The sequence below is a fragment of the Anoplophora glabripennis genome, unplaced genomic scaffold (genome assembly GCF_000390285.2).
Source record: "Anoplophora glabripennis isolate ALB-LARVAE unplaced genomic scaffold, Agla_2.0 scaffold79, whole genome shotgun sequence".
Classification (NCBI taxonomy): Eukaryota; Metazoa; Arthropoda; class Insecta; order Coleoptera; family Cerambycidae; genus Anoplophora; species Anoplophora glabripennis.
The window spans coordinates 383,836-528,014 of record NW_019416623.1 but is presented as its reverse complement, the minus strand read 5'-3'; the positions used below and the strand labels follow the sequence as shown (position 1 = coordinate 528,014).

General features: G+C 33.2%; 3 protein-coding genes and 1 non-coding gene across 4 annotated transcripts in view; 2 read left to right on the top strand and 2 right to left on the bottom strand.

Moving 5' to 3' along the window:
* The window catches only part of LOC108917166, a 69,237-nt gene extending 50,043 nt beyond the window's left edge, over positions 1–19,194 (bottom strand). Inside the window, exon 1 of the mRNA XM_018723645.1 lies at positions 18,904–19,194. The gene's annotated coding sequence lies outside the window, so the exon portion shown is untranslated. The remainder of the gene's footprint in view (positions 1–18,903) is intronic.
* Positions 19,195–32,586: 13,392 nt separating this feature from the next.
* Trnaf-gaa lies at positions 32,587–32,659 on the top strand. The gene has a single exon. It is a non-coding gene; the product is annotated as a tRNA-Phe (tRNA).
* Positions 32,660–33,704: 1,045 nt separating this feature from the next.
* Positions 33,705–50,229, top strand: LOC108917162 (phagocyte signaling-impaired protein). The gene is made up of 11 exons (XM_018723641.1): positions 33,705–33,812; positions 33,978–34,202; positions 34,258–34,750; positions 34,829–35,013; positions 35,065–35,321; positions 38,171–38,510; positions 38,958–39,127; positions 39,230–39,444; positions 42,679–42,955; positions 43,017–43,271; positions 49,827–50,229. Exons 1-11 carry the CDS (start codon positions 33,737–33,739, stop codon positions 50,169–50,171), a joined length of 2,838 nt encoding a protein of 945 aa, XP_018579157.1. The 5' UTR covers positions 33,705–33,736; the 3' UTR covers positions 50,172–50,229.
* A 4,109-nt stretch (positions 50,230–54,338) lies between these two features.
* On the bottom strand, positions 54,339–137,635 carry LOC108917167 (mucin-2-like). The gene is made up of 12 exons (XM_018723647.2): positions 137,578–137,635; positions 106,721–107,226; positions 105,209–105,465; positions 77,458–77,661; positions 77,181–77,397; positions 66,770–77,095; positions 66,462–66,715; positions 63,483–63,737; positions 63,254–63,408; positions 61,310–61,578; positions 58,010–58,161; positions 54,339–54,938 (listed from the first exon to the last, which is right to left on the bottom strand). The coding sequence occupies exons 1-12, from the start codon at positions 137,583–137,585 to the stop codon at positions 54,729–54,731; spliced, it is 12,813 nt and encodes a 4,270-aa protein (XP_018579163.1). The 5' UTR covers positions 137,586–137,635; the 3' UTR covers positions 54,339–54,728.
* Positions 137,636–144,179: the final 6,544 nt, after the last annotated feature.

Genomic DNA, 144,179 nt, shown 5'->3' with positions numbered 1-144,179 from the left:
AAAATTGATAAGAACAGAAAAATATTAGGATACAGACTCGGAGACATACAGAACAAAACAGCTGCACAATTTAATAAATGAGCAAAACTCGAAATACTATAGTAGTAGATGCTGAAATTATCCACCATTTGCTTCTATGCAACTTCATTTTTCTCGAAAATAGTAGGTACATGCTACCGAATTTCGACAAGTATACCTTGTTCTGCAATATGCTTCAGAGTTTACAGAACCATTTAGAAATGTAACAAATTTTGACTTTTAACATTTTTTTTTTTCGATTGTACCCCTCCAATTACCTGTATCGGCGGTACTGCTTTTCAGAAAGAAACCTGCGCATTACTCTTAACGCACAGTTCATGTTTACTCATGTTGACATTTTTATCTTTAGCCGATTTAAAGATAATTAAGAAAAACCATTTGGAAAGTAACAACTTCAAGACACTGTATCTCGAAAACAGGGCGTCTATGAAAAAACTTTATATGAACTACATCTATTATTTTTCCATGAAACATGAACGGGACACCATGTATAACAANCTCACTCAAACAACTGTTACATAACAACTGCGCGTCCAAAATGGCTGAAACTTTTGTGAGTAACTGTCAACAGATGAACAACGAAATTCACTAGCTTTTATTTACGAGTGCTGCCATCTTCATGTTGAGGTCGGAAACTTTTCAGACCACCCAATATTTGCATTTAAAACTATAATTTTAATTTCTTATATATCACATGAAACAGTTAAATAGTAAATCACTTTATTGACTAATAAAAAAAAAATAAATTTATTTTAAGTTTCAGTTTGTTGTAAACTAACATTTAAAAAAGTAAATCAAAATAAACAGATTATGGTAATTAATTATCTGTTAATAACTAATTTTAGATTTTGTAAACTATTACACAACCATTACTAAAGTAAACAATTGTTGAATGAACTGAATTGTTGATGGACATGAATGCTTAAAAAAATTGATAAGAAGAGAAAAATATTAGGAAACAGACTCGGAGACATACAGAACAAAACAGCGGCACAATTTAATAAATGAGCAAAACTCGAAATACTACAGTAGTACCTAGATGCTGAAATTATCCACCATTTGCTTCTATGCAACTTAATTTTTCTCGAAAATAGTAGGTACATGCTACCGAATTTCGACAAGTATACCTTGTTCTGCAATATGCTTTAGAATTTACAGAACCATTTAGAAATGTAACAAATTTTGACTTTTAACATTTTTTTTTTCGATTGTACCCCTCCAATTACCTGTATCGGCGGTACTGCTTTTCAGAAAGAAACCTGCGCATTACTCTTAACGCACAGTTCATGTTTACTCATGTTGACATTTTTATCTTTAGCCGATTTAAAGATAATTAAGAAAAACCATTTGGAAAGTAACAACTTCAAGACACTGTATCTCGAAAACAGGGCGTCTATGAAAAAACTTTATATGAACTACATCTATTATTTTTCCATGAAACATGAACGGGACACCATGTATAACAACAATGAAATGCGTGAAATTTTAAGTAGTTGTAATAGGCCGACAAAGCTTTATAACATTTTAATAAAATCTTGATCATTGAATTCCTCTCATTTTGCTATATCGATTTAAAAAAAAATCATCAAAATCGGAGCCATAGAACCCGAGACATTGAACGCACGATTTCTGTTAATTTCTATAATTCATCCACTCCCCTCGGTTTTGCGGCTCAGATGGTTGGGTTGGCGATATTCATTGAATTTTTATACGAAATGCACACGTGCGATAATATTTATAAAAACACATACGGAAAGGTCTTGAAAAAACCTACCAAATTCAATTTTTGTTGTTACATTATGCATAGTTTTGCAGCTAACGCTTGTTGATTTTGACACTAGATATCTCGGACCTTATACGACCGATTTGAACGTTCTTTTTTTCAAGTTAATCGTCTTTGCGAGAACTGTGTTACTTTGGCAATTTTCTAACCCGCTAACCCGCTTCATGAATGTATTTGTTTATAAAGTCAAAATTTTTCGAATTTTTAAAATCGCTGAAAAAATTATTAAACGAAAAGAAAATAACGGCTCTATATGATAGTTAAAGGGTTCAAGTATGTGTAAAAAAATCAGCGCCAATTAGCCCCAGCACTGACGCAAAAAGGAACAACATTTCGCGCTAAAATTTAGTAACAAATTGTCCCATACCAGAACTATCAGACCGATTTGGATCGGGTTTTGGGATTTAGTTTTGTAATACTTTAAAGTACTTACATCTACATTTATAGTAGAATAGGACAATTTCTTACCTGTCAGCTGAACGCTTCAAAATTACCTCGATTTTCATCACTTTCTTACGCGGTTTTGGCTATCTGGCAACAAAAATATAATACACGCAGGTATCAAAACAATTCTGTCTTATAATATAATAGTTTTTTCTGTAAACTGTATATTTAAAAAGTTATATTGGAAAATATGAGAAAAGAACACATAATTTTTTGAGTATATTTTTACTAATATCTAATCTAACGTCAAGCAACAGCCATATCTCGAAGATCTTGGACTATTAAGTGTCTACGTTTAACGGTTTTTAACGCAATAAATTAAATGATACTGATACATGTACAAAAACTGTAATAAGTTTTCTAGTTTAAATAAATTGGCTAAGAAATTATCAATTTTAGTTGCATTGTAGAACTGCGACACTTGCCCTCACTTTAAATATTGTAAAAATACGAGTAGGCTATTGATTAATGTTAATTTTTCATCAAAAGCTGAGAGTCAAACCTGTTTGACCTCTATAACTTTTACATAACAAACTAATAGAGTGGTTGTAACCGAGACACACTTTGTTATATTCTTGACCCCGTGTTCACATCTTGTAGGCGTAGCCTACATCTCTGCAATAAAAATATTAAGGAAGTTGTTTAAAAAAGGAACAAGTGCAAAATATGAATATAAATTTGATTATATTGTAGCGTAGGTTCCCATATAAGTGTATCCGTATACTGACCGAAGAAGAAAGCATAACGGTAAAAAGTTTCTTAATTAAACGATCATATTTGTTTCTTTAAGATAACTTATTTTCAGAAACATCAGTACTAATTTAAAAATGAAAGGAAAGAGAAGAAAAAAGTTTCACTAAATGAACGACCGAAAAAGTATATTAAAGTTTGTGACAGAATATAGATTTATGTCAACAGTCACGAAGAATTTGATTTAAATATCATAATACTGAGAAAATTATCCTTAAGTATTTTACATTGAGTTATTTTACTTTCTCGTATCTTAGTATGTAATTGTTTTCTTGATTTGTCTGAAGAAAAAATTCAAGAAATAACAATAGATAAACCTAAAATGGAGTTGTACGTTTCATACTTAGGTACAACCTTCAGCGTCTCTTACATAGATTGTGGAATTAGATAGTTTTAAGATGTATGTATACCACGCAGGATATTGAACTCTCTTGAAAGAAAATAAACAAGCATCAGATGGAACACCAACATATTGCAGGTACGTACCATTATGTGTTCCAAATTCGACAAATGATTATTGGCTCTAGATCGAGATAAAACTTCACAGGGTTCTTCTGGGTATATCGAACTGTAAAAGTCATGCTTAACATTAATCATTTCATGAATATTTCTAATTTAGCCGTCAATTTTCTAAAAAAAAACATAAATTTCCATTTTTTCCCGTTTTTTAAATTCGTGTAAAAGATGAAAAAAAAATTCCGAAAAGTCATTCATAAAGTATACTACAGTATAGCGTAATGAACTCCACGGCTTTGCTAGCACATGCACTCTTTTGTCGAAATTTTCCAATACCGTTTTGCATAAATGTGGCTAAATTTCGTTGATACAAGACTCAATTTCCAACTTCAAAACTTGGGTGGTCGTGGGCTTGTTGGCACAAATCTTACACTTTAAAAAAACCCAAAAAGGCCTACGGTGTTAAATCGTATGATCTGGGCGGCCAATTCTGATCACCAAAAAGGGAAATTACAGAACCAAGAAATGACCAATACGGTAATTGAATTGTTTCTCGGGATGTATGGAATGTAGCACCATGTTGTTGAAACCACATGTCATCTAAATCCATATCTTGTAATTTAGGCACAAAAAACTGGATTATCATGTCGCGATAAAATCTGCACCAAACAATGACACGTTGTGTTTCTCAACAATCACTGATTTTCTGAACCCCAAATGCGATAAATTTGTTGATTAACGAAGCCGTCAAAATGAAAACGCATCCACTTGTTCCATAATCCATTCAACGCACTCTCTTCGCTCTACGTGGTCAGTAGGCTTCAGTTCTTGAGTCAATTGAACTTTGTAAGCATGAAAATGCCAATCTTTCGTGAGAATACGCTGTAGAGAATTTCTCCAAATGTCCAATTCTTGACGACAGTGCCGAATTATTGTTCCTGGATTCTCAGCCACACTCTCACGAACTGTTTAGATGTTTTGTCTTAAACGAATTGTTGAAGGACAGCCAGAGTGTTTAAGATCACTAATTGATCCAGTGTCTCTAAATTTTTCAATTGCTCTCAAATGAATATGAATTAATTGACTATAGGTATCATATTTTATTTGAAAATTGCGTTAATGTAGCTGCCAAACCGTCATTGTTTCCAAAATATTGCAAACAATGAAAATGTGTTTGGTCTTTGGAGTAGGGCTCCATTTTTAATAACCCTGAACTCTCAGATGTCATTCTGTATTTTGTTTGTTGACAACACTACCGTATGAATGGTGCAAAATTCAAATCTTGCGTAAATTTTAGGACACCCGATATTAAACTTAAGATACAGTATACTACACAACTTTAGAATAATACAATTTTAATTGTCACTAATTATAACAATAGCGTATTCAGGTTTTTTGTACACCTTGACTCTTTAATTTATGAATTGTTGTACAACCAATAACCAAATTTCATACTAAGAGTTGCATGTATTTTATTGTTAAAATGCAGACTACGATTGCATGTGCAAGTAAGATTAACCAGAGTACAATGTTCGCCAATTAAAGTAAGTAATTACACATCATTCTTTATTTTCTTATAAACGTATTGTGTGAAAGTTGCTTAAAATACCCCTAGTGTATAAAATCACAATTTATTATTGGAAAGTAAAGATAATTATATCTACATTGCTGACATATAGTTTATTCTGGCAAATAACATGTAATTATGCCTTTAAGCATATAAAAGCTTAATATTTAACGACATTATTAATGTTGTATGTACCTTCACTTCACTTGCAAAAAACGATGACAGATATATATTAAAATCCAAACAAAAATATTATCGATTTTCTAATATACATGGATGGCCAGAAGTACGGAATAAAATTCATATCTTTTGAATGAGTTAATTTTTTTTAAAACGCCGAAACACGTTAACTGATTTTGATTTTTTCCCATCTTTCGGTTATATAATAATTAATTTTTCTTCAACCCCCTAACCCCCAGCTACCCCTACTTTTTTTTTCAAATGGAAACATAAGGCATGAGGGGGCTCGTTGAAAAGCTTATAGAAAACCGAATCCAGCCATACCAAATAAACAAGTTTTATTTTTTCAATAGCAAGGTTTTTAGGGTTGTATAAAACACCTACTTAACAAGTGAAATAAAATTTAATTATCTTCAGTGTTATCCTCCATGAATTTGCACAGAATAAAATAAAGAATTTGAAACTGTACCTATCACTGCTAACGCAAAAAAGATATATTTTTTATGTTGCGTTTTTTTGGCACCACTTACTTGCCAGGCTTTCTGGTTAATTTTTCGCTTTAGTTGTAAATTGGAGTTCGAAACGTTACTATTGTGTCAAAATCAAGTTATTTACTGAATTGCAATGGTATTGTCGGAAAGGCAACGCATCGAAATCTTGATATTGCTTGGATGTGGAGACAAAATAAGAAGTCAGGCTGAAGTGCGCGATTTATTTAATGCGAAATATCCCGAAAACCAAATCTCGCAAGGGACAGTTAGTAAAATATTTCACAAATTTGAGGAACACGGTACAGTGGAGACATTGCCCAAAATTGGACGGGCACGTACGTTGAATGAGGAAAAGAAATTAGACATTGCATTAGAACTTGTTAAAAATCCTCATACTTCAACTGTTTCATTGGCCCGCAATCCTGCAATTCGAATGTTTCTGAAACAAGAGAAATACCACCCATATCAGGTATGTCTTGTCCAAGAGCTTTGATCCAAGTGGTTAACAGGCACAGCTATCGCTTTTGGTCCCAGGAAAATCCACACTGGACATGGGAATCGCATACGCAGTATCCACAAAGAGTTAATGTATGGGCAGCAATCATCAACAACAGAATCTTGGGCCCATTCTTAGTTGAAGAAAATCTTACTGCCACCCGCTACCTGGATTTCCTAACATTTGACCTGATACCTGCTCTAGCTGTGATTTTCCCTCATGAAATTGATCCAGATATACCGAATGAAAGAATTTGGTTCCAACAAGATTGCGCTCCCCCCACATTTAGGTATTGATGTTCGAAGATACTTAGGTGAAATGTTTCCAAATCGCTGGATTGGTAGACGGGGTACAGTTGAATGGCCGCTAAGATCCCCCGAGTTAACACCCCTGGATTATTTTCTTGGGGATATTTGAAAGAAAGAGTGTACCAGGACAGGTTGGATAATATTGAGAATTTAAAGAGCAAGATTAAGGCAGAGATGCATAATTTACCAGATGAAGTCATTCAGAATGCTGTGGACAGCTTTTACTATCGACTTGGAGAATGCCAAATAGAGAATGGAGGACATTTTCAGCATTTGCGAAATTGAGTTTATTTCTGTAAATTATCTAGTTGTTTCAATTTCAAAATGAAAAAAAACTTGTTATTGAAAAAATAAAACTTGTTTATTTTGTATGGCTGGATTCGGTTTTCTATAAGCTTTTCAACGAGCCCCCTCATGCCTTATGTTTCCATTTGAAAAATAAGTAAGGGTAGCTGGGGGTTAGGGGGTAGAAGAAAAATAAATTATTATATAACCGAAAGATGGGAAAAAATCAAAATCAGTTAACGTGTTTCGGCGTTTTAAAAAAAAATAACTCATTCAAAAGATATGAATTTTATTCCGTACTTTTGGCCATCCCTGTATTACTAAGTTCTGAACATAAAACTTGTGGTTTCTAAAATTTGTAAATGATGTTATAAGAGACACAACAAACATCGTGACACAAACTTAAGATGTTTCAAATAGAAATATTTTCTATAATTTTACGTATAATATAGAAGGCTTTGTTGGATATAGGTATAATGACTATTTTTGAGAGTAAGAGAGATACAGTCACAAGATTCAGAAAAATACCAGCAACCTTAAGATTACCAATTTGTTTAAGAAATAATGAGACAACCATATACTGATAAAAATTGTGGAAATTTATATAGGATTTTTATATATTTGTAAAGGTTTTTATAAACAAATATAATATTGTAAATGCATTGAACAAACATGATACCTTGTGTAGAATTACATGTTTGAGTGTATATTTTCTTTTTTCGATGTACTGTGACGTTGTACTTTTACATTTTAAAATGTATTATTACTATTGACTTTTTGATTATTTTCTAATAAACAGTGTTAAAATCTTGTTTCAGTTAATACGGGTTTTCTTGAAAACCATAGTTTTTTAAAATTTAACAAGAGTAAAAAAAATTTTTAAATTAAATTATTCTGTAAATTAATATTATTATTTTTCAGTTCGGTAAATGGAAAAAAAGTTCGGTACAATTTTAGGGGTGCATCATCCCCAATGAACACCTTGCAGTGCTTCAATTAACTTTAAATCATAGTCAAAGAAGACCAGTAATAAACCTAAATCATGTACCAAATTTGGTTCGTCTGCAGTAAAGTGTTGCAGAGATATTATTTTTTTTTGAAATTTAGGGCCCCACTTTGGGGGATAATAACTCTTCAGGGGTGTAACTTTGTATATAGGTAAGATTGGTTAAATTACAATATTTTGGACACCCCTACATGCACCTGCCCTGTGTCGGTTGTTATGCGGGACACCCTGTATATCGATAATGTAAATTTTCATTTTGTGTGAAATACTCAAAATGTGTAAAATTACAATCATGCTTACTCAAAGTAACATTACTTATATGATGTAATTTTAATTTACCTACTATGGAGCCAAAATAACTAGTGATCTAGTATGTAATTTTACATACAAATTTTATGAGTGTAAGTATAGTAAATGGCTTTATAGCGTATAAGACCAATGCATGTACCTAATATTTTTTTACTTTTTCAGAACTATCGTAGGTTCTTCATTTTTAAATATTTCTTCTTATTTTGTTATAAGTCGTGCAAAGAAACTAATCAGAGAGACTGGTATAGTACTGTAAATATCTATTGCTCCATTTGCCTTGACTAGATATGTAATAATTACAACTTATTACTAATAATAACTACTGCAATAATAACAACTTATTTCTTGTTTCATTACATTTTCCCTTACGCAATATTCTCGTAACATGCTAGCTACACACAATGGATAGGGGTTATTATTGATATATTATGAAACTTCATTAAAGCTAATTATATAACAGTAGCAACTTAGCATATTAATTAAATAGTAAACTAATTTCAAGTTTTGTGAATAAGTGGTGAAACTGTTAATATAAAACAATAGCCATATTTGCGACTCTTTGTTCAGGAGCATATCAAACTTTTTGAGTTTACAATTTGAAGAATACTCAAATACCAGCTCCAGCTCTAAATGTTATTTTTTCGAAGAAATTTTGAAAAAAATCTACTTAATTGTTGCTAAAATGGATAAAATCGAAAATTTTTAAACGAGGATTGATAGTTGAGACTGCAAAGGGCATGTATAAAAATTGGGAGCTCAAAATAATCATTGGTTTTACCGTGAGAGAGAATTGAATAATAAGTATAAATCTGTATTTTCCTGATTAACAATTGAATTGTGCGAAATCTACGTAGCCGATTTCGATGCAATTTCTTCAATACTACCATATCATGAAGTACTCAGAACCATACTTTTTATATGGCTGCTCTAAAGTCAAGGTCCAAAATAAATTCATGAAAACTATACTGCATTGCAGCAACAATAAATGCACATAAAAATTTAGGACCACTTTTATTTTGAAGAAAATCTTAAAACGAAATTTTTTGTCTTTGACTATTTTGTTAATATTCTTCGAGTTATACATGAAAGAAGGGAGAAAAATGCGCCTTTTCAATTTTTTTTTTTACATTTTCTTGCGCTAACAATTATGCTCAACTTTTTCAACGGGCACATATCGCAATTATTATTTTACATAATATTTAGAACTATTTCTAACAAAAATTACTATATAGAACTATATAAAACATCCATCCCGGAACAGTTAATACCAACTGGACTATACTACTCACAACTTATCCAAAAAAATTTGGGAATAGTTTTCGAGAAAAAAATAAAAGTTGCAGTACATTCAACCATTACATAGCTGGACAACTGTAGTCTCTAACGTTATTCGCAATACGCGTAGAGAGTCACATCTTAGAATACTGAAATCCGATTTTACAATCGTCGTTGCGTTAGTGTTTACCTGTTATCTGTGGTGTTTACAATAGTTTTTTAGTAGTTAGTGTCAAAATGGCTTGCGTGTATAGCAACTCGGAGTTGATGAATATCGTTTTAATTTATGGTGAAGCAAGACATCATTTTGTATTATGGTGAAGCATTTGTGTTATGATGAAGCAAAACAACATTTGTGTTAGTTCGTAGAAACTGAGTAAGACGGACCCAAATGTATTTACACGTGGGTGGATTAAATTTTGAACAGTTGTTATAACATTAGGTATGTCAAATTATGTTATTATTTAAAACCACAAATTAATTTTATTAATTAATAATAACAATAACAGCAATAGCAGTTGAATTTGCTGATATAAAATAGGTGCCATAAAATTTTATTTATTTCTTTCCTTGCGAAAGTTTTTGTCCGGTTTTATCACACTTTGCCGCCATGCTGGTCGCATTGTGCGAAGTTTTACAGTGTACCAGTTTCCAATGCCGTGCAGAAGTATATTTTTAAATCATTTTCGAACTGCCCTTTTCGATTTATAGTATGTCTTATTGTGCAAATGAGAAAAATTATATACTTCCTCAGTATGAGATATTTCTATACGGGCAAAACTACATTTCTAAAATCAACCCCTTGACGAACCTTTTGGTACAAAAAACTATTTATTTAAAAAAATATATAATTCAATCAAATAAAAACAGTTACATTACTACAAATAAATAAATAATTACAGGCAATATTAATAAAAATGTTGCAAGGGTGTTTCGGTTTTTAGTTACTTATACTGTACCTACCTACGATTAATTGACACTTTTCTATCGGAAATATCTGCACCATAAATATTCAATGTTTACGTCTAATAACGCGAAAAATTGTTTTTTGAGAAAGTGGAACAATATTTCCTGTACTTTGATTGCCTATGTGATTTCAAGCTTCGAGTTCTTGTTTACAGCGGTCAACTGAAAAAAATGTATAATTAACCACAACTATTTTAATACTAAATGCTATTTCCAATCTTTTTTAAGCGGTCTATTTTTTTAGCGGTTACACATACTTCTGTGGGTTGTAGTGACAAACTTTTAGTGATTGTACTCCATGCAATCCATTAGTTTAGTGAAATTAGGTATGGTTCCTCCACAGCGGTGTTTTCGATATTGTTACATCATGATATCACGAAATGAGAAAAATATCAGATATCGTAACTATCTCAACATCTAATCGCAATGAGATTTGCTTTGGTGAATATCTAATAATAACAAAACCGGGAATTAGAGATGAACAAACGATGAAACGAACTGTGACCTGTTTTGCATTTAAGAAGGAAATGAACTGCAGATATCCTTGTTATAAAAATTTTAAACGAACTCTTCATTGCTAACAAATAATTAGTAATTATAGAATTTATTAGGGATGTTGCCTTGAACTCATAGTAATAAAAAACAGAAATAAAGCAGTATTTCTGATGTTGCTTTCACCAAGATTTTAACTCTGAAAGTTAGAAGAAAAAAACCTGTAATTTTGTTTGATATAAAAAGTTCAGAGATGAAACTTGAATTAATTTTATTTTGTAAATTTGAATTGACCGTTATAAATCGAAAAACAAAAACATTATTTCACTATTTTTCAAAATATTTGTTAAAATGTTTAATATTTAATAATTTACTTCCTGTTGTTAGAAATAAGAAAAAGTGTTCTAGAACTTTCTATATTAATAAAAATGCCACAGTAGTATTAGAACAGGGTTGTCCAACTTGCGGCCCGCGGGCCGCATCCGGCCCGCGATGCTATTAGTTGTGGCCCGCGTAATGTTTTACGAAAAGCATATATTTTCTTTAAATGCTGCCATTGTGAAAAAAGATTTATATTTTATGGTCTCTCTAACACTTGCTAATGTACAACCATGTAAAGAGGCTGAGTGCAGGAAAGTGCATGGAACGATTTTTTGCCATAAGAAAGGAAATCCCTGCATTCCTCAATGAATACGTTTCATCTGACACAACTGAATTGGAAGAGAAGTTTAAGGATCCAGAATTCTTAAGACAGTTAGCTTTTATAACAGATCTGACTAATCATCTTAACAATTTAAACTTGAGTCTTCAAGGAAGAAACCAGACGGTTTCAGATTTGATCGGAAAAATAAACGGATTCCGGAATAAGCTGAACGTGTTTAAACATGCTTTGGAAAAGAACAACCTGACACACTTCCCTAGCTGTCTGCAACTAGCAGAAGAATTCAATAGTGAGGAAAATATTGAGTTTTCATGCTGCAGTTCACAAATTCAACAAGTTATTGATGAATTCAATACAAGATTTGAAGAAACTGAAAGTCTTAAAAGCAGTGTACTGCTTTATAATAATCCTCTTGGAGCAACCATTGAAAATCAACCACCCGACTTACAACTTGAGTTATGTGATCTTCAAGCTGACATGTTCCTAATCATCAGACAAGAAAAAGGACCTGAATTTTCAAATTGATGTCTAAGGAGAAATTCCCAAACCTGCGAGATTTTGGACTGAAAATGACATCAATGTTCGGAAGCACATATACACGTGAAAGTGCCTTTTTCTCAATGAAGTACATTAAAAACCGCAACAGAAGCAACCTTTCCGATTCTTCCTAACGTCATCTCATGAGACTGTCTACAACTGAACTGGAGGTGGACATTTCTTCATTGGTGGATGAAGCCGATCGACCACAGTCTTCACATTAGATACAACTTTTCATTATTATTGCAATGTTTGTCATAGTTCTTGAAAAAAATTATGTATAAATTTTCTATTTATCTAAAAAAATGTAGTTGTTGAGCAATAAAAGAAATAGTACTCCTTTTTTGTTTTAATTATTTTTATACCTCATGTTATTTTATTACTTTAACAAAATTATTATATGGCCCGCAACCACATCAAAGGTTTTAGTTTTGGCCCTTGAGGCCTTGCAAGTTGGACACCCCTGTATTAGAACTATAAACAACAACGCTGCGACAAATGTTCAACACTGATTGAGTTCCTCAAAATAACAATCTTAAGAGATTATCTATTTTTCAAGAACTATTATAAACCTAAAACCTTGATATTGCAAGTCAGTTATAGCAACTACCAATATGTAAAATATGAACAACAACTAACCACCCCTAAAGGGGTTTCATATGCATATCTGAGAAGTTTAACTTTAAAAAGAATCATTGTTTCTAGATTTAGATGTCATTTACATTTAAAAGATTTTTGTACTATTAGTTTATTTCGTAGCCCTTAGTCCAAGATCCAAAAAGTTTTTTAAGAACGTTCACTGTTCAAGCTAGAAATCTACTGAGTGTTCCGAATTTTAATCACAAAAATTCCGGAAACAAGTGTAAATAAAGGCGCTTTGCTATATAAACTAATTTTAGAAGCTGCACCATTTTTTTTTAATATTGGCCGTTAAAGTTGTCAAAAAAAAGTTATATCTCTAAATGCCTTCTGAACAAGTGAAAATAATGAAACGAAATACAATTTTGTGTACACAATGAATAAATTAAAGGAAATTGAACTTGAAAAAAACTGAGTTGTACAAAAAAGTTACGAAATTATCCTCGTTCAAAATAAAATTTACATTTCGAATATGTTAAAAAACATATTTTATACAATATTTAGATCAGAGTCCAGAGTGGTTCGTCATTATTTTTCAGAAAAATCTAACCACATAATGATATTTTACGAACATTTTTCTTTTTACAAAATACCAAAATGCTTTACAGAATCACAAAAAAGTAACTTTATTTATTTTAAATAAGTAATAATAATTTTTACTTAAAGCATATTTTTTTAATGAATACTACAATCAGATAAGATTAATAATAATCTTGACTGAAAAAAAAAATGGTAAGAAAAGTATTTGTAATAATTATTACTTGGAAACTAAAAAAGATTAAAGTTTATTTTCAAAATGACTTCTTTCTTCAATGCAAACTCTTCATCTCTTTCAAATGTTGTTAATTGCTTTCGTATTTTATAAATTTTCTCTAAAAATATTGCAATTTTTCATATGTTTTTTTATTAATTCGTTCCCACAAAACATAGTCCACTGGATTAATATCGGGTGACCTTGGTGGCCAAACAATCGGTGGTCCACTCTACCAATCCATCTCCCCGGGTAACACTTGTTTCAAAATTCTTTTACATTTAATGCAAAGTTTGGACCTGCAGTATCTTGATGGTCATCTTCTCACTTTAATAAAACAGGTAATTTATTTTCTACAAATTCTAGACAAAGCTATCCTGTCAGATGAGGTCCTACTAACTGATTTTTAATTAAACCACACCACACATTGACCGAAAATTTGAATAGGGATTTTTTTTGTATTACTGCATTTGGATTTTCATATGACCACAAATGGTTGTTTCTAGAATTATTATACATTCCTTCTGTTGTGAAAATCGACTCGTCCGTAAATAAAATTTTAGCAACTGACCTCCTATGTCCGGTAATCCATCGAACTCTTTTATGCCTTTCTTCGAACATTTGTACACTTTTTCCATACTTTAGTAAGAGTAATGCCAATTTCACTCGAAATTCTTCTGGTGCTTGAAGATGGATTTTCCTTTGTTAGATTAATGTCTCTTTGTTTTTTTATATTTCAAAATTGGTGGGGTTTCAAGAGCATGGTTAGGTGACAAAGTCATAATTTTTCCTTCCCCCATAAATTTCGATTCGATGTTAAAATTCGGAACAACCTGTATATCTTTAATCTATCTTCAGTAATAGAACTGCTTGCTATATTTTTATATTTAACAAATATTTTGGCACTTTCAGTTTTCAACTGAAAGAAATTTCAAAGAAATATTTCTTTTCAAATTACCGCAGCGGACGACTTTATGGGTTTAGTTATGGATTCTATAAGTTTAACAGATTTCATCTTCAATTTTTTTCAAATTCTTCAATAGAATGAGAAATTTACAATGAAGTTTTGTTATGAATATTTACACTTGCGATTAGCTACTATTGGTCATTGTTGGTACTGTCAACTTTGCAACATAGACATAATGAGATTACCACTATAAATATAATTAATGTCAAAATTTAGAAATCTCCACTAAAAGATAAACAAAAAAATGTATTCTACTATTAGTTGATTTTATTTTATAAGTGTAAAAAGCTTACGAATAGCTTTAAGAAAAACATGTTGTTACACCCTGTATGTTGTTGTTTCTGTAACAAAGCATGCTTTGATATCATATGTCCTACATTATTTTGAATTGTTTTAATGGTCTGTCAAACTATACGATTAAATTTAATTTCATTTGAGTAGATCACTATGAAAATACAGTACTTTTCCATAATGTATATTACCATTAACTTCTAAAACAAGTAAGACAGAGGGCAGGTGCTCAAAATCATTGATATTTGTAGGTAAGTAGGTACAAAAATGTCGGTGTATGATTAAAGTAGTAACAGGAAAGAGAGAGTAGACATTTTCGTAAATATTTAAGTTTCCTATCTACATTTCAATGTTACGGTTAAATCTGATGTCATTATCATATTCCTCGAAACGTTCCGGTGTCTGATTCATTCCGGTTATTCATTTCAGTGAATCAAAATTAATCAAGAAAGGAATTTCTTAAATACCTTGACAATTAATGAAAAATTTACAGTTACTTTGTCTAAATATAACGGCACCTTTAAATGTGCACCATGTGCAAAGGTAAATTAATTTTTATCTAGATAAAAGATAATTGATACAATTCATAACTATCATTCATAAAATCAGTTAACGTGTTTCGGCGTTATAAAAAAAATTTACTCATTCAAAAGATATGAATTTTATTCCGAACTTCTGGCCATCCCTGTATGTATTTAAAATTTATAAATATATATTTTTTCTTTTTAGTTTAGGAAAAATACTAATACATAAAATAAAAAAATTCTACATGCCACAAATAAGTAATTAGAAACAATAATTATGTCGAAACCCGAAATAATTAAAATGTATGAACTGGGTGAATTAAATATTTTAGGAAATGCAATTTTCTTCAAAACCCTTGAAAATAACTTTAATTGTGACAACGGTATTATATTTTCTCTAAAGAAGTATAAAAAATATTTATATCTATATTCACATTACTGTCCTGATTGATTGTAACTGGAAAGACTTTTGGTTGTTAATTTTTTTTAATATTGTCAACGTTTTCTAAATATAACAATTGAAAATCACTTTCCTGACGTTCTCGACCTTGATACGGATAGAGTTAGAAAAATATCTATTCAAACATTTTTTACTCATAGTCTCCTCTGAAACCACATGTTCTTGGATTGTTAATATCTCATTTAGTTTCCATGATATTGTTATTTGAGTGTAACGTGTTTGTGTTAGTAACGATTTTTGATATATGCGATTTTCTGGAACAACGATGTACGCATTTTGCATGAAACTGGGGAAAACTTTCAAGGAAACTTTTTACCTTTTGAAACAAGCTTACGGAGATAATGCTTTTGGTCGTACGGATTGTTTTCATGATTTAAAAGTGGTCGTCAGTCAATTGCAGATAATTCTTGACCAAGAAGGCCTTTTACTTGAACTGATGACTCGCGTTCAGAAAGTCAAAAATCTGGCACGTGCAAATCGCCGATTGACTATGAGAAAAATTGCAAAAGAGGTTAGCATCTCAATTGGGCCATACCATGAAATTTTGACTGAAAAATTAAATAAGTATACAGCAAAATTTGTTTCTCGTTTGATGACCGAACAACAGAAAGAAAATCGTGTGGGCATTTCTTGGCACCCCGTTGAACAATCCAATGGCGATAAAACATTCATTCAAAGGATCACAACGGGAGACGAAAGCTAGGTTTACGGCTACAACATTGCGACAAAAGTTCAATCAGCACAATGGATTGGCAAGGAATCTACACGCCCCAAAAAAGCACGTCAGTTTCGATCCAATGTCAAAGTGATGCCCACTTTTTTTTCGACTAATGGAATTGTGCATTTTGAATTCTTGCCTCAAAGTGAAACGGTGTATTACTATCAAGACGTTTTACAAAGGTTACGTGAAAAAATAAATCCGCAAAAAGAGACCAGAATTATGGCGAGACAACTCATGGTTCTTGCACCATGACAATGCACTCACACATTCAGCTTTGTCAGTTCATTAGTTTAGTGCCAAAAATCAGATTACTGTCCTCCCGCATTCTCTTTACTCGCCAGACCTGGCTCCTTGTGATTTTAATAATAATAATAATTATTATTATTATGCCTTTATTTATATCACAATTTTTTTTTATACATGGACGTATTTAAAGGATGGCGATATTCACCATATGGTGCTCTTCCATATAACCATCCAGGAAAATAAGGAAGCATTACAAACATACGCTATAGCAAATAAAGTAGCAAACATAAAAGAGAAACAAAAACAATTATTTAAACACATAACACACCCAAATGTACACTCATATTACGACAAAAATTAAATCCAGTAATAATAAAAATAATACAACCAACTGATACAATAATTAACTAATAAAGATTTTAAGACTTTTTTTAAAAAACTGTGAACAGACTTGCGGGACCTGACATCATTAGGCAAAGAATTATAATTTTTAAAGCATTGTAAGAGAATGACCGGTGAAACAGAGCAGTCCTATTCTTTGGAACACAAAAGTTACAACGGTTACGCGTGGGCAAATGATGCACGTCAAAATTCGTAATGAGCTTTGAAGTTAAATATTCAGGTTTATGACATAATAATAACTTAAAAGTCAAACAGGACAACTGGATCCGAAATCTAGCACCACTTCGAATTTTTAAAACTAGGAGAAATATGATCAAACTTACGAAGACCATAACTAAACCTGATACAAGCATTTTGAACTTTTTGGAGATGCTTTTTATCCCTGAGGTCCAAAACAGGCCAATATACTGCCATGCGGTATGAAATGGTGGATAATATCAGCGAATCACAGATTTTTAATTTAATTTCAGTACTAAGAAGATTTTTATGCATGTAAAGAGCTTTCAGCTTGTCAAAAGATTTCTGAGTAAGATAGGTAGTTGACATGCTTGGAAAATCTAAGAGAATTGTCTACCCACAACCCTACATTTTTGCAGTTGTCAGTTGGAACAATAGTATGTCCATTCAAAATAATAGTAAAATCTGAGTTATCTACAATGACATTCCTTTTATTTCCAAAAATTAACATTTGAGTTTTAGATTAATTTAAAATAAGATTATGAGCCAAAGATACCTCAGAGATAAAGTTTAGATCAGTATTGATCAGGGCCGCAGCTAGAGTTATCGATCTTAAAAAAAAAGGACACAATCAGTGACCCGGGGGGCCTAGCCACAGCTGAAGAGATGTCAGAAGGACAAAAAGACAACTGCATACTGATGGGACTAACAATATCGGAGATAACTATAAAAATCAGCAGTAAAAGAAAAGAGGATCTAGGACATTACCCTGAGGAAGTCCAGCAGAGAGGGTAGGGGAGGGGGGAGTAATAAATAATACAATTTAAAAAAATAAAGTTCGGTTACTTTAGTCAAATTTATGTGACATTTTCAAGTGGTTCAAAATATACATAATAACAATACTAATGTTTATAAATTGTCACATAAAGTTTATTTATTCCTTAAAATAAAATATATTTTGAAGAAAAACATTTAAGTGCATCCTTTTTTCGTCTATCAAGATTCAAAATTTCAGTAAAGCTAAATAGAAAAAACTCGTATAACTAAAAGTTCTTTCCAGGAGCATTAAAACAGAGAAATTTCTAAAAAAAATACACCGCTCCATTGGGCGATGTAAACACGTACCTAACTAATACTACTTTAAATGACAGCTACTGAAAATATAACACCATTTACACAATTAATTATCTTTATTGGTTTCCAAGAAAAACGTATTTCCAAAGATATATATCGATCACCATGTATTTACAATTAGAATAAGAATATGTCACACGACAAAAACTTGAAATTCTAGAAGGGAATTTTAGTATTAAGTAATATAAGAGAAATCTGTAAACCGCATTACTACTATTACTGTTACAAGAAAATAGAATTTAACGTAAATTCTAATTAATACATTTACAAAATTCAATTATTTATCCCATATTTAATTTAAAAAAATAGTTAATGTTTGTAAATATATTTTATGTTAACTCGAATATACTAGTAATAAAATCGCACTAAATAACTTTTCTGTTTAGTGTTATAGTGTATATTTTTTATATACATGACATTTGTTTTACAATAATTTTGGGCATCTAAATAATGTTTCAGTTAAAATTAATAAAAATCGCACTATTCTTAAAAAATATTATTTACTTCAGTTTGTAATTTGAAACATCTATGTAATTTATATCCTACCTTTGTTAAAAAATATCCAGTCACTTATAAAGGGTGTAATAATATACTCAGGAACTACTCAGCACATTGTTTTAAACCCGTTCGTTGAATATTTGATTTACGATGAACAAAAGTTTATCGAAAAATGAGTCAGAACACATTCGCTCGTAGAGGGCTACTGACCCGGTGAACAATACGACAGTTTTCAAACAATTTCGAAATTACTAAAACATGCCACAAACGTTGTCCCTTGCGAGACCAACTAAGAAATCGTTGCTCTTTCATTCGCATTCGTGCCACCTCTCTTCTTGTAGTTTGTTAGCCTACATTTCGTGCGGGCCGTCTGTGCACTAGCCTCATTAAGGAAGTGAATAAAAATTAAGGTGTCCGTACACGTCAAGGTTTGTGTATGCCATGTGGATAGCGTATATTTACAGTAGGTGCCAAATCTAGGTAAAGTAGTGTACAGGGTCGTTGCGCCAGTGAGAGTTTTATAGACCTAAAATGTCTGAAATAAAATCAATAAATATAATTATTGACTTTTGGTTTATAAAGTTTCATCAAAATTTCTCAAATAATAAAAAAGGCTATGATGGTAATCATTTCAAATTTCAAAAAAAATTAATTTATCCAGTATTACAAATACAAACATTTTACAAGGGCGACATTTTTTAGCAAACCTTTCATCTTTAAGACAAAGAAATAGAAATTATAGATGAAACAATAGACCTCTGATAAAATTCAGGGTGTCTGGTAAGTAAATGGCATACTCTCGGGTCAGGAAGGGGAGGCCAAAATAACCCTAGTTTCTAATAAAAAAAAATCCTAAACGGAGATACAGAGTCGCAAAGGGATGCTCAGTGATTTATTCGGCTTTGACTTTTGAACCGACATGTATTTAATAAAATTTTAATATTATATGTAGGCCATAAAGGCTCATAAAACCATACTACAGTAGACGTTCTACAATGTCAAGGAAGTCAGGAACAGACTTCCCACCACATTCGTTGGGCCAAAATTTTGACAGGTGTCATTTTATAAAGCTGAAAACTGAATTTTTAAATACTTTCGTCATTCCTCTTTAAAAAAGGTACTCTACATTTGTTTCGATAAAATTAGCCGTTTATGAAAAAATTAAGTGTACGAATAACATTGACTTTCGAAATTTATTTAATTATCAAGTTTATTAACATAAACTGTTTAAACATAATAATTAATCGAATAACATCATAACTAATAATTCGTACTAAAATAATCAAATTTGTCATTACTACATCTCATTAATGCTGACACGCATCTAACTTATGGACAAGCACTCGACAATTGTGTGGAGGCAAGAAGAATTTATTCCGACACATCCAAATCACTTCAACGCAAGGATGTTAAAAATTCGGAAACATTGCTTCTTCTTGTTTAATTGAGCAGATTTTCTAAATGGGCGCCCTCTCTATACATTTGCTTATCCGACTTATGTTTTCTCGTTATACTTGAAATAACATTCCATTGTCTCGAAAGTATTTAAAAAGTCAGTATTCAGCTCTATAAAATAACACCTCTCAAAATTTTGGCCCATCGAGTGTGGTGGCAAGTCCGTTCCTGACTTCCCTGACAGTCTACAACATCTAATGTAGTATGGGTTTACGAGTCTTTATAACCTACATAAAATATTAAAGAGGCACTTTCGGAATTTTATTTTTATTACAAACTAGGGTTGTTTTGACCTCCCGGCAGTATGCCATATACTTACCAGACACCCTGTATGTGCAGATTAGTACTATGTCAAAAAGTGATATATATATATGGAAGTACTAGTGTACCAAATTTCAATAAAATCTAATGAGGCGTTTCAAAGTTATTTGAAAAAGAAAACAACTTTTTTTGTCAAGCAGCTTAAAATTGGAGGTAAGTGTAACTACAAAATAAGCAGATTTAACAAAATCTGCTTATTTTGATCACATGCAACCGTGGTAGCTCCATGTACACTCGACGCAAGATAAAGGTTTCCAATCTGAATCGTATTTTGTTTGAAATATGACGGCTTAACCGCTTGTCTATATGGGGCTTTCCCATTAAACTCGTGTGGCAATATTTTACCGCCATATCTGACATTTTACGAGTTTTGTACAAAAATGCTTTCCTAGTAGATTGGCATTTTTAAAATGGGACTAATCGGCAAACTCTTATAGCAGACCCCGTATGCATTTTTTATTATCTTGTTTCTATTAAAAAGAGTTGCATTTACATTACAATAGAAAAATCGATTCATCCTAGTTAATAAATCTTGCGAAACGTCTACTACCTACTTACGAATAGTTACATTGAACGGATTTAAAAAAATTAAAAGTTTTAATTTTTTTTTAATTTTGAAAACCCTGCAGCTTGGAAACGGCGGCCTTAAGAGCCTACGTGTGTGTAACAAAATTTACAATTTTAGCAACAGAATGGGCCTCTGGTTTTTTTGTACGCCATTAATGAACACTGTATAGGTGGCCGCAATGAAATCAGTTGAAGTTTCTTATGAAAGTTGTAAAGCATACAATTCTACATAAAAATGGCCTCTTGACTTTTTCTTGTACTATTAAAATTAACAGAGTTAGGGAGGCTGGAAGTTAAGGGAAGATTTTGTATTTTTTTCAATCTACTTTAAAAAATGTAACTTTTCTTTTCAGAGAAATAGATATAATTTTTAATTTTTAATAAGAAAGTTGTAACAATTTTAAATTTTTAATCGTTAATTTTAATGATGACAAAACTAAGACATTTTTTTTCTATACTATTCGATTGATTATTTAAAATAATGAAAAGTTGCCTTCGAATTTTTTTTACGTTTGTTTTTTGGACAGATACAAATTTATTTACCTTTTAAATTTTATTTAGCTCCTACGACACTGTCAGGACAAAGATAAAAAATCACGTTCGCTTTGTCGCACTCATGGTACGAAGTTGTGGACAACTCATATGATTATGACAAAGATAGATTATTTCGTTCTTTAAATTATTGTATGTGTTAATCTCAAATAGATAAATACATATTAATAAGGACTAATATTTTTTCTTTTAGCCTAAAACGGATTTCAACGCATGCAAACTAACCTCCAAAAATAATATTTCCGTGATAACTCGGGTTCTAATTAATATTTATGTAATGCATCAGTTGAATGAACAGTATGGCGATATTCCACCAAATAGAGATACGCTCTGGGAACGTATACAAAATATTTGGAACGCTGTAGACGTGAATTATACCGGGTATCCCAACGAAAATTTGACCCCCCCTATAATTGGAAAACCGAATAATATTTCAAAATTCGCCGAGACCCGTCGATTTTTGTACTTGGGGGGAGCTTTTTTGACAGTCAAGCCAACTCGATATGTTCATCCCCCTAATGCCTAGCAACCCCAACTTAAAAATTTCAAATGCAACTACCCCACTTGTGGCACATCATTTTAAAGCCCCTTTCATTGCGAATACAGTGACGTACCGTTTTTAGAAATCGTTTGAGATTTGACAGAATTATTGGTTAAAAACGAAAAGATGACAAACCAACTTACGCGTAGTAATTTCTACACAAATGCCCACCACTAATAAGTTTTTCATCTACTACACATGACCGCATTACCTAATTGTTATTGATGTGTCTATCAGTTTACAAAAAAGTCAGAAATGAAATAAAAAAGCTGAAGCAAATAAAACTAGATACTAAAATAGTTATTAGTAGAAGATACTTAAGTTTATAGGAATTCAGACCTTTTCAAAATAACAAAAAATCAGTACTACAAAAAAAGTCGGTGTTTTTTGCTTGTGACCAAGAAATCGTTAGTTTCAGCCGTTATTGAAAGTATTAACGTGTGTTCGAAATGGTTTATTCTATCGCGGAAAGAGTAGAAATTGTTGCAATTTATTATCGAAATCACGATTGCGCTAAAGCTACAGCACGAATTTTTAATGCCAATCATCCTGAAAAAAATGTAAACCACCAGTACGTTAAACACCTGATTGACAAATTTGTTGCAACAGGTTCGCTTTTAAACAAGAAACGTGAAGTAATTGGGCCAGTTCGAAATGAAGCAGTTGAAGTGGCAGTTTTGGGTCATGTACAGATGGATAATAAGCAATCGATTACAACTGTGTCTCAAGCTTCTGGCGTATCCCGTTCCAGTGTTCATCGAATTTTGAAAAAACACAAGTTTCATCCATTTAAGATGACGCTGGTTCAAGAGTTACATGAAGATGACTTTGATCGCCGTAACCAATTTTGCGAATACTTTAGTGAACAACTTCTACTGAATCCAAATCTTCTCTACAATACATGTTTCTCCGACGAATGCACATTTATGTTGAATGGCGAAGTGAATAGACACAATTGTCGTTATTGGAGTGATACTAATCCGCATTTAATCAGGGAATTTCATACTCAGACACCTCAAAAATTGAATGTTTGGGCAGGCATTTTGGGCGACCATCTTGTTGGACCATTTTTCATCCAAGGTAATCTCGATGGAAACACCTATCTAGAATTATTGGAAAGTACAATTGATCCTAGGATAACAGAGATTTTAGAAAGTGACGACAATTTACTAGAAAATGAAATAACCTTCCAACAAGATGGTGCGCCCCCGCACTATGCTGCTGCTGTGCGACAATTTTTGGATGACCATTTCCCGGGGCATTGGATTGGCAGAAGAGGTCCCGTCGAATGGCCACCAAGATCTCCGGATCTGTCCCCTTTGGACTTTTTTCTGTGGGGTCATTTAAAATCACGAGTGTACGCCACTCAGCCGGAAACATTGCAAGTGCTACGTCAGAGAATTGTAGAAGAATGCCGATTAATAACTGCGGATGTCTTTAATAATGTTCGAACAGAATTTGAAAACAGACTGTATTATTGTTTGGAAGTTAACGGGGGTCATTTTGAGCAATTCATCAAATAAATCTGATTTATTATTTGCTTCAGCTTTTTTATTTCATTTCTGACTTTTTTGTAAACTGATAGACACATCAATAACAATTAGGTAATGCGGTCATGTGTAGTAGATGAAAAACTTATTAGTGGTGGGCATTTGTGTAGAAATTACTACGCGTAAGTTGGTTTGTCATCTTTTCGTTTGTAACCAATAATTCTGTCAAATCTCAACCGATTTCTAAAAACGGTACGTCACTGTATTCGCAATGAAAAGGGCTTTAAAATGATGTGCCACAAGTGGGGTAGTTGCATTTGAAATTTTTAAGTTGGGGTTGCTAGGCATTAGGGGGATGAACATATCGAGTTGGCTTGACTGTCAAAAAAGCTCCCCCCAAGAACAAAAATCGACGGGTCTCGGCGAATTTTGAAATATTATTCGGTTTTCCAATTATAGGGGGGGGTCAAATTTTCGTTGGGATACCCTGTATACGACGCCTCGTTACATCTATGCCAAACAGATTACAAGCCGTTGTTGATTCGGATGGTAGTTGGACATATTATTAGACTGTTTTGTTGTTTCATTGTTTATAAAATGATGTCAAAATAAGTAAATAAGTTCATAACATTATGGGCCCGAAAATGCTTCTTTTCTTATGGACGTAAAATTTAAAAAAATCCTGTTTCTCTAAATATTTCGAAAACGATTTAAGATATGAGCTTTGGTGTATAGTACAGTGGCAGTGTAATATTATCTTAAATCGTTTTCGAGATATTTAGAAAAAATTGGATTTTAAATTTCTTTCGACATCTATCTCAGAAACGAAACATTTCCGGACCCATAATGTCATGAACTTATTTACTTATTTTCACTTCCAGAACACGTCCTTTAAATATTTCCCTCTCCGCCCGAAACTGTATAAGTTATAATAAAACTGTAGTTTACAATACTTTTTTATTTTGTTGCCTTCATGACCTTCCTACCTACTTTCTGCAGAATATGACACAAATTCTTATTTCAAAATATTAATTTTCTCAGGGACAAGAAAAATAATGTGGTAAGACAAAATAATTTCAAAACCTTCCACATATACTCTTCTCTTTTTATAATGCATATACTTCAGGCCTGCAATTTTTTAATGTGTGTCGTTACACACGTGCCTACACAAAAAAAATATGACACGCCCCTAACTATTGATGCCTCCCAAAATTCCTATTAATGGTCCACCGGCTCACCCCTTTAAAAGTAGTATGCATTTTAGGTTGGAAACCTTTATATTGCGCCGAGTGTACGTGGAATATTGGGACACCCTGAATATAAAAAATGCATTCAAATCGTCTCAAAAAAATATTAAGGGCGCCGTATTCTTTAAATAGTGTTTTCCACAAAGACAAATAATTTCAAACATTTAATAACTGAATAATCTAAAGTTTATCAAATAATACGAATGTTATGTCATGCCATCTGATTGTGAGTATTTTCAAAGACGCCGCAGTAAAACGAATAAACAGGTGCAAAAACGATCAAAACAAGGTTTTAGGTACTGAAATCTACGAAAATACTAACTTTTTTATATACAGGGTTATTCAAAAGTCTCGGTACATGAGAAAAACTTTCGAAGAATGCATTTTGGGAAAAAAAGTTTCAGACAAAAGTGTAAGGATTTTTCCCTGGATATCTGATGGTGACCTTGGATTTAACCTTCAAGGTAATTTGAAGGTCAAGTTAAGTTTTTAAAATGGGACCCTATTTTTTATTGCGTAATAAAAAATAGGAGTCATTGTTAAAGTTATGGTCAAGACCATTGAGTAAATTTAAATAGTAACAATGAATAAACAGAACACCAAGGATTTTATTTTTGTGCTTACTTTTGTTCTACACGTTTTACTTTTCAAGATTTCAGTACCTAAAAACGCCAGAAATTTTACTATTTCTCGGCAAGGGATATGGCCACCTTAAATACAGGCTGTTACAAATTCGCTTCTCACTACCACTACAGGGATCTCGGAAACGATAAGAGATACGAAGTAGCTTAAATGGGGGCAAAGTTGCATAATCAGTAGGCCAACATTATGCCTCTAAAAAATCAAGACTATCACAATTAGTTTTCAAAATATTTGAAATAAAAAACAGAAATGTTGGAAATCCGTTTTTGTTTAATTTCAGCTTTATTTGAGGTGATATTGAAAAACGGAGAACACTTTCTCATGGCAACTTTTTGCTCTCTATTGAATGGCATAATCAATTTTTATATGTAACGTTTCGTCTCTCCGCGACCATCATCAACTTCATTTTTTTAAATACGACCCTGGAAATTTTATTACATTTTTTGCAAGCTTTCATGACCCTAAATACTATACTGCCTCAGCCCGAACCAGATTCAGACGTTTTGTCTCGAAAAATTCATCTTAGAAATAATCTATTTTAAGCTACCCCATAAAGCGCCTCATTTTAGGCACTAGTACCGAAAAAGGAAAAAGATATAGTTATTGATTATTTTTCCGCATGTACTGCCAGGGTTTTTTTTAATATTTTAACGTTTCTATTACGTGCTTAGAAGAAAAAATAGATGGAAACATCGTAGTGTACGACAACCTTTATAATAATATCTATGTCAGTATGGGCTTCACAAACCACGAAAACAGATATTTTAATCATTTTTAAGTAGTTAATTATAACAATAAATTTTATTAATATCGTAAATTAATAAACAAAACATCTCATTTTTGGAACGGTAATCGTTTACCATATTACTTCTTCAGGATTAGTTATAATGCTAGACATAGATATAACAGCGAGAAATAGGCACAAGAATATACAGCAGTTTGTAGGTTTCCGTAACATACGTTCGTTGATTCTTGAACTCTGAATAATAGAATAAGTTTTCTTGAATGAAATGTTCATTTTCCAATGCAACAGGTACACTCAGGGTTCTGATCAGGGAGAGACAAGATTAGAATTCATTTAAATGTTTTGAAACTGTCCTGAAAATCTAAATTGTAAAATCTACAGGCTATTTCCTCAGTCCATGTCATAATTCCAGGATGATGGACTAGAAAAAGGAAAATATACAAGTTGTAACTAAAATGCTTAGCCTTTCTATAAACATGTGATTATAGGAAACTTATAGTAGGGGAAAGGGCCCTAAGATGACGAAGTAGGTAAGGTGACGAATTGCACATTGCTACTAAATTAAACGTTTTAAAATCGAGAAACCGCACGCGCTTCACTCTTACGGACTTGCGCAGTATGGTAGCTTCGAAATCTCGGCGGCAAAGTGGCGCAGTTTGAGGTTAGACGCTGATAAGTGATATTGGTGCGTGATAATTTCTGGGGTAACCGAAATAAGGAATAAATTTTGACTGGTGAGTATTAAACCGTTGTTCAGAGGTCTTGGGTTTCTGTAAAAGGGTCTTCTAAATATATTGTGGTCAAGTACTACTGGCTTTCATGTCCTTTTATAAATATTTTACAAAAGTTTACGAATGTCGTTTGGAGGTAAGTTGACGAACAACAAAGTGACTAAGATGACGAACTTCGTCATTTTACCCCAATACTTTAATTAATCAAATATTGTTTGGTGGTCTAGGTTATAAGATGGGTCGAGTTTATGCTCGGAAAACTGCCAGACAAACATGGAGCAAAGAAAGTATGGAGAATGCTATAAACGAAATACAAAACAATGATGTGTCCGTTAATGCCACTGAAAAAAAATATAATCTTCCAGAGCCAACACTTCGCAGATATTTAAGAAAATATCCTGATAAGGTAAAATTGGTTGACTGTTGCATAGTTATATTTTAACGCAATTTTTGTGACTTTTAGGTTTTTCCATCGAATGCCGGACGATATAAGCAAACTTTTTCTGCTGAACAGTTGCAAGATTTGTATAATTATATAAAAGATATTGATAAGCGGGCTTTTGGTTTAACAAAAGAGCAGTTTGGTATAATAATCTTTGATTTTGCCGAAAAACATAAAATATGTCATAGATTTAACAAAGAAAAGAAAAAAGCTGGTCGACATTTTATAGAATGGTTTATGAAGAAATTTAAAGTTTCCCTTAGAACTCCTGAGTCGACGTCAATAGCTAGACTTATGGGTTTTAATAAAGAAAGTGTCTCCCAGTTTTTTAATGTCCTTCGTGAAACAAGAGAAAAATATTCGTTTCAATCGAACCAAATTTATAATGTTGACGAAACGGGTGTTTCAACCGTAGCAACCAAAAATCCTAAAATCTTAACTCCAACAGGAAAACGTAGGGCTATCAAAATTTCATCTGCTGAACGAGGAACCAATGTTACTGCTGTCTGCAGTATGAATGCAAGCAGGAACTTTGTGCCTCCTTTTTTAATTTTCCCGAGAATTAGAATGCAACCAGCTTATATGAAGACTTCTGATAACTTCATTAAATATTTAGAACACTTCATTCGATACACAAGGCCTAGCGAGAACAACATGATTCTGTTACTTATGGACAACCATGCAAGTCACCTTACTTTGGAAGCGGTAAATTTATGTAGAGAGAATTTCATTACATTAGTTGGATTTCCACCACACACTAGCCACCGTCTACAGCCCCTAGATGTGTCGCTATATGGTCCATTAAAGACCGCTTACAGTAGGGCGTGTGAAAATTTTCTTGTTAATAACCCTGGAAAAATAATTACGCTGCATGATATTGCATTTATTTTTAGTAAAGCCTATTTAAAAGTTGCTTCAGTGGCCAATGCAAAAAGCGGATTTCGCGCAACAGGTATCGAACCATTCGATCCCGATATATTTACAGCCATAGATTTTGAAACAGCGAAAACAACTGAAATAGAACAGAATACAGCAGATAAGCATTTAGAAGCATCTTTAAATGTGCAAACAAAAACTCAAGAATGTCTAAAGGAAAACGAAGCAGGCATATTCACGCCAATGAAAACGCAACCCATTGCTTCAACTTCAAAATCAACTAGTCCTAAAGAAGTGTTTGGTCTTCCACCCTTGCCTCGAGGTAGTCAAAAAAAGTCGTCCAAGAAAAAAATTACCTTCATTGGTAATTTCAAGCACCCCAGTTAAGAACGCATTACAAGCACAAAATGATGAGAAAATTGAAAAAGAAAGAAAGAAAAAACTTCGAGAACAGGCTAAGATAGATAAAAAGAAATGTAAGCTAGGCATAGATAAGGCAGAAACAAAAATAACACGAAAAGTAAATAATATTAAAAGCAAAGTATTTTGTTCATCTGATTCAGATGCCTCGGCAGAAATAGCCTATGCTGACACTGACGATGATATGGATTTGGAATTCGAAGAAGATGATAAGCTGTGCATAATCTGCAGTGATATGGGTAAGGATAATGAACTTTGGTTCCAATGCTCAAAATGTCGGGGCTGGGCGCATTCACAATGTACCACTTTGAATCCTAAAGAAGCTAAAGCTAAAACATGGATTTGTGACTTTTGTGCATAATTACCTATTTAAATAACTGGAGTAAATGTTATATTTCGTTTTGTTTTGTTAATTATTATTATTAGATTTTCTTTTATAAAGCTAATTAGCGTGTTATATTCCTGTTTTGTATATTTTATCCTTAATAAATATATTTTTAAACTTTGGTTTTAAGACTATTTGTAATTTAAAATATTAGTCAACTTACCCACAGCAATTCGTCAACTTATCAGCAGTAGGTGGCAAGATGACGAACTGGTTGTTCATTTTTAAAATGCATTTCCTTATGTTAAAATATATATATATTTTTAAATGTTTTCTTGTCAACCGTTTTAATTATGTTATAAATTAAAGTTTAAATGCAATGCATGCCTACTTTTTCATAAATAACAATTTTGCGACCCAAAAAGCCTTAGATTCGTCAACTTACCTCCCTTTCCCCTACCTAGTTGAAGTTGTGAAAAGGTAGTTAAGGATAAGACTGGGTAAATTAATATACCTATTATATTACAAGTGAGCGAAATATTGAATTTTTTAATTTTTTTGTTTTAAAAGTCAAACATTCAAGTATTGGTTGTGAATGTTGGTTGTCGTGGATAGTTGTTGATCACAGATAACTTCCTTCATACACAAGAGTTCACTTGTATGATTTTTTTCCTCTATGGAATGCGTATAGAACATGAGTCTTTGCCAGAAAATATTCGACTTAAAGTCGAAACTGCATTATTGGGGATGATTTCTGCTAAAATTTAAAGATATTTCCAAAAAATATTCGTTATTCAAAACTTGGCAGACAGAAAATGCTTTAGAAACAAACTCGAACAAAGTTTTCTTAGCTTATTTTTTTACGAAACTAGTGGTAATACGTTAAGGAATTGCAATAGGTAAAACGTTATTTAGGCACGAATGTCTTCGACTGCGTGAGTGCAGCTTCAATGCTCAAATCTATGTTGAACGTATATCTACGAAAGTAAAGACATTAGCAAATATCACTGCTTTTATAAAACAGAAGCACGTTGGACACACAGCCAAAAAATCGTTTTTTTTTTAAGAGATTACATCAACAAATTTCTTATAGACGCACAAGATGATAGCTTTTTATTGAGGAAGGTAGAGGTTGAAAGTAGCCTAAGTACGGATAGCTTTTATAAATTACTTATATTTTGATATGACGCCTTTATTTCGGATAGAATATCCAAAATTAGGATATCCTATCGGAAATTACGAGACCATTTCTAGATAATATAAAATTTATAAAAGATTTATGGACACAAACATCACATATATACGCTTTATTATTGTCACTCTTAGCACACTCTTCACGTGCCCATCGAAAACAGTTCATTGAATTAGTTCAATCCATTTCCCCATGAGCATCGTCAGAAAAGAGGCCATTGCAAAATAGCTGAATCGTCATCGACATGAGGGTTTCCTCCATTTTCCGAAGAATCACTTTCCCTTTCTTTGTTAATGCAGAAGCTAACTTCGACATTGACTTGTCTTTTAAAGACCGTTGTCTTTCTTGGTCTACATCATCTGGTAGTAGTGACTTCCTCCCTATTGACCTTGTATCCCATTATCTTTCTTTGCGTAGGTAATCTTCTAAAGTTGATTTTGGGCACACTAAATATCTTCGCAGCTTTCAGGCATCCCATTTTCTTTCTCCTAAAGGCGTCAATGGCGTCATTATTTGTTCGTGGTTCTATTTATTGTGTTTCACTCCACTTCGTTACATTCTAAAGAGAAATAAAGCTAATATTAATATAATCTTACAAAGAAAATGAGCCCTCTTCCGGTAGCTTTGGTAGTAGAATCCAATTTCGCATTGCACCTTCTCATTTTAATATAAATACAAATAAATATTTAACTGTATGATGTTCATTAGAGACTAAAAAAATTCATTTAATGGGAGATAGGACGTCGAATCATCTCCATAGCATATTTTATTTCATTTAATAATTCTGAAGGATTTTTATCGACATTGACTGGAGCAGTAATCATCTATATTGTGGGAACGCGCATGCATACACTTAATACAATTTTACAGAAATCAAATCGATCAAACACGGTGTGCCAAATGAACACAGATGATAGAGAAAGTAATTTTGAGTAAAAAAGTTCATATCGACATGGGTTATAAAACGACCCCCTGCGGCGCTTCGCCCCTTTAAAGGGGGCCCACAATTTTATTACAATATCTCGAAAATGATAAAATTTTATATAGAGGTACCATTACGAGGAATTACTTTATATAAACCAAATTGACACATTGTTTTCAGGGGCGTCCCTACGGGGGGTAAGCCAAGGTTTAAAATCCTAACTTTTTTATTTGTCAAATACGCAATTCTTTTTTCGAAAATCGAAATCCTTGACCATATTTGTTTCATTACGATATCTGCACCAGTTTTCCAGAAAAAGCCGATTTTATCTTCTTATGCTTCTACTGAAAATTAAAAATTATAAAGAACCCAGAATTCTATTTTACCTACATGAAACAAGTACATAAGTATATCTTTTTTATGTAGAAATGGTCAAGGATTTCAAATTTCGAAAAAAGAATTACGAATTTGACAAATAAAGAAAGTTACGGATTTTGAACCTTGGCTTGTCCCCTGTAGGGACGCCCCTGAATACAAAGTGTCAATTTAGTTTAGATAAAATAATTCCTCGTATAAATGGTACCTGCCTCTGTATAAAATTTTATCAATTTCTTTCGAAGCATTTTCGAGATATTGTAGGTAATAAAATTGTGTCGTAATGGCCCCCTTTATAGGGACATAGCGCCACAGGAAGCATTTTCGAACACATGTCGATATGAACTTTTTGCTCACAATTACTTTCTCTGTCGTCTGCGTTCGTTTGGCACACCGGAAATGAAACACCCTGTATACTATCAAAAAATTCTAGGGCCAGCCGGGGCCGATTTCTTTAACGTTATCTTCGATGTTGACAACATCCCCTCGTCGTAGAGTATTTTCTTATGGCAACTGTTAGTCGACGTTAAAAACGAGAATAGAATGGAACGATATAGAAAATGATGTCATAGTATTTGACTGCATGCTGTTGGTGGTTAAAAAAAATAATAATAAAAAATTGAATTACGTTAGTGGGATTAAATTTGTAAATAAATAATAATTATACCTATCTATATGTATCTCATTATCAGTGTTATTCTAATTAAAAATATATTCTAGCACCTAGGAAAATCTGATGCAACAGTCAAAATAGCTGAGTTGGGAGAGTGTTAGACTGAAGATTATTAGAATTATATTAATGTCTCTTTATTAATACCTATTCTAATAAAAAAAAAATTATAGTAATCTACAAATTGTCTTCGATACCTAGTACGTTTCATTGCAACAGCCGAAATAGCTCAGTTGGGAGAGCGTTAGACTGAAGATCTAAAGGTCCCTGGTTCGATCCCTGGTTTCGGCATACTTTTTTTTTTCTTTTTAACCTTTTATTAATGATATTGTTCCGATCTTTTTTGCTACGTTTTATTACATTAAACCTCTTCGTAAAAACGTTTTCCATTATATAGAACTGAACGTATAAGCATTTAAAATTCTGCAACAAAAAATAACTTTAAAAAACTATATGCATTAACTATATTTTGTGTCTCAAATTAACATCTTACAATTAAATTAAAAGATGTGGAAAGTGTACAAACATCTTATACAGGGTTGTCTCCGACTAAATATGAAACGTTAATTTGTAACGTTATCATTATTAACTTTGTTACAATTCAAAGTTGATAATCTATTTTACATTTTATTTGATTATAGGTCTATCAGACCGCATCGCACACAATATTCATTGGACGTCCATTTTCAGTTCGGGTGTATGGATGTTAAATGGTTTTCCAGTAGACCTCAAAATAATATAGTCATACTTAAATTAAATGTTTTATTAATATTTTTAAAATATTTTTAAACTGTTTGTGTTGTACTTCCTACAATTTTAAGACGAAATTTTGATGCAAATTTATTTTAGTTAAAATAATGGTATTGGTAGTATTGCACTGCAAAAAAAGCATATCTACCTAATATCGACCTAAGTAGTTCCTATAACTTCCAAACGCCTCTAAAAGTCAGCGCTAACTTTCTTATATCTACCATTTCCTCTTGATGGAATTATTATAAATTTTCGAAAAAAAGAAATATATATATATATAGCTAAAAATGTGTAAGCATTTAAAAAATATCGTTTGCCAAAATAATAAGAATGCTTTCAATGGATATAGTTATATAGTTAATTTATATTTATAATTTATATTAACTATTAATTGGTTTAATATATTAAAGTAACACCAAAGCACAGTAGCTAATAAATAAAAATAACATACATATCTAATTAGTGTTGGGAGTTGGGAGTAAATAAATCTCTGACAGCGACCTCTTTCTGTTGTGGATAAAATTCATAGTGCATCTTTATCTCATTTTCCGTCTAGGTACGTGATTGTCTAAGGTGGTTAATTGTAGTAACATAACCTAATATTTAAGTTCCGAAAAAATGTCTAGGCCTTCGTCGAATTTACACGTGCATCAAGACAATTCCGTGGCAGAGAGACGACTAAGGCCAATATACGGTGCGTATTGTTATAACTGAATATATTTAATTTCAGTTAATTACAAAATTATAAGGAAGAATTAAAAAATCCATATCTTTTTTTAGGTTATGTATTGTGCCAATTTTTCAATAATTTAATGTTTTCGCACTGAATCACTTAATTATGTGTTTAATTTCATTGTAGATTGGCTAGATAGTGGTAACAACAAAAAAGCTCTACAAGAATGTGACAAAGTTTTGAAGAAAACTCCTAATCTCCATTGTGCCAAAGCCCTCAAGGCTTTTACTCTCCATCGTATGGGGAAGGAAGTTGAGAGCCAAAACATTTTAGATGCTTTAACAAAAGAGCAACCCACAGATGATGCTACTTTGCAGGCTATGACTTTATGTTACCGAGAGAAGCAAGAATGTAGGTCCCTGCGTTTTATAAGTTTACTAATTTTTTATTGTTATTAAATTTTTAGTGGAAAAAATCTGCAAACTTTACGAAACCGCAGTGAAACTGGACCCAAGCAATGAGGAACTTCATACACACCTCTTCATGTCTTATGTGAGAATCGGTGATTTCAAATCTCAACAGCAGAGCGCGATGACTCTATATAAGAACAAACCAAAAAACCCGTACTATTGTTGGGCTGTCATGAGTATAGTCTTACAGGCGACAAGAGGTTTGGGTGCGAAAGACCCAGTTAAACGTATACTGCTTCTAAATCTTGCCCAAAGGATGTTCGACAAGTTAATAAAAGAAAATAAGATTGATGCAGAGCAGGAAGTCCAGTTGTACATCATGATTCTCGAACTTCTGGAAAAATTTGAGGAAATTGTAGCGGTACTAGATGGACCGCTTGGTTCACATTTGCAATGCAGTAATATCCCACAGAATAGATTGAAATATCTGAAAAAATTGAAACGGTGGGAGGAAATTAATTTGTTGTGCAAAGGAGTCCTAGTAGAGCAGTAAGTTCCTTTATGAATGAAATAATCTTTTTAAATATCAATAGGAAGGTATTTTGATAAAATTATAACATTTTACAGTGTAGATAGATGGGATATTTGGAACGAATATTTAAATTCAGTATTTGAGTTAATGTCTGTAGAAAATAAAATAAATAATCATGAAAATCACGAAGCTAATGAGAATGATTTGGAAACCATCGATGATACTCCTGAAAAAGCTCATGAATTTATTTGTAGAGTAGTGGAAAATGGCGTAGATAATGGTACGTTATCAACTTTACCTAGTTACTGAACTAATTGAAAACATCTTGTAGGTTTTTTGCTCAGAGGTCCCTACTTGGCACGTTTCGAACTGTGTAAGAGACTTTGCGAAAAAGAGCTCAACAGTACGGACCTTCTAGGGGACACAACCGAATTGTTTATCGAGTACTTTCGAAAATTCGGACACAAACCATGTTGCGTTTCAGACTTAAGGTCTTATTTAAATTTGTTGGATGCCGAAAAAAAAACAGAACTGTCTTCCAGGTTGGTCAAGGATGTGGGAATAAGTTCGACCAGTGTTCCTCAGACCGTAAGTACATTTATAAAAAAAAAATTGTATGTATTTTTTTGTAAATTAGAGAAATATTTCTAGTTCGGAAAACATTGTTTTTACAGGGATTTTTTTGTAAATTCGAGGCTTGTGAAAAATTGTGTACAATAAGATTGGAAGCGTTGCTTAGTCAGGCTGTGTTCCATGGATTGGAACAAGTAATAATCTGATTGATGAATATGATGGGTGAACTAAAATATCGTACTTCAGCATTTCTAACTATTTTTGGACTTCATGAGCAACTTGTGATCGAGTGTTGTCATGTTGAAAAATTACTTTATTGTACCTTTGCTTAAATTATGCAATGCATCAATTGGGTTCAGTAACCTTCACCAGTGATGGTTTCATTCAGTTGAAGCAGTTTAGTACACAACACAGATCTGGTCTCATCAAATGCGGAGCAGAAGCTTTGAACTTTGAATATTCGGTATTGCTGGCGACGTTGATGTTGAATTCCACGATTTCCTACGTTTAGGATTAACATAGCTTCTCTAGTTTTCATCGACTGATGATAAGATGCAAAAAACCCTTTATTTTTTGCCTTTAAAACAATTATTCACGTGAAAAATTGCTGTTCAACATCTCTCGGCTTCAATTCGTATGGCACCCCATTTCCTGGCCTTTGAATCGTACCTAGTGCATTTGAACGTTCGGGAACTGTTGTGCAATCTAAATTCAACGATTCAGCAAGTTCATCATACTTTTGACATGAATCTTGGTGGAGTAATGCTTTCAGTTCCTTATCTTTGAATTTTTTGGTTGACCAAGGCGTTCTTTGTCAATTGTATTGAAATTACTACTCTAAAAGATCGGAACAAATTCTCGCACGTTTTTATCGATGGAGTATGTTGGAAAAGCAGCACGGTTTCAATTTAGTGTTGCTTGAGCAATAGTTTGGGTTTGGTTTTTAATTTTTAAAGATTACTATTCGGTAATCTCCTTATCCCTCTAGATCACGAAGTTACTGTGATCCAAAAATAACAATCCAATAGAGATAGGTAGTATTTGTGTACGAATCTTTCTTAAGAGTCAACATCGTACACCGGTCACTGTTTGCATCTGCAGTCTGCTGGATCAAATAATTAGGAGACGGTACAAGAGATACAGATATGAGGTGGTAGGGTTTCATCTATCATTTGCTATATAGTGTCCAAGATAAGAATGGGATAGCATTTGAATCTAGGAAACAGTAACACAAACGGAGTGGTTCAAATTAGAAAAAAGTTATGTTTTTTTATACCTAGCAATGTGCTGTTTAGAAAGTTTTAAAATTCTGGGTAATTAGTTATTTTCCTTCTGGCATTATTTAAAAACGAATTTTAAAATAAATTGCATATTTACATGACCACTTTTTTTGCTCTATCCAATGACATCAACATTTTTGCAATCTGACGTTTCGTCTTCGAGGAGCCACCATCATGTAAATTTTTTTAAATTGTCGCTGCTATTTTTATGACAAAATCTAGTCATTTTTAATTCTGAATTAGATGATATTAAGTACTATTGTAATCGAGTAAAAAGGTTTTTAGCTTGTTTTAGCTATCATTTAAAATTTTTCCTTAGTACGGCTCTGAACGCTTTCAAAATATCTATTGGAGGAAGTCGTAATAGTATAAAAGTCAGTACAGTACAAAATATCCAACAATTTTTTTTACTACTATTGGCAGTATTAATTAGAAACAAATAATAAAACATTTCTTAAATTCGTATTATTTTTTTATTAGGTACAACTTTTTTGAATTATTGATTAAAAAAAAATCATTGGATATTTTGTGCTGTATTGACATTTATACTATTGTGACTTCCTCCAATAGATATTTTGAAAGTGCGAAAAAAGTGACAATGTAAATATGCAATTTATTTTAAAATTCCTTTTGAAATAAATCCAGAAAAAAAATAAAATATTTTGCAAAATTTCGGGCTTTTTCGGATATCTCCGGAATTACTTGGAATTTTAAAACTTTCTAAATGGCATATTGTTAGGTATAAAAAAACACAACTTTTTTCTAATTTGAGCTACACCGTATCTCTTACCGTTTCCTAGATTCTACTGTTAGCATTTCCTTATCTTGGACACACTGTATACTAGGCTTTATGTTCAAATTTGTACTTGTACAAGCAATTCACTGCACGCTTGACAGTTATCGACCATTTTCAATATAAATAAAATTGTTAAGAAAAAGATACAAAATATAAGTAGGTATTCATTTTATCAAATATTTCCTATGATCTTATCAAATTATATTAAAATAAAGAACGCACAGTATTGCTATTTATATATACTTTGATTTATAATGTATCATCGGGAGCTAAGCTGCTAAACGTCAACCTATTGCGCCTCGCATTGCGCCATATTGTATCTAAATTCATCTTAGGTATTTTACTTATACAGTGCAATATATTTGGCAAATTGTGGACATTGTTTTGGAAATACGACAAAACTTAAACTGAAGTATATCTCTTTGCTTATTTATCGTTTAATTTTTCAGTTTACAAACATTATTTCTTGCTTCAATCCGCCATTTGCAATTTCTGATATCTGCCACTCTCATTCATCTGTGTTTGTCCGACATTTTTATTTGTTAAATACATATTTTTTTACATAAAATTTGCGAAAATGTGTTTCTTAAACAATGTTGATTATTCCTTACAGATGTTCTAAAAGCTAAAGCATACAATGTAGTGCATATTGTTATGTGAAATGACCAGGTTAGAATTTTGAACAATTTTTTTCTTGAAAACTAGCCAGGGCATATAGCCCGTGGAGTAGTTGTTTCCCACAATATTATTAGTTAAAAAACAACTAAAATATATCCTCCCTTTTTTAGGACCAACAAATGCAGCGCCACATTTGTGCCCTTCAGTTGTCTCGACTTTGCGGGAGTCACATAAATCTGTCCTCCGACCACCTAAAAGCCTTAATAACGGCACTCTCGCTTCATTATCAACACGGCTACCAGACATACGGCAAAAACTTACTGTCGACAGATTTGGGACCATCGGATCCGTATGCAATAATGGCCGCTCACGTTTTGTATGATTTGGCCTTAATCGAAAAGAAGTCGGATTCTATCATTATAGCATTGATCTTGCTCGAAAATCTTCTAAAGAATTCTCCCAGTAATTTTCATGCCAAATTGCTTGCCCTGCGATTGTACCATACACTGGGTGAGTCATTATTTCTTTATAAAGTGTGTTCCAAAAGTAACACAGGATTTGAATTGTGCATCATTTTCATTACGAAGATTTGGCAGCATTGTGCAGAATCACATGTTGTAGTAAACACGTTGCAGTTAGATAAAATATAGCGTTATATGACGGATGAGCGAGTGAAGATTTTTTTTGCAAGTATAGAGAGTGTGTAGCTGAGACTGTGTGCAAATTACGTAGAATTTTTGGTAGAAGGAACTCTCCGAATGAAGCAACGTGTTTACTATAACATGTGGTCCTGCACAGTGCTGCCAACTACAAAATGACGCATAATTCAAATCCTGTGATACTTTTGGGGCTCCTTCTAGTTGAAAACATTGAAACTTTTATTAGTAAATTTATGTTTACTATTAAAAATGTTATTTTTATAAACATTTCAGTTGGATTAAAGTCCCCAATTTTTAGGTAGCGGTGTCACAGCCCACACAGTATATAATAGTTTAGAAGTAAAGCATTTACAGTTAGATTCCTTAGGGTATGTGCACTGTGCTCGATTACCGACTACGGGGTTGTTCTCTTTGTGCACAAGCCTATTTGATATCACTCTGAAGTTTTTCTCTTCGAATTATAAAGATGTAAGTATTTCATTTTGAGAGTTAAACATATGTAGAGCGAGAAAAAGTCACAGAAATTTAATAATCCAATTGTTTTAATATCATTATAACTTTGTCTTGTAGAGTTCAGATCATTTAACGTTTTCGTATAAATTCGGGTCCTTCTTAAAACTGGATGAATTCATGGACTTCAGGGAAAGGTTGAACAACAGTTTGCATTACACGACAGTCGCCGTCGATAGGATAATATTAAGTTTAGTGGAATGTTCGACACTTGAATCGTTGTATAATTTAGACATATCACCCAGAGATAATAAGATTGAATGGGAATCTTTAAGGTAAGAAAATATTTTTGGTAGTATAGCTTTGAGCCATTGCTTACTTTGGAACTTAAAAGCCATCAATGTAAAAGCGAGTTTTTAAACTATATTTTGTTTTTTTAAAATGTTACCATTACTGGGAAAAAAATAAATATAAGTATCTAATTCCTGACAAGTATTTTTGTATACCAAAGGACATGACAGATGTAAAATTTAACATTAACATCTTTTTTCTTTTCATAAACTGGCTTTGTATTGATTGATTCTAAATACCGATCTATAAATTTTGAAATTATTAAGCCCATATCTTATGTTAAGATATTATCTGATTTTAGTTTTTTTTCTTTATTTTTTTAATTTCTTTTTAATTTATTTTAATGTTTTTCCTAATTTTTAATATTTTATTTTTTCCTGTTTTTATTTATTATTTATTTTTTGAATTTATTTTTGTATTCTTAATTTTTTATTTTTTTTTTTAATTTTGTTTATTTTTAATTTTAATTTTAATTTTTTTAATTTTAGTTTTTATTTTTTACTATTTAATTTTTTTAGCAATAAATACTCAAAAAATAAAGAAAAAAAAACGAAAACCATAACACAAATGTATATAACTTCAGACAATGTCTTAATACTTTCATAAACTGCTTTACTTTCCAAATGATAAGGTCCAGTGATCCTACTGATTGTGTTAACATGATCATAGTTTCCGAAAAGCTCTATTGTGAAAACTTATTTGTTTATTTTACTTTCATTTTTGCATAAAAGAAAAATATGCAAAAAAAATCGTTAATAAACAATTTTAAAACAGTAAAAAATGATATTTTTTTATTTTATTTACTTTTTTTCACTAGTAGAAGTAGACAAAACATAGTCAAAAAAGTAAAAAAAATCAAAAAACGTTATTTTTTACTTTTTAAAAAATTGTTTAAATTTAAATTTTTTAAATAAGCCATTTCCATTGGAAATTCAATCCTCTACAAAATTTTTCCTATGAACTGTACAGAAATTTTGCTTGGTTTGCGTGCTATATTTAAAAAACTGCAAATGTGCATTTTCACCCCTACCTTCAATTTCAACCCTCTAATTTAATAGCACCCCATGGTTTTTTCATTTTTAATGGCCCTTCGAACAGGTCATATGATGAAAATACTTGGAACGAATTTTTCGTTTTTTGCAAAAAATGAGAATTGAAACGTTATGGGTAAACGCGACGAAAATCGAAAAATTGGCTGTTTGAGCAGCCATATATCAGTCAATTCTCATCCAAAAATATTGTACAACCTCTTCTTTTGAAGGAAATTTTATCTACTTTTTTTTATGAAGCAATACCTGTACCTATTTATACTCAAAAAAAAGAGGCAAAAAAGTAAAAAAATTAAAAAATCAAATTCTTTGCTTTTTTTAATATTGTTTATTAACGATTTCTTGCATAAAATTTTCCTTTTATATTTTTTAATTAAGCCATTTTAATGGGAAATTCAATTCTCTAAATAATTTTTCCTATGAACTGTACCGAAATTTTGCTTTGTTTTCGAACTACAATTAAAAAACTGAAAGGTGTGCATTTCCACCCCTATCTCCAATTTCCACCCTCTAATTTAATAGCGCTCCGTGGCTTTTTCATCTAAAATGACCATTTCAACGATTCATCTAATAAAATATTTTGAACGTCATAGTTCTTTTTAAAATCCTATAATCAATAGCCAATATGTCTGTAAACTGATTGGGTTTAGTTTTAAATTTAGATTATTGCTTTGTGATTGGTATGAATGTAGCAACATGTTGTTTATTTTATTTTGAAGGATTCGAGCATTTTTCACAAACTGATTTGTTGACTGACCTCTAAAGTTTAATTAGTTGCGAATATAATAAAAATTCTTTTGTTATTTTGTTTTGAAGTAGTGTAGTATCTGTTACTAGTTTAATGATTGGTAGTGAATATCGTGACAATTCCTTTGTTTATTTTGCTCTGATAGAATTGAGCATTTGTCACAAACTGATTTATGATTGGTTTAAGGTTTAGAGTTGTACTTTAGGATTGATTGTAAATATAATAATTCTTTTGTTTATCTTGCCCAGATCTAATTGGAACTGTCCTATGATTGGTTTAGTCTAAATTAGCGTTTTGTGACTAGTTGTAGTGATAATTATATTTTTTAACTTTGAACCAATCGAGCATTTGTCACAAACTGTGCTGTGCTGTGATTGGTTTAAAATCTAGATTAACGCTTTATTATTGGTTGTGAATGCATTTACAGTTCTATTATTTTGTCTTGAAAGAATGTAACATTTGTCACAAACTGATCTATGTTTGGTTTTAATTTGGATTAGTGCTTTGTGATGGGTTATGAAATTAAACTCTGTTATTAATTTTGTTATGAAAGAATAACATTTGTTAAAAATTGACCTTTTGACTGACCTCTGAAGTTTAATTTGTTACTTTATCATTGATTTCGGATATAGTGACAATTTTTTTATTTATCTTCATTTGATAGAATGAAGCATTTGTGAATGAAGCTGACCTGTGGTTAGTTTAGACTGATGATTATTTTCCTTTGATATAATCAAGTATTTCTCTCAAACTGACCTGATTGGTTTAAAGTCTCGATTAGTGTTTTACGACTGGTTGTATTGATAATTATATTATTTATTTTGCCTTGAATCAATCGAGCATTTGTCACAAATTGACCTGTGATTGGTTTAATGTCTAAATTAGCACTTTACAATTGGTTGTAAATGCAGTTACAATTTTTTAAAATTATCTGGCTTCAATCCAATTGAAAATGTTCTGTGACTGGTTTAAAATTTATATTAGTCTTTATAACTGATTATAAGGATAGTCCTTTTATATATTTTGCCTTCAACCAAACGAGTATTTTTCACATACTGTCATGTGATTGGTTAAACAGCTAAATCGGCACTTTATGATTGGCTGAAAATATGACACATTTTTTAAAAATTGTTTTGCTTCAAATTTGAACTTGAAACTGACTGGTGATTGGTTTAATGTCTAGATTAGCATTTTATAACTGGTGGTAATGACAATCTTTTTATTTATTTGTCTTGAACCATTCAAGCATTTGTCACAAAGCTTTGCTTGTGATTGGTTTAAAGACTAGATTAGCACTTGGTTGGTTCTGAATATAACGATAATTCTATTTCATTTGCTTTTTACAATTTGAAAATTATTTATACTATTTAAAGTATTACTTTATATGAGTTTCTTTTAAACTTGGTAAAACTCAATTTTAGAGACAATCATGATCTTAGCGTATATATTTGTTGGGATCCGGAGAGGATAAACAGCCCTCCCGAAGAGTGGAAAGAAGTGAGGGAGTTGTTTGAACAAGATGTAAGATTTTTAAAATTAAGAACCTCAGTTTTATGGGGTATATCATCCGCCATTGACATAATCAAATCGTTGGACGGCACCCGTCAGAAACACCTAGATAGCTTGAAAAGCACCCTCGGTGAATGGAGAAGGTTACACGACCAAACGGTGTCCGACAATTTCGTACCAATTAATCAAGTAAGCAGATAGAATCTCTGTTGTAACGTCATCTTTTTTTTGACGACTCTTATCGTTTTAGAATATAGTTACGTTGCCGCTACCCTCTAGACTGCACGGTGCGATAGAAGCTCCGTACCTGTCCACAATTAGTACCTTTTTTGAATTTCTAATTAGTCTTAGCATAGAAGATTTCGAGAGGAGTTCGACGTGTACCAAGGACATAGAAGAAGAGCTCGGTCGCTTAGCCAAGTTCGTCAAGGATAACACGTTGGGAAAATCGAATGATTTTCAGGATAAGCGGAAATCGATGGAGCTGGTAGTGAATTGCGTGGAGGTGAGTCAGTCACTTGTAGTTGTAGTTCGCTTAATATATGATCTGCTGTATATGCTATTTATGCCCTATGTTACACTTCTGTATTTAGCAGCATAAAATTTCCCTGAATTTTGCTAGCATTTTTTTAAATAGTTTTTAGATGTTATTGGTGGCTTTCAATCTGTTTTAATAAATATTAACCTTATGTTTAATAGAAATATATAGGGTGGGTCAACGCTGCGGCAAAGTTGATTTATCGCTAGAATATAATTTAAGCAAAATATTTCAAAATAGGTTCGGACGGGGGGGCAAGAAGTGCACGTTTTAAAAAAGATTTCACTTATACAGGGTGATTTGTTTTCAGGGGGCTCACCAAAGTTGTATTTTTTTAAATGGAACACCCTGTATTTGAGTGGATATTTATATTTTACATGGAATTATGCAACTTTTTTGAAATAGGTACTATGCGTCAAAAACCAGCCGTTTCTGAGATATTAATATTTTAATATGAAAAATGATATTTTCGGCGTTACATTTGATCTTTGCTGATACTCGTTTTTTGAGATAAGCAATCATCATACTTGTACGAGGTTCGCCGAAAATTCTGAACTGGTCACTGTTTATAAATGTCATACAGGGTGTTCACAAAATTGTAACAAGTGTTATCTTTTTCAAAGGCAAAAATTTTATTTTTTTCAAACACCCTGTATTTTTTAATGGGATGTGAAAGACCTTCTCAAAATTTACAACTTTTATAATAAGTGTTATACAGGGTGAGTTTTTTTCGATGTTTAGTGTAAGGATCTGGGACAGTATCAGAAATACAAAAAAACTTAAATGAGGAAAGATGTGCAGTTTTATGATCCTTATTAAATGCTACTTTTATTTTTTGAAAAACCGCATGGCTGACTCGATATTTGAAAAAATCCGAATTCGGGCAATTCCTTCAGATGCGTATAGCTCCGTTGCTATTTATTTTACAAAAATTTTTTAAATTACAAAGTTTCAGGTTTCTGCAGTGTTAATAAGATAGTGTGATCAAATTGTTTGTATACACTTTAATTTTCAAGTTTTTTAAATATAAACCGTAGTTAGCTATGAGCTAGAGGAAATTGTCTTTTTTATGCTTTCCAACGATATAATATTTGGTATTGTTATTTTGAAAAAATGGGAGAACTGCAGCCGTTTTTAACTTTTCAATTGCTTGTTGACGTAAGTGGCTGTGAAAACAATTGAAATATTTGCTGACAACGCTTTTAGTTGCTATAGCATTATTTGGCAGTTACTTTTCTTTCTTAAAAGTCGTTTTAATTGCCAAAGACAATGAATTTTTCAAACAAAGAAACGCGTGATATTGAGTACATTCGTTCAGGAAGCTTTTGACAATGTTGATACATGTTCTGTGAGAAAAACCTCAAATTCTGTTTCAAAAAGATGTATTTTGTGCATTCATAATAACGGTGTTTTTTTTTAACAATTTCGTTAATAATAATAAAGCAAATAATGGTTTGTTCATAAAATTCTGGTATTTTTTCCGTCTGTTAAATGATTTCCAACATTATAATTTAAATTCTTTATGAAAATAAATCCATTTATTATTATTGTTTAATACTTATTATTATTGTTTAATTTAAAATATGTCAGTCGCACACTGCTCCGATGCCCTGACACAGAAAGAAATGCGCATGCAATGCCGACTTGAATTGTTCTGATTTTATTTGTTGTATTGCGTATAATTTTCACAGTCATCTTCGTCAACGAACAATTGAAAAGTTAAAAACAGCTGCAATTCTTCCATTTTTCAAACTAACAATACCAAATATTATATCGTTGGAAAGCATAAAAAAGACATTTTTTTCTAGCTCATAGCTAACTATGGTTTACATTTAAAAAACTTGAAGTTTATATTATAACTTGAAAATGAAAATATACATGAACAATTTGATCACATTGTCTTATTAACACTGCAAAAACCTGAAACTTTGTAATACAATTTTTTTTGTAAAATAAATAGCAACGGAATATAAATAGCTACACGCATCTGAAAGAATTGGCTGAATTCGTACTTTTCCAAATATCTAGTCAGTCATAACGTTTTTTTTTTTTAAATAAAATCAATATGTAGTAAGGATCATAAAACTGCACATCTTTCCTCATTTAAGTTTTTTTGTATCTCTACTTTCCTAGATCCCCACATTAAACATCGGAAAAACTCACCCTGTGTATCAGTTCCTCATATTTTACTATATTTTTTGCTATTTCTTTAATTTTTTATTACATTTACGACGGAACTATATATAGGGTTAAGGATTTTAAACAAAAAAGCATTGCTTAAAATGTATCTTTACTTTTTGCAGAAAAGAACAATGCAGCTTTCTTATCCTTATTGAATTTTTAGTGAACAAGACATCTTTTGATAGTAAAATATATATTTATTGATAAAACAAAATTTTATTAAGTGTTACAATAGATGTTAAAAAAAAATTTTCCTTTTTCTTGAATACACAAGTTAATTCGTGTAAACGCCGTGTAACATTTCTGGTGCAATATGAAGACAAGCTTGTCTTATTCTATTTATCATATCGTCACGTGTAGTTGGTGGCTCTCTATATACCATGTCTTTTACAAACCCCCACAAAAAAAAGTCAAGTGGTGTAAGGTCACATGATGTAGGAGGCTATGACAATGGCCCACCTTGACGAATCAATCTATCAGGATAAATTTCGTCAAGATAGACTCGGCTTCTCTTGTGAAATTCATTTGGTACGATTTTGTGAACACTGTATGACATTTATAAACAGTGACCACTTCAGAATTTACGATGAAACTAGTACATTACCTGTGACGATTGTTTAGATTGTATCTCAAAAAACGAGTATGTTAGCACCGATCAAGTGTAACACCGACAATGTCATTTTTTTTATTAAAATATTAATATCTTGGAAATGGAAATTTTTGAGGGTCTTAATGATAGTTGGCCGTAGAAAAGATCATATGTCAAGTGTTAATATCAAAGAGTAGGTCTTTTTGAGTACTATCATATAAAAAAAAATTTTTGAATCGGCCAACGCCATCCTGAATACGGACGTGTTCCGACTTTAAGTAAAACACCCTGTATACAGGGTGTCATGCTTAAATGTGATACAAGCCTGTAACTTCTTTATATTTTTGGCGATATTTTTTTTATTAATGCGATAGAGGGCCAACTAATATGCGGTTTTCTGACGTCAAAACAGTTAATTTATATTAGTGTTTTTTTTCCAAAAAACAGATTATGTATTCTCATTCAGCATGCCTTAAAACGTCTTATCACCAAGTTTCATCAAATTCGATACATCTTCAGGCGAGAACTCCATGATGTCACGCTTAAATGAGATACAAGCCTGTAACTTCTTCATTTTTTGGACGACTTCATTTTTTTTAAAAATGTAGGGTAAAAAAACTATTTAACTGTGATACTCCTGTTTTTATTAATGCAATTCACGGCCAACTAGGATGCATTTTTTTGACGTCAAAACAGTTAATTTATATTAGTGGTTTTTTTCCAAAAAACAGATTACATATTCTCATTCAGCATGCCTTAAAACATCTTATCGCAAAGTTTCATCAAATTCGATACATTTTCAGGCGAGCACTCCATGATGTCGTGCTTAAATGAGATACAAGCCTGTAACTTCTTAATTTTTTGGACGATTTCATTTTTTTTTAGAATGTAGGGTAAAAAAACTGTACCTAACTATGATACTGCTGTTTTTATTAATGCAAACAATCCCTTTCCAATCTCACCAGACGCATAACATTGTCTTTCGAGGATGAAGTTCTGGTCTTTTCCGCAAGTTGATTGTTTTTTAGGGATTAACCATTCTTTCTGCTGTTTCAAATTCACGTACACACACCATGTCAGAGATGACAGAGCTTTGAACTTTTGAACTTTTCCCATCGAATGTAGGAGGTTTACTACGGTTTTATGATCAAATTCCATCTCCTGAGCCAATTCCCTTGTTGATTATCTTGGATTTTCGTGAAGAAGTCGGTTCAATTGCTCTTTGTCAAATTCAAAGGGTGTTCATGTCTTTAAGGTTGAAATTACCTATAAAGCAGGAAAACCACCATTCGTTCATCACATCATCATAATATGGCACAATTTTCCATAGCAGCTTAAACAGTTTTAGCGTTTCCCCAGCTCAATTAAAAACAAAAAGAAGCAGGTACCGAAAATGATCAATTAGGCCAGGAAATATAGAGTTGGGCGCGACTTTTATCACTATAGATGCTAAATATTATGTACAATAACATATTAGCTTCCACAGTCATAAAAATGGGGGGCAGATTGTTTACAGGCTGGTTAATTGTATAATTTTTACGTAAATTCATGTTTTTCGCTTATAACTTTTTTCCGTTCATTTCCACGAGAAAACAGTAAAGTACTTTTTTTTCGTCTTGAAAAGACCTTCAAAACTAGTAAAAAAATATTGATTATATCAAAAGTTATAACCAGAATATGTTTATTTATGACTTTTGAATTAAACATTTATAAACTGCGTTATTATTACCAGAACGTTTTGGCATCCTCTCATTCCTTATTACTGTCTAATAACTCGAAACACGAAATCTGGAATCGGTAAGTTGAATAGTTTACAAGTTATGGCCTTATAAACAATATAATAATACATTGTAATCTATAATTTTCTTTTTTAATTTCAAATTTGCAACCTGGAATTTTTTTTATTTTTTAGCCATACATCGCACACGCGTGATATAGTTGTATATTATTATATATTCGGAAAGCTTATGAAAAGAGCTTTAAGTTAAAAAAAATAGTCAAGATTAATTGAAAAACAATGGAGTTACAGACTGTCAAATATATTATTTTCAAGCAAATTTCACTTATTTAACGGCAGGAATATGAATATTATCGTCATTTTCTTCGAACTCGCTGTCGTTCGCTTCCCCCACCCTTCTCCCGCGCCACGGCTCGCCGAAAATCAAGCAACCCACTGACTTGACAATATTTCTTATGCACTTAACATACTTCCACAAATAATAGCTATTTATGATATACGTGTTAAAAGTAAGATTTTATTTTGTGAGTGAAGATGATTAAAAAACGAGCGTAGCGAGTTTTTTAACTTCACGAACACTAGTGTTAAAAGTAACTTACTTTTAACACGCGTGTCAAAAAATGACATTTTTAACATCAAAAATGACAATTAAAAATCCCACTTTTAACAATTTTGTAGAAAAAATAGTGTATGATATACGTGTTAAAAGTGATTTTATTTTGTTCATGAAGTTAAAAAACTCGCTACGCTCGTTATTTAATCATCTTCACTCACAAAATAAAATCTTACTTTTAACACGTATATCATAAACAGCTATTTATCTGGGAAAGTACTGGGGTTGCCAGTTATGACAGTATTTTTTGCCGCTACCAACCTAATTTGTGTAACAATAGTCCGTCAACTTTGACAGTCTGTAACTCCGTTGTTTTTCAACGGATCTCGACGATTTCTTTTAACTTAAAGCTCTTCATACGCTTTCCGAATATGTAATAACGTACAACTATATCACGCGCGTGCGTCGCTTATTTCATTTTGCAACTAAGGCTGAAAAATAAATACAATTTCCAAGTTGCAAATTTGAAATTGAAAAAAATGATAGATTTCAATGTATTATTATGAAAAAAATCAGTGCGATTGTGGAAGAGCCTCGGGATCATCCAGACTAATAATTAATTAATTTGTTTATAAGGTCATAACTTTTAAACTATTCAACATACAGATTCCAGATTTCGTGTGAGTTATTAGACAGTGATAAGGAATGAGAGGATGCGATGCCAAAACGTTCTGGTAATAATAACGCAGTTTATAAATGTTTAATTCAAAAGTCATAAATAAATTTCTTCTGTTTATGACTTTTGATCTAATCAATATTTTTGAAATGAACGGAAAAAGTTATAAACGAAAAACGTGAATTTACGTAAAAATTATACAATTAACCACCCTGTAAACAATCTTCCCCCTATTTTTATGACTGTGGAAACTAATATGTTATTGTACAGGGCGATTCACTATATTTTGACCCCCCTTTAACTTTTTTGTTTTAAGAGTAATAAAAAAATGTGAAATACAGGGGTCGGCATAAGTCAGGCAACCAATTTGCATTAAGAGAATTAATTTTCATTCTGAAAACGCGTCTACTCGACGAGCACGTGTTATCATATTCATGATGACACAGACACAACTGTCTGAAGCACGAACATGCTTCGTTTTAATCATTTTCGACAGCGTTGCCAGACTTATCAACTTGACATTTCATTTCAAATGAATGAACATTCACAAAAATTAAATCTAATAAAGCAACCAAAAACAATCTGATAGAGCAATAAGTCCTCTTTTGAATAATGTGTCAATGTGTCGTTTAATTTTCGTTAAATTTGGAGAAAACGGACATACTTATTCTCCAACCAATTATTATCCAAAATAAAAATAAAAAATGATATGTCTAACTAAATATATTATCAGTTCGTTTACAGTCATAGTGAACCTGTTAATCAGTTGACTTTCTTTCTTTCAGATCGTCAGTGTATGTTCGTTGATATGCCTCCTTTGTAACGAACTAGTGAAACCGCCTCAAGGCAAAAAAGGTAGGAGGAGATCGTCGGATTCGGTGAAAAGTAAAGAGTTGTTAGGGAAAGTGGCGAGTAAATTGAGAACCGAGACCAGTGCAATTTGTGATATTTTACAAAATTGGATAGACTTGAACACGATCGAGGACATCAAAAGCAAATTCGAGGCGTTGAATTTGAATTCAGGTCAGAACGTTTTTCAGAATATCCTCGATAGTTATAACGTCGCGAATAAAGAGATACAAATCGTTCTTAAAAGTAAAATGAAATTGTTGAGCGGGTTGATCGGCTGAGCATAAATTGTTTTTTGAATTGTTTGTATGTATTGTAATTAAATAATATGGTTTTTAATGATCATTTCATTTCTTAAACCTAGTTTTTTCTGCAGACATACCTCCTCGAGACCAATCCATCCAATTATTCCATGTACTCGTTCATAAAAATTTTTCGGAACTTGTCCCTTTACATATTCTGACCTAAGATGAATTATTTGTTTTTCTCATCGTATTCCCTTAAAAAAAAATGGGTATTGTTTAAATGAAAAAAGTGAATTTTTTTCTCCTTTGCCATAAAATAATTCTTAATAAACATTCTTCATACTTGAATCTGAATCAAATTTAATTTTATTAAACTTTAACAACAAAGTCGTGAAATCACTATTCGTACAAATAATTTGTTAAGACTTCCTATATTTGCATACATAGGTGCATATTTTTCGACCGAATTTGCATCCAGTGTAACCACCACCTTAATACAAGAAAAAATAAAAAAATTTCACGTTGGCCGGTTATTTGCAGAATTGTTGTAAATTGGGTACATTTGGCTTTACTACGGTTCCCAACTCTCCCGAAATGCGCAGGAGTCTGTCCAATCAAATTACTCAAGTGCCAAAAAATAGTTCAGTAATTGAAAATATGTAAAAATTAGGAAAAATTTTGTAGAATTCAATGAACTACCGGAGTTTTTGGGCTTCAATTTCAAAATGGCGTTCAAAGTTCACAAAAAACATTTTTTTTTACAATTTGTTTACGATAAACCATGGTGAGACACTATTTTGTGAAAAATAACGATACTCTCTAGTCAAATACAAATTATCAGCTACCATTTTACAGGTAAGTATTTATTTACGCATTTATGAGATTACTGCGTTCAGAGAAACTCTTTGGCGTTTATTTTTAATTAATATTTTTTGTGTATAGTGACTTTCTACTAAAACTACTGTATTTCAATGCCAGTGAACAGTTTTCTACATTTCATTTGAATTAATTTATTTTTCGGTAAATGTTTTATCTGGACAAAAATAAATTATTACTGAACCTAATTGAACAGATATATCTATAACGTAACAAAATCAATATCAGAATGAATAACAAATACAAGATTAATATATGTGCTTAATTTTTTTTATTCATGAAGAAAATTAGGTATGTATGTATAAAGTTTTATACATCATTAATGATCATTGCAATTGGTCAAACTGGCAAAGAGCATCCTGCTAATCTGCAGGTGGTATGAAAGCAAGAGCACTACGCGAAACAAAGTTTTAATTAATGATATTGTGGATACAAACTACTTCAGGTATTAAAAAGGGAAAATATATAGATACGAAATGAATGATATAACCTTAAAATGTCATAACGAGTTAGTATCGCGGATATAGGTAAGTTATTGGCTTATTTGGCAATATAGACCCATGTTGGGCGCCAAGACGCGGATTTTGTTCGGTCTGACTACAGTGACTGTATAGAGCCACTTAGGTCTGACTAGCTTGCGGTAGAGTTGACCCCTTAGCATGTTGAGAGGGGGTCGTAAACTCTTATAATCAGAGAGCGGACAATTTGTGACTTTAACCTTGAACGTAGATATGTCATTCATAAACCTAGATACATTACCCATGACGCAGTGGCGTGTCGGGTATGCATCGGAAATTTACGTGATAATTCACGAAAATTCCACGGTACATACATTTTTAGGCGTTATAAAATATTTAGAAAATCAGAAATTGTATACTACATATTTATTAAATAAAGTTCGATTAAAAATAGTGTCGTTCTTTTAATTGGAAATTAGGAGTCGATGTAACGAATAGCCACAGGCGACGCACATGATAGAATAGTCCAACTCACGCTCCATTCATAACAGGGCTGCAGTTTGAATTCTGACCAATAGGAATTCGATAAACGCAACCGATGTCGACGGATGGACTAGAGATGGGCGCGAGTGTCATTTCATTTCTTTAGAACTAAATTAACTTAATTATATTCTCGTTATTTAACCTGTTCACATGATGTATGGATTTTAAATAAAGGGTACAAATCTTCGCGAGGATAATACGATATATTTGCTATACATAATAATTATATTTTGCATAGTTTATACACAATACACTTTTGAACGCGTACACATCTCTACCAAAATTTAACCTATTCTTCGGATTAAAGTCACACATTGTCCGCTCTCTACTTATAATTCTGCTCTACTTATAATTCAGGCATTCGTGTTCTGGTTAATAATGTTATGGTTCGGTTTAGTTCCAGAAATTTTGGAACCGGAAAAACTGCTTCGGTGAATACGGCCCACTCTGAGAAGTTGAAATGGGTTAATACCAATCATATAGTCATTTAGGGGTGTGAATTTAAAGTCCCTAAGGTGTTGTTATTTTCGTCCCGTTTTAGAAAGTGGAGCGAACAATTTTGACGCTCTTTGCGCTCTTCGGCGATGTTAGGGAGATAGTGGCATACCGTTGTCGTCGTCGTCCGAGGGAATGGAGAACTCTTGGCAGCAATCGTCGCATCTGGGTGGCTTGAGTAAATTTTAAAATTTTAGGGGGTAAATTTTAGAAACATATTGGTGAAATTTTTCAATACATCTGCGAATTTCTGTCTCTTATTGGTTGGAGGCACGTAGCGCTCGGTCGCACGCTTGTCCGCATTATCGTGGATGTCTCTGGGACGATTCTGGTGACAATCGCGACGTCTGCGGAGCTTCGCAAAAAATATTGGAAAGATCGGTGAAAAATTGAGTTTTTTGTGGATTTTTTTTCACATAACCGTTACGCCTTGATGGTATACAACGTTCATCTTGATGCAAAAATTCAAAATGCACAATTAAAGTCGAAGAAAACAGTGAACATCACTGTAACATTGGATCGAGACCGACGTACTTTCTTGGCACGTGGAGATTCTTTGCCACTCCATTGTGATGATTGAACTTTTGTCTCAATGTGTAAGCCATAACAAATTTTGCTACAACTCGATGTATGTTCAATTTTTCAGGCAACATTTTACCCAATTGATATGCTAACTCTTTCTGCAATTCCTCTGACAGTCAGTTAGCGATTGACACGCACCAGATCTTTGATTTTCTGAACTTGTGCGAGTCATCAGTTGAAATGGAAGACCACTTTTAAATCATGAAAACCATTCGTAACATCGCGTACGACTCAGAGCAACATCTCTGTAAGCTTATTTCTAAAGTTGAAATGTTTCCGTGAAAATTTTTCCCAGGTTTAAATACTTAAAATTTTACGTTGCATCTTTGTTCCAGAAAATCGCACATTTTCTCTAAATCGTCTTAAACACGTTACACTCAAATAACAATATCACGAAAACTAAATGAGATATCAACAATCCAAGAACAGGTTATGCATAACAATACTATGTCAACTACTCATCATCTCTATTTAGTTAGATCAAAACTTGAATATGCCTCTCCTGTTTGGTCTCCACACAGTGCTGCCCACATTAATAAACTGGAATCGATTCAGCGTCGATTTTTTAAATTTTAAATCCGATGGCTACTATCCACATGTCGGATATCCGCATGAGGACCTTTTAAGTAGGCATTCCTTTATTAACCTTGAAACTAGATGGAAATACTTTTTGCAGGTCTTTCTTTTTAAAATTTTACGTAATTTGGCTAATTGCCAGGAATTTACAACAAAATTATCATTTTCTATCCTAGACCTAGCTCTAGAGAAAACGGAACGTTTTATTTACTAATTCCTCGTGTTAATGTACTCAAACACTCACCACTTTATGAAAGTGACAACTGTAATAAAAATTCTGTAGATATTTTTAACTACAACCTTAATAACTTGAAAATACTTTATTTTTAATATCTCACAGTTTTAGATATGTAATTTTAATCTTCATTTATGCGTATTATCTAGTGTATAGATTTTATTTACGAGTATTTCCTTCCTTTTTATGATGTTCTGTATTTTTTTGTTCCTTTTAATTTTGTTTGTATTTAATGTAGGTACTTATTTTCATTATTGTCTGTAAAATCCCTGTTCTATAATTAGGCAGTATCTGATCAACAGTGTAAAAATTCAATAAATAAATTAGGGCGTAATTTAAAAAAATGTGTTATTTTCTGAACAGACCTCATACATTTGTACGCTTACCTATGCATTCTTCTTTGTTCCCTAACATAAAAGTAGACAAATAAAATTTATTTAAAATAACTTTATTATATTAAAACATAAATACTATAGCCTAATCTTCACAGTAAACTAATAAATTTTAGCTAGTTAACATACAAAAAGTTTCTATAAAAATTTTATTATCTATACACAATTGTATGGTACAAAATTTATCTACTATTATATGGCAGCTTTAACATTAAATAGATACAAAACGTGTACTGGCATTCTTAGTTTCTTTTAATAAATTAAAGACAAATGAGTTTTGTTACATACAAAATAACTGACTATCACATATTTTTATATACAATTCAATTAAGCTTAAGGTAGGTAATATTTTCTTTCAAATAACGAGATTTCGGTAAAAAAATAGAAAGTATGTGTTTCTAAATATTTTTGAAAATTATTTTCGTGGAAATTACAATTATTTTCTAGCATTGAGCAAATATTCCCTTTCTATCTTTTTGAGTTCCTTGATCGATTTTGCCAATGTAGATTCGATCCATTCCACGTCTGGAGTAACATAACCACCAATTTGGCCTTCCTCTTTACATCCCGTGTCCCATGCGTATATACCAGTTAAAGTATAGTGTCCTTGGCTGTTGGGGCAAGCCAGAGCACTTCCATAGTCGACCTACAGAAATAACAATGGGTATATTATATGTACAGGGTGGGCAAGTTCGACGCTTTCGAGGATTTGTCCTATTTCCCCAAGAAACAAAAAAGAGTAGTTTATTTCATGGGCTCGATTTTCGAGAAAATTATATGAAAATTACTTCTAAAAATCTTAACGCGTTTAAGATATATATAGGGCGTCTTTCAGTTTTGGCCGTTTTCTATACAGGGTGTTAAAAAAACAGTGTAAAATATTTCAGGAGGTAATAGTATGAACCAAAATAAGCAGAAAAGTCTTAATAAACATGGGTCCGCAAAGTAACGGTTGCGGAGATATGGACCACTATTCGTTTTTCAAACATTTTATTTTATTAGGAATAAACCGACAAAGGAAGCTTTTAACAAACAAAAAACAAAGTTACAGAAGATGTTCAAAGTGCCCTCCGTCCATTTCCAAGCAGGCACGACATCTTCGTCTCAACGATATTCGAACTCTTTCGAAAACACCCTCCTTGGTTTGGATTTCTTGACACTTTTGATTAATCCGTAGCTGCAGCTCTTCCAGGCTATTTACAGGAGTACCATACACTAATGTCTTCAAATATCCCCAAACAAAGAAATCTAGAGGGTTCAGATCAGGCGATCTTGGAGGCCATAAAACAGGTCCGGCCCTTCCTACCCATCTATGTGGAAAAGTTTGGTGTAAATGCTCTCTAACGGCCATGGAAAAATGAGCTGGAGCACCATCATGCTGGAACCACATTTGTTGCCTCTGATTCAAAGGAATGTCTTCCAAAAACTCATACAGTGTGTTCTGCAGAAAGTTGAGGTAAGCAGCGCCTGTTAATCGGTTTGGTAAAACAACAGGACCTAGAAACCTGTCACCTACAATACCCATCCAAATGTTTAATGAAAAACGTGCCTGATGTCCAGATTCTATTAGAGCATGAGGATTTTCGTCGGCCCAAATATGCGTATTGTGAAAATTAAACACTCCATTTCTTGTGAACCCGGCCTCATCAGTAAAAAGAATGTTTACAAGAAAACGAGGGTCTTCAGCATCATGACGTAGAAACCAGCGGCAAAAAACCAAACGTGATTGATGATCATTTATTGGATTTAAGACCTGTACTCGTTGCACATACATGGTATGGATAAAGCAGTTGCTCGTGAAGGATTCAAGAGGACCACTAATTCCTATCTCGGCTGATATTCTCCGCACACTCGTACCTGGATTCTGCTCTACCAGTGCTAGAATTTCTTCTTCTGCTCTAGGAGTGGATACTGACCTTGGTCTTCCGGATAAATGGCACTGTTTGCTCAAGGAACCGGTATCACGCAATATTTGATGAATTCTTCCAAATATGCGTTATGAAGGAATCTGGCGATTTGGATAAGCGTCAACATTACCTCCTTAAATATTTTACACTCTTTTTTAACACCCTGTATATCTTGTTTTTGAAAACATTTGATTTTTGTAGACTTTTTAAATACCTTTTTCGTAGATTACAGTGGAATACGCTATAATTTTCCAGTTCTTACAGTTTTTTACAAACTTGTGATTTTTTTAAAATGGAATACTTTACATGTTTTTTGGATTTTTCAGATCCGTTTCAAAGTAACAGATATATTTTCTTTCTTATCCATCCATTTCTTGACACAAAACATAGGAAACGGTACACTGAATTATGTAAAGAAACAATTGATTTATAAAAAAAGATATGTTTTGATACAAACATTGTGTGTGATTCTGAAATTAACTTTTACGCAGATTTTAGAAGTCGAAAATATACAGGATGGTTCAGTCATAATGTATTCAGAAGGTAGACAGAAAATTGAAAAAAAAATTACTCGACTTTTAAAAAATGAGCAAATTACCCCTGAACTCCCATTTATCCAGAGCGTTCGAACGTTGAAGCGAAACAGCTAATTTCCCCAATCGTCTTGAACTTTGCAATTGGTTTCATAAGTGCAGCGAATCCCAACCTTATTAACAGAGTGCTATGGACGAATGAGTGTTTTTTAGCCGTACTGGTATTTTAAATAAGTAGGTACTTACTACAAACTAAATAATTAATTGCACAGTGAACACATTAACAATATTAAAAATACTGAATTAACCTAACATTCGACAACTATTATTATCGTTATATATTTGTTTTTATTAACAAATAAATATGTAAAATTAAAAAAAAAAATATCTTATTTATTCATGTGTCTAGATATGTGTCTAGGTGTCTGTTTTGTTCTTATCATTCACTACGAATTAAAAATGCAGTAAAAGCTAGGTTAATGACCGAATAATACGGTAGGTCAAGATTAAGTTTTGATAAACCTTTGTGGGTCAGCAGCGGTCCCAAAAGGGGTTTAAATAATTATTTGATTTTTTTTTCAGCGTAAATGTGCATTTTAAATTTTTTTTAATCGTGGTTTCGTTGTCTACTCATGTTTTCCTAACGTCCCTTTAAATTAATGACATTATGACTGAATCATCATTTATAGAATATTCCTTTTAAAAAATGAAATATGTATATCGATAAAAAAATGGGAGTTACGCATAAATATCTCGCTTAATTCTTCTTAAAAACTGTAACTCCTTACAAAACTCAAATATTATGGGGCATCAGGGAAAACGACCAAAATCGAATAACACCCTGTATCTCTCAATCGAATCAAGATATCTAGATACCATTTTTGCCATTCAACTTTTCTCGATAATCGAGTCCGTGACATCTTAACCTATTTTTTTTTTTCTATATTATCGGGAAATCTTCAATTTTACCTGCTTTATATTTAAAAAATTTCTAAAAACTCATTGTTAACATTGTTCACAGTTTTAGAAGTTAGGCAGCCCGCGGCCAGGAGGCTCAAAGAGTCCTGACGGTTTACAAACTTCAAAATTTGTGGACAATCGTCAGCTCCATCAATATCAGTCCTTACTTTGATTCATCTGATAGCGTAGCTTAGAAAACCAATGATACACTCTAACACCTATTTGAATTTCATTTGAAAAAATAGTAAATGTTCGTCTGCTAAAGGTATCAAAAGTTAAATTTAATTTTCTGTACTATTTCAATGGGTTTTTCGTACCTTGCAGTGGTCAATGTCGGAGGTGCCGCAGATGGTACGAGGCCCATAATTGTCAATGGAACTTTGGAAGTTTTGCTGAAGTGTTTGTTGACATTGCTGTGAGTCCAATACGTTCACGTCTATGTGATGCATTATTGCACCCTTAGCGTGTACTGAAATACATAAATTATAATTAGGTATACATGAATTGTGAATCTGAAAGAAAAACTAAGTAAATTGTTTATCTCGTGAAGCAAAACGTAGGATTTTTATTTTTTTCAGCCACGTCCAATATATTTTATGGAATTATTTATTTACGTTTAACGTTGATGTTGTATTAAATAATAAAATTCTAAGCGAAAATATTGAGGGAGTGGTTCAACTCATCGAAATGTTATTCAAACTCAATGTTATTTTCTTTAGTGAATATATATAGAATGACTCTTTTAGTTATTTTATTTTCGAGTCTAGTAAATTTATTGTTGGTGATAAACTGCACTACCACAAAAAAATTGTTTCGATAGCCCTAAGATATTTTTTAACTTATTAACAACCACTAAATTAAGCCACTTTGACGTCTGAGTTATCTCAAAATTTTACATTTTTAAGACAAGAGATCAGAAATGACTATTAGTTTTTATTAACTCGTAAATTATTTAGGACAAATATTAACATTAACTGTACAGTTTGCAAGATTACCTAGGGTTTTTTTGGCGACCAACACCACATCTCTAATGGTAGGTTTATAAAAAAGTACTAGTCCTAACTTAGCCGTAACTTAACCTTAATCTTAGTCCTAAAAAGTTAAATATACAAAATGTAATGTATAGTATAGAGCTAGGGCAATGTTAAGATTTTTATAAACCAATACATTACATTCTGCACATCTAACTTTTTAGGACTAAGATTAAGGTTAAGTTACGGCTAAGTTAGGACTAATACTTTCTTATAAACCAACCATAGCATAGTCAGCTTGAGTTTTCTTATGTTAGGCCTTAACCTTCATCTTAACCCTAGTTTTAGTCTCAATTCTAATAATTTTACTTCGTTTACAGAAAATCCATCTTAAACTAACCTTAATAGTTGGTCATCGAATGACAGACCTTTGCGCAGTCTTAGTCCTAAGATGTTAAGAGATAGGCGCGTTCAAGGTCGAGTCTTAAGACCTCCTTAGGACTAGATTAGGATTTTTATAAAGGTGCACATTGAAATCTGTAGGTTTATCTTCTTAGGGCAAAGACGATGTCTATGTTAGAACTAAGACCTTTTTATAAACTCATCATTATAGTCAGCCACTTGACAGATCTCGCAAAAGATCTTTTGGTTTGGGTTAAGGCGGCTCCCCCAATAACTACAAATTTTACCTCAAATTTCTGTTTAAATTAAATAATGATTCAGAAATGTACGGTCACACTTATTTAAATTATTACTATTGATATATGTATATCTTCTAAACTGCTGAGATCTATAGACTAACTTGTGAGACAAAATAACTGGACAGACAGAGAGGTTCAGTGTCGTAGCTAAGGTCATAGGCGCTCAGGGCAAGGTTTGAATTTTGCCCCCCCCTTAATGTGTCTGTGCCCCATCAGCCCGCAGGCTGCGAGTGCACCCCCTTGCGGTTTGCGCCCCTGGCAGCCGCCCCCGCTACGACGCTGGAGATGTTAATTCAATCCAAACCTATCCCATAAATACGGTGCGCTGATTTAATAAATTCGGGCAAATCAGGTTAACTTCATTTCTTGCCAAAATACCAAACCGCAGTTACAGTCCGTACGATATTTGTTGAGGAGACTCGCGTACTTGATGTACAGGGTGTTGCAAATGAATTTATGTCAAAAATTTAAAAGGGGTGAAGAAGGAGCAAAAACTGAGTTAACTGATGTCACAAACTTGTATCGGAAGTTTAAGGTCATAGAGAAAAAAGCCAATTAAAAATGTGTTTAAAACTGTTTTGGAACTGCTGAAATACATGTATTTTATCGCGGCGAGTACTTACAAAAAATTCTGTAACACGTTTTACGAGTTTGTAGGTTTCTTATGAAGCCGGACTGTATTTGAAAGTCAGTTTATAATACATTGTTGTAGTGATTGCTGTGCTGTTTTTCGAGAGTACATTTAATAGCCGTATTTCCAAGTTTCTTTTGAAAATGACGCCTTTATTTAGAAGTGGCGAATATTATGATATGCCCATAATTTATGGCGAAGCAAAAGAAAATGCCCACAGAACTTGTCAAGTGTACCGTGCAAGATATCCTGAACGACGTGCCCCCGCACCGCGAACATTTTTGTTGCTGTAGCGCAAAGAGTTTTGGACATGGGTGAAGTACAACCGCGTCGATATCGCGATAGTGGCCCAGGGCGACCACTAAGAATCTTAAATGTCGAGGAGATGATTTTAGATCTCGTCAAAGAAGATCCCCATCGTAGCACTAGAAATATCACACAGCCAGTAAATATTTCACATCCTGTTGTGTGGCGGAGTTTGCGAGAAGCTCAGTTGTACCCATTTCATATTCAACGTGTTTAAACGCTTACTCCTGAGGGTTTCCTCTACGTCGAAGTTTTTGCGAATCGTTGCTTCAGGAACATGCAAGAAATCCTCAATTTATAGCGCAAATACTAGTTACAGATGAAGCAGGTTTCAGTCGAAATGGTGTACGTAACGTCCTCAACACTCACCACTGGACTATCGAAAAGCCACACGGAATACGTCGCGGTGCCTTTCAGCAACAGTTTTCAGTGAACATGTGGTCCGGTGTCGTTAATGACACTTTAATAGGACCTTTTGAATGGCCTAGACGCTTAGACGGTGCTTCATAACTAGATTTTTTGCAAAATCGTTTGCCGGAGTTATTTGAAGACGTGCCATGAAATGTTCGGAAAAATATGTGGTTACTTTCTAAACATTACTTTTCCAAATCGTTGGATAGGCCTAGTTAGATGCACCCAAAGTGGTGTGTATTTCAGGGAAGTTCGTGACATCTGCCAACTGCGACATCGTATTGCTGAAGCTTGTAATACGATTCGAGAGGACGGGACGTGGCAATCTCGCAACGCGCGCGAGCGAATTGGATACGTCGCGCTGAAGCTTGTGTGCAAGCAAATGGGGGGTACTTCGAACATATATGAAAATCAGCAGTTCTCAAAAGGTGGCTCCTTGCAATGTTGAGGTAAGTCAGATTTTAAAATTACACTTTACTCAACACAAATCCGTGTATTTACCTCATTTTGACATAACGAACATGTGGCAAAAATATTTGACGTAAGTTCATTAACACCCTGTATTAACTATTCTAGTTTATATTCTTAAAAACTCACATTGTAAAATCCTTTTACCCCAACCGGTCGCAACGCAATCCGTCGTCGAGATCTGGTTAGCCTCCGGCAGACAAATCGTTCCAACGTTTTTCGAGGGCCTCAAGTTCTCCCTTAACACCAATACGGCCAAGTCGTTTTTATATGAACCGGGCACGTAATCAGGATGCCTCAAAATTGCCCCGACTTTAACTATTTGGAAAGGCAGGGGCTCTTCGTCGATACCCAGTTTCCACTCTCCGCCCTTGATCAACACATCCGAAGTATCCAGGCTAGAAAAAAAAATTTCTTACTAATCTAGTACACTGCCGGCCCTTTGAAAGTGGACGATTTATTTTTCTAATGTGATGTGGTCTACTCTTATTATGACAAGTTTTTATATGTCAGTGTCATTAGTAATTTGTCGATAAAAAATGGATTGTGGAGGGTCACGTACGTTATGTTCATAGAGGTGGACGTCGAAAAGTAAGCACCACCTAAGAATAAATCCTTTTGACATGGCAGTAGCGGCTTCCTTTGAGACGAATTTTCCTGGATCAGTGCGAACTGCAAGGAAGCGGGTGAAAGATTCGGAGCTGAAGAATTATGTGGCCGCAAATACAGTTGCTTTGACTCCCCAGTATAAAGAACAGAGGTTAGAGATTGCAAGACAATTTGTATGAAGCCCAGACAACTTCTGGGAGAATATTATATTTTCGGACAAAAAAAGTTTTCAGTCTTGTTCCAATGCTTCTGTCCGTGTCTACCCACCAGAGATTATAAGGTATTCGGAGCCTTATGTGAAACCCACACAGCGCAGCGATAGATTCTCCATTAACGTTTGGGTTTAGATAAGCTGCCAAAGTCCTGATGTTTGTTGTGACCATGCTGTATTCTCAGATTTTCACTTTCAAGCAGAATAATTGTGCAATTCACACCTCAAGAGTTACGTCAGAATGGTTCATTGATAACAACATCGATGTTTTACCTTGGCCCTCAAAGTCCTGGGGATATATGGTGAAAAAAATTTACGACAGAAACTTCCGTCCAGTTAACGTCGAAGAACTTTGGGAGGCAATTGAAAACGCATGTGATAACAACTGACGATTATAACAAGAACATTAATTTTATCAATGCCATGTAGATTGCAGTGTTATAGACAAAAATGGTGCTTGTGCAAAATACTAACTTTACGAATCGCGTTTTTTTGACGACGAAAAGTGTTTCATTTTTAGATCTCGTTGACGGCGAATGAATGGCTGTTAGAATGTATAATATATTTCAATATTGGAAAAATAAATAATTTGCTACCTAATTTGGATTTGTTTTGCTCACTAGAACTAGTATGATAGAGACACATTAAATTTGACATAATGACAGCCGATTTGAACCTCACATTTTCAAGTCAGCTTCACAAAGGCCAATTATAGACAATTTGCTTATAAGAGTCGTCCACTTTCAAAGGGCCGGCACTGTACCACCTATAATATAATCTTCACAACTGACGCATGACGTTTCATTCTGAAATGGTTTGTTGAGTAAATTTAATTTATGTTGCAAAATAATTGTTTACTGTTATTACTTTAAAATGTTCTTTTTTAATCACTTCAAGTTTTGAATAAAAGGTATTTGTTACTACTATTTTAAAATACTGTGTTTGGTTTGTGATTCTCAGTGTCAATCATCTCTGATACTGACCTAGTTAAGGTAAACTACATAATATCACAAATCAATCCACCTGATGTGATATGACAACAGGGCGTAAGCTAAGCTAGCAAAAAACAAATGGCCTACGTTATGGCGAAAAGAGCATGGCTAAATACATTATATCACTGTTTCACTTTACTACACTTATTTCATTTTGCATTTTCTCGATTTACTATATAAGGTATTTATAATACGGTAGGTAATTTCGCGACTTTCTGCTTGTTGTATCAGTTTCTCTAATAATAGTTCAGTTATTCTCACCCTTCTACGCAATGGGCTGCTGTTAAAACAGCATTCCTTCTGATAATCGCTCCTCCACAAAGTAAACTACGATTTGAATCTCTCAAGATCATAGCTTGCCATGGATATTCGGAAAAGTTGGCATCTATTGGTCCCGGACCCGGAGGTTTTGTATTCTGGAATATAAATATAAATTGAATAAAGCAAATGAAGAACGTATATATTACTGTTTGGGATTTCGTAAGAATACCTTGTGTCGCTCCCCACAAGATGGCTGACTTCCTTGAGAGGGACCTGAGTTTCGCTTAACGTTCGTCCTTGTGCCATTAGAAGACCTTATCAGTCTATTCGTTGAGAAAATATCTTGACGCTGGCCATACAAGTTGTCCTCCTTATACTGTCCATCATCCACACCATTAACCAAATTCGCGGATGGCCATGGGTCCTTGTAATTGGGATCTCTGCAGCACTTTCCTATTATTCCAGTTTCTTCGTCTTTGCATTCCTTAAATTATAAGTATTAATATTATTAGCTTGCTTTGCAAGCTTCCGTGATAGACTAGGCGGTATCTGTTTTGGTTTGGGTAAATCGTATATCCACGGAGATTTTTGACTTTTTGGCTTTCAAATATCACTAGAAATGAAAATGCGCCTAAAAAACGTGGGCTTAACTTTTGGCGGCACAATATGTTAAAAAAATTCGAAAAATGTCATATTTTTCTTATTTAATTATGTATCTTTTCAAGAGTTGATTTTAAGCCAAAATGGAAGAGGAAAAAAATGTTTGCAATTTAATTTTTTATAAAATATGACTAATCACAAATCGAATGAATCATGATTATTATTGTAAAAATCGAAAAAATCGCCAAAAATAGGGTTAAAAATCATTACTTTTTAGGGATTTTTTTTGCGGTCTTTAAATAGGGTATGGGACCTTCATATTTGGCCCAAGAAAACTTCATGTTATGTAGAATCATCACACCAAATTTCATCAAAATCGGTTCTATAGATTTTGCTTAATAATTTTGCAATCCAGATTTTGAAAAAAAAATGCAAATTTTCAAAATTTTGCACAGCAAAAACCAAGGCCCTTAGATACTTGAAAATTTAATCACGTATAGAAGGGCTCTCAAGCTTTTAAACGCTTTTCGAAAAATTCGAATCTGTCAATTACTAAAGCTCTGGCGCTTGTTTAAACATTGGTCGAAATTTTGTAGTTATAAACAATTAGAATAACTTTGTGAATATTGAATCAAATCAAATTTTTTAAAGCAGGTTTTAAAAGTTATTGGAAAGACGCTTCTTTAAAAAAAAAACAGATCGATTGGTCAATTAGTTACGTAGTTATAACCGATCAAAGTTAACCGTCATTTACACTAAATGTACTGGGACATCCGGGCTGATTTTTCAAAAAATACCTTTGGTATTCCGAGTACTTATCAACCAGGTCTAAGTTTGCAATACTTTTCTTCATTGGCAACCTACTTTAAAACGCGTCTAAAGTTATTTATGCAAACGAGAAATTCAAGAAAATCGTACGGGTGGTGGTGATGGAGGAAGCACAGAGCGCGGCTGCTTCGGCCTGCTCGAAATTGAATCGACGAGTTCAAAACCGCGACGCCCTTAAAAATTTTTAATATCTCAGCTTCTAAAGGTCCGATTTTGATGATTTTTTTTTAAATCGTTGTCTCGCGAGTTAAAAAAAAAAACAAAAGCGTATTTTCAAATGCCTATCGTTAATAATTCGAATCTTTAAACTTCCTTTAATTATCAACATATTTTTTTTATTATATCAAAGGTAAGTGCATAAACTGATATACTGTTTATCAAAGATCAAAAACAAATTTATTTAAATATTCTAAAATGAAGAAAACTATTGCAAACTTAGGCCTGGTAAGTACTCGGAATACCATAGGTATTTTTCTAAAAATTAGCCCGGATGTCCCAGTACATTTAGTGTAAATGACGGTTAACTTTGATCGGCTATAACTACGTAATTAATTGACCAATCGATCTGTTTTTTTTTTAAGAAGCTTCTTTCCAAGAACTTTTAAAACCTATTTTAAAAAATTTGATTTGGTTGAATATTCACAAAGTTATTCTAATTGTTTATAAGTACAAAAATTCGACCAAGCGCCAGAGCCCGATTTTTACAATAATAATCATGATTCATTCGATTTTGTAAAAAAATTAATTACAAACATTTTTTCCTTTTCCATTTTCGCCTAAAATCAATTCTAGAAAAGATACATAATTAAATAGGAAGAAAAATATGACATTTTTCGAATTTTTTAAACATATTGTGCCGCCAAAAGTTAAGCCCACGTTTTTTTTATGCGCATAGAAAAATTTTCATTTCTAGTGATATTTGAATGCCAAAAAGCCAAAAATCTTCGTGGATATACGATTCACCTAAATATGGACTTTTTGAAACAGATACCGTCTGGACTATGACGGTTGTTAATGGCTGAACAAATTTCAGGAGATTAAATTGTCCGATTGGTATTTATATTTGTTGTATGCAGTCGTCTATGGCGTTCCGATGTGTGACTTGAACCATTGGTCGCTGTCGTATTGCTTTTTGATTTTTGTGGATGAGTCATTTTCAAATTCCGGGTAGCTTTATCATCTCGACTCTTCTGGACGTCTATTGCCTTGCTGTGGAATCTTGGCCAAAATCTCTCTCACAGTGGATTTCTGGTTTAGTCAGATCTATTGCGTATCCGGTAACTGCTCTATGTTCCGCGACTGCTGATTTTTCTTCAAATGACACTTGTGGTCCTGTAACATGACGTGTCATCTCATTTGTCCAATGTATATTTTTCTGCATGTACAGGGAATTCTATATACATTGCAGCCTTGAAGTAGATCGTTCTTGCAGATCATCTTAGAAAAGGCAGTCCTCGATGTGTTGTAGTAACACTATTAATTCGACACATCCGTAAAAATCGAGAGCCAAAACGCCACGGGTCAATGGATACAAACCATACACTAGGAAGTCATGAACTAGTACACATAGCAAATATAAATACCGACCAGGGGACTTGATCTCCACATTCAGAGTTTATTCTGAAGAAGAGAGCAAACGTCAAGAAGCCTAAACCAACGACGTAGCAACCATCCCTAAATTGTTCAGCTATTAATATTGATTCACGACATAATGACACTGATATAATCTTTGTGTAACAAATAATATTTGGAAACTATTAATAATAGAAATCGGAAATACCGTAGTAGGAACTCTAAGTAATTCTTGATCTTTAGTCAGAACTACCGGTACAGGAGACACTACACCTTCTGCGGTACAGTAAATCTCTTGTACACACTTCAAGGCAGCAGCGCAACCTATGGGTGGTTCATTGTTCTGATCTTGCTTAGATGGTGGCGGTCTGGATGGTGGAATGGACACATTTATGGTGTTACCAGGTTCTCCTTTATTATCGGGTTTATCTGGAAATCGGACAACATCCCTAATGGTTGATCCTACGGGACAGTTATTAGTTACAACTCAAATTATTTGTTTATTATTCGTTTTACCTTCTATATCAGGTCGCAAATACTGAGGAGTTGTTTGTGGAGGAACAAACTGGTTGTTGATGCTATTTGAATTGGGAATCAGAGTACTGGAGGGATAACTGAACGGTGGCGTGGGCGTTTCATAGTGATATCCACTGGTTGGGGGTGAACTTGGCCTGTAAGGTTTTTTTGTGGGATAAGACGGAGTGAATTGGTTACCTGTGTCAGTAGGTCGGCCTGGGGTAGGAGTTGGACCTGGGTATTGGCAATTACCTGATGGTGATAGTGAACTTCCAGGTGGGCAAGGTCTTTGGGTTGGTAAGGTGGGAGATGACGGACGTTCGCACAAACCCGAACTTGTTTTAAAAGTACCAGGTGTACAAGATTTACCTGGACCTATAGGTGGTCTAGGGGTACCTGATGTGGTTTCGCAAGAACCCGTAGGACTTAGACGCGTACCGAAAGGACATTTTACCGAAGGTGGGAAAGTGCTCTCACATAATCCCGAGGGCGATTTTATAGTACCTGGAGGGCAAGTACCTGAATCTGGTCTTGGTGGAAAGGGTCGATCAGGAGTAAATTCACAAGTACCCGAAGGACCTAAGTTACTACCAGGTGGACAAGAGCGGCCAGGAGTAAATTTAGAAGTAGAGTCATACGTGGGAGTAGTAGTTAATACTGATCCTGGCTCACAGAAACCAGAGGGACCTAACCTTTGCCCTGGAGGACACTGAGGCTTTTGATCAAATGGTTTATTTGGTTTGGGATAGTCATAGCCGGTGAATGTTTCTGTGGTAGTTCTTGGTGTTGTGGGTCTAGGATATTCACAACCAGATCCAAACGCCGAAGGCTTTGAGCCTGGAGGGCACTGTTTAGGACGTAAGGTTGTTTCAGGGATACTAGGAGGTGATGAAATACATCTACCAGAAGGACTTAATGTCTGGCCAGGCCTACAAATAGGTTTCTCGCTAGAGGGTGGCCCAGCTGTTGGACGAGGGGAGTAAATACAAGATCCGGAAGGTGATAGCTCTTGATTTGGTCCGCATTTTGTCGAGGGATAAGGAGTTGGTGTAGGTCCTGGAGGATAAATACAAGTTCCCGATGGAGACAAAGTTTGACCAGGTCCACAAGAAGGTTTTGCACCAGGATAAGGTGTTGGTGTAGATGCAGGAGGGTAAACACAAATTCCTGAAGGCGATAAAATCTGACCAACATTGCAAGATGGTTTTGCACCAGGATAAGGTGTTGGTGTGGGTCCGGGAGGGTATATACAAGTTCCTGAAGGTGACAAAATCTGACCAGCTCCACAAGAAGGTTTTGCACCAGGATAAGGAGTTGATGTTGGTCCAGGAGGATAAATGCAACTTCCAGAAGAAGACAAAGTCTGTCCAGGAGCACAAGAAGGTTTTACACCAGGCAGCGGCTTAACTGTTGAACTGGAGGAATAAACACATGATCCAGAAGGTGATAATATTTGATTTGGTCCACAAGTAACTGAAGGATAGGACGTTGGTGTAGATCCTGAGAGATAAATACAAGTTCCAGAAGGTGACAAAATCTGACCGGCGCCACAAGAAGGTTTTGCACCAGGATAAGAAGTTGGTGTAGACCCAGAAGGATAAATGCAACTTCCAGATGGAGACAAAATCTGACCAGCTGCACAAGAAGGTTTTGCACCAGGATAAGGAGTTGGTGTAGGTCCTGGGGGATAAATACAACTTCCAGATGGAGACAAAACTTGACCAGCTCCGCAAGAAGGTTTTGCACCAGGATAGGGAGTTGTTGTGGGTCCAGGAGAGTATATACAAGTTCCTGATGACGACAAAATCTGACCGGTACCACAAGAAGGTTTGGCTCCAGGATAAGGAGTTGTGGGTCCAGAAGGATAAATACAAGTTCCTGACGGCGACAAAATCTGACCATCTCCACAAGGTTTTGCACCGAGATAAGGAGTTGGTGTAGGTCCTGATGGATAAATACAAGTTCCTGAAGATGACAAAATCTGGCCTGCTCCACAAGAAGGTTTTGAACCAGGATAAAAAGTCGGTGTGGACCCAGAAGGATAAGTGCAACTTCCAGATGGAGACAATATCTGACCAGCACCGCAAGAAGGTTTTACACCAGGATAAGGTGTTGGTGTGGGTCCAGGACGGTATATACAAGTTCCTGAAGGTGACAAAATCCGATCGGCGCCACAAGAAGGTTTTGCCCCAGGATAAGAAGTTGGTGTAGACCCAGAAAGATAAACGCAACTTCCAGATGGAGACAAAATCTGACCAGCTTCACAAGAAGGTTTTGCACCAGGATAAGGAGTTGGTGTAGGTCCTGGGGGATAAATACAACTTCCAGATGGAGACAAAACTTGACCAGCTGCACAAGAAGGTTTTGCACCAGGATAAGGAGTTGGTGTAGGTCCTGGGGAATAAATGCAAATTCCTGAAGGTGATAAAATCTGGCCAGTACCACAAATAGGTTTTGTACTAGGATAAGGAGTTGGTGTAGGTCCTGGGGGATAAATACAACTTCCAGATGGAGACAAAACTTGGCCAGTTGCACAAGAAGGTTTTGCACCAGGATAAGGAGTTGGCGTAGGTCCTGGTGGATAAATACAAATTCCTGAAGTTGATAAAATCTGGCCAGCACCACAAGCAGGTTTTGCACCAGGATAAGGTGGTGGTGTAGAACCAGAAGAGTAAATACATGTTCCTGAAGGTGATAGTATCTGATTTGGCCCACATGTTACCGAAGGGTAACCGGTTGGTGTTGGTCCAGGATGATAAACGCAAGTTCCAGAAGGAGATAAAGTTTGACCAGCAGCACAAGGCTTTACATGAGGTGGTTTAACTGTTGACCCGGAAGGATATGAAGTAGGCGTTAACGTCGAAGAATAAATGCAAACTCCAGAAGGTGATAAAATTTGACCAGAACTGCATTGTATACCAGTAAGACCAGGTTGTGATGTAGGTCGTAAAGGATAAGTACATAATCCAGAAGAGGAAAGTACTTGTCCTGGACCACAGGCTGACGTGGGACTTGTCTTTGAGGGATAGTAGCAAACTCCAGATTCAGACAATTCTTGACCTGAGCTACAAGACGGTTTTGTACCTTGTGGTCTAGTTGTCTGATAAGTGCAAACACCGGAAGAGGACAGAATCTGCCCCGGTCCACATCCTCTACTTGTTGTGGGTCCTAGAGTTGTCTGATCTGAGTATTCTGAAATGGAAGGTGTTGTAGGCCTTGGTTTCGCAGGGTATATGCAAATTCCGGATTCAGATAGTTCTTGTCCGGGTCTACAGGAAGGTCTGGACCCAGGCTTTGGTGTGGAGGAACTAGGAACACAGATTCCTGATGATGACAAGACTTGTCCAGGTCCACACTGTCTAATTATGTTCGGTCTTTCAGTCTTGCGACTTGGATAATCTGATTCAAAAGGTGTTGAAGGCTTTGGATATGTGTATCCTGTTTGAGCAATAGGAATAGGTTGTGTAGGTTGTAAGGGGTAAATACAAGATCCTGAACCAGAAAGTACTTGTCCTGGACCACAAGCTGGCTTCGAACCTGGTCTAGTTATTTGATAAATGCAAACTCCTGAAGAAGATAAAGTTTGTCTAGGACCACATTCTCTAACTGTTGTGGGTCTTAAAGTTGTGTAACCAGGTATTAAAGATGTTGTAGGTCTAGGATATCCTTGAGTAGGTACCGTGGAGGTGAAGACGGGAGTTGGTTGCAACGGATTAGTGCACAATCCAGAAGCAGAAAGTACTTGTCCTGGTCCACAACTTGGTTTAGGGCTTGATTTTGAGGGGTAGAAGCAAACTCCAGATTCGGACAACTCTTGACCAGGTCTACAAGAAGGCTTTGGACTTGGTCGAGGTCCAGTTGTCTCATAAATACAAACACCGGAGGAAGACAAAATTTGTCCTGATCCACACACTCTATCTGTGCTGGGACGAATAGTTGTGTAGCTTGGTCTTAAAGATGTAGGTCGCGAATAATCATATCCTCCAGAAGTTGTGGGTATACCCGGTGAAGTTGGCTGTAAGGAATAAATACATGATCCATTAGAGTAAAGAACTTGTCCTGGCCCGCAAGATGGCCTGGGTCTTTTAGGATAAGGTTTTGTACCTGTCGGTCGAGGTTTAGTTGTCTGATATACACATTCTTCACCTGATGCAGACAAAGCTTGTCCAGGTGCGCAATCTGCAAATGTGTAACTTGTAGTTGTCGTTGGAATGGGCTGCAGCGTAGGTTGTTGGGGATAAATACAGTCTCCGGACAAAGATAGAATTTGTCCTGCACCACACGATGGTTTAGGGGTCGTTCTCGAAGGATAATAGCATACTCCCGATTCGGATAACTTCTGTCCTGGTCTGCAGGATGGTTTCGGTCCAATCTGCGGTTTGGTCGTCTCAGTCGGAGAATAAATGCAGGCTCCTGTTGGAGACAAAACTTGATTAGGTCCACATTGCCTTCCCGGAATAGGTCTTGGAGTTGTTTGACTTGGATAGCCCTGTTCAAAAGGCGTAGAAGGTTTAGTAACCTGATAAGTGCAAACACCTGAAGAGGACAAAATTTGGCCTGGTCCACATTGCTTACTGGGTCGTACAGTTGTGTAACCTGGTACGAAGGGCGTTGTAGGTCTCGGAAAATCATATCCTTTGGAAGTTGCGGGTATAGCTGGTGAAGTTGGTCTTGAGGGATAGTAGCATATTCCCGATTGGGATAATTCTTGACCCGGCTGACATGACGGCCTTGCGCTTGGTTGAGGTCTGTCTGTCTGGATGGAAGAAGAAATACAAACTCCTGATGGTGACAGTACCTGCCCAGGCCCACATTTTAATGTTGGTGTTAAAGTTGATATTTCAAATGGAAAACTAGGTTTAAAAGTAGTTATAGCTTGTGTATAATCATATCTTGGCGTCGAGGTTGGTTGTCCAGGATAGATGCATATTCCTGAATCAGATAACACTTGACCAAGTCTACAAGACGGCTGTTTACTACTTGGCGTTGAAAAGCCTGGTTGCGAAGGTTTGTAACTTGGTTGAGTTGTGGGGTAAGTGCAGACTCCAGCAGAAGATACTATTTGACCTGGACCACAAGATGGTGTAGAAATTGAAGAATAAATACATGAACCTGAAGCAGACAACACTTGTCCTTGAGGGCATTGTCTTGGACCCCCTGGTCTTGACGTAGTCGACGATCCCGATATAAAAGGAGTGGAGGGTTTTGGATACTCATAACCACTAGTAATGCATTCATTAGTAATAGGCGACAATTTCGTACCAAATGGACAAGACTGCGAAGGTTTAGTTACTTCTATTGGTGTTAGTGTTTTGGGATATTCACAGCCTATACCGGAACTAGATGGTACCTGTCCTCGAGGACACGCTGGTGATTGAGTCGTGCTTTCCGGATAAATACATCCATATCCTGAAGGAGCTAAAACTTGACCAGCTAGGCAAGGTTTTGGGGAGCTTTGAGTTGAGGGTTTTGAGTAATCGTATCCTCCAGTAGGCCGAGGTGGTTCGCAAGAACCAGAAGGTGACAATTTTGAACCGAATGGACAAGTTTTTGTTATACCCGATGGATATGTGCATCCAAAACCTGAGGAAGATGGTATTTGTCCGGGAGCACAGGCTGGTGTAGATGTAGGTCGCGGTCCTGTAGGTTCAGATGTACAATAACCAGATGAAGATAGTGTCTGACCAGGTCTGCATTTTTGTTGAAATGTGGGTGTTGTCTGAGAAGGATATACGCACGAGCCTGAAGATAATATTTGTCCTGGTCCACATACAGATGTGATACTAGTCGGAGCTGGTGTAGTTGTATCAGAAGGATAAACACATGCCCCAGAGGGAGATTTTATTTGACCTGGACTACAAGAAGATGAGGGATAAATACAAACACCTGTAGGAGATAGTATTTGTCCAGGTCTACATGAGGGTTGCGGAGTTGACGAAATACCTGGTATAGGCGATATTGTACTTGGCGATGTCAAACATTCGTTTGTCACTGGAGATAATTTGGTGCCAAACGGGCATGATGGTTTAGTTATTGAACTAGGGAATGTTGGTTTTGGGGTCTTGGAATATTCACAACCTATTCCTGAAAGTCTAGGTACCTGACCTGGACCGCAAGCACTAGCTGGCTGCCCTGGTGTAGTTCCTCCTGAATACGTGCATGAACCTGTTGCAGATAAGGTCTGTCCAGGTCCACAATATGGTGTTGCTGGTTTTGGAGTTTTGGGATATTCACAACCTATTCCAGAAGGTCTAGGTACTTGACCTGGACCACATGATGGTTCAGAACCTATAGGTCTTCCTGGAGTAGTTCCAGCTGGAATACACGTACCTGTTGGAGATAATATTTGTCCGGATCCACAATATGCAGTTGCTGGTTTTGGAGTTTTTGGATATTCACAACCTATTCCAGAAGGTCTAGGTACCTGGCCTGGACCACATGACGGTTTAGGACCTGTAGGTCTTCCTGGGGTAGTAGCCCCAGCTGGTACGCAGGAACCTCTTGGTGATAATATTTCCCCTGGTCCACAGAGTGATGTTGTTGGTTTCGGATATTCATATCCTAGCGTAGAAGTGACGGGTCTAGGTGTACTAGAAGGTGATGGATAAATGCACCCATACCCTGAAGGAGAAGGAACTTGTCCAGGTTTGCACGATGGTTTTGGACGGAATGTTGTTGGTTGGGTGTATGTGTAACCCTCCGTTGTAGTTATATATTCACACGAACCGGAAGACGATAGTTGCTGACCAGGGGCACAATAAACTGGAGGTGATTTTGAGGAAGAGTATTTACATTCACCAGATGATGACAAAATTTGACCTGGTGCACATACTGGTCTTGATGTAATCTGTCCTGGTCTAGGCGTAGATTGTGAATGATAAATACAGATTCCGGAAGGAGACAGGATTTGTCCAGGTTTGCAAAACGGTGTTGATGCTTTAGGAGTTTTGGGGTATTCACAACCTATTCCAGACGGCCTAGGTACCTGCCCTGGTCCACATGATGATTCAGGACCCGTAGGTCTTCCTGGGGTAGACCCAGCTGGAATGCAGGAGCCTGTTGATGATAATATCTGTCCAGGTCCACAGTATGGTGTTACTGACGTAGGAGTTTTGGGATATTCACAACCTATTCCAGAAGGCCTTGGTACCTGTCCTGGCCCACATGATAGTTCAGGACCCGTAGGTCTTCCTGGGGTAGATCCAGCTGGAATGCATAAGCCTGTTGAAGATAATATCTGTCCAGGTCCACAGTATGGTGTTACTGGTGTGGGAGTTTTAGGATATTCACAACCTATTCCAGAAGGCCTAGGTACCTGTCCTGGTCCACATGATGGTTCAAGACCTGTAGGTCTTCCTGGGGTAGATCCAGCTGGAATACACGATCCCGTTGAAGATAATACCTGTCCAGGTCCACAATATGGTGTCACTGGTCTAGGAGTTTTGGGATATTCACAACCTATTCCAGAAGGCCTAGGTACTTGTCCTGGTCCACATGATGGTTCTGGACCTGTAGGTCTTCCTGGGGTAGATCCAGCTGGAATGCAAGAGCCTGTTGAAGATAATATCTGTCCAGGTCCACAGTATGGTGTTACTGACGTAGGAGTTTTGGAATATTCACAACCTATTCCAGAAGGCCTTGGTACCTGTCCAGGTCCACATGATGATTCAGGACCTGTAGGTCTTCCTGGAGTAGATCCAGCTGGAATACACGTACCTGTTGGAGATAATATTTGTCCGGATCCGCAATATGGTGTCACTGGTTTAGGAGTTTTGGGATATTCACAACCTATTCCAGAAGGCCTAGGTACCTGTCCTGGTCCACATGATGGTTCAGGACCTGCAGGTCTTCCTGGGGTAGATCCAACTGGAATACACGATCCTGTTGAAGATAATATTTCTCCTGGTCTACAAAGTAGTGTTGTAGGCTTGGGATACTCATATCCTGGCGTAGAAGTGATAGGTTTAGATGTGCTTGAAGGTGATGGGTAAACACATCCATATCCTGAAGGAGAAGGAACCTGTCCAGGTTTGCAAGATGGTTTTGGACGGAATGTCGTTGGTTGGGAGTATGTATAACCCTCCGTTGTTGTTATAAATTCACACAAACCAGAAGGTGATAATTGTTGACCTGGACCGCAAGAGACTGAAGGTGATTTTGACGAATATTTACATTCACCAGATGCCGATAGAATTTGACCTGACGCGCATACTGGTCTCGACGTAATCTGACTAGGTCTAGGTGTAGATTGTGAAGGATAAATACAAGTTCCGGAAGAAGATAGAATTTGGCCAGATGCGCAATACGGTTGACGGGATGATGGAGAACCTGTAGGGGTTGGTGTTGTGGGATAAATACATGCTCCCGAAGGAGTTAAGACTTGGCCAAATGCACACGACGGTTTGCCGGACGTTGGATGTCTTGGAGGAGGTTGTGAACTATAGACACAAGACCCAGAAGGAGACAATACTTGACCAAACCCACACGAGGGTTGTGAAGAGGGAGGAAAAGATGGTGTTGTCGGTTTAGGATACTCATAACCTGGCGTTGAAGAAATATACTGACATATACCAGAAGGAGATAATTTTTGGCCAGGTAAACATGCGCTAGATTTAGACGTTGTAGGATAGATACATCCGTAACCTGTGGAGGATGGCACTTGTCCTTCCGAACACGCTGTAACAGGTGTAAATACTTTTTGAGTTGTTAAAAATGGGTTTGGTTTTGGGGAAGATGGTTGATATGGTCTTAATGTTGTAACAGATGGCTCAAACGGTCTAGATGTAGTACCTTGTGAAAAAGGTGGTCTAGATGAACCAGAAGGATACACACATCCGTAACCTGTTGGAGATGGTACTTGTCCCTGAGAACATTCTCCTGAGGCAGTAAATTCTTTTTGAGTGGTTAGGAATGGGCTAGGTCTTGGGGAGGATGTTTGATATGGTCGTAAAGTAGTAATTGGCGGTTGAGATGGTCTAGGTGTACTAGAAGGGTAAATGCATCCATAGCCTGACGGAGACGGTACTTGCCCTAATGAACAAACTATGGAGGACGTCTCTTTTTGCGTAGTTAAAAATGGATGAGATTTTGGGGAGGATGGTTGATACGGCCTTTGTGTAGTTATTGATGGATGAAACGGTTTAGGTGTAGTAGATTGTGGATAGTATGGTCTTTGAGTGGTTTCTATTGGTATTTGTGGAGTGACAGATGGTTGGAATGGTCTAGCAGGTGTTATTGATGGTTTAAATGGACTGAGTGGTGTAACTCGTGGTTTTTGTGTGACAGATGGTTTCTCAGTTGTTACTGATGGTTGATATGGTTTTTGGGTGACTGAAGGTACATACTGCGTTGGGGTCACAGGTGGGAGATATTCTCTGCTGGCTGTTGGTTCGAATGGTCGTGGCGGAGGTTTAGAGGTCGGCAGTCTCAGTGTCTCGCAACTTCCAGAAAGGGTTAGATAAGTGCCTGGTGGACATTGGGGTCTTGCAGTTGTAATGGTAAGCGTTTCGCATAAACCTGTAGGGGATCTAAAGGTTCCAGGGGGGCACGGTGATGGTGAATAATCGTAACCAGGAGTCGTAGACAACGTAATTGGTACAGGTTGTTCACATATACCTGAAGGTCCCTGAATTGTACCCGGGGGACAGACTGGTCTTGGGGTCGGGGTTATAGGAGCCTCGCATAGTCCTGAGGATGTTAAAATTGTTCCGGGTGGACATGGCGGTGAAGTTGATACCGGCCTGGGAGTTTCACACGTTCCAGAAACTGTTAAAAATGTTCCGGCTGGACATGGTCTGGGACTTGGTGGAGGGCTACTAGGCGTTATGCAGCTACCATCAGGTAACGCTCCATATGGGCAAACTCTGGGAGGTGGTGGGGGAGTAAGTCTTTCGCAACTACCATCAGGTCTCTGTATAGTACCAAGTGGACAACTCTGGCCTGGGGCTTCGCATAATCCAGAAGGTCGTAGGAATGTTCCTGGAGGACATGGTCTAGGGCTTGGTGGAGGGCTTGGCGGAGGGCTTAGTCTTGCACAATTACCATCAGGTGTTAATATTGTACCAAATGGGCATGATACAGGAGTTGTAGATGTTATTGGCGTTTCGCAAATACCACTAGGGGTCCTGACTGTGCCAAACGGACATTGCGGAATTGGAACGCTAGGAGTTTCACATGTTCCGGAAGGTGTTAAAATGGTTCCAAGTGGACAAGCAGGTCCTACAGTTGGTATGGGACGCGGAGAAGTTGGAACAGAAGGTTGATAGGTTATTATGCTCGGATGTGTTGGAACTACCAATTCGGGCGTGGTTGATGGTGGAGTTGGACCTGAAAAGATCAAAACTTAATACACTTCTCTTTCAAAGTACATCAACTCTTGCAAATTGTCTTATTATTGTACTAAAAAACTTACCGATTGGTGGGAGGTAAGCTGGTCCTTTAATTGTCGAAGCAAATCTTATGTCGTTTGATATTTGAACACCGCTGTAATCTATAGTGCTTGGAAATACAGAAGCAGCACTTGGAGTAACGTCTCTAGTTGCCTTATTTGTACTCGCACTTGGCTGAGATCCGCTTTCGCCATTGTGGGAAACCTGGGGTTTAACAGCACTAGAATCGTCGATGATCACCTGCATACGCAACAAAAGCAAATTATTTGTGTTGACAAGTCTATTTACTTGCTGACTCACCTGAATTTGGCCGGGTGACGATCCAGCCCCACCAGAGAATTTGAAACTAGAGCCGGTAACAGAACTTTTTCCTGCTGTGATGTCAGCTAGGCCGTTGATATTAGCAGCCAGACTAGATTTTTCAGAAATGTTAGGTAGGGCAACGTGGCCAGGGGCGTTCGTTAGGCGGCAGCATTCTTCTATGTCTGCATTGCAGTACTGAATCTGAAAACAAAAGATTGTTATTAATTTAATTTATTAAAAGATATTGATATCGCTAAAATTTGGCACTTTGTATAGAATCGTAAATTACATAATATATATCAAATTATTTTTATATAAACAAATACTATACAGGAGCGAAAAAAAATTGGGAAACAGGATTATTGATTCATATGTGGTAATTCAAAATTCACAAGGAATTGTTAATCCGATACTTGGATAAATTTTCCGACAACAAGGAGTTTTGGGTAATGGTGGGAATTGGTCATTTCCAACATATGGTTTTTCCTTTGTTATTAATGCTTCATTCAATTCAGTTCATAGTTATTTATGGTAATAGTGTGTTACGGTAGGAATATATGTCACGCTGGGAAATGTTTAGCCCAAGTGACTTATATGACTTATATGACGTAACACACGAGTGCCATACAAAATTTTATCCAACACTTTAATAGAATTTCGTTTTAATAATAAATAAAAGTAACTTAAAATTTCAAGTTGTCAATGTCAGAAAAAGTAATTGAACGAAATGAATGTATTTTTAAATATTACAAAGAATGCAAGTGTCAACCTAAATTGTGTCTGTAACCAAGGGTTGTCAGTAAACAAACAATATTTTTTGAGTTGAAATTACGTTGAAATCCTACAACCAAGACTGAAAAAATGAAAAATGTGGACATTCTATCTGAAATTTTAGAAAAAGCTAATGGGACTACTGCAGGCATCATTCCGGAGAAATCAAAATCTATACAGGGTGTTCATTAATTATGTACAATAAATTCAACAGACGATTATTTGAGTGATTTTAAGACAAAAAGTTCATATAAACATTGGTCCGCAGATGCTTCGTTTTGAACATACAGGGTGTTAAACTTTTGTAAAAAAATTGCTATTTTGTAAATATATTAAATACTCTTTACCCAATTTTGTTGTAATTTGGCAATGTTATTTGTAGTGTTAAGGGGCTAATTTAACCCTAACTTGATTAGATTTATTAAGCCCAGTGGCGTCCGGAGCGGTACCTTAACGAAAATTTTTGACAAAAAAATTTACGCCACTGACTTTTTTGTAATTTTTATATATTTTTTTAATTAATCAACTAAAAATACAACCTTTTGCCTCTTGAATGTTTTTCGTATCGTGATTAATTTTTATAGAAAGAAAAATCCACTTAATTGCATATCCCTGGACCGCACAAGAAACATGGGGAAAAGTTTATTTTGGAAATTATAATTTTTTTATAATTTTTTATTAATAACATGTAACATCTAAATAACAAAGTACAAATAACACTGCCAAATTACAACAAAATTGAGGAAATGGTATTTAAGATATTTACGAAATAGCAATTTTTTTACAAAAGTTTAACACCCTGTATCTTGAAAACGAAGTATCTGCAGACCAATGTTTATATGAACATTTCGTCTTAAAATCACTCAAATAGTCGTCTGTTGAATTTATTGTACATACTTAATTAACACCCTGTATACAACAAAGAACTGAAGGAATTTCAAGGTTGGAAAATCAAAGAAGGGGTGAAAGGCGTAAATGAAGATGTCTTGCTGGCTAATTTTTTCAATTTAAGTGAGAAATTAAGCTCCATCCACATTGTGGACTTAATATTTCATGTTGAAGTCAACTTTGAGAGTTTACAAGAACATTGAAATTTCTAAATTCGAAAGACTAGTGGCACTTCTAGTCTAAGCACAAACATGTTCAACCAAAAAAATCTGAGGTCTTAGAAAGAGAACAATTTTTGCGTGAAGCTCTAGACGAAGATCATCTTTAAGAATAAGGTAGGTTCTACTGAATAGTTTAACTGAGTTAATATTTATTAAATTTGTTGTTTTTATGTGGCGTTGATATTAGGAGTTTTTGGCGCTTGCCGTTGAATTGGCCCATCTAACAATAAGCGTAGACCGTGTTAAATGGATCATTTTGTGTTAATCCAATTGAATTAGAAAATATTCTAAGGTAAGGCCTCAAAATGTGCAGCATAAAAGGTTCTTTTGCAATTTTCAAACGGGGGAAAATGAACACGTCATTGTGTTGGTATTAATAAACTATCAAAAATCCCTAATGTTGTTGCACGATTTTTGGGCTTGACAGATTCTAATTTATATACAGGGCATGGCTTGCGTCGCGCATCTGCAACTCTCTTGGCCAATGCTGGAGGGGATATTACAACACTCAAACGCACGGTGGATGGAAGTCATCTACCGTGGCGGAAGGCTATATAGAGGAGTCAATTTCCAGCAAAATTGATATTGCTAAAAAGATACAAGGGATGCCGACTCCTGAAGCAAGCACAAGCAAAGGAGCAACCTGTTCTATAAATTTACCACAATCAAAAAATGATTCCAATAATCCTTTGGCTTCAAATTACGGCTTTACCATAAATGTTAATGTTACTATTAATAAGTAGGTAGATTGTATGTTTGTAGCATTTTAGGTTATTTGTTGACTTATTACTGTTTCAAATTGCTTTTCTAATAAAAACTAGAAAAATAAATTTGTGTTTTTATTATTTCTATAAGTCACTGGCGGGTTATAAGTCATAACGTGACTTAAAGTGACTTATGACTTATAACTCACTAGTGACTTATAGGTCACATTATTCCTTTAAAACCAAAGAATCAATAGGTAGAAGAGCTTACAAAAAATACCACCTGGAAACAAAAAATATAGATAGGAAAAAAATCTAAGAAAGATAGTGTATTTTTCCTGTGGCGCGTGAACGACAAAGTTAACCTAAAAATTCATAAAAGTCAAAAAAACGGTTTTTCGCTAATAAAAAAAAACTTGAACTCCAACCGAAAAAAGTTAAATGAGAAAGTTGTAGCTATTAAAAAAACCTATCGATTCGTATTTTTAAATATATCGATTGCTTTTCGAGATATATCGAAATAACCGTTAAAAGTCGACTTTTTTGTTTTTGGGGTATCTCTTGCAAATTAAGACTTTGAAACTTGTTACTTGTTGTAAATGTAGCCCTCGGCAAGCAAAAAAGTAGCTTTTTTTAAATTAAAAAATTTTTGAGAACGATTTTTCGAAAAAAAGGTCATCTCGAAAATCGGCTATTTTTGCTCGACGAATAGTCGTAGAGAAACGAATCAAGGCTCATTTTCCTTAAGAGTTGTACCATCATGGTAAAAAAGAGTGATAACGATTTTATTCATTTCAAGTGCCCAAAAATGACTTTGAAAAAAGAAAACATTTTTTGGTTGCGTTTTTCTTGAATATTCGATTTTCATTTCTCGATAATGTCTGTTACAGGAATCGATTGCTGGAATTTTTAGGCGATTTAAAAAAAAATGTTGCTCTACGACCTTCTGGAGGTGAGATAATTTTGTTTTTTTTTTCAAAAAATTCCACAGGCTGCTATTTAAGTGCTACAACGTCCATTCTTACAGAGATTGAAGTTGAAGACTTATATGTTCAATAAAAAAATACTCGACGAGATAAATCAAAATATGACGTTTACGACAGCCTCAGAAGCATAAGTCAGCGGTTGCAAAAATAAAATACTTATGTGGCTGTAAAAAAAAATTTTGAAATATACAAGTATTTGTTTACATTGTGATGCATCCCAATGTGAAAATTTTTAAACTTCAAACATCCAATTAGACGATGATTCTTTTGACACGTGTGAATCACTCATTGATGCAACGAATTATGTGGAAAATGAAATTGATTGCGTGGAAAATATAGGAAACGAAACCATGGAAGAAGAAAATTTTAAAAAGGTACTTTTTTGCTTGCCAATGGCTACATTTAGAGATACAGCAAAAACAAAAAAAGTCGATTTTTGACGGTTTTTTCAATATATCTCGAAATGTAATATAGCAATCGATATATTTAAAACTACGAATCGATAGGTTTTTTTTAATAGCTACAACTTTCTCATTTAACTTTTTTCGATAGTAGTTCAAGTTTTTTTTATTAGCGAAAACCCGTTTTTTCACTTTTATGAATTTTTTAGGTTAACTTCGCAGTTTATGCGCCACAGGAAAAATACACTGTCTTTCTTACAATTTCTTTTCCTATATGACCATATTTTTTGTTTCCAGGTGGTATTTTTTGTAAATTTAACATAAGGCGGTGACATATTGATTAGACTAATAGTATATATACAAGTGTTGGATACGATATTTTTATTGTAATAAAAGCTCTACTGCGGAGCAAAATCCTGAATTCACTATGGCCCAAAAATAGTAGAGATTAAATTTGTTTCAAATAAATCAAGCTATCTAAAACAGATTATGCATTATGCAAGAAATTACTTGTAAAGGTGATGGTCACTTCTACCCCTTGGGAACCGAAAGGGAAGATCGATAATAACAAAAGTGTATAATAAACTGAAGTTTTACTAGTTTTGTAAACAAGTCCTCTATTTCTACAATGTCGAGGTCATTTAAAAGTATATTTCGCTGTTTTTCCTTTCATTTTGTTCTCTAGTCTAGTCGTCTAGGAGAGAAAGTTGTTATATAATTTACATAAAAGACTATTTAACTTTAAAATAGGATGGATGTGTGAAAAAATTTAGTGTATGGTGTAGTTTTAAGTGAACATTTTCATTTAACTGCTGCTGTTTTCTGTTTTTTTATCATTTGACCTCTAAACTTGCATGTCTTTTCTTTCTTTTTGATAACCAAAACTTCTTTATTATATGTATGTGTTGAAGAGTTAATATGTAGCGTCGTTGCAATATTTTTACGCTAAACTGGTGCCAGATGTTGCTTAAGAAGGCAACGATGTAACAAATTACATTAACAGCTACAATACTGTCAAATTATAATAACCTCCATACCTTCTGTCTGGTATTTATGTAGACTTGCGTCATCGAATTTGGTATGGATGCGTTTATTTATTTTAAACATAGTACGCTCGCCTTGAGGTGTATATAATTGTAAAAACAAATACGCATTACATAACAGCTTAATATAGTAATTAACAAAATATTAAATGTACAACTGAGTTTTAAGATAACGCGCGTTTTAATTATATCAGCTTCTCGGAGAGCAAAAAATCCTAAAGAAAGTAGCACGTATTTCGTGACTATCCAGAGAAAGTCTCTGATTCTTCATACATAACAAATAAAGGTCAACATGTTACTCGAGTTCACGGTAAATAAATATAGGGACTTGCACGACGTTTTGACAATACACGTTATTGTAATTGTACCAACTGAATATAAAAACCTGAAAAAGAAAAGAAAGAAATTGCTCAGAAACTATTTGTATATACAATGGAACGAATGATAATAATTTCATTTATTTAGTTAATAAACATAGGCAGATAATATTTATTTATTGTATAAATGTTTTAAGTAGCATTTTATCCTCTCAAGCATGTTTAAACGCGAGAACGTAGTTCGTGAGTTTAATATTCTTAAGTGGATAAAAGGCAATTGAAACACGAATGCAATACAACGTTTTGTCCATAATCACATCACAATCATATTTGTGTAGTCAGAATTATTGGAATTTAATAAAAAAAATATTCGCACAAATTGATAATTCTTACTAGTACTCAATGAAACATGGTAGGTTTTGTTATACCTACTGGTTGCTATGGTACGTGGTTTGTTATCAATTATTTAATAAAATATAATTTTGGTAAAAGTGCAAGAAAGTAATTGTGTTCCTGTGGCTGTTTTTGAAGAAGCTCAAGAAGCAATTTTCCATTTATTGCCAGCGAAATGTATGGAGGAAATGAATAGAGCGAAAACGGAGAGTAATACACTAAATGAAGAAGTTATGCTATCGTATTTTTTAAATTTGAATAAAATATATGCAATTTCATCTATGTGGTCGATGTATTCGATGTTGAAGGCTACTATAAAGGTCTACAAAAATATTGATATTGGAAAATATAACAAGCTTACTGCCTTATTTCAAGAGTGAATCGAGAGGATACAAAGCAAATAAGCTGCAGAATTGGAATGATTAAGGTAATATCTCTTACATGTTAGGTATATAGTGAACTTTGAATTATTTTAGGTTGCATTGCACTAATAATGGGGGTTTCTGGTGACTTTCGATGCTGCGAATTGGCAAATTTGAAAATTATTTATTTTTATTAATTAAGACGGACATTTCAAGAAAATTTACAGTTATAGAAGAAGGATTTTACGCTGTTGAAATATGCAGAAAAAATATTTCTATGCGACAATTCGCTTAACACAAGACATATTCTTTTTAAGATACATCAACCAAAAGTGTACTTCTCAGCCTGTTGGAATCAACACATTGGCGAAGGTACCCTCAATAGTTGATTCATGCCCGAATATCGCAAATCCAGAAGTATTTACTGGCCATTGTATGAGGCGCACTTCAACAACTTTATTGGCCAATGCTCTGTAGCAGAAAGTTATGTTGAGGACTACTACTCGTATATCTAACAAACTTGATATTGCAAGAGAAATCGAAGGAAAATATAGCTGATCTTTACAAGAAGAGGCATCCGTAACTTGTGCAAATTCTTCACAAACTTCGGCAGTTGTTATGCGTTCCGAAAATTATTGCAACAGTGCTACAATGGTTGTTATTAACGGAAAGGAACTTAAATGTGATAAAACAAAAAAAAAACGAAATGTCTATTTTTATAAATGTAAATGTTAATGTTAATAAGTAAATAAATTAAATTTGATTTATTATAGGTTTATTATTTTTTCATTATTCTACTAGTGAAATAAAGTTACTTTGTTCCACTAGTAGAAAAAGTATCACTTTAGACGGTTCATATGTGTGGATAAAAGTCCGATTATAAGGTGATTGTGGATAAAAATGTTTTATAAAATGCGTTCCAAAGTAAACAGGACTTTTCAAAAATAGGTATTTCTAGTGAGGTCATCTATTGGCAAAAGGTACCATCAAAATTTCATTTAATGGCATTTGGAAGTGGAGTTATTGCGTCTGAAGTGAGTATCTTTGTGTCATCGGTACAAAAATGAGAATAGAAAAAAAAATCTAAGCTTTTTAAAACTTTTACAAAAACGTTTCAATTGATGAACCACGTTTATCGTGATGATTGTTTTCCCATGGCAATGTTCATGACCGGCAAACGCAGTTTAAAAACGGTCGCAAGGTCATAAATCATGAGCAACTTGTTGGCCAACCGAAATCCGTGATCATCGCAGATTCCATCAAAACTGCGTAAATTTATCAAAGATCAGCCAAAATCTTCATTGAAATTCATCTCAAAAACATCAATTTATCGTATTTTGGCCGAATATTAGGGCTACCGAAAAGTGTGTGCACGATGTGTTCCGCACAAATTGACTGACGACCAAAAATTGCTCAGAATTCAACATTGGAAAGATGGCATCAATGGGGTCAAAACAGACAAAAACTTCCTTTACAGTATTGTGACTGGTGATGAATCGTGGTGTTTTCAATATGATCCAGAAACCAAACGCCAAAGCGCCGAATGGAAGGTGCCAGATGAGCCAAAACCCCAAAAAAACCGTTTGGGAAAGTCAAAAGTGAAGACAATGTTGATTTGCTTTTACGCTTCCAAGAGCATTGTCCACAAAGAGTTCGTCCCTCTGAGCCACCAACCGACGCCTTTTAAAAAACGAAAATAAAAAGTTCACGTAGAAAAAGTTAATTTAATTTAATATTATAAGTATTACATTGAAATTTATGTTTACAGATTTTTCAGTGCAGTGGGCATTTATATATATATAAAAAATAATATGAATAAAAGTCAAATTTAAAACAGTACGCATTTCTTTTATAGAAATCTTGTTGAGAACCGCTGACTTTACTACAGAATTTGCGCGTTACATACATCAGCTACGCAGTCAGTATTGCCGATGTTACACAGAACTCATAATAAACTGTACATATGAAATATAAAGAAAAAAGTTAAAGTTCACTACGCTCTACGTGGACAGCAGTTCTCAATCTGTGCACGTAAATGAATTTTTAACAAATTAATATCTCCGTAAATAATAAGTTACTTTCGCTGGACTTTTTTACGTAGTTATATTTCCGTAGTTAAAATATATTTTCACATTTAAGATCCATTCGAGCTAGTCCGGTCAAATTAGTCATAAAAATAGTGGTCAAATATTCCGACAGAGCTAAATTTTGGTGGAGACCTTGGGTACACTATTAGAAATAAAGTGTCAAAAGTCCCCACCGATCCCATGTGTGATAAAAAAGTTATTCGGGGTCAAAGGTCAAAATTTGGGGTGTTTTGGATTTTTCGAAAACGGTAAGTTTTATCAAAAAAGTAGCTCAGACAAAAATAGATCTGAAAATTTTCTACAAAAATAGTCCTTATACTTTTTTTTCTAAGAACCACCATTCCTGAGATATCGCGATTTTAAAAGTTTGAGAAGTCACGTTCTACATGATGTGCACATATATGCCACGTATATACATAGTCAGGCACTTAATGCAAGTAAGTATAAATGCCTATTTGTGTCTCTTGTATGTATAAACTATACTATTCTGAGAATATACAATCAAAAGAAACTCAGTCCCTTAGTCAAAATGACGCAGATGTCCTTATAATTGAAACAGCAATAGAACAATTTAATGCAACAAATACAACTATTGTAGTTTGTGAAGATGTTGACTTATTAAATACTACTCACTGCAAGGACTCCAATTGATAAAATTATATACTTTTTAAAACCTGGAAAGGCTCAACAGCGAACAGAAATATATTCTTCAAAATGTTTATCTGCTTATCCAAAACGCCAAAACCATATCTTATTTTTACATGCGATAACCGGCTGCGATACTACATCAGCAATATTGAGAAGGGGTAAAACATCAGTACTAAAATTATTTGGAAAAAAAGATTTGATTGATTGCAGAAATTGATTCTTCACCTGAAACAATAATGACAAAAGGAATTCGCTTTCATAAAAAAATTGATTGTATAGATAAATATAGATATTTAACTTCTGTAAAAAAATACACGAAACAAGAGACAAGTACAACTATCTTGTCTTCCTCCAACATCGGCTTCTGCTAATCAACACTTGTATCGAGTATACTATCAAGTTCAGACATGGCTAGGCAATCAACTGAACCCAGAAGACTGGGGTTGGAAATTAACAGATAATACTTTGGAACCGATTCAAACTTTACTTCCACTTGCTCTGGAAAAACCCCTAAACACTATTTTTTGCAATTGCAAAAATGGTTGTAGTGCTAAATGTGGGTGTAGAAGAGTAGGGTTAGTGTGTTCTCCAGCGTGTACTAATTGCCAAAGCCAATCTTGCTCAAATGTCCAATTGAATACAACAGACAAAGATTCGTGTGATTTCGATGAAGAGACAGCTGATTCATCTTCATTTGAACAATTTATGAACATCCAGTAAGAAGAAGAGGAAGAAGAAGAAATCGAAGAAGACATGAAGTATGAATCAGATTAAAATATCAAAAGAAATCAGAACTACAATTAAAGTCAATAACCAATATCAATAATCATCATACATTTAAAAGAGTATTGTCCCTGAAAATTCCGTCATAACAGTTCGTGGAGTAGGCCTACCGGGGAAACCACGTTAAAAAAAACGCGTCAAAATACACTACCTCACAGGTATGTGTGCATATCATGTAGAACTTGACTCCTTCAACTATTGGAATCGCGATATCTCAGGAATTGTGATTCTTAAAAAAATATGTAAGGACCATTTTTGTAGATAATTTTAAGATCTATAATTTTTGTCAGGGCTACTTTTTTGATAAAACTTACCGTTTTCGAAAAAAATCCAAAATACCTCAAATTTTGACTTTTGACCCTGAATAACTTTTTTAGCATAAATAGGATCGATGGGGACTTTTGACACTTTATTTCTAATGGTGTACCCGAGGTCTCCACCAAAATTTAGCTCTGTCGGAATTTTCGTTATTTGAAATGTCTATTTTAACCGGGCTAAGCATGCCATTTTGAGTTTGTCAAATTTCTAATTTCTGTCGCGTATGTAAGCAGTGCAACCCACAATCGCTAAACGACAATCGGATCGCGGATTCGCACACAGCAATGAATGGTGTGGTTACATAAATCAATGCTAAAGGTCAAAAATCTACAGCCGGCGACCATTAATGTTAGGCACTTTCTATATCTCTACTAATATGGGTATTCGCTTCAAATCGGGCGTTAAATAACGAATCCATTATTTAAAAATGTTACGGGTTTTACATTTTAGCTGTGTTTCAGCTGATTTCTAGTTTGTGGATACGTGCGTTGATAAATGAATCTAATATAAAATCGACATATCAAAAGCCATTAAAAAACATTAGTATACCTGTTTAAAATGACGAATTTTATTATATAATTATTTGTTAACACCGTGCATATGGTAATATAGTTCTAACATGCGTGTGTGTCTAAGATGTAGTGTCGTACTTTAAACCCCGTTAAACATTAGAGACAAGAAAAAATTATTTATTAAATTCAGAACTGGTTGCTACATCGCAGTTTAAATTTGTTTTGTGAGCCATATTGAATTACTTGGAATGAGATAAGGAGGATAAGGACTGCTCAACTTTATTGCCCTCCAAAGGTCCACAAGCCGAACCAATAGTGTATAAGATTGCATCATTTCCTCCAATTGTCCGATACGTGTTACTTAAAATTAAAAATATAGTGGAAAAGATGGAACACCATCTTAAATGATGTCCTAGTGACGTCATGTTCACAGAGGTGCTAATTAAAGAAACTTGAAGAAGCTTCATGGAAGACTCAGCACAGCAGATAAGGATGATAATAATTTAGTAGAATTAGCACAAGTCTGCACCAGATGGATCTTCATCTCCTTTGGAGATAATTTTTATGAACAAACTAAACAGCTTCCAATGGAGATGAAAGAAAACGTTATTCTTCCGCTACTAGATGCTGCTATAAACAGAAAACCGAGTGACCATCAGATTTTTTTAGGGATATGACAGTGACACTAATTTAATGAGTTGGAAACTATTATTAACACTTTATAAAAAGCATCTTTCAGAAATGATTCTAGTACATATAATTGCCAGTAAATCGTAAATTAAAGACAAAATTTGAGGTGTAAACCAAGAAGATAAGTATTTCAGTGTTAAATACATCAAATGATCCAAATAATTCTAAAGGTGGTTAAAGACATACACCACAACCTCCATGCGGCAAAATATATACTAGACAAACAGGGAGACACGTTAGCACGATGCTAAAGGAACACAAATGTCATCTGAGAAATAATAACTGATAAAAATCAGTCGTTACAAAGCATAGGCAGATTCAGCACTTACAACAGACCTAAGCGATGCCAAAATTCTATTGTGAGAGAGATTTTGCTAAAGCTCCACAGACAAGCAATACAAATCCAAAAAAAATCGAAATTAGTTCAGCACAGATGAGGGCCTGTACTACTGAATATAAAAAATGTAAATACCGGCCAGAGGACTTAATCTCCATTTTCAATCTAAACCAACCGTCCAGAAATTGTTCAACTATTGACAACTGCTACACCAAGCAATAATGACCCTATTTTTTTGTATTCATTACCGTTTCGTATCTATCTGCATTTTTTTACAATTTATTTCACTAATGAAATCAACTAAACTATTTTTGAAAAGAATGGCGATTGAGAAAAAATTATTCTTCAACTAAAATTAATTCCGTTTTTTTTGTTTCTATTGCCAGAGTGTTTACATATTGGATATAGAGGGTGTCCTACGGTGACGAGACATTAGACATATTGCAGACACTACTTCGATTTTAATTTTGAAAATTCGGGCAATAGTGATTTCGGACATGCCCTTCTCAACTAAAATAATGGCGGCCATCTAACGCTTCCGATTATACCGGAAGTTGACGTCATTTTCGTTATTTTAAATAGGACGCCCTATATATTATTGTATTTTCGGATTCTACATGAAATTTGAGGGTCACTTTATTAAATATTCCCTATACCGAAGAGTTATAGATTTTGAGATAGGTATTAATTTTTAAAGAAAAAATTTCCAGGATGTCAAGTGAATTTTTAGTACCTGTAAAGGGCATATAGTATAACAACAAATTAAAAGATTTAATACTAGGTGTTTAATTGTTGTTGTTGCATTTTGATAACTTCAAACAGCTATAACTTTGTTAACTTAAATGGAAGAACCTATATTTTTTACTCTGTTGTATGCAGATTGAAATTTCCTTTAAGGCCATATAATCATTGTTAGGGTTGCCGTTACTACTTCTAGAGATATTTGCAATTTTCTATATTTTGGACAGTTTTTCTCGTGTCAGACCTGTTGTCAAATTGGCTATGACCAAAAACACTCAAAAATAATTGAAATAACATGAAATATGTCTAATGTCTCGTCACCGTGGGATACCCTGTAGAACGAAAACAAAATGAAATACCTTGAACATTGAAGCAGCTGCCAATTGCTAAAGTCATCAAACATTTATCGCCCTGTACACACGAATAATTTAACGAAATTCATATTTACACATTGACAACCTAAAATTGCTATCGAAATGTCTCTTTCTCAATAAGATCCACGCCAACAACAATTTAGTGGCTACAATGGTAATGTCGTGCAAATGAATTGAGTAAATAAACTTTAGAAAGGTACGGATCCTAGAGAAGACGTTCTTGACATTTGTGTATACTATTTTTAATATCTGACGGTACCGATACCTGTAATTATTATTTTTAATTTTGTGTAACAGGTATGCGAAGTACCCAACACTTTGTTCACATATGTGATAAGTTTAATTATGAACTGCACTAATTTAGGCATGAGTGTTTAAAACAAAATAGGAATGGTAATTATTTCTGAATAGGAACAGCCGTAAGCATTGCTATCGCTATAGATAAAGCTATAAATAATTTATTTTTCACATTGGTGTGTCAAATAAAAGTACGATAATTTAGATGTTACTCCGAATACAAAAAAAGTTAAAATAAAAAAGGAAAGTGTTAAAAAACTATATTCTAAAATTACTTCAAATGTACAGGGCGATGTATAATAGCGTGACGGTCAAACAGTTTTTTAATGGAACTACCCATATGTTTCTTATTTCAACTTGTCGCAAAGTTAGTGGCATGTGGTGGTATAAATAATTGTACACTTGATTGCGGTTTGCACCATACTTTATAGTGAACTTTAGGTAAGAACTGAACATGAAAGATGTACCATAAATTTAATAAGTATTATATTTATATTTCGAGTTTTAAATAGTTTTAATTTCGACTTAAATAATTCTTACAATTCTCGAAACGTATTATAGGGAAATTGAAGATACAGGACCAGAGCAGGTAAAATATTACAAATCTAGATTATTGCCATACATTCAGTAACAATAATAATTAATGTAAAAGGTAATTTTTAACCCTTGTCCCTTATTTAAATTAATTAAATTACCCCTATGTACGTGAAACGAAAAATGTTTAAAATTGCTAGTGAAAAGTCAACCTTTTCGCGGTTTCGTACCTGGAAAGTGTTTGTTTATGAACGTTTATGTTAATAAATCGGTATAATATGCTCACATAGTGTCATTTTTGTAATTCTATTTATACTTTCAATGCCAAACGTTTTTGTTTGATGAAACTTTACGTTAGAAACGACAATGAAGGTATATACTAAGTACCAAATAAATTATATTTTATTGCCTAAATACGGTTTACATTCTGCCTTTTTATTTGTATTAATGAAATGGTACAATCTATCTTTTCTGCTGTATACAGGTCCACTTTAAGATCAATTCTTCTAGATCTCTGAAAATACCAGTAATGCAAAATTTTGTTGCAAATAAAAGTTGCAATCAAGTACATTTTTTCATATTTTAAAATTATTTATTTATACAAGGTAAAAATTTCGGTTTTTCATATACTTAAATGTCATGTATGATACATTATTTGAACAGTAATTTTACGTTGATATCAAAAATCGTAAAATATTAAAATTTAAGATTGGATTATAACATAACTAAAAAACCGGAAGTTATAGAAAAATATCGTTCTATGCAAAAAAAACGAAAAATAGAATAAAAAACACTAATAATGGGAAAAGCTTTGCAGTTTTAGTCCATCAGTTTTTTTCAAAAATCTATTATCTATCGGGAAATAATAAAAATTTCATAATTGTTGCTCAGGCATACTGGCAGCAATACTTTTGTGGACATCCTGCTGAGACAGCTGAAAGTAGTTGGTAATATCATTAATACAAAAAATGTTTGAAGTAAAGTTGCACCAAGTCACTTTTTTCGCATTTTACAATTTCGATTTTCAGAATTAAATTACGCTCGGAACAAATGTGACACCCTGTATAATTAAAAATAATTTTAGAATGTGAAGAAATTGATTTGGTACCATTTATGTATGTATTATTGATATTATCAGCTTTGGAAAAAATATCTCAACGGACCAATGGTCTTAGCCCTTAAAAATAAATATTGAACCAGCATTACTCCACTGTACAGTTAATTAGTTTTATCTTCTAAAAATTAGCCAACAGACTATACAGAGGTGTAAGCATGATTTAAATCCCATTGATGAATAACAACAATCAGTTAAAAGTACAAACAAATTTACGAGGGGTGGGTGGTCGTAGATTGAAAAAAACCCCAACGAAAAAAGTCCAACGGCGTTAAATCGCATGATCTGGGCGGCCAATTCTGATCATCAAAACGGGAAATTACACGACCAGGAAATGACTCATGTAGTAATTGAATTGTTTCTGGAGCTGTATGACATATGACATCGTCTTGTTGAAACCACGTGTCACCTACATCCATATCTTGTAATTTAGACACCAAAAACTGGATTATCATGTCGCGATAGCGAGCACCATTAACTGTTATTGCCTGACCAGCCGCATTTTCGAAAAAGAATGGCGCGATGATGCCTGCAGCCCAAAATCCGCACCCAACAGTGAGACGTTGTGGATGCATTTGTTTCTCGATAATCGCTCTTGGATTTTCTGAACCCCAAATGCGACAATTTTGTCAATTAACGTACCCACCAAGATGAAATTGAGCCTCATCGTTGAAGATGATTTTGTTCGAAAAATCTGCATGCACTTGTACCATAATCCATTGTTCCATTGTTTTTTTCGTGTAAATACAAATTTGTTCCAAATATGTTTCCTTTTATAAAAACCTTCTATTTTTCCCTTGAATTAAGTGCGCGCAGTTAGAATAACGTTTTCAACTTTTTTAGCGGAAAGTCAAGAAATGCCATTTTTTCAACACGATCTAACAACGTTATGGATTGTCTAGACTTTAGAGTTATTATACGTATTTGTGAGAAATTTTGTATACAAAATTTGGTATATCATAGTTATAATCAAAAAACACTTAGTTTTCGAGTTATATTCGTAGTTAAAAAACTGAAAAAAGTGCCGAAAATTTAAGATTTTTTGCAATTTTCCTTGTGAAGCTGACGCCTGGCGAGGTGGCAAACCTCAGATTCGGATTCAGCACCCAAAAAACATATAGAACCGGTTAGAAAAAAACTTATACATTTTTTCCTGGAAAAAAACCTTTACTTACTGGATTATAGTGTCGGTGAAATATTGCAACACTGTATACAAATTGTACCCTTCTACCAATTCATATTTATCAGTTAACTTGAGGGTATTTATAATAGAAGAGATAATGCCTAAAAACAACGTGCTTGAGGAATTTGTCACTATTATGAGGTATTTATACCGAAGGTTATTCGGTCAAAAAATTTAATTGAAAAAAAATTTCAGTTGCATATAAGTTAAATTTTCTTCCCCAAAACATGACATTTTTAACTTCAAAAGTCAAACTCGAGGCAAATAAGAATTGTCGAATTGTTTAACAATTGAACAAGTGACAATAGCAGGGATGCGTTAAGTGTAAGAAAGACATAATTAACCGATTTTGCACATTTGATTAAAAATATCCTCGTTTTTTTTGCTAATTTAATTATTAACTTCACACGTGTTTGCTTAACAGATAGCACTTATATCAGGCGGAAGTTGCGATTTCAATGGTATTCGCAATGTATTCACACAAATAATCAATAATGTAAATTCGTTATGCAATAAAATTTTATTAAGATATTTAAGTCTTTATGCAATGTACTATTAAAAATCGTTGAATAATATGCCAAAAGGTTGAAGGCATCAAGAAATATTCGACTACATATGTTAGAGGTCTCACCTTTAACCGAATGCCTCTTAAATGTAAAAAATACAATAACTAATATTCTTATGAGATATGTTTGAGGTCAGGTTGCATGTAATTTGCGTTTATCTTTTATAATTGCCAAATAGTATTGGGCCTGATAAATGAAGGAATCACGAAGATTTTTAACTAATTTGTGATAATTTAATGAATTAATGTTTAATAATATTGTGACCTTTTACTGTTAACTGTAAAAGGTTATTTCCTTGTTCAATTATTTGTTTCTTAATGGACTTTATTTGTGAGCATTTATTTTAACATCTGCAAAATATTTATACAGGATTATACTGGTGAAGCCTCACCATATCTAATTGTAAGTGTAACGGAATGGAAAAACTATCATATCAAAAAGAGTTTTTATTTTTTTATTGGCTCCGAAAAGAATATTTTCAAACATCAGAATCTATTCTATCATCTATTGAGCGTCCCAACATTTGAATTTTGCGCCATTCGTACGGCAAAGTGTTGCGTTTTCATTGTTCAGCAATATTTCGCAATTTTTGCACAAAATATGGTCAGATTCATCAACTGTGAAGAAATTAATTGAAAAATTCAGGGGAAATGGATCAATTAGTAATCTTAAACACTCTGTCCGTTCTTCAGCAAGTCGTTCAACACCAAACATCGAAGCAGAGTATTGCTGAGAGTTTAGGAATTTCAATTCGGCACCGTGGTCAAGAATTGGACATTCGAGAAGCTCTGGAGCGTATTCTCACGAAAGATTTGCATCTTCATGTCTACAAAATCCAATTGACTCAAGAACTGAAACCTACTGACCACGCAGAGCGAAGGGAGTTCTTTGAATGGATTACGGAGCAACAACTGGATGCTCATTTTTCGAACAAAACCACCCTTAGCGATGAGGCTCATTTTCATCTTGACAGCTTCGTTAAATCATCAAAACTGTTGCATTTGCGATTCAGAAAATCTATGAGTTATTGTTGAGAAACAAATGCATCCAAATGTGTCACTGTTTGCTGCGGATTTTGGACTGGAGGCACCATCGGACCATTCTTTTTCGAAAATACGATTGGTCAGGCAATAACAGTTAATGTAGCTCGCTATAGCGACATGATAATCCAATTTTATGTACCTAAATTGCAAGATATGAATGTAGATTACATGTGGTTTCAACAAGGCGGTGCGATATGCCATACAACCCGAGAAACAATAAACTGCATGAACCATTCCTTAGTCGTGTAATTTCCCGTTTTGGTGGTCAAAATTGGCCGCCCAGATCGTGCGATTTAATGCCGTTTGACTTTTTTCTATGAGGTTTTTTGAAGTCTGAGATTTATTCCAAGCCCACGACCACCCACACGGATTAAGGAGGAAATCGAACGCAATGAAATGCAACCACATTTATGCAAAACGCTCATGGAAAATTTCGACAAAAGAGTGCGTATATGCCAGCAAATCGTGGAGGCCATTTACCCGATATGCAATTCCATACATAACCCTATACTGTGTACTTTATGAATTAATAAAATATTATATTTTCTAATTAAAATCACGTTTTCTATCAAAATTACTTTTTGTGTGAGTTTTTGGACATCCTTTAGATAGTTGGAAGTCATGGAGACTATTTGTAATAAAGTTTCACATTATATTAGTTCACAGGCCGACAAAATGTCAAAAAAGGAAAAACGCAGAAAGCAGCCAACACGTCCCCGAAGGTTTTTGATCCGAATCTGGACTGTGGGTATACATGTCTGCAAGTGACCCATCTTCAAATACTACGTCAATAGCGCCCGGACGCACCAGGGTTCCCGGAAGAAGACCCCGGCAGATTAGCGCCGGCGACCAGATGCCTACTCGATACCTTCGAACGACTCCACACACAAGAGGACTCTCCAGCGAACGCTCGCGCCAACAACAAGTCTTTTTCACAAACTTTGTTTTTAATAAAAATACTTTTATTGTATTTTACCGTTGAGAGAACGTTTTATTTTGCTGCACGCCGAAAGCAACCCTCAGGACTCAGAATTGACCCATCACCCTAGGTTTCCGAGATATTCTAACCCAAATGTGTAAAAAAACACGGTTTTTTGCTATATTCAAGGTTATATGACATCGCGAATAATTTTTTTTTCTTCAATTGCACCACTGAAAAGTAGAATCTTTACCCTACAAATCCCTTCTTTCGATTTAATTTTTCGCCAAGATATCGGTAATTGAAAATTACTACTATTTGGACCTTTAACCCCATATTACCATTTCCACCTGCCGTGGGAATGGTAATATGGGGTTACGCGATGCTTCGGGTATAAATTTTGAGTTTGACTTGTCGTGGGTTTAGAAGATGCTGGTTGCGACGTACCTAGGTAAACCTAGGAAGATGGGTCAATTCAGAGACCAGATTCGGATTCAGCGCATCAAAAACCTTCGGGGACGCATTGTCTGCTTTTTGCGTTTTTTCCTTGTTGGTCTGTACGTCACATAGATTTAAAAATTGACGTTTGTAGAGAAATAATATCAATTGAAATTTCAAAAATATCTTAATTTTGTCATTGTTTCTCACTGACAACTGAGAACGGGACATTCTGTAGACTTTGTCTTTAAAACAGTTATTCATACCTCCATTTCAGGGACGGCACCAGAGTGTTTGGTGCCTTGAGCAAATGTTTGCTTGCGCTAAATAAAAATATTCCAGCGGAATACATGGACAGAGATTATAAGAAATATTCTACAAAAAATAAAATAGATATTCCAATAAAACCTCAGACAATTCACTCACTCTCTCACTGCTATAAAAAAATCTCAAATAAATAATACTTAATTTAAAATTAAAAAACAACAAGAAAAGCTTTAATTACTGTCATCTCATATTTTAATTAACCGTCCTGTTTAGCTTGAAATTGTAATAAGATGGATCGATTTTCAGGTTTCATTGAAATTCCTGGAAATAATATATCATTCTATAGACAGGAGCAGACAATTGATAACTCCTCTGTGTCAGAGAAAAATCGTAGATGGTAGAATTATAAATTATCTCCTTCTTTTCTAAGAGACAATCAAAGTTTCAATCTACGGTTTTTATTAATAACGCCCTTTTTTTCTATGATATTCAATTGAAAATTTTCAGAAATTTGTCTCTCGTGTCAGCACACTTTTGGTGTAATTTTAGTTAAAAAAAAAATCTGAAAACGAACGAATGAAAGAAGTTTTCGAATTTCTTGGGGTTCAACTGGCTCAGACGTATTTTCTCTTGTACCAACTGGCATTTCGTTACGTAACTATTTTCACTCGCAAATTTTTTATTTAGGGCTTGATTTTCAGATATTGAAACTTTTTTTGACAAAAGTTTTGGTAAAAGTTAAAAAGTCTTGAATTAATAGAACTGTCCAAGGATATTTTTGTAGATTTTTGTACATTGCTTTAGAAAAATTGACAAATTAAAAAACACTAAATGAGTTGATATCGCATGTTCAAGGAAGTTGCATTATCTCGTAAGCGGGAGAAAAAAATTCAAGAAAGAAACGCTTGATCCAAAACACAATATATTTGAATCATAGGCGTACGCAAAAAGTATAAAAAAGTTTTACGAAAAATATTTTATGAAAATTACACAAAAAGTGCATGTAACCTTCAACATAAATAATAACAGCTACTATTTTTTTTTAATTATAATTTTGATTGAATAAAAAATTGCATAAAACCTCAACATTTTTGCTAAACAATATGTGGTTAACGCCTTGATCTACTTTTTGTAACGCTCTGTATACACACCTCCCTAAAAGTTATCGTGGCTAAAATACCGCTCTCAAAAATATGCCACTCCTTCGGCCGTCTCTGCTTTGGTTTCTTTTTAAAATTCCCCTTTTGTTTTAGGATGTGCATCTTTTGTATTATTTATATGCCGCAGCGACGTAAATCCATTCTGAATTGGTAATTTACAACTGTACAAAGCAATGTAAACGAAAAAGTAAAGTTATTACAGCTATTTTTCAGCGAAGAAGACCCCACGTGTGACTGGTTTTCTATTAATGTCAATGTCGATGTAATTCTTACTTTTAACACTCCGAATTACGCAATCATTTATTTGCACTATCTTTGTTTCTCAAGTTTGCAATAAATATAAAAGTAATGGTATGCATTGTTGTCAACGTACTTCAGAACAAGTCCATAAGAATATGACACGTTCGATTTCTTTACGTGTTTGTTTTATCATAATCGAAACAGTTCCGACATAAAATAATTTTTCTTGAAGCCATTATTGTGGGTCTCTTTCTACAATTAACATTTTGGTTTCATGGACACTGTATATTCATTCAGAAATCAGAAGTAGAATAAAAATGTTTAGATGAAATCAACTGTACCAAACAGTGTATTTAAAAACGAGACATTCCTTTAAACTTATAATTTTCTAATTTCATATTATCAGGTGACCCAAAATTCAAGCAAGATGTGCATTTTGCGCCACATGTGCGGTAATGTGTTGCCAACGAAACAAAAAAGATAGCGTGACAGCTGACAGTTCAGGGTTATTAAAAATGAAGCGTTACACGAAAGAACAACGCGTTTTCATTGTTCGCAATTTTCGTACAAAATATGGTCGGCATAGTGATTTAAATTCATTGACTGCGGAAAGATTAATTGAAAAACTCAGGGAGACTGGATCAATTAATGATCTTAAATACTCTGGCCGTCCTTAAACAAGTCATTCAACACAAAACATCGAAGCATTTCGTGAGAGTGTTGCTGAGAGTCCAGGAACATCAATTCGGCGCCGTGGTCAAGAAATGGATATTTCGGGAAGGTCTGTATAGCATATTCTCACGAAAGATGTGCTTCTTTAAGCCTACAAAGTCCAATTGACTCAAGTACTGAAGCCTACTGAGCACGCAAAGCGAAGAGAGTTCGTTGAATGGATTATGGAATAAGACTGGTGCTGATGGTGGAGCGATGAGACTCATTTGCATCTTGATGGCTTTATTAATCGACAAAATTGTCGCATTTGGTGTTTAGAGAATTCACGCGTGATTCTTGAGAAACAAATGTATCCACAACCAGTCACAGTTTGGTTCGGATTTTGGGCTGGAGGCATCATCGGACCATTCTTCTTCGAAAATGCTTTTGGTCACGCAGTAAAAGTTAATGGTGCTCACTATCGCGACACGATAATTTAGATTTTTGTTCCTAAATTGCAAGATATTGATGTAGATGACATGTGGTTTCAACAAGACGATGCCACATGCGATACAGCGTTAGAAACAATTCAATTACTGCATGAGTCATTTCCTGGTCGCGTAATTTCCAGTTTTGGTGATTAGATTCGCCACCCAATTCATGTATTTTATCGCCGTTAGACTATTTTCTTTGGGGTTTTTGGAAGGTGTATGCCAACAAGCCCACGACCATCCACAGCTTGTAGACGCGTCGCTATAAAAGTAAATGGACTAAAAAAATCGATAAATTGACGTCTGCTATTTTATTGTTGCAACGTGCAGGGGAAGGCAGTAGAAAAGGTGTCTCATCTCGTGAGTCAATTTTTTTCATTAGCAACGTTATTTTTTTTAAACAATTTGGTTCGAAAATCAGTTTTTCCAAAATATTGGAAAAACTATTGATTTTAGAGAAAAGTGTTTACATTAAAAAATAGTATTTTTTACCACTTTTTTTTATAAACATTTAGATTATCTCCAAAACCATACATAATATTCAATTATAAAAAGTGTGATTATAAAGCCATTTAAAAAAACACACATTTAAAAATAAATGTTCCTACGTCCTTTTGGAGACGAGTTAGACTTTTTTTTTTCAAAAAATCAGCAATTCTGTAAAAATCAAAAGGGCCCCTGGCAATAAATCAAAATTTCATTTAAATACAAAGCTAAGTTAGGGTTTAAGCTTTCTAAACCCTTGTTTGTTAATAACTTTCGGAAAGTGAGCGCTGTTTCAACGAAATTTGGACGCATTTATGCAAAATTGTCATAGAAAATTTCGACAAGAGTGCGTATCTGCCAGCAAAGCCGTGGAGGCCATTTACCCAATATGCTATTCCATGCGACACAGCAAAAACTGTGAGGTATGATTCCTGTCGTCGAACAAACGAAAAAACAAGAGTCACCTCGTTTCAAGGATCAACATCGAGTTCAGTTAATCTCAAATCAATTGATTAAATTGACTTTAAGTCCAGTCCAGTTCTTTATTACGTGCAAATTTTGATCAGGAATTATTCAGTGGCGTACCTTTTGAGGAAACATTTCCCCCTGTTGATGAGTGCCAACAATGAAATGATTTTTAGATATTTTTAATGAGAAATTTAATTGGAAATGGTTATTTGTTGATATAATTTCCTCAAAATATTGAAATATGTCTGTTCAATAGTTCGTCAATAATTGATTAAAAAAAAATATGCCTCATGTCCAATATTTGAAGGATCCTAAATCTCTTAAAAAAGTATTATTCTTTTTTTTTGTTTCCTTTGACGATTAAAATTAATCACGAAAGTTTTGTCAACGTCATTATTATTATGCCATTTATTCAAACATCTCGACAAGTATAAACAATTTGAATCATTTCAGACAGATTTTCATAATGTGACATACGACAAATGAACATCATACCTACGTGTTTTTATAGGGGTCCAATATTAAAAACACTAAATTGTAAATAGCATTCGAAAACAATTATTATCCTTGTACATTTGTTTTTATTAACAAATAAATAATACTTGTTAATAATTGAAATGTAAAAAAATATCTTATTCATTCATGTGTCAAGTTAAAAAGGTCTGTTTTTGTGTTCACTATTAAAAACGCAGTTCAAGCTAGGTTAGTGAGCAAATACGGTAGGTCAAGATTGACTTTCGATGAACCTTTGTAGGTCAACGGTCAGAAGTGGTTCTAAAAGGGGTTTAACTAATGATTTGAATTGTTTTCTTCAGCGCAAATATGCAAAAAAATTTTAATCGGAAATTCTACTAATTTTTCCCTATGTTCCCTTAAAATTAATGACATTATCACTGAATCACCTTGTATATACAGTAGCAGTGTTATTTTGAACTTCTCTATACGCTTTCAAAAGATAACTGCTCCTTCTACAGGTTTTTTATATTTTTTGTCATTTACTCTCACCTATTCCATATTTTTACACTCTACACTCTCACTTTTCCAATGACAGCATTTTTTGAAAGTGAAATGTGATCCTTTAATACAATTAGAACGTATCTTTAACTGACAGAAGTGAGATAGAATAATTTGTGAACTCGTCTAAATGATAGATTAGTAATAATAGCTATTGTATAAGCTCGCTTTGTAATCCTATACGCGTGTATTTTTAATTGGATTCTGTTTAGCAGATCATTTGAGGAACTGGATTTCAGTTATTTATAGTTGTGTATTCAGTCTGGACCCAGTCTCATCATCTCTAAAAAGCAAGTCGGTGTACTTTCACTTGCATAATTAATAGTGCCACTATATCATCGAATGGTTTAACGGTATTTTATACAACTCTTGGAAATATACGGTGTCCCAAAATTAACAAGCATGGTTAAGTGTATGTAGAATAATAATATTAAAAAAGTTACTCCAAAGAAGTAACGATAAGTTGGCAATTTACAAATAAGTGTCAGTTTATTACATAAACTATCATCTCTTTGAAAATAAAAGTTTAGATCTTTCTTTAATTGTTTCTAAAATTCCGGGAACAATGAGGTGTAAGTTTTACCATTACCATAAAAATAAGCTCTATTTAGTGCAAAAAGAGCAAATTCCCGAGCGGCTTTTTCCTGACCCTGGGGCAATTTATTTATAACGCTATTTTGCATGCCTTACTTTGTTAGTTGTAAAGAGCAACTTAGTTAGTTTCAACTTTTTCAAGCATCTTAAACTGTTGTATAGTGGCTAAACTTTGTTTTCTCTCTTTCTGTACTAGGACATCTTGCTCCGTTTGAGAGTAAAATTAATTTAAAAAATCTATTCTATATTGTAATTGATGGTAAGTCGCGAAACCTAGAATTATCACCTATTTAGAACTTTTGCGTTTAATTGACATATATTTTTTAAATGTATCTATAACCCTGCATAATCAAGTTATGAGAATATTCTCATAATTATTCTCTTGGAGGTTGTTAATTCATAATTAATTTAAAGATTGGCGCGAAAAACGGATGTTTGTTGTCCTGCTGATTCGTGACGTCATTTAGTGCGATCGAGAAAATGAATGACAGGATTGTAAGTAAATTGCGGTCTAGACAGCAGACGGCCTAGAAGCATAAGCATAAATGTTTAATTCAAAAGTCATAAATAAACTTCTTCTGTTTATAGCTTTTGATCTAATCAATATTTTTTTACGCTCGCGGGCTAGTTTTGTAGATCTTTTGAAGACGAAATAAAGTACTTTACTGTTTTTTTGTGAAAAGTTATAAGCGAAAAACGTGAATTTACGTAAAAATTATACAATTAACCACCCTGTAAACAATCTTCCCCCCATTTTTATGACTGTGGAAACTAATATGTTATTGTACATAACATTTAGCATCTATAGTGATAAATTCAGCTTTCCGAAACGAAAAGTCGCGAAATGGTCATTTCCCAGCTTAATTTCCTGGCCTATTAGGATCATCTGCAACTGACCCGACTGCTAATAGTAATAATACGTAGCTATGTAGAGTAAAAGTCAAAATTTAAATTTTGATTTTAAAATTTATACTTATTAGGACATTTAAGGTTATAAACAGATTTGTTTTATAAAAATGTCGTGCATAATAATAAATAATGGTACTTCTCTCTTGAGTATTTTCGTATTATTTTAATTTATGAGCACTCTGTATATCTAAGATGTTTGTATGACAATCTCATTTTTTCGAGAGGCAGAACTTTTTATAAAGAGTGACATTTTTCGATAAAGTCAAAAACAAAAGAATTTCTCCTCTTGCCAACTCCATCCGTGGAAACACTGTATAAAAAAAAACGAATTATTTTTATCGGAGAATATCATTTTACAATCTTTTCAGGACATCTCGTAGTTTGTTTGGCTATAACCGAAATCGCTAAAAATTGTTATGTAAATGAGCCTATTTTCCATATTGTATGAAGTCGTAGGAGTATACGAAAAAAGTGAATTATTTTTCAACCTATCAAGAGTCTAAACGAAATATAAACAATGACGTGAGTGTACAAAATGTGCCACTATGTCATTGAGACGTAGGTGTGATGCAGCGAAGGTGATGCTGCGCTGTACATAATCAGTAGCAGTTTTATTCCAACCTACTGTTTTGTGTAACAGAACAATAGGCATTTAATTTCAGATTCAGAATACGATAACAGAAGACATAAACATGGCAATGACTAAAGTGATTCGATTATTTGTTTTAACGGGCAGAGAAAACATCTATAGTAGCGCAGTGTTAATGAACAGCGTACACAGAACCTACAGGGTGTCCTAGAATTTCGTGTATATAGGATCAAAGAAAGATAATTTAACTAAACTTCACATTTTCCAGAGTAAAATATCTTATCTAATTTGATATGCTAATACGGATCGTTTCTGATATAGTGACAGCAGTATTTAATTTTCACAAATGGAAAAATGCGCTCATTATTTGTGGATAGCATTACAATACTTTTTACACAAAGATAAGGGCTTTTTCCAAGTTGCTTTTCTCTTGTAAATTTTTTGTGACGGTTTTCTATATAATTCGTTAATTTTATTAATCTCACCAAAGCATTTTCGGTACAATGTTCTTTATCGCCAAACATTTTATTTATTTGATAATAAAAGCAACTTTGTGGAGTTCAGTAGGTCATAATCAAAAAAGATATATGAGTTACACTCATTTTAGACCCTCCTAATGTGCAAATTACGGACAGCAGTTTATTATGGAATTAAATTTAATTGAATGCTTCTCAAATAAAAATTTACAGAATTAAAAAATATGTGGTGAATGAGGTAATTTTTTTATAGTGAATTATGTGTTACTGAAAATAGTTATCTTTTACAATAATTTTTGTGAAATAACATTCTATAAAGTTTCTGAACTCCACAGGGCATTGTTTCAATTTCATTATCACATAAATTACATTTTTAGTAACAATTAAATCCGATTTCCACTAAAAATTACTGTATATACCGAAAATACCGTAAAAACCTTTAAAAATACAATCAATTTACAAAGAAGAAGAAAATTTAAGAATGCGCTAACATTTATGATAAATATTTTTACCCAACATCTGGGGTGCCACAGGGATACAACTTAAGGCCATTGTCGTGTTTGTTGTCTGCTGCTACTGGTTCCTTTATCCACGATAAAAAAAATAGAGACTTGGTCTACAGTAAATAAATAAATTAGAATTAAATAATTAAAATTAATTATTTAATCAATTAAAGTAATCAAATTTGAATATAAAATTAATAATTTGGCACCGACACGAAATGACACTGTAAATGATTTAGGTATAATTTTTGGTACTAAGTAATAATAATAGTCAATTTAATGCTAGTAAAAGTACAATAAATATCATATATACATATATTGTTGTATATTAAACGAAGTTATAAAAATTGCCTAATAGCAGTTTTTAAGAACAATCAACCATTATTGCCTATATATTATTTCTGTATCAAAATTATAATACTGATGCTTGTATTAGCATATTTAATTTTTTAAATTTGTGCACATTTTATGAGTTGTAGCTTTCTCCAAAAAAAAAAGAGGATTTAATTATCGATTCATTTTGAAAACATTAATTTACATTATTACAAATGAAAGTACCGAATGTTTCGTACAAAAAGCCTTATTTTTGGTCTAATTTAAAAAATATAAATAAAATATTAGCGCTAAATAATTAGAAATACAAACTGGAATTAGTGCTAGTATTTAGTTTACTAGAAAAAAATATATCATATAAAAATGTGTAAAACTTTTTTATTAACTAAAGTGTTGATACTAATATCTAGAATTTCCTCTGTGATATATATTGTACACATTTAAAGTAAAAACGTGATATTGTCATTAAAAATAGTTATATTTTTTGTACACATTATCACTTAATTTGTTCTGCAGTTGTATTCAAGTAATCTGTAGGGCAATAAAAAAAAAGAATGAGAGAACTAAAGTTGAAATATAAGCATAATTGATTAATGATGGGGTATTTTGCCCGCTTCAGTTAATGCAATTTGTCAAAAAGTGTCATCTACACACAAGTATATTGCAAATCTGATTTAAATCGAACATAGTTTTAGAGTTACTCGAAAAAAAAAAACTAACATTTTTTGCCAACTTTGACGCCCTTTGTCACCTATACGAAGCAACCCTGGATGCATATAATTTTAGTTAAACGTAAATCTGTTATAGATACACATAATATTAGGGCACCCTGTACATCTGCTGACGTAAGAGGTGTAGGTGGTGTCGTGTCATGTAAAATTTCATAATACCACTTACCTCGTTCCTAACTTGCTGCAATTCTTCGGTGGCATTGAAAACCCCGTTGACGCAGAGGCGTTTGGCGACGCACAAGTAACCTTGTCCTGTGCATTGTACTCCTCTGCCGTCGCTTCCCAAAACGAAGGACTGGGGGCCGTTTGGATGAGACGTAGCGAAGGGCTTCTTGTTTGTTAATGGGTGACTAGTGGCGAAACCTGGTTTCTTTGGTTGTACGCCGATGAAGCCGTTCTCGTCTTTCACTTTATCACCATTACCTTAAAAAAGAAGCACAAAGGTCACGATGGGGCTCGATTTTTGAAGGAACATAGTAAAAAATGAAATATAGCGAATTCGATGTAGTAAAATATCGTACTTATGGGGTAATCGACACTACCAAGAATTCGGAAGTACTTTGAACTGAATTGAAATGGCTTTTGGAGTTTTAAAATTGACGATACCCTTTTCAACACTTATTTTTTAATTCGGGTAACAATATTTTCCGGAATTGAAGATATAGGTTTACGATTCACTTAGTGCAATAGTTTTGTTTGATTCGAGGATTCTTTTCAAAAAGGGTCCTTGATATAAAACCTCTTCTAACTGCTTATGGAGAACACTCATAACTGTGGATAAATATGAAACATGTCCGTGTTTTAGTGCAGAATTTAACAGCATTGGAAAAAACGAATGCGAGGAAAATGTTTCCTGGGCCTTTTTAACATACAGTTACTGTTCTGGTAACAATATTTTCCCCAAATGAAAATTTTGACTTAGGATTCAGTAAATGCAATAATTCTGCTTGATTTATGGATGATATATTACAAAATAGATCTTTGGCATAAACCCAAAAACAGAAGGTTGTTCTACTTTCAATCACTTTTGGACAAAACGCTTCATACCCTCAAGAGTGTGAGTAAATACGTATTACTCTGAGTGTTTTACTTCTAGTAACAATACTTTTCGCAAATGAATATATTATGGTCTAAGAATTAACCTTTGCAGTAAATCTGGTTGATTTAAGAATGATTCTTTATAGATCACTGACCTAAAACACAGAAACAGTCATTGTCTTACTTTCAACTACTTTTGAGCAAAAGTTGAGTGAATAAATCCGAACTATCCTCAGTGTTGGTGTGAAATTTAAGTCATCTTTTTACGATGTTCTGTTATATCCTGAAATTTTAAAAATAGAGCTAAAAGGGAATGTGTTTTCTGTTATGGGATATTTTTAATATTCCGTTATTCTCCTGGCAATAGCATTTTCCTCAAAGATTTTAAAGACTTAGGATTTACGTAATCTAATAGCTCTGCATGATTTAATGAGGCTCTTTTACAAAATAGATCCTTGGCATAAGACTTCAAGTAGAAATTGCTTTTACTTTGGGCAAAATGTTTGTGTTTTTAGTGTGAAATTCGACATAATTTTTTTTCTGTATGTAGGTACTGCTTTCTATTACACGCTACAAATAAAAAAAGAAACCAAAAAAGTGAATGTTGAATTTTGTTCTGTGATTAGAAAAAAGATCTCACCTGCGGTGGCGAATTTCCCGCTCAGGAATGGATTGTTCGTAATGTCGATTTTGGTACCAGCGTGGAAGGCGGCGATATCTCCCGACTTCGACCCGCTCGAGCAGGCAGTGCATCCGGAAGAAGACGACGCGTACGACGACGAAGCCGTCACTACTCCCGACTGGAATTCGCCGTTCAAGAACGGATTCTTCTTTACGTCGATCGGATCGAAGTGGGCTTCCGCCACTTTTACCCCCGGGACCACGCTTATCGGGGGCAGGCAGTCCCCTTTGCTCGAACACTTTTTGAAGTAGTCGTAGGCTTCTTTGAGGGGGCTGTTCGAAGCCATCCACCAGAAGTCATTCGGGTTGCCGGATTGGAAAGCATTCCTGGAGGTGGAGAGGGAGTTTATGTCCACTGGGTGCGCTGGAGGGTGGGCTTGTCCGGACAACACGTGACTAACATCAGCTAGTGCAGTGGAGATAAATAATATCCCCACTATAATAAGTGGAGACATATTTTTTAATCTGAAAAAAAGTTAAGTATGTTTAGCAATATCGTTTGTTTGCAATAATGTTGCCAATTTATTTCAGGAGATTTTACTAGAGTTATAACTTTTGTTAATAGATGTGCAGTGCCACCGCTAGATGTCAGCATATATACTTCACTGACATAGTTAAGTGCAGTATAATATGAGTTAATTTAATCCCAACATAATCAGACATTAGAAAAAGACATCGATATTTTTTTTGATGTAATATGTCGTATCGTATAACGTACATCGATTGTTTTTATAGACTTTTATATGATTACAGTTTTAAAATGCCTAAAAATGAAAGAAAATGTGCCTGAAAATGAAAGCAAGAAAAATGAAAGACGCATTTAAGTCCAAAACCTTTATTATCAACCGAAGAAAATGAAACAAAAAATCTTGAATTAATAAAAGAAACTTACGCATAGATTTGCGGAAGTTCCCATAGATTTCCGGAGTTATTTATAACTGTTTTACATTGACAATTTATTGATCAATTAATTCAAGAAGTCGCTTCATCAAGAAATTGGACAAGTGTAATGCATAATGCACCAAATCTGCTGTCAAATAACTTCATGAATTTATTCATCAAGTTCTTGACGAATTAGAGTATGTTCTAATTTTCGTCAATTTCTTCGTGAAGTTTAGAAGTACCAACCCAACAGATTTATAGCCTTAGATCAGTAATGAGGTTATGTTATTGGAATATGTAAATAATTGTGTGGCGCCGTACTAGTTTTGCATTGTTTTTACTGATTTGTTACTTACAAAAACCTAATATTTATATAATGTGTCAGAACGATACCGCTGTTGTATCACTACAATTATGAGTGGAAAGGTGACATTTTTGAAATTTATTTGCTTCTTTGATTCATTGGTAGAACTGATTCATACGTCAAAAAACTTGACAAAGTCTGTAGCAGTGTAAAACAACACTGTTTACCAATAAATTCGTAAATTAATTCATAAGAACTTCGTCAATTTATTCATGAATAAATTGTCAATGTAAAACAGCTATTGGAAATGAAATTACAAAACTATAGTTCGCCAAAATCCTAATATATTTTTTCTATGCTCTGCAAAAATAAAATTGTATTTAGTTTTTTCCCATTCAAATCGATTTAGTTGTTGATTATAAATATATTAATAGGTAGTCTATTTTTGTATCATTTTAAATAAAAGGTTTCAGTGTCATAATCAATTTTGTCAGACAGTGTTACCAACCCAGTCCTAAAGAAAAACTAGTTACAAAATTAAAAGAACTATCGAAAACTGGAATTTTTAAAAAATCTCTAATATTTAAATAAAAATAAAACAAAATAACAAAGTTAATTTTCTTCAATCGATATATCGAATAACACATCGATACATCGAATATATCAAAGCGTTAAAAATACATCGGTTGAATTCGATGCGTCGATACTACACATCAAGTGTTTTTAATACATCGATGTATATTATCCATCCCTAAACCAGATGTTATTAATTTATTAATTATTAATGAAATACAGTTTTCTGTAGAGGATATTTCAGAATAATGTAAAATAGATCTTTGGCATAAACCCAAAAACAGAAGGTTGTTCTACTTTCAATCACTTTTGGACAAAACGCTTCATACCCTCAAGAGTGTGAGTAAATACGTATTACTCTGAGTGTTTTACTTCTAGTAACAATACTTTTCGCAAATGAATATATTATGGTCTAAGAATTAACTTTTGCAGTAAATCTGGTTGATTTAAGAATGATTCTTTATAGATCACTGACCTAAAACACAGAAACAGTCATTGTCTTACTTTCAACTACTTTTGAGCAAAAGTTGAGTGAATAAATCCGAACTATCCTCAATGTTGGTGTGAAATTTAACTCATCTTTTCACGATGTTCTGTTATATCCTGAAATTTTAAAAATAGAGCTAAAAGGGAATGTGTTTTCTGTTATGGGATATTTTTAATATTCCGTNTATACAGGGTGTCTCATAATTAGCTGCCAACCCTGAACAGGCCGATTCTATGATCAAAACTAAGTAAAAAAGTTCATATGAACATGGGTCCGGAAATGCTTCCTAAGGGCACAGGGACCCATTGAAGAGGGAGGAATGGAAATCATTTTTTTGCAATATCTCTCAATCGCGTTGTGATAAATGAATAAAATTTAGCTGTGTATACCAAATTTCATTCATTTATCACAACGCGATTGAGAGATATTGCAAAAAAATGATTTCCATTCCTCCCTCTTCAATGGGTCCCTGTGCCCTTAGGAAGCATTTCCGGACCCATGTTCATATGAACTTTTTTACTTAGTTTTGATCATAGAATCGGCCTGTTCAGGGTTGGCAGCTAATTATGAGACACCCTGTATATTGAAAGCGAAAAGTTTTTTCACTTACATTTTATATACATGATTCGTAAATGTAAAATCATTAATCAAAAGTTAAACCAAGATTTTTACAAGTATTTTTAAATAATAATAGTCTGATAAAATTAAATTATTCTTAAGTAACAGAGTAGTTGGTTGGATTTTTAGACTAGTATAATATTTCTAAACCTAAATTAATTTTATAATTTTTTTTAATTCAGTTTTTGTCAAACAAAAAAGTTTTAGCAAAAAATAACCTAGGGGATTCTTATTTCAACCCCTTCAAGGCGCAGTAATTTTCGAAAAATTGTTGAGAAGTTGCTCGTGCATTAGTAGAAAATTTATGTGAAATTTAACTATTAGGTATACCTTTTTTGGTTTTCAAATTACTATTCCATATTTTTTGGAAACTTTGAGATTCTATACCTCCTATGGGATGAACATTTTATTAAGGTATTTTTTATGCAAAACGTATTTTTTTAGCTGTAGATTCACCGGTAGCATTTGTGCCACTTTGTGAAAACAGTCTGTATAATCTGGTTAAATTATAACCATATAACTGGCATAAGACCTTATTTATTTCATAGTAATGTATTTCATTGCTGATATATTCGAGGAAACAATCAATAATTGCCTTACTATTTTGCTCCATGTTTGGCAAAGTATGTAAAACGGAATACTTTACCCATTAGTGCTCATCATTTTATTTATAGATGCTAGTAATAACATAAATTTCAGAAGAAAACTAGATATTCTTCCTGATTAGAACTTGATTTAATCCAACAGCTGATCAGTTACTTAAAAGTAATTATAACGTTTTACTGGTGATCTCAATACGATTTGAGAAGCTATTTTCAGAACAAAGAATAATGTGAGGTAAATTATTGAAAAAAAAAACACAGTATGTCCAAGGCAAACCGAAGGCCTGGTAGGAAATTCAGTGGAAAAGAAGAAGGTGGAAGATGATTTCAGCTAAGTTTATTCATAACTGCTGTGCAAATTGCCCAAATGATTATATAATAAATATGAATACATTCGTAATTCAAAAGATTAAATCATGTGAAATTAATATTTAATACATGAACGTATTTCTAAAGTCAAGGGTGAATACATCTATAAAAAAAATTAATTCGGTTATCAAAACAGAATGTGTAAATTGTAGAGTCCTTGCCATACTCAACAACACGATTCACTCGAAAATTATCACATAATTTGTGGTTTATGAAAGATAAATCAACAATAACGAGTAGGTATTATATTAAATATTTCGTCACTAATAATATTAAAATGAAATTGTAGATTTACATTGGAAATTTTTATTTGTTAATGAATACATTCAGTTATGGTAATATTTAGCTATTTATACAGTTTCTTTTTTTGCCTGCGTGATATTTAAAGGATAATAGGCTGGGATAGATCTAATGTGATTTTTATTCACATTTAAATTAAAATATTGATGTTAATTAAAGATACTATTTTACTTCGTCTTAATGAAATTAAGAACTATACAGGATGTTGCAAGGGGAGCGGTAAGTATTGCAGTATGCGCCCATTTTGAGCGAAAATCTTCCTATGAAGATGCAACCAGATTTAAGAAAAACACACATACACTCGTATGTGTTTTTCCTTCCTTCATTTTTAATCGTACACATTTTGAAAACAATATTTCCTACTTTAGACTGTACAGGGTGGTCACGCATGTTACTCAAAAATAAGGTATAGGGAATTCGAAACATTGTTCAATTATTGTATGTAGAATTTTCAAGATATAGGCTAGCTTTTTTATAATAAAATACCCTGTATATCTTTAGGTCACTGGGAATACCGTCAAGAAACGTTTCTTATATGTTAACTATATTTAATAGTTTTCGAGTTATTATTTATCTCTAACAGTTTTCGAGATATTATGAATTTTCGAAATATTAAAAGATATTACGAGACATGAGATATTATAAAATATCGAAATATTACGAGATTTTGAGATATTACGAGATTTCGAAATATTACGAATTATTTTTGAGATATCTATTACGAATTTTCGAGATATTACGAGAGATTAAGAATTTTCGAGATATTAGGAGATTTCGAGATATTACGAGATTTCAAAATATTATTAGATTTCGAGATATTACCAGATATCGCGATATTACGAGGTTTCGAGATATTACGAATTTTTTAGATATTTATTACGAATTTTCGAGATATTACTAATTTTCGAGATATTACAATATATTACTAGATATTCAAACTTCGAGATATTACTAGTTTTCGAAATATTACGAGTTTTCGATATATATACGAACTGTTAATATGTAACAATAAAAATAGGCTGTTTGGTCCGTTCCATAACATTTATAAAAAACAATCAATTTCATTTTCCAGTTCGACATCCTCGTTTAAAACTATTCTTCGCTTTATAATTTTTTTTATTTAAAGACAAATTTACGGTAAGTAGTTTTAACTTTTTATTTGTATGGTTATAAATTAAACAAAAACATAATTATTTCTGTTTGAGTTTAATTGTAGGTACCTATTTTAAGCAAATTATTGCTAAATTGAGTTTCTGCAAGATAATTATTTAGTTGGCGGATTAACATTATTTTTTTAATATTTCTCCAAGGTTACAAAATAAAACTGTATTAAAATACATAATATCTCAAGACCGTTAAACATAAATATTATAGGTACCTATGTACATGTTTTTGAAGAGTTATTTTGAGAGTCTTTTTAATAGTACGAAAACACAATATTGCGTGTAAAAACACAATTTAAACCTATATCTCAAAATGTTTTATTTTAAAAAATTCCGGCAACTTTTGTTCATAACATTTTTTCGTACCACTAACAATAACGGAAAAAAAGGGATTGTCGTAAGACTACCCTGTATATGTGTAACAGTTTTTTTATAACTATGTAATCCATAAAAGATTTGCCTAAGCATGTAACACAGTTACTATTGGCCGCTGTTGGTACTGCCAACTTAACAGCATAATAAGGCATAACAGGGGTGCCAACGCAAATACAATAGAAGTTGCTAATAATATTGCATTTTCTCATTTTTATAATATTGTTTTGAAGAATTCCAATGAAACATGATAATGAAAGTAATTATACTATTTATATGTTTTATTTTACAATTGCTTTTATTTTGTATAAACAAAAGAATAATCTCATCTTATATAGACGAAACAACACTATTTTATATGTAAATTTTACGAAGAAAACCAAATTAAATGAAAACTATAATTCGCAAAATATGCAGTTTTAATAAATTCAAAAAAACAATTATTGAATGTACTATTTTTAAACCGGTCAAAATTCATATTGCTGATGGTTTGGTAATATCTAGAAGAATGCACCAACATTCTATTAAAAATTTCGTCAAGGCTGACCGCGAGCATTTAAAGTAAAATTTATTCTATTTTTTTTCAGTTCTGTTACAGCTCGGGCTTAATTACAATACAAGCTTTAAAACTATTCGAGTAGGAACTAGCCGACGCCGATAGAGGACTTTATTAATATTTATTGACTAATTAAGAACAAGGAACTGAGAGTTAAAAGTTAAAACATCTTCTAGTTTATGTCTCTAATACAATTTCTGGTTTCTACACCTGTTCAAGCTTGGGGCTTATGATTTTATTGAAATGAAACAGCACCTAAAATGCATATGTCTTATTAGCATTAGTTAATGTTTATACTCGTACGTCTATACAGGGCATACCATTTGAACGAAAATATTAAAAAATAGACGTTTTTAGTTTCGTTAAAAATTGTATATACAGCTGTGGACAATAAAAAGTGTTCAGACTATTGTATAAAAGTCTGTTATTGTTTAGTATTGTCTAAAAATGTCTACTCCAGTGGCAGAAATGTATATTTAAGGCGTCGATTGAAAATATCTATATTTTATGACAGTTTTCGAAAAACAACTTTTTCTGAGTGATTTCAGATCACATTCTTTATAGTTATCTGAGAAAATCACTAAATTTGTTCAGTGCGACACCCTGTTAGACAAGTGAATTCATGAGAACGCTGTCCTGATTTAATATAATAATAAATTTCCTTGGCTTCGTTTCTTACTAATTGTAAGTAAAAAGGTCGGTAAATATTTTAGTCCCGTGTTTGATATTTAGTTAATTGAATATAATTCCTATTTCATATTTATACCTTTCTTGCGAAATTGTAATGTAATTTGTTTATTTAATTCCTTAGTAACGGGGCGCTTGACATTTAATTTGTTGATTCAACTAATCATCACGAGAAATCCAACTTATATCGAAGAAAATCGTAGGAGGCACGTTAATGTTAATATGAACACAAAAACCTCGTTATCGGTTGCATTTTGCGCATATTTTGCGCTTTTAAGCTTGCGATGAACAAACATTGACTTCATGCATTCGCAATTAAATAAGTTAGTATTAGTACTTACATTAGAGCGTTTCATATTATAGTTTTAAATTTGTCGACTTAATTATTTTAATTCTGAAAATTCCTGATATGAATGATCTCTGTGATTAGAGGCAGTTTACTCTAAATGGCGGTACGGCTCTATCTTATTAATACAAAACTAGAACCTTCTCCATACACTTCTAAATGAAATATTTCGTGTCTCGTTGTAGCATAGGTCATACCAGATATAACTGAAATGCTTGACCAAACTTTAATGGTAAGTTATACATAACTAATCAACAAAATAAAAGAATAAAAAATATAAAAAGCATTAAAATATTAAAATATAAATAAAAAAAAATAAAACAAAAAAGTAAAATAAAAAAATAAAAAATTAAAATAAAAAATAAAAAAAATAAATAATAAATAATAAAACAAAATATAAAAAATAAAACGTGAAAAAACAAAAAAAAATAAATATAAAAAGTGAAAAATAAAAAAAATTAAATATTACGTTAAAAATATACTTAAAAAATTACAAGGAAATGGCTAAGGAGGATCGGATGCTACAAAAAAGCAGCTAATTTCGTATTATTGAGATATTTTTTTGCGATGCGAAATCAAATTCTGTGAATTATTCTCAAATTATTTATCTATTTATTTTTGTTTTTAATTAATGCCGAAAATTTGAATATTTAACATGGGTTCTTATGTAAAATTCTATTATGCATACCCTTACAATCGAATTAGGGGTGAAAAAATGTGGTAAGACAAAAAATTATAGACATTTATCATTAAATGAATCATTAAATAATAGATGAGAGAAAGAAAAAAGTAAGTTACCGCACATTTCACAGAGAAATAAATTATCAAACATAAAAAGTTGTGACCTTGTCCGCCAAGTAATAAACATGAAGAAGTAACGGCAACAGCGCAATAGATTATGGATGAAGATAGGTGTCAGGGAATTTAAATAAACTTTTCGTTGCACAAACTAGTCATTAGAAATGGATTACATTCAACTTGTGTATATTTGTGTAATTCAATTTAGAATAATAAAATAAAAAGGGAAAATTTCAAATGAAGTATATTTTTTCAAGTCATTTTTTATTTATAAAATATGAAAAACTTTCAATGCCAGAAGTAAAAAATACAACAGCATATAAACAACGAAATATTTACACTTTGCATCAAAGCGTATATAACAACCTTATGCATTTTGATAAATTGTAATATTTTAATATAATTTTTCAATAATTTCAGTATGTTTTTTAAAATATTTGGCTGCAATAACATCGTATCAAGTATAATGCTACATAATATACCAAATTGCCTTGTAAGGAGAACATTTGTATTCACAGAAGTGCATCATAGTAATATGCTACTTATGCATGTAACTAAGTCATATTTAAACTTTTCCGCGCAAATCAATTCGTGATCACAGTTTGCAGATAATCTAAAATACGTTAAAGTTCCTTGCAAAAAGAGCAGTGCATGCTTTGTGCCATGTACTCTATGTCGATTAGTTGACGCCCTCGAACGGTGTGCGGAGGTTCTGGTTCCATAATCATCTCTTCAACAGTTTTTTTTTCCTGCGTTTGCTATTCTCTGTTCTAATTCTCAAGCACACATAATTTCTTTTGGTCAGAAATTTTTCTTTCTCTGTTCTTCATGCGGCATTTTAGAGGTTAAAGCAATCAGCTGCGCAAGTGATCACATACATGACAAGGACTGTCAACTTACAAATAATAAACTCAGCAAATTAATACGCTGTTGCCAAGTTTATGTTGCAACTTTTGGCATTTATTTATGCATATTGGGTAAAAAATAATAATTGAAAAATTGAAATATGTAATTTTAAGTATTTTAAATTCGATTTTATTCAATATCTACAAGCAAGTGTCTCAATATACTTACTTTTTAGTCATAAAGGATATTTTTCAATGCATTGACAGCAATGATTTTATAAGACGGTAAGTATGGCCCCCTTTAGTTTGCCGGATTAGTTTTTAATTATCTACAAACGCATTAATTACGATAGTTTATTTTGCGTTGCATTTGATTAGGTTTTTTTATAGTTTATTGTATGATTTTTATTAAATGCCTGCAAGTAATTTGTTTTTTTTTTTTTCTATTTAACTAACTTGCATAAATTAACCAATACCGCAATAAATTGGCACACCTTTTGTTTCTGTTTAAAAGAATTTTATATTCATTTTATCATATCTTGTAATTTCCCGTTTCAAAGATGTTATGTTAAATATCCATCTTTCATCAGGACTGATTTTTGATATTTAAATTTTTCTGTTAGTAGATTTTAAAAGAGGAGTATTGAAGTTATATTTTAGCTATATTTTTAGCTGTTTTCGGGTATATTGTTTTATTTCATGATTAATTATACGCTACGGTAATATTTACTCTAGGTTTTCGTTGCAAAAACATAGTTTGTCATTAAACGTAACATTTTCAGAAACACAGGCTGTTTTTCCGAATTATTTGAGATTGTAAATGTATCAGGTATCTGTTTTTCTATTAATTATCACAGACCAACAAAATTTAACTTTTTTTTGGAAGCAAAAACTTGAATATATATTTCCAAAGGATTTAGGTGCACTGAATCCGAATCTGGCAGCAGAATTGCTCTATCACGTCAGGCTTTTAATATACCCTAATCTAAAAGTGCAAAAAACTGTTTTTCGTCATATTTGAGGTTATGTAGTAATGCCATCTATTCTTTTTCAAAAAACTACTACATTGAATCTAAAAGTACAAGGCTCCCTCCTTCAAATGTCGTTGAGTTTGCTCAAACATCTTTTTTTTTTTTCGTTGAGATATCACATGTTGAAATTTTTAAGTTTTTCAGTTTCTTAATATGCGAATATCTACTAATGATCCCTTAGACATCAAGCAGTCAATTGCAATTCAGAAATTTCATACCCATACGATTTGTGAGTTTGGAGTTGGTGGGCTTAGGGTTTGTAAGCTTGGAGTTTGTAGGTTCGGGATTTGTGGGATTGAGGTTTGTGGGTTTAGGGATTCTGGGTTTGGGGGTTTGTGGATTTGGATTCGTGAGTTTGAGTTCGTATGTATTGAAGTTTCTGAACTGCAATCAACTGTTTGACGTCTAAGGCATCCTTAGTAGATTTTCACATATTAAGAAACTGATAAACTTGGAAATTTCAACATGTGATATCTCAACGAAAAAAAAATATAACGAGCGTTCAAATAAAAACGTGGTCGAAGTTGGCTCTGACACATTGGACGTAGGGAGTAGCTTATAGCGACCAACTTAACCTCATTTCTCAACGAGCTGTATAGCAGCTGTCAGTTTCAATAACGTTAATGACTATATAACTTTATTTTAAAGAATAATCGTGATAACAATAACAAACAATTAAAGGAGCTGCGGAAAGTGTCCCCCTCCTTGTTATAACAATAAATTAAAGCAGCTGCTGAAAGTGTCCCCCTCCTTGTTCCAAGCACTTTTCACACCTGTTCCTCAAAGAATTAAAGACATTTTCTAAGATGCTCGGGGTATTGTTAATTTCACGAATCTTGTCTATAAGTCGAGCCTGCAGATGGTTTAAATCAGGAATAGGCAGTTCAAAAATAGTGTTTTTAAGGTAAGGCCACAAAAAGAAATCACACGGCGTAATATCACATGACCTCGGTGGAAATTCATGTTCAGCATTGAGACTTATTAGTCGATTTTGGAAAACTTCCCTCAACATATTCATCGTCTCGCCTGCCGTATGTGCCCTTGCGCCATCTTGTTGAAAGTAAAAGTTTGTAATTTCGTTTTCTTCCAGCTGGTTAACAAAAGGAGCGATAATTTCTTCTCTATACCTTTGCGCAGTAAGAGTACCATTAAAAAAAATAGGTCCATAAATCCTCCTTCGATTGAGAGCACACCAAACTCCAATTTTTTGAGCGTGTAGAGGGCCCTCGACAAAAAAGTTATCTGGTTTTTCAGAAGACCACATTCTCATATTCTGTGAGTTTACGTAACCACTTAAATGAAACCAGGCTTCATCAGAAAAAAAGGTGATATTATGAAGTTCACCGTAGTTGTTTAAAAACCATTCACAAAATACAGCCCGTCGCGGAAAATCAACTTCATGAAGTTCTTGCTGACAAGTTAAACGATAGGAGAACAAACGCAAATCTTTTTTTAACACTGTGTGGCAGGTACCGACTGATACTCCCACCATTTGTGATAAAACACGTACAGAAGTTCTTGGCGCATTTTCCATTATTTGTTGGACATTTTCTTTTAATTCTTCAGTCCGCTTTTTAGGTCGGCCGCTTCCTTCTTTTCTTGTTACACTGCCCGTTTCACGAAAAACATTAACACAACGCTGAACTGCACTTTGAAAAATTTTGTACTCAACAACGCCGGGAAATTGATTTTGAAATTCTATGAAACATTCCTCAATAGAATACTTCCATATTCCATCAATCTTGCGTCCATTTCTAAAGTAGGACTCTATGATAAACACTTTTTGTTCTTGAGAAAACACCATTTTAAACGCTTTTTAAAACGAAAATATTCAAATTGATAGCGGCGATATAGCGCTTTGACAGATGACGTTTAAGTTCATTTGCTATACGCTACGCCCTACGTACAAATTTTCAGAACCACCTTGACCACGTTTTTATTTGAACGCTCGTTATTTGAGCAAACTCAACGGCATTCGAATGAGGGAGCCTTGTACTTTTAAATTATATGTATTTTTTTAAAAAAAGAATAGATGGCATTACTACATAACCTCAAATATGACGAAAACAGTGTTTTTTACACTTTTAGGTAAGGATATCTCAAAAAACCATAGAGCAATTCTGCGCAGATTCGGATTCAGCGCACCAAAATTATTCGGGAATGCATATTAGTGTGTCTGCTTCTTGACCCTTGTTGACCTGTGTTTTCACTTTCAATTTTTTTTTGTTACAATTTCATATTTTATTATGACTATTTATTATTTATTTAAAAGCTTGTCGCGAGGTTTATTCCTAATTATTGGAATTTTTATTTTAAGAGGTAAATTAAGGAAATTACGCTTTTAAATAAGAACATACACATACTGATTATAGATAGTATTTATCATACTTTTGCTGATTACATTTCTATAGAGCAGCCATATTCAACCCTTTTGTGGGTTTGGGGTTTACACAACATTATGGTCCTTAGTTTATTTTATCTTTTTCGTGCATTTTAACAAAAGCTTATGTTTGCATTTTTTTTTATTTATTCCCTGAAACGGTGCATATTAGCAACATGCAACAAGCGTACGTTTTATCAAAATCTGTACCAACACTAAAAACTGTGCCAAAAATAAAAGTTTGTTAAACGCATTCTTAGCCTCTAGGTATGTCCTATGTTTTAAGGACCTCTATGTTTTAAGCAAAAAATAAGATCATGTTTCAAATTCTACTAGCTAATTTAATGTATAGTCCATTCGTTTCCGGACACCTTGTATATGAATGCACACCCATTGCCAATTCAAACCTAAATAATAATAATTATTTCTATCTCTCACAATCATTACAACGTCGAGTTATACAATTATTTATGAAATTGTATATCCAATATCCAATAAAAAAATGTTTGAAATTTTTTCTATTTACCTTTGGAAAAAAAAATAGATCGAAAGGATCAAGTCACGCAACATGTCAATCAGAATCGGCAAACGCGAATACGAACAACAAATAAAAAAAATTGAGAAAGCTATTTGAGTTCCGAATAAACGGTAAAAGCAGTTTTGTTGCACAAGCAACACGTCAGAGAGATTTTTTTTTAATAAGCAGCCGAACAATTAGTGACGGACCGTTAAGTGACCATTAAATCGGCGGCCGCAAGTGGGCGGTGGATCGCGGTGGCGTGAACAAAGAAGAAGCGGATCGCCTACTGGGCGGGGGAGATAAAAGTCCTGTTTACCGGGAACTCTGATTAAGAATTGCGTAACTGGGGTATGGCATAGTTTGGAGACCAGTAAGTCATTTCATGGAATCAGAGTGTCAAGGCCTGCGGTTTTCCAGAATCCGCGAGTTGTTGTGGGAGGAAATAGTGTAGTAAATAAATTAAACTGAAGTTAAAGGTTGTATTGCAGGGATTTTTGCATTTGCATTCAGTGGATTAAAAAATACTATTTTAATCCCCATTTTCAGGGAGTCAGGTGTAATATTTAGTCACCTGGGATTAAAAAATAATTTTTCTACCATTTAGGATATAGAGTTTTTTAATTTCGTGGTTCGTGTAGCTTTAATTTGCTATGAAGTAGAAGAAAAAATGTACAGGATATACAGTGTGGACCATTTTGGTGATGCATGTATCTTGAAACTATAAGAGAAATGGTTAAATGGCAAAGTTTTAGACAGTTCTGTTGCTAACTTAATGGCGCTTCAGGAATTTGAGTTATTTTGAAAAAAAGTCAGCGTTTTCGAAAATCGTCTGTAACTTTTTTTATTTAGAAGAATTTTTATGATCTGAAAACGCTTTTCCACAGCAAGTTTTTTCGAAGAATTGTACTATACTTTTAGATTTTCATTACTACGTTTCGGTTGCGAAAAACCATCATCAACATTCTATTTTCTTATGGGCGCAATATTGAATTTTAAGCTAAGCATTTTTTTGAATTTTCAATGATATAACTAAGAAAAATATCAACAATTACCTCAAAAATCAATATTAATAAATTTGGCATAATTTTTCGAAGCTATTATAGAATAGTCTCAAATTTTTGCAGAAGCTTATCATTTATGTCATGACATTGAGTAAAAAAATTACGGTTTGCGTTATTCCAATGAAGAAAAATGTGATATGCTGGAAAGCTTTATTAAAAATAATAGAAAAGCAACTGTGGCTTTAAACAGTTATATTGGAAATTATCCAGAAAGACAGCCACCAAATGAAATGTATTTTTATCAATTTATTACAAATTTGAGAACGTTTGGAAGTTTTGAAAAGCTACATGCTAAGAACTGGGGCAATAGTAATATTTTTCTTCATTAGAATAAGGCTAAGCTATTTTGCCGATTGTAAAACTCTCACTGTTAACAATTAACTCTATAATTAACAATATTTCAAAATGACAGGTAGTTTGAAACAAATGAAAATATTATTATCGCCATGGAGACTCATAACGGGGCTTTTCTTCGTAAACACGTGGCCATTACTATTATTTTTTCACTCAACGCCATCGCCATGACATTAATGATAAGCTTTTACAAAAATTTGCAGACTATTCTATATTACTTTCGAAAAATTATGCGGTGTTGCCAGATTTTTTAAAAATAATATTGATTTTAGAGGTTATTGTTGAAATTTTTCTTACTTATAATATATCATTGGAAAGCCAATAAAATGCTCTATTTGCTCAGCTTAAAAATCAATATGGCGCCTTTAAGAAAAAATAAAGTTGATGATGGTTTCTCGCAACCGAAACGTCGCAATGAAAATCTAAATATACAGTGAAACTCCTGGAAAAAACTTGCTGTGCAAAAATTGGTTTCAGATTTTAAAAATTCCTTTAAACAAAAAAATTACAGGCGATTTTCGAAAACGCTATATTTACTATTTTTCAAAATAACTCAAAATCCTGAAGAGTTAGGACCGGTCTGCAAGCGCCATTAAGTTAGCAGCAGGACTGTCTAAAACTTTCAACATTTTTCTTATAATTTCCAAGATTGCGTCACTAAAATGGTCCACCTCGTTTATACAGGAGAAACCACCACATTCGAGTTTTAAAAATGTATAACTTAGTTCCCACCATATCTCATGTATCTTGATTAGAAATTTTTAAAATATATTTATGACGTTAAACGTTGTGAAGATTCAGCCTTCGAATTTGATATAATACATTTCTTTACAGTTTAAAAGAATAACAGAAATTTAATTTAGGAATCACGTTCGAAAAATTTTGCAATATGCAGAAAGGTTTGGTCACTGCTATGTCGCGTCGGTCACAGACTCCTGCGATCAAATTAAGAAGATTTATATCAGCTTACCTATATTTTATTGTTTAATATTGTGCTAGGAACAAGTTATTGTTTACTCGAGTTTAACATATTTCTTGAATATGTAAGAAAATGTCATATCATCAAAATGTTATTTTTTTGAGAAATTCAACTGCACCTTGTAATCTAAAATTAATTTTCGGTAATGGAATACGGACTGTTGCAATATTTTGTTTTTATCTTTTAATGAACGATTCTACATAAAATTAAGGAAAAATATGTTATATGGACATACTGGTAGTTTTAGTTTATAATGAGTTTGTCCAAAAAAAAAGTTGCTGCTACTATATCTAAAATTATAACATCTTAAAGATCAGAAAAACTTCATTTATTTTCATTAAATGCAAAGCTAATAGGTCGATAGTTAAAAGTTACATTTTACTACTTGTAAAATCAAAAATCTAAAGAGTACAAAATAATACATATTAAGGAACTAAGGTGACTCTGGTAATATAACAATAGTGCAAGCTATTAAAAGGCATGTGAATCTTAAAATACACAGGGTGAGTCATTAATAATGGTACACAGCTTAATGGTAGATTATTAACGTTATTATAGCAATTGAGCCAAACATGCCTTCGATTTGGCGGGAATAAAAAATTAAAAAAATATTTTTTCAAAGTAGTAGGCATTGACATCATTGACATAATAAATTGACAGCACATTATACCCGAGAAGTAAGAGGATATCTTAATAGAAATTTCCCGCACCGTTGGATTGGACGCGGTAGCGAAATACCTGCACGTAGCCCTGATTTAAGTCCGCTGGAATTTTCTTTTGGGGCTATCTTAATTCTCTAGTTTACAAAGACATTATTAATAGTCAAGAATAACTGTGGACAAATATTCAAGAATCAGTTCATATTATCAAACAACATAGAACTTTATTTTTTAACATCAGGCAAAATTTAAATAGGTGCATTGAAGTCGCTGGTGGTTGCTTCGAGAATTTTATGATTAATAATTTATTAAAATATTATCTATAAAGAATTTTCAATAATTGTCTTAATAGTATTTTGTTCTTCCACCTCACTGGACTCCGCTGGACTCAGCTGTCTTGTTTAAAATACATTGCTTTATATAAATAATTATTTTTCTATATTCATGTACAGAATTGTTTTTTCTTTATTTTTCCTTTGTAATTGGACAATAACACAGCACAAGTTATTGTACAACTTAGGTGTATTGTCCAAATTTATTTAATATTTTCTTAAACTTACATTTTAAAAATGTTTTTTTTTTGCTTTGTTGAATTCTGCTTTGAATAAATTTACTTACTTACTTACTTACTTACTATTCTTAATTCAGGCTTATGACCCGCTAAGTTAATTCCCAATGAGTCTCAAAAACTTAAAACATCTGTATCTCGAAAACAGTTGAGTTTATCGGTTTGAAACAAGTATACCTTTTTTATATACAATTGAACGTTGTTCAATAATTTCTAGTCAAAAAATTCAAAATTGTAAAATATAAGAAGTTACACATATTTTTACATTGATAAGACAGTATAACTAGCACCCCCTAAATCAAATCAAATCAAATCATTTATTGGTGTTTATACATTAAAATGTTTACACAAGTCAAAGAAAGAAAAACACAAAAGATACAACATATAAGCGATACTACACTAAAGCTAAAAAAAAAACACATTCAGATAAATATAACGTAAACAGCATAAAAAAGTGAATATTACGAACATACATTAAATATCTAAAAACTGGTCAGCAAGGAACTCATCAAAATTATAAAACGCCTTCCTCTTAAGATATTTTCTAATTCTGGCCTAAAAACAGTCTGAATTTAGTGATCGAATCTCAGATGGAAGTCTATTAAAGAATTTAATGCAAAAATAATTTGTGCCATCTCTGGATTTCGCTAATCTATGAAATTTAGGCCTAATATTGTGTCGTTCTCTTGTATGATGAAAATGAAAATTTTCTTGTCGAACAAATCTATTCTGATTATTTTTTTATATAAATGAGACATTCAAATATGTAAACTGACGGCATTGTAAGAATATTTAGCAGTTTGAAGTACTCCCGACAATCATCTCTGTATTTTATTCCAGCCATAATTCTAAAACATTTACGTTGTAAACCAAAAATTTTATCACTGTGAGACGAATGACCCCAGTTCAAAATTGCATAAGTCATGGTGGCATGAAAAGTACCATAATATGCAGATATGAGTACAGGCTTAGATACTACACGATCCAAATTACGCAGTAAGAAAATATTCTTAAATAAACGTGCGGATAAGTCATTGACATGTTTTTCCCAACTCAATTTAGTGTCGAGGTGAACTCCAAGAAATTTAATGCTATTTGAGTTATCACAAGTATTGATATGGCGAAGTGTAAAAAGCAAAGATTGAGTTTTGTCAACATTTAAGTTCAATATATTAGCAATAAACCAGTCCTTTATCAGCGGCAGCGTATCCACTGAATCCTCTGTCAGTTTAATTAAGTTATTATTTGACTTTAAAGCGGTAGTGTCATCGGCAAATAAAATAAAATCAGTAGTTATATCACAATTTGGGAAGTCATTGATGTAGATAAGAAATAGAATAGGGCCCAATAGACCCCCCTAGACGTAACACCAATACAGTTTGCATATTCGTATTTGCCACCTCAATAAAGTAAAACTACAAATTTTCAAAATAATCAGTCCATACATACTTAAAATATAGCAAAATCAAAAATATATTTTTAAATTTAACACCCTGTAGAAAGAAAAGGAACAACAATTGACTAAGGCATGTTTGGCTCAATCACTATATTTTGACATTAACAATCTGATGCCATTAAGCTGTGTACCATTATTAATTACTCAGTCTGTACATTAATTTTGTCTGGCCTAATAGTATATTTATATACCGAGAAACTAAAGTATTTCTTATTCTCAAGGATTAGCTTCTCTGGCGATTAGCCCAAGTAGCACTTCAGTAACTGAAATTTAACAGCACTTTTTGTCCCCGCTGTACAAAAATATTGTTTACGTTTTAATAACAACGCTTGACTTGACATTCCTGATGCAACCCGTATATCTTAATTACCGTATAATGCAGTACTGTGTATTCTATAAAAGCTTCTTATTGCGAGGAATGCAGCAACGCAATATTATTTTATGACAACTTTCAGATTTATTGAAGTTGATAAGGAATGTTAACTTTCATGAATATAACGAAGTACTTTTCTAGGACATGGTGATTATTTTTGACACACCTACGTCAGCATATTAAATAAATACATCTTAGGGAAGTCGCGGGAGTTTTACATGATCTGGAAAGTTAGGGTTAAGTTATGGAATTGGAAAATGGATTCGGGAAAGTTCGAGTATGTAAAGATATTGTTTTTTTTTTGTTGTTTATTTTGCCATTTGTGACAAAATTTACTGAACAAACCTTACGTGAAAAGGATCTTCAACGGTAATTTTTCACTGTTTCAATTTTTATTCTCACTTTACAAATAATAAAAATCTGTAACTACGTGAAGATAAGAAATTTCAAACTTAAACTTCATTTAGTTCATTGGCCCGGAGCCCTTCTATGTCACATCTCCCAGTGTGGTCAGGCGGGCTTTGGGCAAATGGACTGAGACAGAACACAGGAAATACTGTACTTCAAGCCCATTCGAAGGAGCTCATGGAGTATCCTTCGAAGGAAAGAGCAAACGATTTATTGAGCTTGAACAAAATCGGGCTCAAGAAAGTGACAGGACTCATAACGGGACACTGTCACTTTAAGAAACATATACATAAACTAAAGCTTGTAGACAGTCCGATCTGCCGAGGATGTGAATCGGCGGATGAAACTTCTCTGCATATCCTGGGCGAGTGCCCGGGATTAGCACGTAGCAGAATGATGCTCCTGAGGCGACATTATTTGGAACCCAAGGAACTGAGAGAAGTGTCAGCAAGGAAGCTTTTAATTAGGCCGCGGTGCTATGTGACTTATTAGGACCAACCACTAGGAAGAAGAAGAAGAAGAAAACTTCAATTTACCTAAACATTTTTCTTAGTCTAAAACCATTTTCTAAATCGTTAAATTCATATTATTACATTACTATTTCTACAAGTTTTCGCACATTTTCCATTCATGAACATATAAACTCGCTCTTATAACTAAGATGCGTGTTTTAGTAATGAGTATCTTTATTTGTTTGCTTCATTGAATGCGGGATATTTGGTTCGGCAAAAATATTTTAGTAAAAGTAACTCTTGACTGACAATATTGACGAAAATGGTTTATCTAATTATTTTATATACACAAAAATTAAAGCTGTGCCACAAATAAATAATATGATATAGTGATGATGTATGTGGAAAAAAATATTAAAGTTTTTCATATAGTATACAGGGTGTCTCATAATTAGCTGCCAACCCTGAACAGGCCGATTCTATGATCAAAACTAAGTAAAAAAGTTCATATGAACATGGGTCCGGAAATGCTTCCTAAGGGCACAGAGACCCATTGAAGAGGGAGGAATGGAAATCATTTTTCTGCAATATCTCTCAATCGCGTTGTGATAAATGAATGAAATTTGGTATACACAGCTAAATTTTGATGAGCAATTTGATGGACTAATCCATTTATTTCCACAAGGTCCATTGGGGTGGGTACGGGGGGGCCCTTGGTACTTTGCGTGTGTAACTTTTTCATCTTTGACTTTTTAACAAATTGGACAGCAAATTCCGTTTTCCCGAACTGTTTTACGTTAAAAAGGTACTCTTGTTTCAAATCGTTATCTTTAACGGTTTCTGAGAAAATCGCTCTTGAATTAATCCCACTTTGGTCAATTTCATAGTAATTTAAACAAAAAAAAATAATAATAATTTTCCTTTCCTCTCTTTTCCATTTAAAGGATTAATTTTTATTTAATTTAATTTTTTATTATTATTTTTTTATTAAAATTAGATTAAATTTAAACAAAAAAATTTTTTTTGTTTAAATTACTATGAAATTGACCAAAGTGGGATTAATTCAAGAGCGATTTTCTCAGAAACCGTTAAAGATAACGATTTGAAACAAGAGTACCTTTTTAACGTAAAACAGTTCGGGAAAACGGAATTTGCTGTCCAATTTGTTAAAAAGTCAAAGATGAAAAAGTTACACACGCAAAGTACCAAGGGCCCCCCCGTACCCACCCCAATGGACCTTGTGGAAATAAATGGATTAGTCCATCAAATTGCTCATCAAAATTTAGCTGTGTATACCAAATTTCATTCATTTATCACAACGCGATTGAGAGATATTGCAAAAAAATGATTTCCATTCCTCCCTCTTCAATGGGTCCCTGTGCCCTTAGGAAGCATTTCCGGACCCATGTTCATATGAACTTTTTTACTTAGTTTTAATCATAGAATCGGCCTGTTCAGGGTTGGCAGCTAATTATGAGACACCCTGTATACTTAGAATTAATTTTTGAAATGTAAGAAAAAATGACTAGAACTAGAATTGCATTTAATCGGTGCTGTTTCCTTATAATTATTAAAACATGCATTTTAGTCTTTTTGCATACAGGGTGTTTCAAACTAGATGCAACAACATTGCTCTCTCGTAACAGTGAGAGATAGAGAAGGTAATTAAATTGTTACAACCTTGCATAATTTAATGAATAATCCTTATAATTTTAATATATGCATTTTAATCTTTTGATGTGCAGGGTGTTGTAAATTGGTTGCAACAACATGCTCTCTCAAAATCATAGAGATAAGGAATGTAGTTAATTTAGGGAAACTGAAAATATCTTTAGTCTTCTAAATTTTTTGAAAAAAAAATTGTAAATGTCAGCATTCCGCAAAATGAATTGGATGTTACTTTTCCAATTTTTTTAACTTTAAAGTCTCGTGAGGTAACAAAAGGTGAAGATATAATAGATTTAAAAGGAGATTAGAACTTAATTGGTTTCACATAGGAATAAATATTACAATTACATAATTGGAGAAGTTAAAATTTCCTTAAAACTTTGTATTTTAAGTTTTTGCTTATTCAAGTATGTTGTTAAATTTAATCCCGTTACATGCTGAAGACTTTTCCAACTCCAAATACCACAAAACAGTAACATATGCTATGTAATTGGCTACATAATTTTTTATTTTCGCCTAACTTTTGAAATAAATCCAGAAACCACAAAATCAAATCTGAAAATTTAATATTTTTCAAAAAAATCTCAGGCATTTTCGGTTTCTCTTTGGGCAATTAGTTATTATTTTCTATACAAGGTGTTAATGAAATATATACTCAAAATTTAAGAGTGTGTAAAACATGTCGAATTATGATGAATACCTTAATAGAGTTTTTGTCAGTGGTATCCCCTAAGGGAGATACGGTTCCTTGAATGGGTAACTCAGGAAACAGTTTAAAATTAAATCACAAAATTTTGGATTTGTATTACTATTTGTATGCTTACTAATCGGTATAATATACAAATCAAAATTTGCTACAGGGGCATAAGAAAATGCCAGACCATGGGACAAATTTTACAATTTTTTCTGTGTACGCAAATTTTTGTAATTCCTGAACCGATAATATGAAAATTTATCATATTTTGCATAAAAAAGGTACTCTTGTTAGATTTTAATAGCATAAGTCGTTTTCTGATAAAATCCAATTCAATAATTCAATACGTGCATTCCTGCTGCAAAAGAAATATATCAAATTGTCCATGAAAAAATTACTATTTGTGACATTTAACAGAGGTGTCAAGTATATGTCAATTACTGATTAGATTACCTACTCAAAATTTGAATTTTGAGAAATTTGAATAGAATAGGTGATCCGCGCGGATTCCTCTGTGTCTGAACTAGTAGAATAATTTAGTTTCTTCTGTGTTTATTACTGTACCCTAAATTCAAATTTCTCTGTTAACTGTCACAAATTGTAATTTTCTCATTAGTCCAACCAAATTACAATTGGATAAGAAAAAATGATACCTGGACTTTTATAAGTGGAAAAAGTAAAAGGGCTTATAATAAACCTAAAAAAAATAAATGCGTGAGCAGGGGTGGCGGAGGGTTGATTTGAGGGGTTGAAAAGTTGTAAAAAATTGTATCATTGGGATTTCCTGTGAAAGTTGACGTCAAACAAAAAAGTATCCAATGCAAAAGTTGTAGATCATGCAAAAATCTACAACTTTTGTAGAAGTCACTTTTTACGATAACCTCAAAATTTCCGAGAAAAATGCGAAAAACAGGTTTTTTCTGATTTTTCATTTTTGCAAAAATAACTTAATGTTGACGAAACTTGGTGAACACCTTTCTGTGTCTTAAATAACCACAATTTTTTTTTAGATAAAAAAATCAAGAAGTTTCCGAGATATTAATTTTTTCCGGTCTGAAACACTTTGTTTTCATCATTAAAAATGACTAGATTTTAGCATAAAAATAGTAGCGACATATTTAAAAAAATTAACCCTATGATGGTCCCTCGAAGATGAAACGTCGGATTGCAAAAATGTTGACGCCACTGGATAGAGCGAAAAAAGTGGCAATGTAAATATGCAATTTATTTTAAAATTCGTTTTCAAATAAAGCCAGAAAAAAAAAATAAAACGATTTTGCAAAATTTGTGGTTTTCGGGTTTCGCGTCAACAGTAGACTTTGCAGTTAATACTTTGTATTGCTGATATCTCAAATCATCCAGAGATAATTTATCATTCGTGCATTTGTAATTCGACTTAGACATTTATAATAATACTGTACAAAAATAAAGTTTTGGGTCAAACAATGAGACAGTTTTTTTTTTGTATTTTTTTCCGTAGAATTGAATGGTGTAATTAGTTTTTGAAATTTTTTTAAATTTAAACAAATTATCAACAATTACTGAAAAATTCATTGTTGCAAGTCATTTTTTATTTTTTTGCATTTTTGAGCATGTCTTTGAACTTGATTACAGATTTCTTTAGTTCACCAAAAAGTATATGTCAAAACGAAAAAAATGATCACCGGCAAAACTCTGTACGATGATTTTCCTAAGTAGAATATTTCTTTGAAAAAAAAATGTTTCAGACCGGAAAAAATTAATATCTCGGAAACTTTTTGATTTTTTTATTTAAAAAAATTTATGGGTATTTAAAACACCGAAAGGTATACTTTCACTAAGTTTCGTCAAAATTAAGTTATTTTTGCGGAAATGAGAAATAAAAAACGAAAAATAAGAAAAAAAACCGTTTTTCGCATTTTTCTTGGAAATTTTAAGGTTGTCTTAAAAAGTGACCTCTGCGAAAGTTGTAGATTTTTGCATGATCTACAAGTCTTGTATTGAATACTTTTTTGTTTGACGTCAATTTTCGCTAGAAATCCCCATGATACGGTTTTTCACAAATTTTCAACCCCCCAAATTAACCCTCTGCCTCCCCTGTTCACGCATTTATTTTTTTTTCCTTTATTATAAGCGTCTTTACAATTTCCACTTATAAAAGTCCAGATAACAATTTTCTTTTTTTTCCCTCTAAATGAGTTATTTCGATCGGTCTACATGGCAATTTGATACATTTATTTTGCAACAGGAATTTTTTAGCACGTAATGAATTATTGAAATGGATTTTACTAGAAAACGGTACACGCTATTGAAATCTAACAGCAGTACCTTTTTTATGCAAAATATGTAAATTTTCATATTTTCGGTTCAGAAACTAGAAAAAATGCTGTACACAAAAAAAATTGTAAAATTTGCCCCTGTAGCAAATTTTGATTTGCATATTATACCGATTATTAAGCATACAAATAGTAATACAACCCCAAAATTTCGCGATTTAGTATTAAACCGTTTTGAAGTTATGCAATAAATACTGTTTCCTTAGGGGCCGCCACTGACAAAAAAGGTTTTCATCATATTTCGACATATTTTAAACATTCTCAAATTTTGAGACATATCCTAGCAAGTTCAACTCATCTTCTTACGTTCTTCGTCTCTTACAGTTTCTGAGATATCAGAGTTATCCTGTTTGAACACACAGTATAACAATTTATTCAATCCGCGTCACTAAGTGCAAAGTGCCTTCTTCTGATTGTAAGGTGGTTTCTAACAAATTCACGATAGTAAATGAAAGTGTAAAAAGCCACTGTCTCATTAAATACTGCTCGTTCACTGCCGTCTCATTTGACGTTATTTCCACGCAAGCACGTAAATTACGTAACGTTCCCGGGAGACCTTTTTTCATAACGAGAGGAAAAAGCAGGGGCAACGCATCTGCCAAATAAATCGAGAATACTTTCACTCTCGCGGCCCCATACATTATCTGGTATTTGTGGGACAGCTTCCACCGTCAAATTTATAGGACCCATCCGAATTTACATATACGAAATTTCACAGGTGTGTTGCGGTATTAAGTATCACTATTAACACATTATTTAAAAATAAACGTCAATGTCACAAGCGCACGTGATCCACATAATGTAACGCTGTTTGCTCCTCTTTTCGCGAGCGGTGCCGGGTTTTTTCCCCAGTAATTTATTCAGTAAATTTACGATTAACCCAAAAACGACCAACTAAGTTTTATAACACCGACCAAAAATTAACATTTTTAGGATAAAGCGTGATATAATATTTTTATAAATTATGTTTTTTTAATTGTGTACCAGACTCTACAGGGTGATTCACTATATTTTAACCCCCCTTTAACCTTTTTGTTTTAAGAGTTATAAAAAAATGTAAAATACAAAAGTTGCATAATTTTTTTTATGAATTTTTTGAAAATGATATTTGAAAAACAAATTTCTACTATCATTTTCGAAAACTTCATAAAAAATCGTGCAACTTTTGTATTTTACATTCATATATAACTGCTAAAACAAAAAAGTTAATGGGGGGGTCAAAATATAGTGAATCACACTGTACCTATCAAAAAAATCGATCGTTTTTTTTTTCAAATATGACATCAAAAATATTCTTCAAGTTGTAGAAAAAATGATCTTGTTATAATTTGAGCTCTTAATATAAATATTAAGAGGTGCATCATCGCGATTTTCTATTTCCTATTTTAAATAACATGGATTTTTTTTTTAAATTTGGACTTTTATAACTCGTTAACGGATAGATGTACTAAATAAGACCAAAACATATTTTTGTAATTGAACTTTCTATAAAAAAGATCTCTTATCGTTTTATGATAAATCTACTCTTTCAAAAGTTATTTAAGGTCAAAGTTGAATTTACAGTAAATTTCAAGATTTTTCTACTTTTTCCGCAAAGCTATCAAACATTTCGTAAAATGTAAGAGGACCTTTTTTGTAGATTGATTCATTGCGTTCAAATGTTTGAGAAATTCTTGAAAAATCTTTAGTTATTTGCTATTAAATGTAAATTTATTTTGAACAATCTTATTTAAGTTGTTATAAAAATAGATATTAATTATTCTTATTATTCAGGATTTTTCACGTAAATTAATATATGCTTTTTTCACAATGATTTTGTAACCATAAGTGATAATAACTTTCAATAAGAAAAATTGATATTGATATTTTTATAACTACAAGAACGATTAAAATAAGATTTTTTTAAAATAAATTTACATTTTATGGCAAATAACTAAGATCCTTCAAGTATTTCGAAAACTTTGTGTGAGATAATTTCAGGGAAATGAAACGATCTACAAAAAATGTCCTATGACATTTTGCGATAAGTTTGCTAGTTTCGCGGAAAAAGTAGAGACATTTTGAAATTTACTGTAAATTTAACTTTGACCATAAATTATTTTTGAAAGAGTATATTTATCATAAAATGATAAGAGACCTTTTTTATAGAGCGTTCAATTCCCTACAAAAATATGTTTTGGTTTTATCAGTATACCTGTCCTTTGAATAGTTACAAATTTTTAAATGTTATTTAAATACAAAATGGAAAATCGGGATCATGCACCTCTTAACATTAATAGGAAGAACTCAAATTCTAATACATCCTGATAACAATATTTTCGATGTCACTTTTGCAAAAAAAATAGTCGATTTATTTGATACAGTCTGCTGTGCACTACTATTAAAAATATTCAATAAATTTTAACAATTATTTGAAGCAATTATCCAAATCGTTGCTTTTACCTGAGTTATACAGGGTATTGTAATAGATGAGGTGGGAAATGTCTGAGGAGGCGATAGACCTCGAAAAATAGGACATTCATAAAAGTAACTTTCCTAAGATCCTTCCTTTCCTAAATACAGGATGTCAAATGTATATCTGAAGAACCAAATTTTCTTTTTAAATTTTGGAAAACTGTTGATTCGCATAAGATCTGGTGGAAGAGCAATGTTTATTGTTTGCAACATATTGCTAACAGAAATAAATTTTTGGTTGCCTCATGAATGTAGCTTATCTGTCAGTAAAAAAATATATGCAACAGCAATAAACAAAAAAACGTACTCTTGTTATTTTCAGAGGATTAACCGTTTTCGGGGTAAGGTGTCTGAATAAATACCATCCTGTTTATAAAACGTGGGGCATTCAGTGCCACATCACCGAGGTCGTGACCGGACCATTTTTAATTTTGGTATTATTTAGTACCCAATTAGAGTAGCTTTCACGAATTTTTTCAAATTTTTATTTCAGCCCCATGTCATAAACATTTTTTTCATTTCGTTCGTCTTGTGATGTAGTTTTATAATAAAATATATACAGGGTGTTTGTAAATGAATGCGAAATATTTTAAGGGGTGGTTGCCGAAGTTATTTTATGAAATAAAGTTTATATAAACCTATGTCAAAATATGCTTCGTTTCCGAGATACAGTGTTTAAATTTTTTATTTATTTTTATCAATTATTTTAGTTTTAAAGCTATTGACCCGAAATTTGAAAAATGCTTTGGAAGAAAAAATGTGTATTTTTGGGGGTGATTTCTATTTGCACCTTTAAATAAAAGATTAACAAAACCTACAATAAAATAGGTTTTATTTTTTTTTGCACAAACGATGCATCCTACAAAAACAATTGAAGAGACCAGATTCATTCAGAATTAATGACGGATTTCTAAAAAAAAAGCAGGAAAAGTAGCGTACCATTTTTTTATTAAAGAAGTTTGTGGCATTCTCGCACGAACGCCACTGGTGCAAGTAGAAATATTCGGATTACCCCAAAAAATGCACATTTATCCCTCCAAAACGCTTTTCAAATTTCGAGTCAATATCTTAAAAACTCTTTCAAATAATTAAGAAAAATAAATAAAAAATTAAAATTTAAACACTGTATCTCGGTAATGAAGCCATGTTTCGACCTACATTTATACGACCTTTTTTCAGAAAATAGCTTCGGCTACCACTCCCTAAAATATTTCGCACTTATTTACAAACACCCTGTATAAAAATAATACAACTTTTTAAGGTGTTTTTTATCTTTAAACCAAAAAACCGCTTTTTGAAAAAAGTCGCGTTTTTTTCTCAAAAAAAAAGAAATAGTTTTTCAATATGCAAATTTATGAGACAGGTTATAGAATGGGATCTTTTTTTATTTGTCGTTAAGAATATTAACAGTTATAGGAGTCAAATCCTTGGAAGTAGCGCTTGAATCACTGGAGAGAATATTTAATGGAATAATAATAATAAGTCTTCTAGAAATTAATTTTTTTTATTTCATCGCTGACTTATCTTTATATAATTATATACTAAACACAAATGGTCAAAAATATAACAAGTATTATGGCGTTATGCAAAACAAACTTTGTAATACTGGAAAATTAATTCGGAATATTTAGTTAATAATAATTTAAATATTTAGTAATGACAATATTAGTAGAAGTATTTTTTTAAATATGGTATTTTTAATAATTAGTCGTCTCGATTTCCTTCTATAATAAAATTTGGTTTAATAGCGTACATTATCTGCAAAAAAATTAAGATTTCAAAAAAAAAATTCATTCGAAAAAAGAAAATAGAATAAAAAAGATCCCACTCTAGAACCTGTCCCATAAATTTGCATATTGAATGACGATTTGTCTTAGAATTTGTCAAAGAAAAAAAAACGCCATTTTTCAAAAAGCACTTTTTGGTTTAAATATCGGAACACACAGCAAGAAACTAAAAATGTATTTTTATATTTTTTTATAAAACTACATCTAAAAGCAAATAAACTAAAAAAAGGGGGCTATAATATCTTACCAAGTTGTATTTGAAAAATTTTTTAACTAAGATATTCAAATGCTCATAACTTCTTAAGAGGTTTAAATAAAATTTTGAAAAAAGTTCATGAAAGCTATTGGATACTAAACGTACCAAAAAAATCAGGAAAATTTAAAATGGTCCAGTCCCTATACCTCAATAATTTGACATGTAATGCCTCATGTTAATAGTAATAAAATTGACCTATTTTGAAGTATAATGAAGTAGAATTTGAAAATAAAAGAAAATTATATTTTATACAACTATAAACACTAAAACATGCCAATTATCTTGATTAATATACAAAAATTGTGAAATAAAAAATAGCAATTAACTTAAATTTGAACAAATAACGGTCTCACATTCCTGTAACAAAGCATTAAATGTTTTTTTTTCTGGGAGATGTTTGTTTGTAAAATTAAAAAAAACGGAAACAAGAAAGTTCTAACCAATTTTCTGTTCAGTGATGACTGCTTTAGGGCTTTCAATTTAGGTGATTTTTCAATTGAGGTTGTAGTTTGTTACCTACAATAAGTGTTCCAAATTTTAATGAAATGATTTAACCTGAAAAAGTTATAGCAAAATATTTATTCAATAAAAAAACTTTAAGGTTACGTAACTCCATTAATAATGATTTTATGAAAAAATGTCATATGAACCTGTACCATTACTTATGTGAGTGGAATCACTTCCTAAATTTTTTGCACTTTATTTGGACAATAATGTTTTTTTTTTTTCATTAACATCTGAAGCAACATAACAACTAGTCCTATGTTATAACATATTTAATTTATCATAAAAGGTCAAAAACTATTTTTGGAACTACTGGCATAAAAACTAAAAAATAACTGTTTATTATTGAAATATCAAAGAGTTCGTCGCTTCTACGACTATTGATATCTCCGACAGCAATTTTAAATTCAGTGTTATGGTCGTGATTACTATGATAATTAGGTATGTATTAGAGATAATTAAGATAATTGTACATTCATCTATAGTTTTTTTTTGTTCAGTGTTTGATTAAAATTCAGTTTTATTAAGAGTATTAATTTATGTGTTTTAAAACATCGTAACTGTAATTTAATATGGCATATTTTTCTATCATCAATAAAAACAATGTTAAAGTAACAGTAGGTCCTCTATTTTTTTATAAAACGAAGATAGAATATAACTTTGTTTTACAGAACAAACGACTTAGTAGTCATGACAAACTTTTAAATATTTTTAAAAAATTATTAGTTTTCAATTTCAATTAAAATTCTAAATATAGAAATTGTTGTTAAAATAAACAATTACCACATTGGCTTCGTACAACCAAAGATAAAAATTTTAAGAGCCGCACGTAACGTAATGTTTAGTATTTAACCTTAAACGGAATATCTTGGAAATACCACACATAGACATCAGTTATCTTGGGTACGTGTTTGTACTTGCAATTAGTATTTTATAATTACGGCGAATACTTATACAGGATGGCTAAAGTTTGTTTTTCGTGGTCAGCAGTAATAATGAAACTGAAGGTATTTTCTTTGAAGAGTTATTCAATATGTGTTTAAAAATATAATACATGTTTTGAGAAATTTTTTCGCACGCTTTCATTAAAAATTGTACAAATATTAAATATTTCATACTCGTATACCTATATCCCGTATCCACTTATGACTGCAAAATTTTTCTAATTGTATTGACTTTTGATCAAATTAATAAATCATTTTTTTCAAAATTTTAAATTCATTATGCGATTCGAAGAAGTGATATTTTCATCTGTTGTAGTTAATAGAATGATAAAAATATCAAAACATACTTTTCAAAACATCAGCAATTTTTATTTTAACTTCAAATTTTTTAAATGTCAGACAAATCTTAAATGTCAATATTTTAAATGATTATAATGAACTGCTTTTAATAAAACTGTATAAATACGAAGTATCCACTGTGAGATTAAATTTTTTTTAATTCGTACTCAAAAATTTAACCCAAAATGAAATATCTGAAATCTTTTGAGATAAACTCGACTTAAATCGTACGAAAACTGAAAATAACTGTATTTGACAGTTATTTTTTATTACAATTATATATTTGAAAAAATACACACTTCTTCGCTTTTAGGCGTGTGAATAAATAAATTACTTATTATTTTCGACATATTTGCTGCACTTTTTGAATGAATAATCTATTGGATTTTCATCTTTCACAATGTATTTTTGTTTCTGTAGTCACTAAACATTTAAACACAATCATTTGAATCGTTTTCAATTAGTTCAATATATTTTTCCATTTTCCAACAAATATCCCCGGAAGTGAGGGGTTTTTGACGGTTGAGTTTAATTCTGGAATCTGTTGGAAAACAAAAAAAATCAAAAACAGACCAAAGGCGAACGATATCCAGTTCCTTTGCACGATTATAGAGGCACTTTATCACACAAAAAACAGTCCTTTGGGGCGATTGCACATTTTCGAGCGTAACACTCTAGTATACTCCTTCGGAATTCTTCTGTGTTTACTTACTTTTTCATAAAGTGTTCACCTGTTTCGAGTTATCACCGTGCACTTAGCTGGAAAACTGGTAAGATGCCAAGAGAACCATCTTCTTTATAGCCGCGCATCTTTTGATATTTACAACTTGGTATTGACTCATGGCTAATGTACCACCTCCCTATATCGGAATCTCCTGCTGTTACCTACACGGTGAGCCAGAATACGTCGCGGTACGTCTCCGTTGCGTGCCTCTTAGTAAAAGTGACTTCGCGGGAAGAAATTAATTCGGGCTGCAGTTGTTCACTTACGCTTAGCGATTGTTTAATCAACTGTAATGTGTTTTCAGTTTATATTGTGCATTTACATCATTTTTGGATAATATGTAGTGCGACAAATTTCTTAGTTAGTGAAAAGAAGTATTTGGATGCAGTTTAATTGAAAATAATTATATTTTTTGCCGATTGGCATTAAAAGCGTAGTTTTAGTGACAGCTGTTAAACAATAAAGTGTCACATTTATTGCCCAGGCATTAGAATCATCTTTACTGCCGCTAAATTAATAATTAAAATTTGTTCTTTAACGAAATTAATTTTATTTATTGTAAACATTTATAGTGAAATTAGAACAGCCTGTAAGGGATATCCCTTGTCCTTTTTGTTTTAAAACATTTACGTCGTCTTTTTTTTATTTTTGCTAAAACTGATTTACGAGTTATGGACTCATCAATGTAACCTCAACTACCGTTGAAAATTTCCATCCAGCACGCATTTTTAAAGATGTGATATCACCTCCTGAATTTATTAATGGCATACCTAGCTGAAGTTCTACGGAAATAATGTCTGGTATATTCGTGAGCATCCTTCAATTTGAGAAACGCAGCAACTTGTTTTGGCATTTCCCATTCTTAATTGGTTATATGCTTTACCATTTGAATATTTAAAAAAATCTACTACTATTTGTTTGTGCAGCTCTTGCGGTACTATATTTCCGTTATATGTCTAAATATTCGCTTACAATAAAGGATATTTTTTTCTTTATTTTTGTAGTTGACAGAGTTCCCATATCTTCAATATCTCCAAATTTTATTTTGAAGTAATTCATCACATCGACACGCCCCAGATATGGAAAAAATCATTGCCAACTTCGATTACAAAAATATTTTGTTTATAATTACCTTTGTACCTAAATACGTATCATCACGAACCTACATTAAAAATTTTTCAATTTATTCATTTTCTAAAACGTGCGATTTTTTAGCACGATATCCATCCGATTTTCTGGTAATAAATTACATTCTATTTGCTTTGCTGATTCTATAATTTCTGACGGAGTTAATGTGAATTCATCCATCTCAAATAATAAATAGTTATTTTTACGGATTTAAATAGGAACAATATGGCGATTACTGTGTACCTATGTTATTTATTTAAAGCTCATCTCATAGCAACCATGGATGCCCTGATGAAATTATTACGATTCAAGAAAGAGGTATCATACAATTTTAATAATATAAAATAAATAGCTTTGTTTGCTATTATGATAAAAAAAATCATGTGTTTAACTAAACAGTAAAGTGCAAGATTTAATGCCGCGGCTGGTTAATACACGAGGCGCAGCCGAGTCTATTAAATCTTGTGCTATACTGCCTATATAAACAAATAACTATAATACTTAAAATTGAGTATTGGAGTTGCTTACATTCACATTACATAGAACAAGAAAATAGACCCATTATTATTATACCGGACGTCCCAAAAAGTCCTCAACCGACCAATTACTTTCTAAAAAAAAAGTTTAAAATAAAAGTCATAGGATATCAAATGCTTGATGACCTTGACCTTTAATTTCAAGATCAAACCAAGGTCAGCTTGAAAATATTAAATAGCCAGCAATTGATAGAGCGTCAAATTCTACGTCTGAGTTTGTGGTCAGAAAATTCATTTGTAGGTTAAACTCATTTTTCTCTAAATAACTGTCTAAAATTTTACAAGCAAAATATGTACGATTTTGGGTCACATTGAATGGTGAACTTGAATTTGACCAAACAGCTGATCAGTCACCAGAAAGACCCTGTCATTAAATTTTAATTAGTAGTACATTAAAAAAAATAACTACACATTTTTGGTATTAGTATTATCAATCAATAAAATAAAAATCAACCCTAATATTTTAAATAAACAATATCAACTAATAATGTAAGAAAGTCAACATTAACATTTGAAATAAACTGATATTTGTAATCAGATTAAAATAATATTAGAGTAAAGCTCCAAGTTACTTTCTTGTTCTTAAACACAAACATTAGTTCTTCAAAAATTAGAAATTATCCAATAATTGTGCATTACCTCATAACATTAATTTCATGTTGTATTCTTTCTCATATTCGTTTTCTGTATTTACTGAAAAGTTATTTTAAACTGTGGCCCTCAACGCTCCCCAAATGAAATAATTACATGGATTTAGGTCCGGGGATCGAGGTGGCCATTTTAAAGGGGCATTATTTCCTCTACCTATCCTCCTGTTAGATATGTAATACCTACCTGTACCCTGTAATACCTGTAACCTGTAATAACTGGTGATTTAATACTCTATTAAAGGAACTTTTTGAAAGCCGACCTCTGCCGCTAAACGCCTTTTTATTTACTTGAGAAATTTCTTCGACCCTTTCCAAAATTTGTTCCTCCAGCTGAATAATTCCGGCCGTACATTATCCACGATTTAATGTTACAGGTAAAAAACGTCCTGTTTCCCGAAAGCGTCTCTCCGCATTAGTAAATGTTTTGTGATTTGAAGTTCTTCGATTAGGAAATCTTTCAGCATATGTTCGAACAGTCGCACAACAATTTTCTTCATAGTAACCCAAAACTACTAACATATCAGTTTGTTCAGCAAAAGTATAAATTGCAATAAAAAACAAAGTAAGCCAAAAATAAATCACAGCTAGCTTGACACAGAACCTTTTAATTATTGTTATGAATTTGTTTCTCTGTTACATGGCACCTCGTACTAGAATGTTCTATTTATCTTAAACTGATTTTATATTATTTAATATGTAAAAAATGCCAATTTTACTCGAAATCTATAAACGATATCAAAATTTTGTAAGAGGCAAAGAATCTTCTAAAATAGTGCTTATTTTTAAAAATATAAATTCTGTCGTCATTGGCGTACAGGCAAAGAGAACATCCTGTATATGTATTCTCACCAAATTCTACATTTACATTGCCCTTATATAAAAAAAATATGTGTACCAAATTTGAAGTTTCTAAGAAAAACAGTTTTCAAATTATTTGAAAAAAAAACTAGGTTATCTGTTCTATATTTAAAAGGCTATATCTCAGTAGGCGTGCACTTTTGTATATAGGTAAGTTAGGCTAAATAGTCTTGTTTTCATTCAAGGAACCTGTGATCAAGCGTTGTTCATCCTTTTCAGGGACACCCTGTATATCTATTAATTTTCAAAATGTCAAATGACATACAAGGACATCCTCGAAACATTTTTTGATCCCAGATACCGACATAAAATTTGACGCTGTATCTATTGGTAACAATAAAATGGTACATTCCATTTGACATTAAGTTGCCCTTAGTTTGACCTTGAACTTGGGGTGAAGGTCAAATCCAAGGTCATAAGCTATTTAAATCCTAGCAGCTTTATTTAAAACATTTTTGTCAAGTTATTTTTTCAGAGATAAATTCGTTTGACCTTCAAATGACTTGCTGATATAGAGCTATAAAGGAGGAGGAGCTATAAATTGCTATATATGATATATGTAAATACTTTTGAGTAACCTGGTATATATGTTGTACTATTTCTGTCAGCGAGCCATTGCTTTTTGCTCTTCTTTTTGTTTGTAAAGAGCTGATAAAAATCTCGATGTACGGCTTTAGACAGACATTCCTTTGTATAAAATTAGCAAATAAACATTTAAAAATAAAGGCGTTACAATTTATTACAAAAAAATAGTATGTTACATATTTCCAAATTAACCTAAGTTTCACCTTAAAACGGTAAATTGCAGGTCTAATGTATTAGACCTTGTAATGTCATCAACATATTGGTTTCTTTTTTGATGTAACTCAATCTTGAAAAATTATTGCGATTCATTACGAGATACTGAAGACTATTCACAGCTTTGGGTAAATGATAGATAAAGACAACACAGTAAAAATAAAAATGAAGTAACCAAATCCTTAATGAGTAACTAGTTTATAAATATTACGATTTTTGCATCTTCCTGGGCAGAAATTATTATTTCTTTATAGAATTACTGATGCAGGTGCAGGTTAACTTTTAGATTGTTGTCTTTTAATAAATAGACTGATTAGAATTTTATTCGCGTTTCATTCAACACTTGTTTATTTAATTAGTTATCTTGAAATAAAATTGTCAGTATATTTACATTTCGTATTTGGTGAATATTTTTAGTACAGTTGATTTAAATAGATGTCGCATCCCTAAAAACTGATCTATGAATGAATAGTTGATATTTTTCACGAATAACTATTTATTATGATTCGATATATCCAGGTTCGTTCTGAGTTGATGAACATAAAATGATGCAATCCCTTAATCAGCAAATAGAGTTTATAGAAAATAACTTAGTTTGCCATTTTACTGATTTAACTTCTAAAATAAGTAAAATGAATATTACCTCCTATAGTTGAAAAAACTGAAAATATATTTGTACCTATATATCTATAGTCATTAATAAAATATTTGTCATAATTATCATTTGGGTAATCTAATTCACAGGCACACAAAAAAATGTCAAGACCCAGAGAGTAGACCCCTCTATCCGTATTTGGGGTCAATGAAACTGAATATGACCATTAAAAAAATTTAACTAGCCATTTCCCCGTTACCACCACCATGCATCCCCTTCTGGGACGTGAAATGTCAATTCTCATACAAAGTCGAGTAGGGTGAGTATTCCTTTGTATTCCGGGACACTAAGAACGAAGAAGTCTACCAAAAATTAATAAGACTGCCTCGTTACCGCCTAGCATCACTTTACCAACCCCATATATCCCTTTATGGGGGTTGAAATATCAATTTTCATACAAAGTCGAGTGGGTCGTGTATGTCTACGTGTTCTAGGCTGCTGAAAACAAATATGGGTGGCAAAGGGTGCTGAGGGTTGACGAGGGGGTTGCATTCATTTTACAGGCACACACAAAAAAATGTCAAGACCCAGTGGCTAGACCCGCCTACCCCTCCGTTTTTTAGGGTCGCTGAAACCAAATATGGCCATAAAAAAAAATTAACTAGCCATTTCCCCGTTACCACCCCTACACACTCGCTTCTGGGAGTTAAAATGTCAATTCTCATACAAAATCGAGTGAGGTGTGTCTTCCTATGTTTTCTGGGCCACTAACAACGAAGAAGACTACCAAAAATGAATTGGACCCCCTCGTTACCCCCTAGCGTCACTTTACCACCCCCATGCACCCCTTTATGGAGGTTGAAGTGTCAATTTACATACAAAGTCGAGTGGGTTGTGAATTTCTTTGTATTCCGGGCCACTAAGAACGAAGAAGTCTACCAAAGATGAATCCAACCCCCTCGTCAACGCTCAGCACCCTTTGCCACCCACATTTGTTTTCAGTAGCCTAGAAAACGTAGGCATACACAACCTCGACTTTGTATGAAAATTGACACTTCAACCCCCATAAAGGGGTGTATGGGGTGGTAAAATGACGCTAGGGGGTAACGAGGGGTCTTATTCATTTTTGGTAGACTTCTTCGTTCTTAGTGGACCAGAAAACATAGGAGTACACACCCTACTCGACTTTGTATGAGAATTGACATTTCAACTCCCAGAAAGAGGTGTATGGGGGTGGTAAAGAGACGCTAGGGGGCAACGAGGGGGTCTAATTCATTTTTGGTACAGAAAACATAGGAATATACACCCTACTCGATTTTGTATGAGAATTGACATTTCAACTCCCATAAGGGGGTGAAATGGGGATGGTAACGGGGAAATGGCTAGTTAATTTTTTTTATGGTCATATTCGGTTTCAGCGACCCCAAAAACGGAGGGGTAAGGGTACTGATTTGTGATTATATTTAAACTAAAACTGATTACTTTCACTCAAATATACGTACTCCTTAAATAGATTCTTCACGTAAATTCATGTTTACTGCACTTGTACCTAAATGAGAGTAAATGTCCGCATTACTGAGTAATCTCACCCTTTTTCATATCCAGATCTTCGTCTGTTCCCATCGTCCCATTAGGTTATCTCGTTACCGTGCCCGTGGCGTGGTGGATGGCAGATGGCGTTTGGTGTGCTTTGGAGTTGGACAAGTATCTGTTTATCTGGTTATTCTAATGAAAACTGTATTTAAATGCAGTGATTTAATTACAATAACTAAAGACAATATATTGTCTCGATTAATATTTGGTTAAATTTTTATCTATAATTACGTATTTGTAACGTACAACATAGGTTATGGCAATCTATTCATCCGATCAGTTCACCAATTCCTTTAATCGAGACCTAAAATATTGTCCCTAAAATAGATTTGTGTAGAAACCACTGTGGCAGCTAAGTAGTTTATGACTTTAATACAATGATATTTAAATTAAAAATTTAAAGAGAATATAAACCAACTCTGAGTAAAAAAT

Bases quoted from the DNA above. Each gene is read 5' to 3' on its own strand.
- LOC108917162 (XM_018723641.1), top strand. From the start codon at position 33,737: ATGTCTAGGCCTTCGTCGAATTTACACGTGCATCAAGACAATTCCGTG. The intron at 34,751-34,828 runs GTAAGTTCCTTT...AACATTTTACAG, and splicing joins AAAGGAGTCCTAGTAGAGCA to TGTAGATAGATGGGATATTT. The intron at 39,445-42,678 runs GTAAGAAAATAT...ACTCAATTTTAG, and splicing joins ATTGAATGGGAATCTTTAAG to AGACAATCATGATCTTAGCG.
- LOC108917167 (XM_018723647.2), bottom strand. The intron at 63,409-63,482 runs GTATTCTTACGA...TTTATATTCCAG, and splicing joins CTTGTGGGGAGCGACACAAG to AATACAAAACCTCCGGGTCC. The intron at 54,939-58,009 runs GTACGAAAAACC...TTATTTCTGTAG, and splicing joins CCGACATTGACCACTGCAAG to GTCGACTATGGAAGTGCTCT.